Source organism: Symphalangus syndactylus, chromosome 14, assembly GCF_028878055.3.
Source record: "Symphalangus syndactylus isolate Jambi chromosome 14, NHGRI_mSymSyn1-v2.1_pri, whole genome shotgun sequence".
NCBI classification, from domain to species: domain Eukaryota; kingdom Metazoa; phylum Chordata; class Mammalia; order Primates; family Hylobatidae; genus Symphalangus; species Symphalangus syndactylus.
This window is the reverse complement of record NC_072436.2, coordinates 75,363,697-75,507,203: the sequence shown is the minus strand read 5'-3', so window position 1 is coordinate 75,507,203 and position 143,507 is coordinate 75,363,697. Positions and strand designations below refer to the sequence as shown.

General features: G+C 44.9%; 2 protein-coding genes, 2 long non-coding RNA genes and 2 pseudogenes across 11 annotated transcripts; 4 read left to right on the top strand and 2 right to left on the bottom strand.

The window, feature by feature from the left end:
• The window catches only part of LOC129463024 (large ribosomal subunit protein uL5-like), a 19,718-nt pseudogene extending 6,803 nt beyond the window's left edge, over nt 1–12,915 (bottom strand).
• A 27,849-nt stretch (nt 12,916–40,764) lies between these two features.
• Nucleotides 40,765–76,311, top strand: SLC1A4 (solute carrier family 1 member 4). 3 transcript variants are annotated; one of them, XM_055241964.2, is made up of 9 exons: nt 40,772–41,624; nt 52,836–52,878; nt 55,335–55,397; nt 62,099–62,265; nt 68,886–69,119; nt 70,515–70,709; nt 70,988–71,122; nt 73,346–73,508; nt 73,830–76,311. In XM_055241964.2, the coding sequence occupies exons 1-9, from the start codon at nt 41,098–41,100 to the stop codon at nt 74,019–74,021; spliced, it is 1,719 nt and encodes a 572-aa protein (XP_055097939.1). In that variant the 5' UTR covers nt 40,772–41,097; the 3' UTR covers nt 74,022–76,311. The 3 variants fall into 3 exon arrangements, with proteins under 3 accessions (XP_063473972.1, XP_055097939.1, XP_055097940.1); XM_055241965.2 differs by having other exon boundaries at nt 40,773–41,624; nt 73,346–76,311; XM_063617902.1 differs by lacking the exon at nt 68,886–69,119 and having other exon boundaries at nt 40,765–41,624; nt 73,346–76,311.
• On the top strand, nt 45,872–45,988 carry LOC129463266 (uncharacterized; annotated as a pseudogene).
• On the bottom strand, nt 50,457–108,293 carry LOC129462197 (uncharacterized). Of its 2 annotated transcripts, none has more exons than XR_008650792.2 (3): nt 108,177–108,293; nt 104,864–105,123; nt 50,457–50,865 (listed from the first exon to the last, which is right to left on the bottom strand). It is a non-coding gene; the product is annotated as an uncharacterized lncRNA (long non-coding RNA). The 2 variants fall into 2 exon arrangements; XR_010115702.1 differs by lacking the exon at nt 50,457–50,865 and adding an exon at nt 89,948–90,947.
• On the top strand, nt 82,503–98,016 carry LOC134732478 (uncharacterized). Its single transcript, XR_010115698.1, has 3 exons — nt 82,503–83,696; nt 93,926–94,003; nt 96,433–98,016. It is a non-coding gene; the product is annotated as an uncharacterized lncRNA (long non-coding RNA).
• Nucleotides 108,294–113,316: 5,023 nt separating the features above from the next.
• On the top strand, nt 113,317–140,854 carry CEP68 (centrosomal protein 68). Of its 5 annotated transcripts, none has more exons than XM_063617900.1 (7): nt 113,317–113,464; nt 126,351–126,753; nt 128,406–129,932; nt 131,237–131,359; nt 134,806–134,902; nt 139,435–139,608; nt 140,534–140,854. In XM_063617900.1, exons 2-6 carry the CDS (start codon nt 126,397–126,399, stop codon nt 139,602–139,604), a joined length of 2,274 nt encoding a protein of 757 aa, XP_063473970.1. In that variant the 5' UTR covers nt 113,317–113,464; nt 126,351–126,396; the 3' UTR covers nt 139,605–139,608; nt 140,534–140,854. The 5 variants fall into 5 exon arrangements, 4 of the variants coding, with proteins under 4 accessions (XP_063473970.1, XP_055096354.1, XP_055096353.1 ...); XM_055240378.2 differs by having other exon boundaries at nt 113,355–113,460; XR_010115680.1 differs by lacking the exons at nt 139,435–139,608; nt 140,534–140,854 and adding an exon at nt 130,047–130,093.
• Nucleotides 140,855–143,507: the final 2,653 nt, after the last annotated feature.

Below are 143,507 nucleotides of genomic sequence, written 5' to 3'. Positions count from 1 at the left end.
GCACAGACATAATAAATTATCTGAACCGAATCTGCTCCTAAAAATATGCTGCATAGAACATTTTAGTGTGTTCATGAAGATCATGGCAAAAAAAAAGAAAGAAAGAAAGAAAAAGAAAATTTTAGGATAACAAGTGTCTATATTTCATTAAAATATAGAAAAGGGGTGGGGTGTGGTGACTCACACCTAGCCCATTAAACCCAGCACTTTGGGATGCCAAGGTGGAAGAACTGCTTGAGGACAGGAGTTTGAGACCAGCCTGGACAACATACATCTGTATAAATTAAAATTTTAAAAAATAAAAAATGAAAAATAAATAAAATAGAGAAAATGATAATACATTGCCAACCTATCCAAAAACTCCAATCAATATCCTCTTAATCACTAAAACACTCAAAACATTTACATAAACATCCACCAAGGAGCTCTGAACAATAGAAATCAGTGTTTCCCAGAGTATGAACCTGGACCAGCAGCATCAGCACCACTTGGGAAACTTGTAAAAAACTCAGATTATCAAGGGTGGGTATGGTGGCTCACACTTGTAATCCCAGCACTTTGGGAGGTCAAGGCAGGGGGATCATTTGAGCTCAGAAGTTCGAGATCAGCCTGGGCAACATGGTGAAATTTCATCTTTACAAAAAGTACAAAAAAATTAGCCAGGCATGGTGGCACATGCCTGTGGTCCCAGCTACTTGGGAGGCTGAGGTGGGAAGATGGCTGGAGCTGGAACCTGGGAGGCAGAGGTTGCAGTGAACCAAGATCTCACCACTGCACTCCAGCATGGGCAATGGAGCCAGACCTTTTCTCAAAAAAAAAAAAAAAAAAAAGCAAATTCTTAGACCCTGTTTTAAACCTACTAAAGCCAAGGTTTACTCTGAGATGGGATCCAGCAATCTGAGTTTTAGCAAAAGCTCCAAGAGATTCTGATGCTTGCTGAGGTCTAAGAACCACTGGTATGAAACATTGAACAATTACCTAATTATTTAACATTGGGTGAAATCATCAGTGGGTACCTTTGTGTTCAAGACACTATCATATTGGATTGAGTTATGAGATATGAACTACATTTTACTTCTCCATCACAAAAATATAAAAATAGTGACATCACTTATTAGAACTAGAAATACCATTTGACCCAGCCATCCCATTACTGGGTATATACCCAAAGGACTATAAATCATGCTGCTATAAAGACACATGCACACGTATGTTTATTGCGGCACTATTCACAATAGCAAAGACTTGGAACCAACCCAAATGTCCAACAACGATAGACTGGATTAAGAAAATGTGGCACATATACACCATGGAATACTATGCAGCCATAAAAAATGATGAGTTCGTGTCCTTTGTAGGGACATGGATGAAACTGGAAATCATCATTCTCAGTAAACTATCGCAAGGACAGAAAACCAAACACCGCATGTTCTCACTCATAGGTGGGAATCGAACAATGAGAACACATGGACACAGGAAGGGGAACATCACACTCCGGGGACTGTTGTGGGGTGGGGGGAGGGGGGAAGGATAGCATTAGGAGATATACCTAATGCTAAATGACGAGTTATTGGGTGCAGCACACCAACATGGCACATGTATACATATGTAACAAACCTGCACATTGTGCACATGTACCCTAAAACTTAAATATAATAATAATGATAATAAAAAGAATCCACAGTGAATACAGTGTGCACAGAAAGAATTGCACATACACAGGACATGTGCATGCCTATGTTCATATCACATATGATTTTGCCTTTCACAATACACTTGATCACATTCAACTTTTTTCTTTTTCTTTCGTGTGTGTGTGTGTGTGTGTGTGTGTGTGATGGAGTTTTGCTCTTGTTGCCCAGGCTGGAGTGCAGTGGCGCAATCTCTGCTCACTGCAAACTCCGCCTCCTGGGTTCAAGCGATTCTCCTGCCTCAGCCTCCTGCGTAGCCGGGATTACAGGCGCCCGCCACCATGCCCGGCTAATTTTTGTATTTTTAGTAGAGACGGGGTTTTACCATGTTGATGAGGCTGATCTCGAACTCCTGACCTCAGGTGATCCACCCACCTTGGGTTCCCAAAGTGCTGGGATTACAGGCATGAGCCACCATGCCTGGCCCCAACTTTTCTTCTAATTTATGGGGGTTGTTTAGGCCTCTTAGGCTCAGTTGCTTTATTCATAGGCTTTTCAACTTTCTTACAAGACATCTTCTCAATGTGGCAGAACAACATAGACATGAGAGGCACTTCTACCAGGAGGAGAGCTGAGATGTCCCTGTCGCACATCCTCCACCCTTGCACTAGGACCTGGAAGGTTGCTGGAGAGCAGATTATAATAGAGTGTTTTGATTCATATAGCACATTTTTTTCTTTTCTTTTTTAAGCTACCAATTCTTGAGCCTGCATCACATAGCAAATTTTAAGTAAAAATGTTGCTAAGTCTCTATAACAAATGTTTGGAGAGTGAAAGTTCAGATGGTGGGTCTTACTCTTGGAGGAAGTGCTGATGAATCAATGGATGCTGGCCTCAGTTCCCAACCTGTCTAGGCACAGCAGGGTGATTCAGGAGTGAATTCCCAGTCCCTGAGGGCTAATAGATATTCCCAGCCTATTTGTTTACACAACTGTCCTGGGAGTTGTTTAACTTCAGCCTCATTTCAGATGCAAAATATCACAAGTGCTTTCTCTTTGCAGGTCCAGAAGGAAATGTCAGACGAAGATTTTATCTGTCATCCTCGTGTGAGGGCTTAAATGAAGAACCAGAAACCAAAAGAGATTAATTCGCCAAATTACTACGGAGGTCTGTCATGCCTGGGTGTGAGGAGGACAGAGATGATTAAGACAGGGGATGCCGACCTCTATGGGCTTACAGTGTAGAGGAGTTGGAACTTGAGGTTGTAATGGAAACTGAAAATTCAAATCTTTTATCTCCTGGGGAAGGCCGTACCCAGGGTAATGCTTCTTATTTATTTCTGAGTTAAATAATGTATTTTATAAAATTGGCCGGCCAGGTGCGGTGGCTCATGCCTGTAATCCTAACACTTCGGGAGGCTGAGGCAGGTGGATCACATGAGGTCAAACCAGCCTGGCCAACATGGTGAAACCCCGTCTCTACTAAAAATATAAAAAAGTTAGCCGGGCGTGGTGGTATGTGCCTGTAATCCCAGCTACTTGGAAGGCTGAGGCAGGAGAATTGCTTGAACCCGGGAGGCAAAGTTTGCAGTGAGCCGAGGTTGCACCACTGCACTCCATCCTGGGTGACAGAGCGAGATTCTGTCTCAAAAAAAAAAAAAAAAAATGTGTTTAATGATAATGTATTGTACACTTAAAAATTTTTTGGGGTAGATCTTATGTTAAGTTTTCTTACCACAATAAATTTTTAAAAATAAAATAACTTAGTTAACATTGCATTATTTTTTGTCAAAAAGTTCCTGTGCTCACCATTTCCCATAGGAAGCTGCATAGCAAGGGGTCTTCCCCCTGACACTGCTGCTGTTGGCATGACCTCTGGGGATGAGGCGCTGTAGTGGGGTCTTCCTGTTCCAAGACCATGATGGGATCTGGGTGGATGCCTTCCTCTCCTTGCTGAGGTGGGAAACTGGGAGGTGTTGCAAAACAGTGGTTGCGGCAGCTTCTGATGAAGAAGTCAGTGGTGTCTGGTATTCAAGGCCAACAAGGGGAATCAATGGTACCTACCTCTGTCCCCTCCCCCACTGTGCTATGGCATGTTAGTAGGAGCTTCACTTGCCTCATGGGACAATTAATAAATGTTTTTCAAAGCCCAGTCTCAAACGTTGCAGAGGGATGAGGTAAGGCTAAAGATTAATGCGTGGGTATGACCTGTCCAAAGGGGAGACAGAGACTCTAGAGATAGGGGACCTAGGGGAGGAAGAGTGCCACAGAGGCAGAGACCTGCACACACCCCCTGCAGTGCCCCAGGGACCTTAAGGCCCATGGGGAGGTTCCTTGTGAGCCAGGGCAGCAGGGGCTGGGGAGCAACTGCACGGCTGGCTGTTTGCCTCCGCCTAGGATCAGGTTCTTCACAGACTCTGGTTCCATGGAGATGGAGGCCTGCTCCAGGGATGGGGCTACACTTGGCTTCCCATCAGTTGGCAGGCAGGTGCTCACAATCGGAAGGTACAAAATTTTTTAAAAAGGAGAAGTATGACATTTCTCATACCTGAATGTTGTGAAGCAAATTTATACCTGTTACACTTGACTCTGGATAAACACATCCCTGCAATCTCCTGGCAAGTGAGAGGCATTGAAGGATGCATCGAGAGTAGCGGCCTCTGGAGGGTTAGAAAACAAAGCCCTATGAGGGAGCCGAAGAGATTATCTCATTGGCCAAAAACTGACAAACAGGGAGTTGCATACGACAAAGGCAAAATGGAAAGAGCTCCCTATACTATAAGAAAGTCTTCCAGTACCTTGTGGGGTCTGTGGGACCCAGAGAAAGTGGAGCAAGCAGTTGGGCTATAAGCCAAGGCCTTATCAAGCACTTGTGGTCAAACACAGAGCATGTATTGTGCTCCCTTCAGAGCTGGAGCCCAATGGAGGACTGGGCTGGAGACAAAACACTACAGAAAGGACCCACATCTCCTGTCGCTGTGAAAGTGGAGAATTTGGCCATACAGGAGGAGACGAAGGGATCCTGACTTGTCTACTAACCATGCAATTCATATCACTGTGTCTCTTTTTATGCTCGTGAAACGAAATGGAACTCTGTGCCAAGAGCTTCAGAAAAGAACATGATCTGGTTGAGTGTGACGAATAGTCCCAAATATTAAGGCACTGTTTGATGTTCGTGCCCAGTCACTCCTCTCTCGGAATCCGCCATGTTTGTACCCCCAGGGAGGCCAGCTGACCCAGGACATGCCAATCAGCCTCACTTTCCTGGGAATATGCAGTTGGGAGTGAGAGAGCATGCGTTCTTCTCAACATGGGAGTGTAACATGTTGAGTAAACTTGGAGCTATGAAGAGGAGAAGGCAGCAAGTATTTTCCACCCAGGGGGCCAGGAAGAGAGAAACTAGGCTTCAGTGAGAGTGAAGGCGAAGTCGAATCACAGAGAAAAGCCGAGACCAGGAAGAGTCCAAGTGGCCTTCCAGTTCCTAATTCTAGTCCTTCCTGAGCCCTCCTAGCCTTCCTGCCCTGGGGTTCTGAGATACAACCCAGGATCCTTACAATTTACCTTTTTTTGTTCAAACTAGTTCTCATTGGTTCTGTAACTTGCAACCAATAAGTCTTAAGTAGCCCATCAGGAATAACACATCAGACAAACAAAGTAAGTGATTCACCATTTTGTGTTTATGTAGTGCAATACACAGAACATTAACCATTTTTAAGTGTATGCTTCTGTGGCATTAAGTACATTCACATTAGTGTGAATCATCACTAGCACGTATCTCCAGAACTTTTTTTTTTTTTCCAGAAACAGGGTCTCACTCTATTGCCCAGGCTGGAGTGCAGTGGTGCAATCATGGCTGACTGCAATCTTGACTTCCTGGGCTCAAGTAATCTTCGTGCCTCAGTCTCCCAAGTAGCTGGAACTACAGGTGCATGACCAACCATGCCTGGCTATTTTTTTTTTTTTAAAGAAAATGGTCTCACTATGTTGCCCAGGCTTTCAGAACTTCTTTATCCATTTTTAAAATCGGGGTCCTTCATGATGCCAGGGTTGGCTCATTGCAGTTTATGAGCATGAGCTATGGCAGAGACATATGCCAGCACTGTGAGATGCCTTTGGGGTTTGTTGGTTTTAGTTACTGATCTTATTGTTGGGTGATTTGCTTCTTTCTGATAGTATTAGGGTTTAGGAAAAATTCATGGTTACTTCAAGGTTCCAGGCAAACCAGTGTTCATTATAAGAAATATGGCTGCCGTTCGATAAACTTTGTTGACAACCACTTTGACTTAACATTCTGTTGCTATACACCACAAAGAGCTTTACCCCTGGATCCACACATGTAAGGTTTCCATTATTACATTTGAGAAGAGGAGGAGCTACTTTTCCAAGGCAAGTAGGAGCCTCCCCAAGGGTCGCATGGCCTCTGCATGCTAGGCAGCATGTCAGTGAAGAATATAATCAGTCAAGGGCATGCCATAATCATTAACGTGCCCCGGCCAGCCTCATTGACTTACAATAAAGGTTCATTTTACACTCATGCTGTCTGTTTATCAAATCAAAGATCAGCTTAGTTCTTCCCCATGTCATCTTCACTCCAGGATTCAAGATGATGGAGTAGCTTTCATCTGAATGTTGCCAACCAGATGGCAGGAGAGAAGCATATCATGTGTCATGTACCAGCTTTTAAAGACACAAATCACTTCCATTCACAATTCATTGACCAAAGCAAGTACATGGCCGCTCTTGACCGCAACAAAATGTATTGCAGGGGAGGGTGCCATAAGGAGATACTGCAGTATGTGGCAGATAGTAATAAAACCTTTCCATAGCTTTTCTTCCACATTCAAATCAGATCATGCTACTAAAAAGGACATCATCTTCATTTCTTTAACAAGAAGTTATTGGGCATCTACTCTGTACCAGGCACTGTTCCAGCCACAGAAGATTCAGCAGTGAACTAGACAAATAGCTCCCTTCCCCCATGGAGCTTATATTATAGTGAGGGGCATGGGTACTAAATAAGTAAACAAGTAAATACAAAGGATAATTATAAGTTGTAATTGATGAAGATTAAACTCATACGTTAGGAAAGGGAGTATGAAGTTGTGATTAAGAGTACAGGCTCTGAAGTCACACTGCCTGGGTTCTTAACTAGGGTTACCAGATGAAATACAAGACATCCAGTTAAATGCAAATTTCAGATAAACAACAAATAATGTTTTTGCATAAGTAGGTTCCAAATATTGCATGGAACATATTTATACTAATAAAACTGTTTATTGGGCTGGGCACAGTGGTTCATGCCTGTAATCCCAGCACTTTGGGAGGCCCAGACGGGCGGATCATGAGGTCAAGAGATAGAAACCATCCTGGCTAACATGGTGAAACCCCGTCTCAACTAAAAAAAAAAAAAATACAAAAATTAGCTGGGCGTGGTGGCACGCTCCTGTAGTCCCAGCTACTCAGGAGGCTGAGGCAGGAGAATTGCTTGAACCTGGGAGGCAGAGGTTGCAGTGAGCCGAGATCGCCCCACTGCACTCCAGCCTGGCAACAGAGCGAGACTCCGTCTCAAAAAAAAAAAAAAAAAAAAAAACCCTGTTTATCGAAAATATAAAATTAACTGGACATCTTGTAATTTTTATTTGCTAAGTCTGCCAACTCTATTCCTAACCCAATTCTGCCACTTTCCAGCTTTGTGATCTGGAACAAGTTATAGTTACTTAATCTCTCTGTGCCTCAGTCTCCTTATCTATGATATAGGACAGTAATACTACTTACCTCCCAGGATTATGTTAAAGATTAAAGTTAGTATACATAAGGTACATAAATTAGTGTCTGGTACTTAGTAAACATGCAATAAATGACAGTTGGTGTTTATTATCTAATAATAAACCTAATATTATCCAACAGAAGGGTGAGCAATTATATGGGAATTAGAAAAAAAAATTCAGTATTGCCATCTGATGAAAGAATCTCACAGAGAATGAGAGAAAAAAATCAAGTTTTGCTTCTTTTTCTACCTTTTTAATTAATAAATATTTATTGAGTACCTTCTATTGATAGAAGTTGTATCCTAAGTCCTGAGCAGGCATCAAGAATAAAAGATATATAGGATTATAGCAGACATGATTTACCATCTATTCAAAATCTATCTCACTTGTCTCTTCCTTAATAGAACCTTAAGTTTGTTCAAAGCAGTAATACGGCCAAATAAATACTTGCTTACCCAGCCTCCCTTGCAGCTAGGGGTGGCCATGTGACATGGTTCTAGCCAATGAGATATAAGCATAATCTGGTGAGGTTTCTGGGAAAGTGTTTGCTTTCCCGATAAAATGGAACTGCAGCACTTTCTTCTTCTTTCCTTGAATGTGGATGCAGTCATCATCTTGAAACCATGGGGGAAAGGCAAAGAGAATCACAGTGGTGTCAGTCCCAACACCACTGAACTTCTGAACCAATACAAGCAGCCACTTACCTCCAGCCTTCTCATAAGGTGAGAAAATTATGTCCTTATTTGTTCAGGCCACTGTTAGTCAGGTATACAGTTGTTTGCTGCCAATCTCATTCTTGTCATAAAGACATAACACCTTTCCTCAAGGAATTTATAGGCAGTCCCTTAATTTTCTGCTCCTTAAAACTACACTGAAGTATAAAAAAAATTGTAAATTTCTAAGGATTTCAAAATAATATACAAAAGGGGTATATTCCCAGAGATTTTAAAAGTATAATATTGCTTGCCTTTGGAACATCATTTTGAAGCTCTATTTCCACCATATGTTGTGGTTAATTTGTGTGTCAACTTGGCTGGGCCATAGTGCTCAGATATGTATGTGATGGAAGATTTTCTGCATGTTTCTGTGAGGGTGTTTTGGATGAGATTAACATTTAAGTAGTTGGACTTTTTTTTTTTTTAAATGAACTCTCGCTCTGTCACCCAGGCTGGAGTGCAGTGGTGCAATCTTGGCTCACTGCAACCTCCTCCTGGGTTCAAGTGATTCTCATGCCCCAGCCTCCTGAGTAGCTGGGATTACAGGCATGCACCACCACACCTGGCTAATTTTTGTATTTTCACTAGAAACAGCATTTCACCATGTTGGCCAGGCTGCTCTCAAACTCCTGACCTCAAATGATCCACCTGCCTTGGCTTCCCAAAATGCTGGGATTACAGGCTTGAGCCATCATGCCCAGCCAAGTCGGTGGACTTTGAGGAAAACAGATTGCCCTGAGTGATGTTGGTGAGCCTCATCCAATCAGTTGAGGCCTGAGTAAAACAAATCACTGACCTCCTCTGAGTTAGAAAGAATTCTGTCAATAGGTGGCCTTTAGATTTGAACTGCGACACTGGTTCTTTCCTGGGTCTCCAGCCTGGTGGCCTTCAGACTGGACTGCAGATTTTGGACTTGCTGGCTCTCACAATCACATGAGCTAATTCCTTAAAATAAGTCTCTGCTGCTCTCTCAGGATACATATCTTGTTGGCTCTGATTCTCTGGAGAACCCTGACTATACATTATGTTCTATACATTTTGTTCACTTTATTCTTCCTTGTCACGGTTAAACACAAAAGTCACCCCTTGTAAATAAAACAAACACCCAAATCGAGGTTCCATCCCTAACATTCAGCATGCCTAATGATCTCCATCTTTATCTCAACTGCATCAAGTTTTATGAGGTCTTTATTTTTTTTGTCACCAGGATGAATATTTTCATTTTTCCACTTTACTTTTTTTAATAAAACAATCACTGCAAATTTAATAAAGTATTTAAATAATTGTCCCCAAACTGCCATGCCAACGAAAGTGATGAAACCGTAGAACACAGCAGCTGGCTGGTAAGCAACTCTGCTGTGGGATAGCTGGGAATGTTCGTTTTTGCCAGCTTATGCATGACAGCCTGAATTTGACATGTAACACTCAGTTTAGAAGTGTCAGTGTAGAGTGCGAAAAGGGTGCTTAGTTTTAAAGCACAATCATTAAAGTTGAGGACTACCTGTGCGATGCAGTAGTGACCTATGAGAAGTCCACAAATAACTTTAAAGCCAGATTTGACAAGTGACTGAAAAGGAGATAATGAAAGGCAGAGAGAGGCTGGAGCAAAGACAAAGAATTTACATCCTTTTTTCCACCCTCCTGAGTTTTCAACTATTCTGAGATAGACACAGGAGCTTGGCAGATGGAAATTACAATATCACTTTTATTATCTCTGAAGTTGTTAAAATAACAAGGCTAAGGTGTACAGCCAACTGGGCTTATACAGGCTTAACTTATGAATTAGGCAGTCCCCAGTCCCAGGCCCAGCTGGACGAATGCTTTGTACTGTACAGCAGAGATGTCAACCAGAGCACAGGCCATCTCAAAAGAAGGGAGGAAGGGGTTGGGTCAGCATACCCAGATCGTTCTCTCAGATGTCACTTCTGAGAAGTCACCTACCAGATGTCACATCTGAGAAGAAGATTGAGGGGAGGTGAAGAGAAAGGCCAGTAGTAGGGTTCTAGGTAAAAGTTTCTACAGGAAACATAAGAAGTGGGGAACAAGCGTCCCCATAACAGCCTCCAGCTGTTTGTTCTCCCAATGCATTGGAATCCTCTATCAAGTGTGCCACCAGCCAAGGATGTTGCAGCCCCCCTCAGGAAAGAAGAAATGGCAAATGACCTAGGAGGTGTTGCTCCCACCTTCTGACACTGAATGGCCTTAGAGTATCCTCCTGGGACTGCTGGCAGGCAGCGTCCACTTTACCCCAAGAAGGCTCTTGGGGTCAGGTGATCATAAAAATGAATGTGTTAGATGAAAACATTAGTTAAACGGGGCTGGGCCTGGTGGCTCATGCCTGTCACTCCAGCATTTTGGGAAGCTGAGGCAGGTGGATCTCTTGAGCCCAGGAGTTTGAGACCAGCTTGGGTAACATAGCAAGACCTCATCTCTACAAAAGAACTTTTTAAAATTAGCCACGCATGGTGGCACATGCCTGTAGTTCCAGCTTCTCAGGAGGCTGAGGTGGGAGAGTTGCTTGAGCCCAAGGGATCAAAGCTGCAGTGAAATGTAATTGTACCACTGCACGCTGGGTGACAGAGCGGGATCCTGTCTTAAAACAAAAATTAAGTGGGCTGTGTTCCAGTTGTCTATTGCTGTTATAATAAACTACACCAAATTTAGTGTCAGAAAAAAAATCTATGATTATTGTCTCTCACAGCTGTGGGTTGACTGGGCTCGGCAGGCAGTTCTCACTTGGAGTCTCTCTGTCAGCGGCCAGGGCTGCAGTCAGTGTGATGCCTTCCTCACTCGCATGCCTGGCACATGAACCAGGAAGACTCGCACAGCTGGGCTCCTTGGGCAGCTCTCTCTATCGGTATGTAACCGTCCCACATGGTCTGTCCTGCAGGGTGGATTCAGCTTAGCTCAGGGCTCCAAAGGTCCATGTTGAAATGAAGAGAGAACCAGGCAGGAGCAGCGTCGTCTTTCATGACTGGGTCTCAGAATCCACACAGCATCACTGCTGCTGTCTTCTGTTAGGAAGAGAGACTCTTACTCCTAATGGGAGAGTAGCAAGGTTTTGGAAGAGCATGTGGGACTGGAAATATTTTTGTGGCTATTGTTTTCCTTTTTAAAATTGTGGTGAAATCTTCATGAAAGTTACTATTTTAACTATTTTTAGATGCACACTGCAGTAGCATTTAGTACATTTGCATTGCTGTGTACCACTACCACTCTCTCTCTCTCTCTCTCCAGAATTTCACCTTCCCAAGTTGAACTCTGTACCCATGCAACAGTAACTCCCTATTCCCCCCGGCTCCAGCCCCTGGCAACCCCATTCTACTTTTTGTCTCTAGGAGTTTCGCTCTTCTAGATACCTCATAAAAGTGAAATCATACAGTGCTTGTCCTTTTGTGTCTGGCTTATTTCACCAAAGGCCAATTTCATAAAATACAATTTGACACAAGGCCAATTTCATAAAATACAATTTGACACATGCTCTAAGGTCAAGTTGTACCAAAGCTTATTCTGCTTTTCTTCTAAAATTACATCCAGCCGCACTATCTAATGCTGCCCAGCATTGGTTCTGAAGCGAATTAAATGACAACAAAAAGATGCTCCAATAATAAAATTCTAACAAATAGGGAGGGCCCAAATTTGAATATAAACATCTCTGCTGCTATCAAATGCCCAAGGAAAATTAAAGTCCTAAAATTTAACTTTTTAAATTCAGTCCAATGAACCCAAAGTCCAAAAATTTTAAGTTAATGTTTAATGGGAACTAGAGTCCAAAATAAAATTATCGGCCAGGCATGGTGGCTCACGCCTATAATCTCAGCACTTTCGGAGACCAAGGAGGCCGGTGGATCACTTGAGCCCAGGAGTTCGAGACCAGCCTGGGTAACATGGCAAAACCCCATCTCTACAAAAACTACAAAAAAAATTAGCCAGGCGTGGTGGTGTGCGCCTGTAGTCCCAGCTACTCAGGAGGCTGAGGTGGGAGGATCACTTGAGCCCAGGAGACTGAGGTTGCAGTGAGCCAAGATTGCATCACTGCACTCCAGTCCGGGTGAGAGTGAGACCCTGCCTGAAAATTATACATATATATATACATATATACACACACACACATATACATATATATATCTTGCCCCATGAATTACAGTTTATGTTTCTTTTCCTTTCCCCCTGCTTCCCCACTGAAAACTTTGTATTGGCCTTTTGGGTAGAAATGGGAACTTTTTTACCAGGAAGAATAATCCTATCACACTTCTGCTGAAACCAGCACATGGCCTCCTCTTTGCTGACTCTGTTTGTCCCCAGTGCAGTCTGTCCCACACTTCTTGTCTGCGATGCTAAAACCTCACCTATCCAGCACCACTTTGAAGTCCAGGTCATAGATAACCAGTGCTTGAGTCACAGTTGATACCTATATCAGTGTGTTTCTGGATCCCAAAACCAAAGTTTCTAGTATCTGAGGGGTTATTTTTGTTCTTTTCTTAACTCGTATTCCTGCACCTTTAGACCTTTCTCCAGGATTGTTTCTGCCCTGGCCCCTCAGAGTGTGCAGTGAATGGCAATCTCTTCCTTTCTCCTGATGCTGAAGGATCTGATGCTGTACTTGGCTTTGGAAAACACGGGGGTCTGGCCTGTGAGCTGCTCAGGTCAGTCTGTCTCTACCCTCCCCACACAGATATTGAGGCAAGTTTGTGGATGTGAAGCTCCCGAGTGGGGATCTTCTTTTCACCTTGATCCTGCACCATCATGGAGAATCGGAAGAGCCAAATTTCTTAAATAAAATTAAAATTTAAAGAAATCACTCCTGAATGTTAAATTCTGCTCAGAGTCCTTCAGAGAGGTCCTCAATACCTGGATAAAGTTGGGGTTTCTTCAGTAACTTCAAGATCAGACATCTCTCCTAAGAATAAGTGTGGTTCTTTCAGGACCTCAGAAATTAATAGGACACAGGAGATTATTACAACACCACCTATTAACACTTGGGGCTTTAAAAAATGTTCCCAGGCAAAACAATCTTCTCAGTACCCTGTATTTATAGAATTTAGACTCAACTATTTTGTCAAAGCCTACAGGAGAAACAAGATGTTCTGAGAGAAGGAGGATAAACAAGGTGAAGGCCATCTTGGATCAGCCTTGCCAGAGGACACTCAGTCTGTGCTGGGTGTCTGGAGCCTGCTCTCTGTGAATTTAAACTCAACAGGGAGAATTCTCTCACTGAAAGTTCAATTATGGCACTTAAAAAAAAAAATCCAGTACTCAGAGTAGTTCCAGAGGAGCAAAATCTTAGGATGATTTCTTTGAATTGGTTCTGGCTTATCTAGAATTGATTTTCTGATCTGATTAGATTTACAGGCATTAATGAGCCTATTTCTAGAGGTAAAGAGGGCACTGATACTTTATGGCCTGCAATGACAAGACAGTAATGTAAAATTATTACCTTTAGGGACCTGTAATCAAGTTTTATAGAAAGCTAGGCTCTAGGTTACTAAGCATTTGATGCTGTAGTTCCTTTTAATGAAAATAAGGAGGACATGCTTCTCATTAGGCTGGAGAACATAAGGAAAGAAAATGATGAGCTTGGGACTTCAAATTTCCAGTTCAAGGCTCACATTAAGCCTTGGAATCTGGAAGCTCATTAAGAATCTGGAAGCTCCAATGACTACTTAAAGAAACCCTAATCTCCTGTAGCCACAGGGAAACTAAATCCAAAGTCTAATTTTGTGGGTGGCTGAATTACAAGGCAAATTGAATTTGCAGCCATGTAGTACCTCTTTTGTTAAAGAAAGGGTACTGATTGGGAAGGAGAGGGGCCCTGAGAACTGGAATGGGATATACGGGGAGATTCCAGTGAAGCTGGGAATTTGAACCCCAAGTTCTGCTGAATCTTCTTTGCTAGTAGAAGCAACCCTTCCATCATCTGAGAAGACTGGTTCCCCCTTGTCTAAAGATCCTGTAATAATCCTCTGCAGAACCCACCCCCACCACCTCTCTCTTTCCTAGGTTTGTAACTAGACTTAAGTCCCCAAAAGCCCCAGAAGGTAAGGTGCAAATTATGGATCATGAGGAAGTGTATTAGTCAGGGTTCTCTAGAAGGACAGAACTAATGGGATATACCTATATATAAAAAGGAGTTTGTTGGGCCAGGCACAATGGCTCACGCCTGTAATCCCAGCACTTTGGGAGGCTGAGGTGGGTGGATCACGAGGTCAGGAGTTCCAGACCAACCTGGCCAACATGGTGAAACCCCATCTCTACTAAAAATAGAAAAATTAGCCAGGTGTGGTGGCAGGCACTTGTAATCCCAGCTACTTGGGAGGCTGAGGCAGGAGAATCGCTTGAAACCAGAAGGCGGAGGTTGCAGTGAGCCAAGATCGCGCCACTGCACTCCAGCCTGGGCAACAAGAGTGAAACTCCATCTCAAAAAAAAAAAAAAAAAAAGAAAAGAAAAAAAAAGAAAAGGAGTTTGTTGAGGAGAATTGACTCACATGATCACAAAGTGAAGTCCCACAATAGGCCTTCTGTAAGCTGAGGAGCAAGGAAGCCAGCAGTGGCTCAGTCTGAGTCCCAAAACCTCAAAAGTTGGGAAGGTGACAGTGCAGCCTTCAGTCTGTGGCCTAAGACCTGAGAGCCCCTGGCAAACCATTGGTCTAAGTCCAAGAGTCCAAAAGCCGAAAATCGTGGAGTCTGATGTTCGAGGGCAGGAAGCACCCAGCATGAGAAAAGATGAAGGCCGAAGGACTCGGCAAGTTAGCTCCTTCCACCTTCTGCTGCCTGCTTTTTCTTTTCTTTTTTTTTTTGAATATATTTGTAATATATTTACAAATATAAAATTTTGACATCACCAGACATAGTACTGAATGTCATTTTCTTGAAAGCTTGCCAGTTTTTGTACATTTTTGCACAAATGTACATGATTGTACATTTAGGCATCATAAGTAGTATCAACACCATAAAAGCATATATGAAATTTAAGATTAATATGCTTTCTGCCTGCTTTTTCTAGCCGTGCTGAAAGCCTATTGGATGATACCACCCACATTGAGGGTGAGTCTTCTTCTCCCCATCCACTGACTCAAATGTTAATCTCCTCTGGCAACACTCAGAAACACTCAGATACACCCAGAAACAATACTTTACATCCTTCAATCAAGTTGATACTTAATATTAACCATCATGAGTCCACCCCTTGTCAACTTGAACCCATAAACACCTCCTGAAATCATACTTATCCTCCAAATAAAGACAATAATAAGGTCATAATTACATCTAACATCATACAGCTATTCTTTTACAACTGGAAACACACTAATCCTTAAATGCTATTACATAAAGTTAACAACACTTAAATGCAGATGTGAAGTCAATAAATATTATGTCACATGATAAAGGAAAAAGAAAGGAAAAAAATGAAGATATTTTATTAGTACAAGTGTATACATGCACAAACACGTTCTTAACAAAATAAGGAGGAAATACTCATGACAATTACAGTTCTCGTTTCTGCAACTGGTCACGTGGTTGTAACTGGTATTGATAACTACCTTCTTCTACTACCCACTCTGTATTCCCTTTGCCTTCAGCAACACCTCAGTGGGTTGTGGATTTTTACCTGGTGGACTGACCCAAACTTTCATTCCTAAAGGGTCTGGGCCATTTGCAGTCCTGTTTGGATTGGATTGTTGTAGTTTCCCATTGACCTTAATTACAGACATTCCTGGGAGGAAGAGCTGCTGACTCAAGGGGTAAGGGCCTGGCAGTAGAAAGGGCATGCCTGCAGCTACCCCATCCATTTTACTCTGCCCTAGTGACACCTGGGTTCCTGCCTCTCAGAAAGCCTGGTCTTGTGACCTAGGGGACTTTGCTGGAGGTAAGGCGACTTGCTGAGTCATCAGCTCCTGGACTGACACTCTACAGCTCAGTTCCCGGCAATTATTAACAGTTGAGTCCCCAAGATGCAGGTGGTGATCAGCAGGCCCTAGGCAGCAGCTACTGGCCAGGGAAGCAAACTCAGAGCAGAAGAGGGAACAGGGGCAGAGGGAGACACAATTCTGTCTGGCTCTAGGAGCCTCCACCAGATGGTGGTAGGAATGGATTTGCCCCATCCACTTTAGTTTGCAGGTGTTCATAAGCTCCCAGATAAGTTCTGCACATTAGCAGGAGTAGTTAAGAGTTTGTATCTGGAGTCAGATGGGCTAGATTTAAATCCTGGCTCTGACATCTACTAGCTTTGTGATTTTCACAAGCTAACGATTCTCTCCAAGACTCGGTTTTCTTCTCACATATAGAGTGATCTTAATGGTGTCTATCCCATAAAATTGCTGGGGAAATTAAGCCATATAAAACGTGGTGCCTTGCACATGGTAGGCACCAGTGTAAGGCCCCAGTGTAAGGTAATCATTATTATTATTAGCTTTGATATGTGGGACATATTTTAAAAGTGGTTAAGGGTTTGCTGTCAACATGCAATAAGGAATGTGATAAGATAATTAAGTAACAAAAAATAGGTTAAGATGAACCTTTATCCAAATCATCTTATATTATTACTGATAATAAGGGGATAATAGTTGAAACAATTTAAAAGATGGTTTCATAGAGATTCCTCAGAGGAGCTAAGAACCAAAACATCAACAATGGAATATAGAAACCTATTAGCTAGGCCGGGCATGGTGGCTCACACCTGTAATCCCAGCACTTTGGGAGGCTGAGGCAGGCAGATCACTCGAGGGCAGAAGTTCAAGACCAGCCTAGCCAACATGGTGAAACCCCATATCTACCAAAAAATACAAAAATTAGCCAGGCATGGTGGCATGTGCCTGTAGTTCCAGCTACTCAGGGAGGCTGAGGTGGGAGGATTGTTTGAACCTGGGAGTGGAGGTTGCAGTGAACCAAGATCTCACCACTGCACTCCAGCCTGGGTGACAGAGTGAGATCCTGTCACAAACAAACAAACAAACAAACATACCTATCAGCTAAAAATCCCATTGACATTTAAACTGCTAAGTAAAGAAATATAAGGCCTGGTCACCATAACACTCTGCTTGGAATTACATCCCATTACCAGAAAAGCCTGAATTACTAATGGTAACACATTAGATGACAGGAACAAAATATGAGGCTTTCTCTCTCTTCCTGCACTGAGTCCTCCACCACTGGACAGACTCCATTGACCTGGGCCAGGCAGCCACACAAGGGTCTGGAAGGCCCACAGAACACAGAACACAGGGACGGAAGCCAGAACTTGACTAAGCCTCAGCCCCAAACTAGACTGAACCCACTGATGTGTGGGATCACAAACCCAACCCTAGCAAGCCTCCTTTGTCTCTTACTTGGAGGGGGGATGTGATGTGAGATGTAGTTTAGAAAACTGAGGTTTACTCCTTTTAAAGCCCTAAAGCTTAAAAATAAACTTAAATCATCTGGGGAATGTCTTGCCTATTCTCTTGCCATCTTAAGTATACCATAAGAAACCCAGCACTTTGAGGGGCTGAGGTGAGCAGATCACCTGAGATCAGGAGTTCGAGACCAGCCTGGCCAACATGGTGAAACCCCATCTCTACTAAAAATACCAAAAATTAAGCGGGCGTAGTGGCAAGCGCCTGTAATCCCAGCTACTCAGGAGACTGAGACAGAAGAATTGCTTGAACCCAGGAGGCAGAAGTTGCAGTGAGCCAAGATTGCGCCACTGCACTCCAGCCTGGGCAACAAGAGCGAAATTCCATCTCAAAAAAAAAAAAAAAAAGAAAAAAGAAAAGAAAAGAAACCTATTCAGCTTCTTTTTGATGTGGATGCATCATCACTTTGAATGTCCATGCCATAAATACAGCAGGCGAGAATGTAAGCCTATTTTTCCTGAAACTAAATGGCTCCAAAATACCATTTGTTCAGACATTCTTTCCTTTGTTTTTGTATACTGTTTTACTGTTTCCTCCTTTGCTGATATGCACCAGTTAATATTTTCTGCTTCTTTTAAGCAAATTGGCCAATATCCCTGGCTTTTACTCCATCGTGTGGCCATATGTCAATAAAATCATGACATCCTATTTATGCCTTTTCATTGTAGATGTATTTTCAGGACCACAACAGACCCTGCATCCTGATGCAGAAGGGAGATTTGATTCCAATCCCACTCCCATAATCAAGCAGTGTGACAAGTGTTTCAGCTGTTCAGTATTTGCCTTTTTGTTTGGCAAGGTTTGACACAAAAGGGTATTTGGGGTTCTTAAATGTCATTTTTGCCTGAGTTGAAATTACATTCTTTCTCTACATTCGTTTTCTATTGCTGCTATAAAAAACGAACACTAAACTTACAGGCTTAAAACAACACAAATTTATTATCTTACAGTTTTAGAGGTCAGAAGTCCAAAACAGGTCTCACTGAGCTAAAATCAAGGTGTGGGCAGGGCTGTGTTCCCTCTGGAGGCTCTAGAAAAGAATCCATCTGCTTATCTTTTGCAGCTCCTGGAGGTGCCCACATTTCTTGGCCTGTGGCCCCTTTCCAGCTTCAAAGCCAGCAACGACTAGTCAAGTCTTCCTCCCATCACATCGCTCCGACACTCACTCTTCTGCCTCCTTCTTCCTCATTTAAGGTCCTTGTGATTGCACTGACCTCACCTGGATGACCCAGGCTATGCTCTCCCTTTTCAGGTGAGCTGTCTAGCAACCTAGTTTCATCCACAGCCTTCATTCCCATTTGTCATATGAGCTAACATATTCACAGGTTCTTGGGATTAGGACTCAAACATATTTGGGGGACTACTATGCAGCCTACCATAGCCCCCTTTTTATGATAAACATCTTAAAGTGTATTAATCAAAAAAAACTAGAAAATACTATGAAGCAGGCCAGGCACAATGGGTCATGCCTGTAATCCCAGGACTCTGGAAGGCCAGGGCAGGAGGATCACTTGAACCCAGGGGTTCAAAACCATCCTGGGCAACATAGGGAGACCTTGTCTCTACAAATAACTTTTTTAAGAAAAGGAAAATATAGTGAAGCAAAGTGGAAGGGAACAGTAATTCAACCTGCGTTAGAGCCCAGCTGCACTCATTCTTTTAGGGGCCTGTGAAGTCGTTTTGATTTCCATGAGGTGTAGTTTCTTTCCATCTTTCAGAATGAACTTTAAAACAATGAAATACCTGTAAACCATTATACAGTAATTTGCTATTTTTATCAGAATGGTGCAGGTTAGGAAACCAGATCATTTATTTTGGACTTGTATCAAAAATTCGCATAACAAATATTTACACAATGCTCATCAGGTGTCAGGAACTGTCCTAAGAGCTTTTGTGTATCATTCCAATCCTCTCAGAACCTTCAGAGTATAGGTTTGCTAACCTCCTTTTACAGATAAGGAAACCGAGGCTTGGACAGCTGCTGCTGCTAATTAGCGTGGATTTCCTTTAAAGAATCAACAATCGAGGCAAAAAAACAAAAAACCCTCCTAGTTATCCCATTTAAATGAAGACCATAAGCCATAACATAACTGAAACATGACTTGAGAGAGTTTGCAATTATATAACCCAGTAGTTTGGGGAGCGGTCCCGTTGGCAAAAACTATTGGTTGCTTATCCAACAGCCTCATCCTCACTCACTCTCACCTGGCACTTCCCTCCCAGCCACTTGGTTTTCTTCCCCTCCTCCCAGGCGCCATGTTCTGATGTTCCTTAAGGAAGGCAGAGGGTGGTTCTTGATTGGCTTGAGCCTATCACAGCTGTCTCATTCCTGGATTTCTGAGTGATGGTTTGGACAAACACTTGGATGTGAGTGGAGCAAATGAGATATGAGGGAAGTCTGCAAGAGGATTTGGGGGGAGAGTTTCCTCACTTTCAAAAGGGAACAGATGATAGGCACAGTTCCTTTTTCTGTGTGGGAATGTCATTCTATGAGTATGTGATGCTGCAGCCATCCTATAACCAAGAGCCAATCACTGAACATGGCAGAGCAGAAAGATCGGGAGAACCAAGGTCCTTGATAGTATCACTGAACTTCTGGGCTAAGCCCAGGACTACCTTTACCCCCAGACTTCTTGTAACGAGAGACAGTAAAAATTCTTATCTTAAGCCAGCCTGCAATGGGTTTTCTATTTCTTACTGTAAAAATGATCCTAACTGATACATTATTCAACTTGCCAAAACAAAGTTGTCTCTTAAGGGTAATTCTGAAAATTTTCTGACACAGAACAAAATGTTCTAAAACCAATCATTACCCAGAAAATTGGTGTGTTCTGATACCTGATGCTTCAAAATTAGGGAAGACTTGGATCCCAGCAAATTTATTTCAAGTTTAAAAGACTGAAAACATTTGTTTGGAGTGAGATGCAGGATTGGATACCCTGTATCCAGTCTGGCATCGGCAAATTCTTCCTTCAAACCCAAAGTCCCTGAGGATAGGACAAATGAAACAGAAAGTGATGGCTGGAACTAAGGTGGAGGGAAGGCACAGAACAGCTCTGCCAAGGAAGGCTGAGGAGGACGCTGCATGTTAAAACACGAGACAGAGCCTCTGAGGACTTTGTTTATTTTATGTGTTCTTTTGCCTACTCAGAGATCACTTTATTATAAAATGCTGAATACAAAGAGAAAAAAGAATTGAGATCTGAGTGCTTATATTAACTCTTCTTTTAAAACTAACAGGGAACATTATTGCTAACAAAAAGAATAGGTTAGCTTAATTTAAAAGTGTATCAATGAGGCTGGGCACGGTGGCTCACGTCTGTAATCCCAGCACTTTGGGAGGCCGAGGCGGGTGGATCACCTGAGGTCAAGAGTTGGAGACCAGCCTGATCAATATAATGAAACCCCGTCTCTACTAAAAATACAAAAATTAGCTGGACGTGGTGGTGGGCGCCTGTAGTCCCAGCTACTCAGGAGGCTGAGACAGGAGAATTGCTTGAACCCGGGAGGTGGAGGTTGCAGTGAGCCGAGATCACACCACTGCACTCCAGGCTGGGCAACAGAGTGAGACTCCATCTCAAAAAAAAAAGTATGTTAGTGAAATGATCCATCCAAAGGAATTCTATAAAGCCCCAAAGTAACAATATGGGTCTTTATATATTAATATGGAAAGACATGCAAGATATATGTGAAATAGAAGTTGCAGAAGTATCTATAATGTAGGAGCAACAAATGGTCCAGGTTTTCTAGGGACTAATGGGGTTCCTAGGATATGGGACTCTCAGTTTTGAGACCTGAAAAGCCTCATGCAAACAGGGACAAACTGATCAACCTAGACAATGACATTTCACTTCTATAATAGTGACAAATATAGTCTATCGATTAAGATTTTTTCAGGTGCAAAACACAGAAAACCCTGGCTTATTTGACTTAAACAATGAGGATGTTTGCCATCATGCCCTTAAAGAAGTCCATATTCAACACGTCAGCTTGGTTCTCTGGCTCATTCCCTCACAGACACAGATGACTGTCATGGTTCTAAGTGTCCAGTTCAAATAAGGTGACATCCAGCAGAGGAAGAGAGGCCAGAATTGCATTGTGGGCCCTCTCTTAAGCCAGCCTTTGGCACAGGAATTAGCTTGGATTTCCTGAACAAGATGGGGTTGTTTAGAAAAGAACAAAGGTAGATGTTATATAGAGAGCCAACAATGTCTTTTATGTATACATTTTTATATATCACATATATATATATATGCACTGAAAAATTCTGCAAGAATATAAATAATGTTAATAATTATTACGAGAAGGAACTTGTGCTAGTTGAGACATAAATGTTTGTGATGTTTTTATTTTTTTACACTAAGCTTGTATTATCTTGGTAAGTAACAGGCATTATTTTGTACATTTAAAAATGAAGTCAGCTGGGCATGATGGCTCATGCCTATAATCCCAACACTTTGGGAGGCCAAGGCAGGAGGATTGCATGAGGCCAGGTGTTCAAGACCAGCCTGGGCAACATAGCAAGACCCCTGTCTTAAAAAAATTTTTTTTAATTAGCCAGGCATGGTGATGCTTGCCTGTAGCCCTAGCAACTTGGGAGGCTGAGGTTGGGGGAAAGATTGCTTGAGCCCAGGTTCAAAGCTGCAGTGAGTTATGATCTCATCACTGCACTCCAGCCTGGCCTGTGCACAGTGAGATACTTTCTCTTAAAAAAAAATCATTTAGGATTGAGTGCAGGAAAAAGGATTAATTTCACTCCAGATGTGGACGAGTATAGATAGATAGAATAAAAACTGATAGTGGCAGGAAGAGGCCTTCATCTGTAAACCTAAGTCAGTACTGAGGTAAAGAAATACATTCCAAGATGCCATTTTTGTCCTCAGGTCAAATCACACACTGTTGAAACCATATGAGAATGCCAAAACAGTGAAGCAGATACTAAAAAGATTCAGGTGAACAAATTATCATTTTTGTTTTCAGAAGAGTTATCCAGAAAATGTACAATTTGTTACTACTTATCCATTTGGAATTTGGAAACGAAAATTAGTGGCCCTAAGTAGGATATAACAGGTTTGGTACTGAGATATATAAATAGGTTTTTCTTTTTTTTCTCTCTCTTTTTTTTTTCTTTTTGAGTTGGAGACTCGCTCTGTCACCCAGGCTGGAGTGCAGTGACGCGATCTCGGCTCACTGCAACCTCCGCCTCTTGGGATCAAGTGATTCTCCTGCCTCAGCCTCCTGAGTAGCTGGGTCTACAGGCGCACACCACACCACCACGCCCGGCTAATTTTTGTATTTTTAGTAGAGAAGGAGTTTCACCATGTTGGCCAGGCATCTCAAACTCCTCACCTCAAGTGATCCACCTGCCTCGGCCTCCCAAAGTTCTGGGATTACAGGCGTTGAGCCACTGCATACGGCCTATAAATAGATTTTAAAATTTAAAGTTAAATTAGATTTTTTAATTTAAGAGATTATTTAAAGAAATCTTTAAGTAAGTTTTGGCTGAAGTTCAGTGGCGTGATCTTGGCTCACTGCAAGCTCTGCCTCCTGGGTTCACACCATTCTCCTGCCTCAGCCTCCTGAGTAGCTGGAACTACAGGCGCCACCACGCCCAGCTAATTTTTTTTTTTTTTTTTTGTATTTTTAGTAGAGACGGGGTTTCGCCGTGTTAGCCAGGATGGTCTCGACTTCCTGACCTCGCGATCCACCCGCCTCAGCCTCCCAAAGTGCAGGGATTACAGGCGTGAGCCACTGCGCCCAGCCAGTTTTGGGTTTTCTTAATATAAAATACAGCTGTCATTTGGAATAGGTTATTTCTATGACTTAGGCTGGAGTTTACTAATCTGTACTCTGAAGAAATTTAATACATGTTCCATGAAAATGACAGATGCCAATGCTATTTTTTCCTACCAAAATTTATTCTAGAAAAGCACATATGTGAAAAATATTGTTATTTTAATCACGTAGTAGTCTGTCTTTACCAGAAAGAGCTGGAACAATCCCTGCAGAATGTTTGCTCTGTACTCCAAGGACTGAGCAGTGTTTACCAAATGCCTTGTAAGCTGATGGCGGCAGGCCCTGAGAGGCACCTAAACAGCATTCACTCTCTCTGCCTTCCTTTTCAATAGAACCATGATTTTGTTCAAGGTGCCCATGGGACCAGCTACAGGACTTGCTTTTTCTCAGCTCCTTTGCAGCTAGTAGTGGTCACGTAACAGCATTTAGGTCAGTGAGATGTAAGGGGACGTCTACTAAGTTGGCTTTCAGAGAAATGTTGTTTTTCTGGTGGATGAGAAAGGCACGTTTTGCCTCTTATCCTTGTCCTCCTTCCTCCTGCTTGAGATGCAGACTTGACACCTGGATGTGCAGTAGACAACTGGTGACCGTGAGACAAAAGCCACATGCTAAGGATAGTCACCCAGGGATCCAGATGAAGCTGGGGTCATTGATGACATCATAGAGTTACTGCATCCGCCCTGGATTGCTCACCTCCAAATTTTTTGTCATAGGAAAACAAACACCCCTATTTAGTTAAGCCATTGGTGTCAGATCCCTGTTACATGCAGCCAAATGCAATTCTAATGTATATGTACCTTGTCACATAATTTTAGCATCTGTTTTAGTATCTGTGATACTGAGCAATGCATATTGAGCACTAAACAAATATATGGCACTAACTTGTTCTCCTTAGATCTATGGCTAAAATAAGAAAGCTTTAAATGAAAACAAAGGTCTTCACTTGCTAGATGATATCTGAACCAAATGCAAATATAGAATACTTTAAAGTAGAGATGAGCAGTTGAGCTTGAACTTTCTAAAAGGAAATAAAATCTAGTTGTAAATGGCCCAAAATGAAACAATGAACAGCATTTGAAGTAGCCTAATTTAAGAGGGCACAAATATCACACAGCATACAGCTCTCATCCTTGGTCCCTTGGCTGCAGTGTATCTAGGCAAAGTGGACTTTTCCCAACACACTGCACTGAAAGCGTAGATCCAAAGCTGTGCCTCATGCACCTCTTGGCCACAATGATGCTGTTTCCAACATGGAGATAAGTGATTTCTAAAAGATAAAAAATATTTAAGAAATATATAAAAGACACAAAATAGATTTAAAAACTCATTTTAAAAGTTTTACAAGAACACGTGAAATAAAAGATGTTTTGATTGAATTTTTTTCCGTAAGGAAATTCATCTAGGTGGCCCTTTTCCTGGCCTTCTTTAATACAAGTTTGCATTAGAGCATATGCATATCTGCTGTTGTTCTGTCAATATTGTATTATTTTTAATGTACTCTATGGTCAAGGTTAAGTAAGTTTGGGAAACATCATTCTAAACTGACAGAACTCTAGTCTAGACCTAAAAACAAATTTAAAAACCATAGTCCAAGAATAGGTAGCAGTGTGTCCAAGAAATCTATTTTTTATTTTAATTTTTGGGGGCCCTGTGCTTCCCTCCCTTCCCTTCCCCGCCGTTCCCTTTACTTTTCCTTTCCTTCTGACACAGTCTCACTCTCACCCAGGCTGTAGTGCAGTGGCTTGATCGTGGCTCACTGCAGCCTCAAACTCCTGGGCTCAAGCCATCTTCCCACCTCCTCAGCCTACTGAGTAGCTAGGACTGTAGATGTGTGCCACCATGCCTGGCTGATTTTTTATTTGTGTAGAGATGAGGTCTCCCTAAGTTGCCCAGGCTGGTCTCAAACTCCTGGGGTCAAGCAGTCCTCCCGCCTCAGCCTCATAAAGTGCTGGGATTACAGGTGTGAGCTACCACACCCAATCCACATTAACATTTATAAGGAGAATCTGCTCTTTCTCACTTGTATTTAGCTTTATGTTGTACTTTTTTTTCATAAAAAATCAGATTTTGAAAGTAGGTCATGTCCGTGGGAGAAAAATTCAAATATTATAGAAGTATCAAAAGCCCTTCCCTGCTGGACTCTAAACGCTGTGAGGGCAAGCATGTGCCTTTCATTCTCCTCAATCTCTCCAGCCCCTAACCCTGCACACAGTAGGGGCTCAAAGTGGCAGCTCCCCACCCCCAACCCCTTTCCACTTCCTGGAGACAACCTGGGTTAACAGGCTAAGGTGTATTGCAGACCTGTCTTATGCAAAGTTTTAAAAAAATTGCAGACCTGTCTTATGCAAAATTCTAATTTTAGAATTGTCTTAGACTTACATAAAAATTATGGCAATAATACAAAGAGCTCTCATTTTCCCACACCCACTTTTCCCTATTAACATCTTATGTTAGTATGGTACATTTGTCACAATTAATGAACCAATACATTATTATCATTAACTAAAGTCCACACTTTATTCAGACTCCCTTAGTTTTTGCCTAATGTCCTTTTCTGTTCTAGGATCCCCTCCAGGAAGCTGCACTACATCCGTCCTCATGTCTCCTTAGGCTCCTCTTGGCTGTGACAGTTTCTCAGACTTCCCTTGCTCTTGATGGCCCTGAGAGTTTTGAGGAGTGCCAGTCATGTATTTTGTAGGATGTCCCTCCGTTGGGATTTGTCTGCTGTTTTTCTCATGAATAGACAGGGTGATGGGTTTTGAGGAGAAAAATCATAGAAGTAAAGTGCCATTCTCATCACATTATTATCATGGTACATATTATCAACATGGCATCACTGTTGATGCTGATTTGCCTCCTCTGCAGATTTAACAATTCCTCATTCCCACTAAATGAAGTCCTTTGCCTTTCATGTCAAGGTGGGGATCTTGTTCCAGTTCCGACAGTCAGTCTCCCTAGTTAGCTTGGACACAGGCAGCCTAAACACAGGGATGACTCAAAAGAAAGACATGTGACCTTCACACTGGCCCTGGGCATGGGAGGAGGGTGTGGGGTGAAGAGTCAGGATGACTTGCCCACTTCTGCCACTTGCCAAACTCACAATGGATGCTTGCCAAGGGCCAAGATTGGCTGCCAAGCAGGGACGAATGCCCATTCCTTTTCCTGTTAACTAGTGATGACCTTTCGTAGTGCCACTTGGATTTTTTAACTCCATCTCATCTACACGTGCCTTCTTGCAGATGATGACTTACTCCCCAGCACTCAGCAACAGCAGCAAGAATCCAGGAAAGCTGTGCCAGAGTACAAGAGAAAGGAAAAAAGAAAACAAGAATTGGATCTGAAAAATTTACCAGAAAATGCCTAACCTTCTCCCATGACACAGCAAGATTTTGCTTGGATTCTTCCTTGCATTATTCAAACATATAATGAACAAGAATTCAAATTCTTTTTCCTTAGATGGAAGTAGAACTTGGAGTATGTTTTTTCTTTATTCTGACACATTAACTAGTTAAAGTAACTGAACTAAACCACACACAACAATAACAAATTTTGTTACATAATTATTGTTTCAGTTAATGTTCATGAAGCATTTGATAATGTATCGGGAACTGTGCTAATTATTTCGTGCGCATCATTCATTTGATCTCAGCAACACTATGACATTGTTACCCCCATTTTATAGAATATAAAGTGAGGCACAGAAAGGTTAAGTAACTTGCCCAAGATCACAAGGCTCCTAAGTGGCAAAAAAGAGATATACACACGTCAGACTTTCCACTTCATACTGCAGAGCCATTCGAAAAACCGCATGCCATCCTGCTACACCATTCAATAAACCTGTACATCAGACTGATGCACCATTCAACAAACCACTACTCCATTCTGCTGCACCATTCAACAAACTATACCATACCGCTAAGCCATTCAAAAAACCCCTATATCATACTGTTGTACCATTCAGCAGACCTCTGCACCATACTGCTACATCATTCAACAAAACACTAAACCATACTGCTATGCCAATCACACTACTCCATACTGCTGTCTCATTCAGCAAACCACTACTCTATACTGCTACACCATTCAAAAAACAACTGCACCACTGCTACACTGTTCAACAAACTTCTATATCATACAGCAGTGTCTACAATGCTCCCAGCAACTTGCAAGGTGCTGAGGATAGCAGGGTAAATGAAACAGGGTCCAGGAAAAAAGGATCTCACAGTTGGTTCAGTTATCCCCAGAATGGCCAGGGATCCAGAAGTTCCCACACAATCATGAGCAGACTCAGGGGTGTGGGAGAGTTGGCTGTCTAGAGGAGTCCTCAAGTCAGGATAAAGAACTTCAGCATGTGTTGACTTTGAGATCAAAGGAAATGGCACAGAACATGACCACAATCCAAAATAACCAGTGATATTTAAAGTGTCTAGTAATTAGTTTGGTTCCAGCCAATCAGAAAAGACATCCATCCACCAGGATGAAGGACTGGACAATCTTTCAGTAACAGCTATGGACAACCGGGAGGGGCTGAACATTAGTCCTGAGGCAGCCCCCAGAGATGGAGCAGTAAGTGCCCAAGGGGCCTGCATCACCACAGGGTTACTTAGGTGCCTTCCCCACCCCATCATAAGGAGGATGGTTGGGTGGGTTTTCAGCATCCATGGAGTGCTATTGTGTACGGAGAATGCTAGATGTTACTAATGTTTTCTTTTCTTTTCTTTTCTTTTCTTTTTGAGACGGAGTCTCGCTCTGTCGCCCAGGCTGGAGTGCAGTGGCGCAATCTCAGCTCACTGCAAGCTCCGCCTCCCAGGTTCACGCCATTCTCCTGCCTCAGCCTCTCGGAGTAGCTGGGACTACAGGTGCCCGCCACCACGCCCGGCTAATTTTTTGTATTTTTAGTAGAGACGGGGTTTCACAGTGGTCTCGATCTCCTGACCTCGTGATCCATCCGCCTCGGCCTCCCAAAGTGCTGGGATTACAAGCGTGAGCCACCGCACCCGGCTAATGTTTTCATTAATATCAAATTAGCTTGTAAACCTATAAACCTCATTCCTCCCTCCCTCCTTCCCTCCCTCCCTCCCTTCCTTTCCCCCTCCCTTCCTTTCCCCCTCCCTTCCTCTCCTCTCCTCCCCTCCCCTCCCCTCTCCTCCTCCCCTCCCCTCCCCTCCACCCCTCTCCTTTACCCCTCCTTTCCCCTCCCCTCCACCTCTCTCCTCCTCCCCTCTCCTCCCCTCTCCTCCTCCCCTCCCCTCCCTCCACCCCTCTCCTTTACCCCTCCTTTCCCCTCCCCTCCACCTCTCTCCTCTACCCCTCCTCTCCCCTCCCCTCACCTTCCCTCTCCCTCCCTCCCTCCCTTCCTTCCTTTCTTTCCCCCTCCCTTCCTCTCCTCTCCTCCCCTCCCCTCCCCTCTCCTCCTCCCCTCCCCTCCCCTCCACCCCTCTCCTCTACCCCTCCTCTCCCCTCCCCTCACCTTCCCTCTCCTTCTGACACAGTCTCACTCTGCCACCCAGACTGTATTGCAGTGGCTTGATCATGGCTCACTGCAGCCTCAAACTCCTGGGCTCAAGCCATCTTCCCACTGCACTCTAGCCTGGGTGACTGAGCGAGACTCTGTCTCAAATAAATAAATAAATAAATAAATAAATATATAAAATTAAATTAAAATTTAAAAAAAACCCAAAAACAAAAAGCTCTTGTTCCTTTTAGTAGAAAATAGAGACTGAAATCTAACTGCTATTGGGATCCATATCAGATTCTGCCCTATGAGTACAGATAGAGGCAACATCACTACTGCACCACTTTGTTGACAGAGAAATGTGTATTTTTAAGAGGTTTCATTGGTCAGTGTCCAGTCAGGAAAACGGAAACCACACTAGGAATTTCCAACAGAAGAGATATAATGTAGGTAATTGATTACAATGGTGTTAGGTATCTGGGGAAAAAAGCAAAAAGAGAATGCTGAGGCAAACCAGAGATTAATAACCAAAGGGAGAAGCTACCACCTCTAGGACTGGGGAGCAAAAGGGAAGAGGTGGTGTTACTAGAAACCAGGACTTCAGAGGACAGGTTCCACAGGGCTGATGCTCAGACACCTCCCCACACATCTGGTGCTCAGTCTTCCAACGAAGGGTGAAACTCAGTGTGACCTTGGGCTGCTGAGGAAGGAGTATGTATAGATTGTTTTGTTTATCCATTCATCTGTCAGCAGACACCTGGGTTGCCTCTACTCTTTTGGCTGTTGTGGCTAATGCTGCTATGAACATGTGTGTACATTTCTCTTCTCTTATATAATCTTTATGTAGCTTTTTGACCCCCATTCTACAGGAGTAGTTCTACGCCATGGGAGACCTGGCACCTTCTTTCATCCTAAAATGAAGTACTTAAGTAAAACAGCCAGCAACCACAAAATTTCAAGAAAATCAATATAATAAAATTTGTTTCATCATCAGTGCCCAGGAATGATCATGCAGGGCAATTTAACAAAAGAGCCAGGCCAGGCGCGGTGGCTCACGTTTGTAATCCCATCACTTTGGCAGGCTGAGGCAGGTGGATCACCTGAGGTCAGGAGTTCAAGACCAGCCTGGCCAACATGGCGAAGCCCCATCTCTACTAAAAAAAATACAAAAATTAGCCAGGCATGGTAGTGAGTGCCTGTAATTCCAGCTCCTTGGGAGGCTGAGGCAGGAGAATTGTTTGAACTGGGGAGGCAGAGGTTGCAATGAGCCAAGATCTTGCCACTGCCCTCCAGCCTGGGCGACTGAGCTACTGATAGTGCCACTGCACTCCAGCCTAAGCGAGACTCTGTCTCAAAAAAACAAACAAACAAATAAACAAAAAAGATCCAGATGCTCCACATTGCACATGGTGGCCACAGTCACAAATGCAGACTGACCCAGCAGCACTGCACTGGTGACTCATACACCACAAGTAGTGATGCTTACTGGCATGATTTCCTAAAATAGGTAACCAACACTTAATAAAGTTTCAAACAAAGCACTCTTTTTTCAATATGCACAGCAATTGCAATCTTAGAAATTCAGTGCATATTCATATTAAGCAAGAAATATTTGATGTTTGTGTATAAAACAGAATCAGATTATTGGCTCAGATAATTTTCAACAGATTATTTCCCTTGTGGATTTCATACAGGACATTGGAAACCCACAAAGGACACAGAAAGATTTGCTGTGCAGGATGGTCCAGTGAATTGCAGGACATCTAACATCCCTGGCCTTCAAACATTGTGACAGCTAAGAGACTCCCCCAGACACTTCCAAAATGTCCTTTAAGAGGCAGTACTGCTCATACTAAGAATCTTCTACGGTAAGTAGTCTCTGCCCGTATCAGTTGTCTTCCCATAATAATGCAGTGCAACTGTGGCAGCCATGAGAAAGACCTTGCAGACTAATTAGTCTAATTCACCAGTTGGTGTGCTCTGAAATCCACTGCCATGTTTGTGTCAAGGCCATGCCTCCCACAGGCTGCTCCCAGCCAATGGCTGAATGCAGTGGGGATTCTGCTGTTCCTAGGAGGCTCAAGACTCCTCTGACAGCTGGCTTTCACTTGAGGTTCCCCAATAGCTTTGCTACACCTTCCTGCAATTGCAGGACAGTCTAGGACATTTCTGTTCAACCTTCCTTCCCTCTTTCCTTCACCCGGGATCAGACTTGCATTGCCTTCTGATAGCATTCCTAGCTCACAGCTCCCTCTCTATTTTCTCTTACATAAGAAAGTCCCTAATAAAATCCCTTGTACATTTTATTCTATGTTCTTTTTTTTTTTTTTTTTTTTTTTTTTGGTAGAGACAAGGTCTCCCTGTGTTGCCCAGGCTGATCTCAAACTCCTGAGCTCGAGCGATCCTCCAGCCTCAGCCTATCAAAGTGCTGAAATTATAGGCAGGCATGAACCACTGCACCCAGCTGGCGTCTGCTTCTTGGAGAACTTGGACCAATACAGTTAAAAAAAAAAAAAAAAAAAACATGAAACCTCTGTGACATTCAACAAGAAGTGTTTCTTTCTCATGTTTCAGGAGGTGGGGTGGGGGGCAGGAACTAGACAGCTCTCCTGATCTTGGATGGGCTTGCTGCCATATCTGCAGGCTGACTGGTTGGTCATTGGTCTAGAATGACCTCTATTATGATAGCTGGAGGACTCAGTCATGCTCCAGGTGACTCTCATCCTCCATCAGGCTAGTCCGGGCATGGTCTTATGGCAATGGCACAGGCACAAGAGAAAAGCTCAACATGTAAGCCCATTTCAAATCTCTGCTTGTCTCAGGTCAGCCATATCCACTGGCCAAAGGGAAGCACATGACTGAGCCCAGATTCAGAATTGGAGGGCCCTGAAAAGCAACATGACAAAGGGTCAGGACACAGAGAAGGTTAAAAATGGGACTATTTTCATAATCTATCACAATATCCATGCATTTGTCTTACAAGTGAAGCACTCTTCTTTCTCAATTTTTAAAAAATTGTAACTGTCCTTACAACTTTCTATAATCACATCATTGTAGAGTCACTTGATAGAGAGGAAGTCTAAAACACTGTGTATTTACCAAACGACTCAGAATTATTCACGAGGCTCTCTAAGCAGGAAAAGACTTCCTCTATATTCACTAGAGGGTTAAAGTCATTTTCTCTTCCATGCAATGACCCAGGGCCATGACTGCTCATGACAAAGATTAGGTCAGTTACAGATAGCAAAGGATCTAAATTTTCTTTGTACATTCGAATGATTTATTGCATTTTCAAACTCCTTCCACACGAATGTACAGAAGTTAAGACATTATTATTTTTTAAATGAATTTGAGTGAATTCAAAGCCATCCCTATGATAACATCCTTTACTTGCAGGCCAGCATTCTTCCTTAAGTGGAGAGAAAATCTGTTGTATTACAGGCTGGTAGCCAGGAATTACCTCTAAACCTAGGTCCACCTGTGGCTGTAGGCACTGTGTGTAAACATAATTTGTCATGTGTGCCCTTGGAGAAAACGAATGGCGAACCACAGTTCTGGGCCCCTGTGACCTCTCACTGCTCCGAGCTTCTGTGATACTTACCTTTCGACTAAAATTGCACAACTCTGCTGTGATACAAAATCAAATGTGGAGTCTTTTGCTCTATCATTATTCTTTCCTGTAAAAACAATGTTTTATAATTTTGAAAATTTTGGGCCTGGAGCAGTGGCTCACGCCTGTAATCCCAGCAGCACTTTGGGAGGCTGAGACGGGTGGATCACCCGAGTTTAGGAGTTCGAAACCAGCCTGACCAACATGGTGAAATCCCGTCTCTACTAACAATACAAGAATTAGCCGGGTGTGGTGGTACGCACCTGTAGTCCCAGCTACTCAGGAGGCTGAGGCAGGAGAATAGCTTGAACCCAGGAAGTGGAGGTTGTGGTGAGCTGAGATCGCGCCACTGCACTCTAGCCTGGTGACAGAGTGAGACTCCATCTCAAAGAATAATAATAAATAATAATAATAATAATTTTGAAAACGTTTAAATCTACTTAAAAGTTTCAAGAACAAAACAACACCCATATATCCTCATCTAGTTTTACCAGGTATTAACATCTTACCTCCCCCACTGCATCATTCTCTATATTTGTATACATTTCCTCTTTGCCAAGCCACCCAAAAATTGTGTGCAGGCGCCATGACACTTCACCCCTAAATATTTCTTCATGGTCTGTCAAGAACAAGGCTATTGTGTTAATATCCAGAACACCATTGTCACCCCTTAAAAGAACTCAACAAGAAGTTCAACATATAGTCCACACAAGATTTTCCTTAATTGCCTCAATATTGTACTTTTCTCTTAATCTAGATTCCATTGTATTTGGTCGTTATATCTCATTAATTTATTAACCGGAAGAATAAAATATATATAGATGTTTGGGTCCTATCCCAGAGCTACAGAAACAAAATTTCCAGGGTAGAGCCCTGGAATCTGTCCTTTTCAAATTCTTTCTAGGTGACTCTGATGAAAGTTAACCCTGAGCTCTGAGCTCTACTTGTAAGATGAGTTATCTTTTCAGGAGTCCATATCTTTTTCCCCAAATAGACTTTAGTCCACTCCAGTGAATTCTTACGCCAAGCACAATAAATTCTTGTGAGAACTATAACTCATACTAATTGATACCCATTTCTTCTCCACCCTATCCAATCCCCCTCTCCTCTAAGTCCACCAGCTTCTCACCTTTTAGCATTGCACTTAGTTGGAAGGACTTGACTGGCAGGCTTTAAAGGCCTAGCTCTAGATCTTATTTTGTTCTTTAATGCTGAACTCTGTTCATTCAATGCCCTTATAAATTCTTTTTGATTGAATAATACGGTAGGGGGAGGGATTGGCTTGTTGAAATGCAGGTTCCAAGGCCCTGCTCCAGGCTCAGGAATATGCATTTTATCAGCTGCTCTAGTAATTCTTACTCCCAAGTTTTGTATTCATTCTACGAGCCTTGCAGAGTGATTTATTCTTAGTAGGAAACTACATAAACATCTGATTGTGTTGTTGAATTAAATCCCTAGCCTTAGAACTGCCACCCACAAAACCCAGACACCAACCTAACTGGCGTTCCCATCTTCTAACTTGTCTTCTGCAGTGCTCTTATTTCACCAGACCCTTCTACAAAGAAAATGTCAGTTATTATATCTTTAGCTAGTCTCTAAAACCATGGAGACAGACACCTTACTTCAGTTTCATCCTGACTTTTACTCCCATTCTGACCAAATTCCTTTTTTAGTATTGACTCAAATTGTTTATCTGAGTCTGTGCCTGACCTTTTGGTTCTAGGGGCATTTCTATGGCCCCTTTTTCTCTCTCATTTTTTTTCTTTTTGGTTTGTAGGGATGATACTGAGGGGAGCCTAGAAAAAGGATTACTGATTACAAAGTCATCAGTACTTTGATGCCAGTATGCCACTCTATACTAAATTATTCACCACAGGAGAAAACGAATTTATTTATTACTTTGGATTTTGTCTTTGCTTGCTTTGTTTGCTAAGTACTCAGATCTATTTGGAGAGCAAATATTCTTTTTTAAAAAAATCACATCGTACTTCCTACAAAGCTGTGTTCTGCTGATATGGAAAGAACTAAACTGGCATTTAACCTTTTTAATATAATTGTTACTTAAACTATCTGGTATCTCTTAGGAAAAGTAAAAAGTACTCCAAAATCAAAATTTGCCTGTGATGAAGGATAAAATTTTCTTTTTTCAGTCCATTCATGGCAGAAAAATAACTCCTGCTCTATGATTTTAGTGATGTTCCTGGTGACTCTAGTGAAATAACGTGAAAAATATATAAAGGTCATCAGATGTGAAGATAAAGCTGAGACAACGTCTTTGCTAGCAGAATCTGGCATGTGAGTACAATACACTATTCGTGGGTACATAAGTATATTGGGAGTGGCAGTCACTTTGACAAGAAAGGAATAAAACTATTGTTATCACTCTGTAAGTAAAAAATCTATAGCCATTCTTTAATGAGGGAAACTGAGTCTCCTTCATGATGGATGATGCAGTCCTGGTTTTAAGAACATCACTAAATCATGACAAAATAACTTTCTTTTTTTTATAAAAAATTGTATGTATTTATGGTGTAAAATATGATGTTTTGATATATGTATACATTGTGGAATGGCTAAACTATTTAACATGCACATTTCTGCAAAGACTTATTTTTTGTGGTAAGAACTCTTTAAAACTACTCTCTTAGCAACTTTCAAGTATATAATATATTGTTATTATCTACAGTCACCATCATGTACAATAGATCTCTTGAACTTATTCCTCCTATCTAATTGAAATTTTGTTTCCTTTGACCAACATATCTCCAATCCCCCCAATCACCAGCCTCTAGTAACTACCTTTCTACTTTCTGTATCAGTGAGTTCTACTTTTGTATAATAAATTCTACATATAAATGAGATCATATGGTTTGTCTTTCTTGCCTGCCTTAACAAAATATCCTTCAGATTGATCCATGTGGTTGCAAATGACAGGATTTCCTTCTTTTTAAAGGCTGAATAGTATTCCATTGTGTTTATGTACCACATTTTCTTTATCCATTCATCCTTTGATAGACAGTTAGGCTGTTTCCATATCTTGGCTATTGTGAATAGTGCAGCAATGAACATGGGAATGCAGATATATCTTCAACATACTGATTTCATATCCTTTGGATATACATCCAGGGATTGCTGTTTTCATTTCTAATTTTTTGAGGAACTTCCATACTGTTGTCCATAATGGCTATACTAATTCACATTCCCACCAACAGTGTGCAAGTGTTCTCCTTTCTCCACATCCTCTACAACATTTGTTATCTTTCTTCTTTTTGTTAATGGCCACTCTGATAGGTGTCAGGTGATATTAATTTGCACTTCCCTGATAATTAGTGATGTTGAACATTTTTTATATACTTATTGGCCATTTGTATACCTTCTTTTGAGATATGTCTATTCAAGTCCTTTGCCCATTTTTTAATCAGGTTATTTGTTTTCTTTCTGTTGAATTGTTTGAGTTCCTTATATATTTTGGATATTAACTGCTTATCAGACGTCTGGTTTGCATATATACTCCCCCACTCTGTAGGTTGTCTCTTCCTTCTGTTGATTGTTTCCTTTGCTCTGCAGAGCTTTTTAGTGTGACATAATCCCATTTGTCTGTTTTTCCTTTTGTTGCCTGTGCTTTGGGGTCATATTTTTTAAAAAATCATTTCCCATACCAATGCCATGATGCTTTTCTCATATTTCTCATATTTTCTTCTAGTAGTTTAACAGTTTCAGGTCTTAAATTTAAGTTTTTAATCCATTTTGAGTTGATTTTTGTATATGGTTTGAGATGAGGGTTTAATTGCATTCTTCTGCATGTGGATATCCAGTTTTCCCAGCACCATTTATTGAGAGACTGTCCGAAGCAAATTTCTAATAGAGTTGTCTAAAGAAACACCAGAGCTAGGGCAAGTAGTGACTCGTGTGCTGCTCTGGCCCACAAAACACAAGTATTTAAGCAGGAATGTTACTGTGGATTGAAGATGGCTGCAAATTCTTGGTTATTCCCACCATGGAGTGATGGGGTCTAATTCTCCTCCTTTGAATTTGGGCTGGCCTTAGTGATTTGCTTGACTGACAGAATGAGAAAGAAGTAATGTTCTGGGACTTCTGAGGTTAGGTCAGAAGAAGTCTTGCAGCTTCTACCTACATTTCTTAGACACTCACTTTGGGGGAAGTCAATCGCTACGTAAGAGATTTGACTTCACCAAGATTGCCATACTGTGAGGAAACCCAAGCTACCCACACTGAGAGAGCAACAGATGCCCAGCTAGCCCCAGCAGATCCAAACCCACTAGCCAAGGTGCCAGTTGTGTGAATGAAAGAGGCATCTTGGACATTCCAGACTCAACAGATGCAACGTGGGAAAGAACTGAGGATCCTAATAGATAGCCAGAACCTAGGCCACAGGCAGAGGACCCCAAGTGAGCTGTCCTAGCCATCTCTAGCCATTAAGCTGCCCCAGCTTGTGGTTTCAGTCATTGTGAAACAGAAATGAGACCTGTTATGCCCTGTCTGAATTTCTGGCCTATAAAATCATGAGCATAAAAAATTGGTGGTTGTTTTACACCACTCCTTTTTGAGATGGTCATTGCTTTATGCCAGCGTGGTTTAGGCTGGTTTGTTATGCAGCAATAGATAACTGGAACAGATGCTGAAGTGAGCATTTGTATTACTCAGTTATTGCTACAATAATGCAGTATAACACATGACTCCGGAACTCAGTGGGTTTCAATAAGCATTTATTTTTCTCACGCATGGGTCTGTGGGTTGACTGGGGTGTTCTTCTTTAGGCTAGGAGGCAGCTGGGCTTGATCAGGACTGCAGGCTAAATTCAGGCACACTCCTGTCTTTGTTCTGGTGCCAGGCTGAAAGGGCAGCATCTACCCAAGGCATGTTGGGTCACACGTATGCAGGAGTCCACATGCGATTGTGTGAAAACATTTTGATGCCACCACTTGCATCACATCCACTTAGTCCACTAGCCAAGGAGCTAAATGGCAAAGCTCAAAGGCAATGGGGAAGGTAAACTCCTATCTAAGTGGAAGAAACAAGGGAATAAATTTTGGCTGAGCAATATTTTAGCCTATCATGGGATCAGATGACAGTAGTGGTAATGCTGTCAGGCTGGATCACTTGTAAGGCGTTGCTATAATTCAGTACTTATGCATCTAGAAACCAGGGAAAACACATATAAGTACTGTGGGGGAAGGTGTCTAACACAGGAATCAACTTTTTTTTTTTCACGAAATACCTACAAACAGGAGGCATGTAAAATTATCAAAAGACCAAAAAATGCAAAAGGAGAGGAAGAAAGAGGGAAAAAGGTGGCAGAAAGTGAACCCTTTCATAGAGAGATATAATAATACCACCAAATGTCGCTGAGGCCAGAAGAGGACACCTATTTCTTGGTTTGCCTCACAAGTAGGCAGAGTGGCTACAGGGCAGCCCTCTGGAGATAAAAGGCCCCAAGAGACCTTTTCGCTAATTCAATGACAGATATATGTGGCATAGTATAAGGCACCCCCAAACAGTGCTCTCACACTCAGCACCACACGATGTCTAGTAGTTCAGGGAGTTCCCCACTCCCAATTGAGGGTTGACTGACTATTATTGCAGCTTTGGAGTGCACAGGTACAGCACAAAAAGCTGCAGGCGGCAAGCAGAGTTGGTGCAAAGAGGATTCAGAAAGGCTACAGGAGGAATGTGGTATCTGAACTCGACTGGATGGAGAGGCAAAACAATGTGGAAGGAGCATACAGCGCCATTTTTGCAGGAGGCATAGAGGGCACAAGGCTAGAGAGCAGGCTGAGGCCAGATCATGGTAGGCCTCGAATGCCAGGATGAGGAACACATTCTTAATTCACTGGGAGCCACTGAAAGCTTTTGAACAAGAAGTGATATGAAGGAGTTGTCCTCCAATATCATTTTTCTGTGTTTCCTTAGTAAGAGAAACTCCTATTTTTTAACTGGGTGCATGCCTGTGTAAAACAAAAATTACATTCCCTAACTTTTCTTGCAGCAAGTTATGGTCATTTGACTAAATTCTTATCGATGAAATATAAGAGAAATAATGTGTATGGCTTTTAGGAAGTGTTTTTAAAGAGAGAAGTCATGCCCTCATCGCTCCTTCTTTCCTGCTAGGTGAAAGCTGAACTTTATCCTAACATGTATATTACTCATTAGGAAGATTAGCCTGGGGCAAGGCAAAATACAGGATGGTTGGAACAAGAGGAGCATTGGAGGTGGGAAGACTAATTAGAAGAACATTTCAATAGCCCAGATAAGAAGTGAGGAAACAAGAACTGAGCCAGTGTGGTAGCAGTGGGAATAGATGGGATGGGCAGATGTGATAAATATTGTGAAAGGAATCTCTGTGGGACTTGGCAGTTGATTAGATGAGAGAAGGCACCACAGAGGGAAGAATCAAAGTTCACTTTGAAGTTTCACACAGAGGTGACTGGGTCATCAATTATGTTTTAACAGAAAGGATGAGCAGGTTTGAGGAAAGCAACCATGAGTTTGGTTTTGAACATTTCCAGTTGGGATGCCTGCAGGATATTCAGGTGGAGATGTAAAACAGGCAGCTGGAGACTCATTTCTGGAGCATGATTTGAGAGTCTTTTGCATAAACGTGGTAGTCAAAACAAAGGGAAGGGCTGATTGGCAAAACACGGTGTCTGTCTGTAGGAATTACTCTTTCTTCAGTGCACATAGAGAAATGAACTGCATTCTGGAAAGCCAGATACAAATATGTGCAGCTCTTCATCTGACACTACCCCCCCCCCCCCCCCCCCCACACACACACACACACACAATCCCTACAAGTTCTAGCCAATAGCTGGCTGGCTCCAAGCAATAAAATACTCACTGTCTCAAAATTCGGACAGCTCCTTAAAGTTCCTTATGAAGGCATTTTGATTTGCACAAATATGTCATGACATGTTTTAAGATGACTCCTTTTTAGCAAGAAATCTATAGTAAATTGCCTTCCTCCTTAATTGAGGTTAGCCACAATTAAGTCTTCCCTTGCCTGGCACAATGGGTGGTGCCAGCTACCAAGAAGGATCCCATAAGCCCAGGAATTGGGAGACCAGCCTGGGCAACATAGTGAGACCTTGTCCCAGAAAGAGAGGAAAGAAAGGAAAGAAAGGGGAGGAAGGAAGGAAGGAAGGAAGGAAGGAAGGAAGGAAGGAAGGAAGGAAGGAAAAAGAAAAAACAGACCACTCACGGAAGTCTTTAAAGAACAATTCACAAGCAGAATAAGAAAATATAAAAATATAATAACTGTGACACAGTAAAAAGACTCAGCAGAAGTTTCCCTTGTAACTCGCGTGGCCAAAGCAGATATCAAATACAAGATGAAATAAACAGGAAATCCATAGAACGTGAACAATAAGGACCGTTCAGGATGGCCAAACCGCCGTCTGCGCTGTTTTCTCGTCAGGGCTCAGGCCTGGGAACGGAAGAGGTTAAAATCCAGTGGCTTGTGTGTCAGCTTTGGTTACGTGGCAGAAAACAACTGGAAGTGGTGGCGTAAGAGCTCTGTTTCTTCTAGAAGAGTTTTGCGTCTTAAAACACCCATACCGCAGACAGCGGCCTGGTGGGCGACCCAGCCCCATCCTGGTGGCCCCAGGACACACGCCCAGGAGCGCCCCGGTGCGCGCGGTGGCGCGGCCCAGGCGCGCCGGGTTTGGTGGCACCGCGAGCCCCCTTTCTCTCGCGGTATGGCTGCGTTAGAGCCCTAATGAGTGCATGCGAAGGCTCTCCTCATTCATCCACATCCTCTGGTCCGTCCTTTGTCTCAAGGCCGCGGCCTTGCTGGGCACCATGGCGTACTTTACCCCACAAGCCCCTGAGGACCCCTGGAAGAAGGGATCTTCCGCAGGAGGGGACGAGGCGGCAGGACCGCCCTGGGCCCCCTCACCGCGCCCGGCCCCCTGGCGGGAGAGGCCGGCGAGCTCTGGAGAGGAGCGCGGGCGGCGCGGGAGCGAAAGCACCACCCGGGAGAGACGGACCCTCCCCTCCCCTCCACTCCTCTTCCCTCCTCTCCCCTCCCTTCCCCTCCCACAGTCCTCAGGAGGAGGAATGCCGCTGCGTTCTAAGTTCTCCCGGGCCCTCTGGCCCCGAGGACTCAGATCCCGGCCGCGGGAGAGGGCCCGGCAGGTGCCAACGAGCCCGGGCGGTCCTTCAGCCCGCACTTCCCCGCGGTCGCCCAGAGCCGGCCTCCGTTAGCCGGACGGGTAGGCGGCTATTGGCGCCAGGATTGGCCGGCGCCGCCCGCGCCCCCGCGGCCTCGGGTGGAGCCTCCCGCCCGGCCGCCCCCCGCAGCACCCGCGACGCGGGTGGGGACCAGAGGCTCCCGGCGGCGGCTCCCGGGCTGTGATTGGCCAGCGCCGCAGAGGGCGGGACGGTGGGCGTGAAGTGGGCGGGCTGGGGCCGCTCGCGCTCCCTCCTCCTTCCCCGTCTGCGCCCGCGCTCGCGGCTCGGGTTTGCATCATCTCCAGCCGGCGGCTGCTCCAGGGAGGCTGGGCGCGATCCTCTCCGCCCGCGGCTCCAACCCGCACTCTGCGCCTCTCCTCGCCTTTCTCACACCTGCTCCTGCGCCAGGCCGGGAGACCCTCGGGGCGGCTTCCCCAGAACCTGCGGAGCACAACTGGCCGACCGACCCATTCATTGGGAACCCCGTCTTTTGCCAGAGCCCACGTCCCCTGCCACCTCTAGCTCGGAGCGGCGTGCAGCGCCATGGAGAAGAGCAACGAGACCAACGGCTACCTTGACAGCGCCCAGGCGGGGCCTGCGGCTGGGCCCGGAGCTCCGGGGACCGCGGCGGGACGCGCGCGGCGTTGCGCGGGCTTCCTGCGGCGCCAAGCGCTGGTGCTGCTCACCGTGTCCGGGGTGCTGGCGGGCGCGGGCCTGGGCGCGGCGTTGCGCGGGCTCAGCCTGAGCCGCACGCAGGTCACCTACCTGGCCTTCCCCGGCGAGATGCTGCTCCGCATGCTGCGCATGATCATCCTGCCGCTGGTGGTCTGCAGCCTGGTGTCGGGCGCCGCCTCCCTCGATGCCAGCTCCCTCGGGCGTCTGGGCGGCATCGCTGTCGCCTACTTTGGCCTCACGACGCTGAGTGCCTCGGCGCTCGCCGTGGCCTTGGCGTTCATCATCAAGCCAGGATCCGGTGCGCAGACCCTTCAGTCCAGCGACCTGGGGCTGGAGGACTCGGGGCCTCCTCCTGTCCCCAAAGAGACTGTGGACTCTTTCCTCGACCTGGCCAGGTAACACTCTCCACCTCGCTCAGGGCCCAGTGGGAGACGCCAGCTCTAGGATGCCCTCCAGTTCATACACCCATATGCTCATATACTCCTAAGAGTTAATTCTTAGCTGGCTGCTGGTGGCGTTTAACGTTTTAAAAATATCAAAATGACGTCTGGAGTCTTTGCGTGCTGACCACACCTTTGCAAACAGCTGGGGCGCACCGCACAATCGAAAGAGGGCCGCATCTTTGAGCAAGAACCAGTCCCCACCGTTAGGTGGGCGTGTGTTAGGGAAGAGCCAGCCGACCCACCTGTTCTTTACTCCTTACACTCTCGCGCTGCTCTCCCCGGTAAAAATGTTCCGACCACGCCCCAAAGGCTTCGCCTCATTTTCTCCCACATGGTGCCTAAAAGCTTCTGGGAGCATTGGTTAAGTTTTGCCTGTTGGGTCATCCGGCTTGCAATCTATGGCCTTCTCTGTTACAGTCCTTGGCTGCGAAGGAAGCTGGCAATTTTCTGCAGTTATCAGTGGACCCACGGATAATAGGGCTGGGGTTAGTTGAGTGAGGCATACTGCCCAGAAATATGCCTCTCCTGAGGACTTGGGGCTTGGGACAGGTTGCTGTCCACCCCAGTAAAGACCATTGCAGAGTGCTGTGTTTCAAAGGCCTTCCTTTGTGCAAAAGTGTGAGTTCTAGAGCGGAGGGAGAGAAGCATCTTCACTTAGTTTTGCCTGCTTTTTGTAATTCTTAGAAGTTGCATTTCATCCTTTGAGATGATGTAGTATCCTTTCTGTGACTTATCCAAAACCTTGGTCTCTCCTGATTTCTCCATTAGCCCAAAGTTCACAAATGGGGAAAATGCAGCCGGGAGGTATTTACTGATCTAACCAGGTTCAGTTGAGTAAGGAGTCCAGCTGGCTCCTTCTCCAAATTTCTGATGATTTTGGATTCTGAGCCTTGGAGTTATTAATATATTTTGTCTTGAGTTATTGAGGCAAAGCTCCTCATTGCTGAGGTTGTGAAAAACAGCAAACCCTGGGCAAAGTGACTTGCCTTTCCAACTGTTTCCATTTCTCCTTCTGGAAAATGTGATGGCTGTCTGCACTTAAGAGAGAGATTGTTCACTTAAAACAACAACAAAAATCTAGGACATCTGTATTAAAAAAAAAAAACACACACTCATGAGGGAGACCAAAAGTTCTTGCCAAAAGGGCAGATAGTGGTGGCCTATTAGGACTTTTAAGGGGATCACAGTTTGTTTTTTTTTTTTTTAAGAGTCTGGGTCTTGCTCTGTTGCCCAGACTGGAGTGCAGTGTTGGGATCCTAGCTCACTGCATCCCCGAACTCCTAGGCTTCAGCGATCCTCCTGCCTCAGTCTCCAGAATAGCTGAGATTACAGGTGCACACCACCACACCCAGCTAACTTTTTAAAGTTTTTTAGAGATGGGGTTTCACTATGCTGCCCAGGCTGGTCTAGATCACAGCCTTTGTTCTATGACTGGCAGCTTGATATTTGGAGTCCAAACACTTTTTAAGTTTGGAAATTAACTTTTAGGTGAGTGCTGAAAAAATGTCTCCTGAGGTTGAGAGCACCTTTAGCCTATTATCTGTAGGATGTCTGTCAGCTCTCTCAGGGAGGAAAGGCAATTATGGGGTTAAAGGATTATTCTTTGCAGGGATCTGTGGCCCAGGGAGGGAGAATGGATGTTCAGCTCTGCCCTGCTAGTGGTCACGCACCGGGAGCCTCAACAGGATCTTTTATCTCCAGAAGAGGGGGCAGTGGTGGTAGGGGGTACCTCATTACCTCCAGCTCCAGAAGGGACTTCTTGTTTCCTGATCATGGTTTTCTAGTTTTAGACCCAAGCCCCTTCACCTCCTGCTTCTGACATGGATGGTGACCCAGCATCATAGCTTAGTAGTGTGGGTGGAACTTTTCAATGACTTGGGCTGCACCTGCATAGAGGGCTAAAAGAGGCTTTGTTGTGGCTTGTTGGGGATAGGTAGTGTTTCACAATTCTTCCAACAGCCAACTTCATCTAATCCAGCAGCTCACGGATAAAGGTAGGGCAGGTGGTATATCCTATTTTACGACTGAGGAAACTGAGACAGAGATTAAGCGATTTGCTCAAGGTCATGGAGTGGCTTATAAAGAAGAGATTAGAAGGACTGTGGGTCTCCTACCCCATAGTGCAGGGTTCTCTCTATTTCTCCTAATCCCTCTTCCTCCAAGTCAACATGCCTTAGTAATGTCACCTGCCTAGTCTAGTGTGGCTATCTCAGAAATGCTTTCTCTGGGCCCAGAGAGGAACCAGGTAGGCATACAACTGGGTAAAGACAAATGCCCCTTTCCTCCAGCCAGCGTGGAGGCTGAGCTCCTCAAGTGAAGGAAAGTATGTGTGCACCACTGAGGTTTGGTCTTAGGCTGAGCAGCTTGTGAAAGGAAACTAAGTCCTGAGCCACCCGGAAACGCTTCCTGAGTCTGGAGAGTCTCTGACATCAAATTTTAAAAATTGCTTCCTTCAAGGAAACTTCATGGATGTGGATTTCATGTGACTCTGGGCATCTTCTTTGGAAATGCAGTGCCCCATTCTTTTCTTCCTAGGGGCACATGAATGAAATGAGACTCTGCCAGTAAACGCCTCAGTTATCCAGCAGGCCCTCTCGAGGTAGCTGCTCAGAACTTAAACACCTGGAAGAGTGGGAAAGGCCTCTGATGAGTCAGCATAGCTGCTGTTGAGGCTTTGTGCTAAAGTCCATGCCCTTTCCTGATGGTAAAGTGCCCCCAAATTCCCCAGGGTCTCTCTGTCATGATTTCTAATTTGGTTTTTAAAGCTGGAACTACAAGTCAGAAAGAGATGAAGCTAGTAGGTATTCATTACATGTGTATATATTTTTTTTAAATTCAGAATGTCATTGCTGAGTGGTTTGATTTCCCAGAACACAATGGATTAGAAATAACAATGTAGAATAGAGAATCGGGATGAGAAGGCTGGCGCTAGAAACACTGAGAAGGGATGGCCAATAGTAGCTGGCAGGTGGAAGAATCATAGTCTCTTCCTGAGCAGCCCAGAGTTCTGTGCCTGGGAATCCAGAACAGTATAGGACTTTCAGAACCATTGTGACCTAAGTGGTTGACTTGTGACTTTTCATCCAAAATGAAATGGTTGGGCACCAAAGAGACAGAAACAGGTTATCAGGAAACTAGTCATTGTGGAACTTCTTGGTCCCTAACAATGCTTACTGGTTGTGGAACATGTCCATAACTTTTCCGTTCCTTGGTTTCCTCATCTTTATCATGGGAATCATGATGGCACCCACCTCGCAGGATTGTTCTGAGGGTTAGCTGGGTTGTGTCTAAGAGCTCTAAAGCTCTTCTGGGTTCTAAAGCTGTTAGAACAGTGCTGGCCCAATACACCTGTGCTCTTGTTATAAATAGAGTGATTGGGTTTTCCAGTTCACCTGAGCTAATGGGGATGGCCCTCTTTCCATAACCTGAAATAAATGAGGGTAGATGGGAAGAAAAGGAATGTTTAGGGGAACTCAAGAAGACTTGAAGCTAAGGTAGTCTTTAGGTGTATTGGGAACCACATGGCATCTGGAGGAGAAGTGAACAGTAACTGACTATGTTTTAGACTACTAACTAATAGAGTCACACTATGGAAAATTTGGAAAGGGAGAGAAGTCAAAACTAAACTCAGAAGAGCCTTCCATTCTGAAATGGGACAGAAGTCCCCACAGATCCTCACTGACATTCTGGTTTCTTTTTCCCCTGCCTTACATGCTTATGATCTCTAGTTGACCTCTGCTGTAAATTGAAGGGATTGAGGCAACTGGTTTCTAACATTCCTTTGGGCTCTAAAGTTTGTAGTTTTCAACTGGAGAACCAGGGTGTAACTGCCAAGGAGGCAGGTAGGGACAGAGCCTAGGCCCGGGGCTCTGGTCTGTGCTGGCAACCAGAAGAATGGCCGAGGGCCACCATCTTGCAGTAGCACAGTAGGGTGTGGCCATGTATATGGTAAATACAATTAGGATTTTGTCTGTTGCCCAGTTTTCTAGGGTTTTTTTCACTGCTCGTGCTAATTTTCTTAATAGCAAACCATGCTCTGAGCCTTTCCCTTCACAGAGGGAGGTGTGCTGGACTTACCTCCTTCTCAAGGACTGGCGTGAATATGTATGATGCTTCTCAAGCTGCAAAGAACACACTACTTGAATAGGTGCAAAAAAAAAAAAAAACTATCAGAGACTGAGATTTAATATTAGCCTCCCGTGCTTGCCTTGGCAGCACATATACTAAAACTGGAACAATACAGAGAAGACGAGCATGGCCTCTGTGCAAGGATGACACACAACATGATGTTCCAGTGTGAAGCGTTCCATATTTTTAAATTAAAATAAATAGTAATATTAGCCACCAGATGGCGAAGTTGAGGAGTTGTGAACAATTTCTTTACATTATTGACTGTGGCGGGTTGTTGTAACTATGCCCATGTCTCTCTCTTCTATAGGCAAAATGAAGACAGCACATCTAACAAGAATCCAAATTAATGGCATTGTCTCAGCCTAACTAGTGATGAAAGGAAAATAATAGCAGCTTGTAATTTAAAAAAAAAAAAAAAAGGTTTTAACTCTTGACCATTTCTTTTACCACCCAGGAGGACACCTGAATAGTTTAGAGACAGAAAAAAGCATCAACCTAGGGAGGTGGGTAGTGATGAAGAGGAGACACTAAAGCCAATCACCTGCGTTTGAAGCCCAGCTCTATGACGCACTTGCTGTACATGCACAAGTCGTTTGTCCTCTCTGTGCCTGAGTGTCCTTATCTGTAAAATGAGACTAATGAGACCTACGACCTAGAATGGTTGTGAGGATTAAATAAGTTAATATATGAGTGCTTTGCTAATATTCTAGTGTGTCCCAGCCTCTCAGGGACAGCTGAGGGCTATTTGATATTAAGCATGAGTGCTGCTCTTAACCTAATTTCCCCCAAAAGATCCCCACTTCAGGGGTTCAGCCTTACCCTTTCCAGCTGGAATCTAAAACTGGATGGAGGCCTTAAAGAGAGGATAGATTCACACCCCCATCATCAGAGTGCAAGTCCACCAGCCCCAGCCCTTCCTCAGCTCAGCCTTGTAGGGGGTACCAAGATCTGAAGGGTCACATCCCTGTTAACTGGTTCTGTAACAATAAATACTAGGGATAATAAATATTTATCAGGTGTACATACCATGCCATATCCTGTTCTGAAGAGTCTTTGAAATTTTAATAGATTTGGTAAAGAATTTTTGAACTTAAATAAAAGGAAATAATTCTGGAACAAAATATGCCCAAGCAAAAGTAAATTGTTTTACATTCTTTTCATATAGAACAGAGAAATGCATACCACTCTTGACAATAGGATCAGAAGAACAAACAGTATCAGATGTTACAGAAAGAACGTTTTTGAAGTTTTTCACTGTGTGAGCTGCATGGGTCTGCACGGCACCTCCCACAGTGGTTCTGCATTGGCCAAGTCAACCTCATTTCATACCAGTTTTTCTGTTTGTTTTAAGTAATATATTCAAAAAGTCTTATAGCACTGGAAAAGCTTGTTCATTCATTATCTCCTGGCTCGGACTGACTTGGGCCTCTAGATTTAGTAGTGTATCTTAGACGTTTCACACGTTTTTAATTTTGACCTACCATAAAAAGTACATTTATACCCACCCCCCAACTCCCACATACTCAAACCAAAACACAGGTTCCACCAAACAATATTTTAAGTGTGATACATACTGATATTTTTGTCTAATGTATTTCATCTTTTATAAAATACTGGTTAAAGCCACATTGATTTAATGGTCTACTGATATTTGAGAAACTTTGGCCTAATACATATGTAATTCAAGTAGATCTCTCAGGATCAAACAACAGAAAAAGGAAATATTTGCAAACTTGAATAAGATGAGGAGAGCTCGGTGCTTAGAAGCATCCTAACACCCAGTGAAAGTGGGTGATGTGCAGAGGCGAACACAGGATGACCATTTGGTCCTCCTGACTTCTGGACTCTGGATTTCAGTACTCTGTATCTGGGCTGTCCAATACAATAGATACTAGCCACATGTAGCTATTTAAAATTACTGCAAATGTAAATAAAACTTAAAAATCAGTTCCTTGGTGTCACTAGCCACATTTGAAGTGCTGTATAGTCCAACATGGCAGCACAAATGCAGACATTTCAGTTGGACATTGCTGGCCTAGATGGAGCAGAAATGGGAGATGCTCAGTAACTGGGCATTGGTGTCTCTATGTGCTAAATGAGGGGCTAGAACTGGATCACCTCTAAAATCCCTTCCAGCTCAATGTCTCTGATTTCGAAAGCCCATGAAGCTACTGTGTGAATGTGAGGAGTTGGGAAAAATGCCTGAAGACAGAGCTCTGGGTTTGCCGGAGAGGCAGCTGATCCTGGATTAGAAGAGAGCTCAGGAGTAAGAACCAGAGTTTACCACAGCATCTGTGTCTGAAAGCCAAAGGAGAGAGGGAAAGTAGAGGACAGAGAAACATGTTGCTTTATTCTGGCAGCCTCGTCTCCTTGCCCTTGGTGACAGCAGGAGGGCACTGCTCCTGCCCCTGGTCTGTGGCAAGCAGAGGATGAAAGCGAAGGAGGATGCTTTCTATGGTGCTTCAGCTCACTGCCACCAGGAGAGCCCTTCCCAAAGATTGTTATCTGAGAAATGAGCTGTATAATCTAAAAAAAAGTTCAGCCCTCCCATTGAATGTACATATTTTTTAGTTGGAAAATCTCTATCAGTTATTACCATACTTTTTTATATAAGTTTTTAAACAATTTCAAGGTATGATTTATATACAATAAATGCACCCACTTTAAAGGTACAGTTCAATGAGTTCTGACAAATGGATAACTCATGTGACCACCACCACAATCAAGATACTGAACTTTTCCATCACCTATGACTCTTCTCAGCAATCCCCATTCTCCACCCCTGGCCTCAGGCAGCTGACCTGCTTTTTATCACTATAAATTAGTTTGGCTTTTTCTAGAGTTTCATATCAACGGAATCATTCAGTATGCACTCTCCTTTGTCAGTCTTGTTTTGCTCAGCACAGTGTTGCTGAGATTATCCGTGTTGTCGCGTATATCACTTGGCTTCTTTTTATTGCTGAGTGGTATTCCGTTGTATGGAGTTTTCATAATCTTTGTATGCCTTCATCTGTTGATGGACATTTGGGTTTTGGACTATTATGAATAATGCTGTTATGCATACAGGTCCTTTTTGCAGGCATATATTTTTATATTTCTTGGGTAAATATCTAGGAGTGGGCCGGGCGTGGTGGCTCATGCCTGTAATCCTAGCACTTTGGGAGGCCGAGGCGGGCAGATCACTTGAGGTCAGGAGTTTGAGACCAGCCTGGCCAACATGGTGAAACCCTGTCTGCATTAAAAATACAAAACTTGGCTGGGCACGGTGGCTCACACCTGTAATCCCAGCACTTTGGGAGGCTGAGGGGGGCAGACCACGAGGTCAGGAAATCGAGATCATCCTGGCTAACATGGTGAAACCCCGTCTCTACTAAAAATACAAAAACAAAATTAGCCAGGCGTGGTGGCAGGCGCCTGTAGTCCCAGCTACTCGGGAGACTGAGGCAGGAGAATGGTGTGAACCCGGGAGGCGGAGCTTGCAGTGAGCTGAGATCACGCCACTGCACTCCAGCCTGGGAGACAGAGGGAGACTCTCTCTCAGAAAAATAAATAAATAAATAAATTATCCGGGCGTGGTGGCGCACACCTGTAGTCCCAACTACTTGGGAGGCTGAGGCAGGAGAATCATCTGAACCCAGGAGGCAGAGGCTGCAGTGAGCCAAGATCCGCCACTGCACTCCAGCCTGGGCAAAAGAGTGAGATTCTGTCTCCAAAAAAAATCTAGGAATGGAATTGGTGAGTCCTGTGGTAAGTGTATGTTTAACTTTTTCAGAAACTATCAAAACACATCACATTTTTCTTAGGAACTTGATTTTTGGGGGGCAGAAGTTGCTCTTTTGCTTCTGAACCCCTCTGTTCCCATTGGATTTTGTAGACTAGATATTGTAGACAGTCTGAAAACAGGTCGGTGTGCCAGTGGCTGTTAGGTGTAGAAGTTCTGGGTTAAGGACAGGGCCTGTTCTGGGTAAGATGTTACCAGGTTATTGCTTGTATGAAGAGATTGGGCAGGACAGATAGACGGAATTAAACAAATAGTGTTGTGCTCTTTAGAAGAGAATGCATTTCAAGGCTGTGGGAAAGGCTGTGCTTGTACCAATTGAGGAAACAGCTAATCCCTGAAGGATGTGAGGTATTCGCCGGGGAAATTGTTTCCCATGAGGAAAGTGGAGGGCTTCTAACCTAACTCTTTTCTGAACTTCCTGGTCCTCATGGAGAGAGAAACTTAGAGCAGCTCAGTCTGTCAACAACTGAGGATTGTTGTGTGGTGGATACAGAACAGAGAGACGTTGGCACAGGGCCCCTTGCTGCTTCTGACTAGGGCAGAAAATGGAAATGAAATGCCAAAGGTAGCCCCCAAGACTGAAATATGTAAGAAAGTTGCTTTGTAATGGAAATAATAACAAATGTAAGTTGTTACTCATCTATACTCTGAAAACTAGCCAATATAAGTTGCTAGTCTGTTTCTACTTTTTAAAAAGTAAATATAGCTGTGATAAGAATCAAACTTCTGGTCACAGTTTTGCAACAATTTAATTCAGCTAAAGATTAATTTTTTCTGCTTAAATGCAGACACGTACTCTGGTATTCTCTAAATATGCTAAAAGCAATTCAGGTTCTATGGACAAGTTTGGGAAATGCTGTGTTGCAGGCTGTGCATGCTGGCCGTCCTGTGAGAGCACCCTAAGTGTTCTAATGCAGTGATTTTTGCATCTTATTAACTTTGTTGGCTGGTATATTGCTGCATAACAAACTACTACACATTTAACAGCTTAAACAGCTTAAAATCTCACATATTTACTATCCTACAGTCTCTCTGGAGTCAGGAATCTTGGCACAGTTTAGTTGGGTCCTCTGCTTCAGTCTCTTACAAGGCTGCAATCAAGGTGTTGGTCAGGGCTAAGTTCTTACCCGCAGGTCCACCTGGAGAGAGATTCACCTCTGACGTCATGTTGTTGTTGGCAGAATTCAGTTCCTTGAAGTTTGGACGGGAGCCTCAGTTGGCTCTTGGCTGGAGACCACCTGCAGTTTCTAGTCTCGTGGGCCTTTCTAACATAGCAGCTTGCTTCATCAAAGCATGCAAGCAGAAGACAATAAGAAGAGTCAGCTAGCACAATGGAAGCTACAACCTTATGTAACCAAATCGTGGATGTGACATCCCATCACCTTTGCTACATTTGCTCATTAGAAGCAAGTCATAGGTCCACCCAGACTAAAGGGATTACCCAAAGGTGTGAATACCAGGAGGCCATCTTAGACTCTGCCTGCTACAGCTGGGTTGCAGCCAGACCTGCCTACCTCTGAAATCCAATGCACTGCAAATAGTTGCCTGGAGATGCTGGTGAGCAACTCAGCTTCTTACAGAAGTAAGAATTAGTGGATAAGTTTGACACAAATTGTTAAGAATGATCCAGAGTCTTTTGCTCTTCTAGACTTACTCTTCTCGCAGGAAGTGAGAACAAGTGGACTGTCAGCTGGAATAGAATTTCTTGTATATCGGCCGGGCGCGGTGGCTCACGCCTGTAATCCCAGCACTTTGGGGGGCTGAGGCGGGCGGATCACAAGGTCAGGAGATCGAGACCATCCTGGCTAACACGGTGAAACCCCGTCTCTACTAAAAATACAAAAAATTAGCCGGGCGAGGTGGCGGGCGCCTGTAGTCCCAGCTACGCAGGAGGCTGAGGCAGGAGAATGGCGTGAACCCGGGAGGCGGAGCCTGCAGTGAGCCGAGATCGCGCCACTGCACTCCAACCTGGGCGACAGCGAGACTCCATCTCAAAAAAAAAAAAAAAAGAATTTCTTGTATATCAAGACCAGCATCCTACACAGAGCCCTCAGTAAAACTATTTGCATGAACAGATTTTGGGCTCCATCAGCTTGATTGCCCTCGTTTTATAACAAATGTTTATAATATCCTTAATTCTAAGATGAAATCCATAAATAAAATGTCCCTGCCCACATAATTTCAAAATATCAATATGATGTAACTGTAATATACAAAAGGAAAATAATTATAATAAAAACAATGTGTTTCAATATATACATGCTCTAAAATAAAGTGGTTGAATGCTTACTCCTGAACTCAGAATCACTGCTAATGAGATAGTTATAAATGCAGACTGTTACTTGACACTGGGTGTGGAATTAGGGACTCAGATTCTACAATTTGCACTGGTGGTGTGATTTTCCAGGAAGACAAATAATATTTGGAAACATTCTGAACAAAACAAAAATCACCCCATAATTTACAAGTAGTTACACTTCTGGAAAATTCAGTATATGTTCAAATTGTGAAAAACAGAAACTTGTTTTGGAATTAGTTTAGTCTTGAGTAATTATAGATAAGGTTTTTATCTACAGGTATGTCATGCAAGACATTGGAGGGCCTTGAGACAACTCATTATACAGGACTCTACTGCATTTAACAGGACAAATGTGTGGGGCCTGGCATTTCTCCCCACACATTCCCCCCAGTTCAGGAATGCCTCAATTTTGCAACAACAAAAACGCCCTTGGATTTCACTAGTGAGCAGCACCACTTGACATTGCAAACCACTGCAATGGTGCCTAACCTCTAGGTGAGAGGAAAGCAATGCAGTTATAGACTTGGTTGGACACAGTTAAGCTCAGATATCAAGGAGTACCATGAGAGAGATGAAAATGAAAATCAGTGGCTTCAAAGTATCTACTGTGGCCCAGCAGCACAGGCACAGTTAGGGTGCTTAAATCAAGCAAAAGATGCAGTGTCAGCTGGGGGTGGAGAGAGAACACCGTGTTAGGGTTTTAGAAGTGGACATCTCAAAGCAGATACTTTGCACACCGAATTTTAAGAATACTGATGAAGCCAGGCTCCATGGCTCACGCCTGTAGACCCAACACTTTGGGACGCTGAGGCAGGAGGATCACTTGAGCCCAAAAGTTCAAGGCTGCAGTGAGCTGCAATCACACCACTGCACTCCAGCCTGGGCAACAGCGACCTCAACTCTAAAAAATTGTTTTAAAAGAATACTGACAGAATGCTTTCTTTTCCAACAGAAACCTGTTTCCCTCAAATCTTGTGGTTGCAGCTTTCCGTACGGTAAGGCTTGATACTTTGCTAAAAATATGAAACTTTGATGGAAGAAATGTATCAATTACTGCTATAGAGTTAGGTAAGGTAGAACAGGGAGAGATGGTGGTGTTAACAAAACTTGGTAAGATTGGCCTAAACTTTTATAAATGGATACCTAGAGTTAAAAAACAACAACAACAAAATAAATAAATAAAGACTGAACAAACAAAACTTTCCAAAATGTCCCACTGGTTCCAAAATTTGTTTATATTACCTAAGAAATACCCTCAAATCACATTTTGGGGATGTCTTAAATATTGTAGACTTTTTTAAACAATACACTTTTATATTTTTCTCTGACTATAAAAATAATATGTGCTCACTGCAAAAAAAAATTAAAATACAAAGAAGTGTCAGAAAACAAAAATCATCCATAGTCACTGTCTAGAGCTACCCATTATTTTGTTATACCTCTTTCAGATATGTTTTTTCTACGTGTGTATACACATACATTTTAAAAATAAGCATACAGGCTGGGCGCAGTGGCTCATGCCTGTAATCCCAGCACTTTGGGAGGCCAAGGCGGGTGGATCACTTGAGGTCAGGAGTTCAAGACCAGCCTGACCAACACGGTGAAACCCCGTCTCCATTAAAGATACAAAAATTAGCCAGGTGTGGTGGTGTGCACCTGTAATACCAGCCACCCAGGAAGCTGAGGCTGGAGAATTGCTTGAACCTGGGAGCTGGAGGTTGCAGAGAGCCGAGATCACACCACTGTACTCCAGCCTGGGCAGCAGAGTGAGACTCCATCTCAAAATAAATAAATAAATAAATAATAAAATAAAGATAAGCATACATAGTATGTACACACACTACACAACACGTTTCATAGCCTGCTGGGTTTTTTTTTAAGGCAGTATATTGTGAATATTTTCTCATGTCGGTAGCTACTCTTCTGCATAACGCCACGGCCGTAGAGTACTCCATTGTAAGAGCATAACATAATTCTCCTCTACTAGTCCCCTACCAATGGATGTTCAGGTTGTTTCTGATTTTCCCCTATTTTTTGGCAATGCTGCAAGTAACATTCCTGTGACCATTCTTTTTTTTTTTTTTTTTTTTTTTGAGACGGAGTCTCACTCCGTTGCCCAGGCTGGAGTGCCGTGCCAGAATCTCGGCTCACTGCCAGCTCTGCCTCCCGGGTTCACGCCATTCTCCTGCCTCAGCCTTCCAAGTAGCTGGGACTACAGGCGCCTGCCACCATGCCCGGCTAATTTTTTGTACTTTTTAGTAGAGACGGGGTTTCACCGTGTTAGCCAGGATGGTCTTGATCTCCTGACCTTGTGATCTGCCCGCCTCGGCCTCCCAAAGTGCTGGGATTACAGGCGTGAGCCACTGCGCCTGGCCTCCTATGACCATTCTTTACACAGAGAAGGAATATAAAGGCCTAGATTATATGGTCTAATCTGATTGCTTTTTACAAGCAAAGACTTTTCTGTTTCTACTTAAATCTCTCATTTTTGTTTTGTTTTGTTTTTTGATCTGCATATAAGCACAGGAGTGACTTGTATATATAATGTGAGGTAGGAAAAAAATATAGGTATATGGGGCTTTTTTTAGTGCCTGTCACAGAGGAGGCGGGTGGGTTTGTTTGAACACCTCTGCCTTTCTGTAACACTGATAAAGCTGGGAGAAACCAGAGCCCAGCAAGGGCAGGCAGAAAGCAGGCCTTCGCGTCTATACTTCCTAATTGCCTCCTCCTGACAGTTCGAGGACCAGGTGCCCTTCAAAGGGGCCAGGAAGGACTGTACTAACAGATTCTGCTTGTTAGTACATACTGCCACAGGCAGACACCTATGTGCACCATGCAGAAGCATGTGAAATCAACCAGGGGACCAAAGCTAGAGAGACGTCTCACTTCTGATAACTGAGTCCCCCTGAAGGCTCAGTTACATGACGCCATCTTGCCTCACATCCCTGGCTTTCAAGAGTGGAGGCTCAAGCCAGATTAGAAAGAGATGGTAGAAGCAGTCATGCTCAAATAAGTTCTAGAACAAAGTGGGGCATAAATAAATGAATGAAAATAAAATGATACAATGAAAAGTGAACTTTGGCATTATGGAGTTAATGCCAAAGTTATTCAAATAATGACATATAAGGCTGAGGAAATATCAAACTATCAGCATAAAATTGTGCAGCCCTCCTTCTCCAAACCATTGCCCAAAGAACGTAAGGAAATTCTCCCTGTTTCCTTGGGACACTAAGCAACCCAGAGACCTCTTGAAGTATCTGCTGACTTGGTCCTAATGTAGCTTTTGTACAGTTCTCAGAGGCTCTTGTCAGGCCATCCAAGTGAGGAATGCCCAGGACACTCAGTGTGAACAGTGACAGAAGTAGCGAGAGCGCAGCAGTGCCCTTGGTTCCTCTAGATCGGTCTTCACCTGTGCACTAACAGTGGGTTTTTTTTTTCCTCTTGATTACAGTATGCAACTGATTATAAAGTTGTGACCCACAACAGCAGCTCTGGAAATGTAACCCATGAAAAGGTAAAGCTTTTTATAAGGTCACTTGTAAAAATATGTCTAAAGCAAATCTTATTTCTTCTTTGAAGGAGCATACAGGACGTGGGCTGAAAACTTTGGGGTTTGAATGGGCTATTGGAGCGAACAAGTTAGGTTTGCTCCTTTGGTTATTTACATGGCCAAATACCATGTTGCTCTCAAAGCACTACAATCCTGAGAGGATCCGTAAAACATTTTGTTTGTTGATTTATTTGTTGTTTGTTTGTTTGAAAAAGGGTCTCGCTCTGTTGCCCAGGCTGGAGTGCAGTGGTGTGATCATGGCTCACTGCACTGAACTCCTGGCCTCAAGTGATTCTCCTGCCTCAGTCTGCCGAGTAGCTGGAACTACAGGCGTGTGCCACCATGCTCAGCTAATTTTTTTTTTTTTTTTTTTCTTATGTTTTGTAGAGACAGAGTTTCACCATGTTGTCAAGGCTGGCCTTAAACTCCTGGCTTCACATAATCCTCCCACCTTTGCCTCCCAAAGTGCTGGGATTGTAAGTGTGAGCCTGTGCCTGGCCCCAGAAAACATTTTATAAAACCTTTTCTGCCATCTGGAAATGTAATTAATAAGTGATTTAAACTACCCCTACACCTATTACATTTTTTAAAAAATCAACATAAGGGAGAAATAAAAGTAATTTCTAATAAAATAATCCATATTTTACCATGTAAATATACAACTATACTAGAAGACATAACGAAGTTTTCAGATACTTGCATTTACTTAGAATAAATAAATTGAGATTTAAAAGCAGTGAGATAGAAGTCAACTAAATATTGTAGGCACATTTTTTGCTATTTTTCTGCACATTTTGAAATACATGCTAAATAAATATTTTTGTATACGTATGCAGAATTACCCCAAACGCACCCTGTCTCTACTAAAAATACAAAAAATTAGCCGGGCGTGGTGGCGGGCGCCTGTAGTCCCAGCTACTCGGAGAGGCTGAGGCAGGAGAATGGCGTGAACCCGGGAGGCGGAGCTTGCAGTGAGCCGTGATTGCGCCACTGCACTCCAGCCTGGGCGACAGAGCAAGACTCCGTCTCAAAAAAAAAAAAAAAAGAATTACCCCAAACGCAACAGCTACAAGTGCAGACCAACATTATGTCTCATACTAGTGACTTGGATATTATTCTAAAATGGCAAATAACACTTGTTGAAGTTGGGAACAAAATAAAGTCTTCCTTCAGTTTACATCCACTTGATATTCTTGGAAAATCCAGTGAATACTAAAACTATGCAGAAAAAATATTTATGGGTAAAATGGAGTTAATCCTAGCTCAGTGCATTTTAAACAGCTTTTTCTCCCTATATGACTGTCTGATAGGATGCTCTGAGGCCTGGGGGATGTAGGAAAGTCTGCATTTGGTTGCCTGAACATTTCAGAATGGTTGGCATTCTTAGTACCCTGCCTACTATTTCCCAGTAAGACACCACAATCATTATGACAACCAAAGTGCCCATACACATTCCAAAAGTCCCCTAGTGAATGATATCCCCCCTGTTCATAAATGTGAATCCAGTCAGTGGCTCTTGATTTTAAAAAATGGAGATCACTTCCCTCTGTCTGGCCAGAGGACGTGGCTGGACGTCCAACTGGGCCCCTTCTGACAGGCCCTGGATTCCATAGCTGGGCACATTGGGATGTGGGTGTCAGCTAGGCCTGCTTTCCAGGTCAGTAGCTCACTTCTGCATGCCACCCTCTTGGCACAGACACTTTCTGACGTTATTTCATTTGAGCCTTAGGACAACCTGATCAGGTAGGATTTAGTACCCCCACTACAAATTACTTGAAATGATGGTCTTCCAAGGTTGATCAAGGCCATTTTGGCCAGTTTAAAAAAACTAATTGTTGCCCAGGTGCAGTGGCTTACGCCTATAATCCAAGCACTTTGGGAGGCAGGGAGGACTGCTTGAGCCAAGGAGTTCATGACCAGCCTGGGCAACATAGCAAGACCCCATCTCTACAAAAAATAAAAATTAAATAAAAGTTAGCCAGGCATGGTGGCACATGTCCATAGTCTCAGCTACTTGGGAGGCCAAGGTAGGAGGATTGCTTGACCCTGGGAGGTCAATGCTGCAGTAAGTCATGATCGTACCACTGCACTCCAGCCTGGGCAACAGAGCAAAACTATGTCTAAATAAATAAATAGAAAGAAACCAAGAGTGATGAGTAAATGCTAGAACACTAATTGTCTCTGCAATAACTTTAAGTTTTGGCAAATATGGCTGCTGTGACTTCTCCACTGGAAATACTGGTTACCTGTGAGCATCCACCTCAGCTGACATACACTTGCCTTCACTGTAAATTTCACCCAGGCATTTAAGGAGTCAGGCTTTAAGAAAGAGGCTGGGTGCAGTGGTTCACGCCTATAATCTCAGCACTTTGGGAGGCCAAGGCTGGCAGATCACCTGAAGTCAGGAGTTCCAGACCAGCCTGGCCAACATGGTGAAACCCCGTCTCTACTAAGAATATAAAAATTAGCCAGGCATGGTGGTCGGCACCTGTAATCCCAGCTACTTGGGAGGCCGAGGCAGGAGAATCACTTGAACACAGGAGGTGGAGGTTGCAGTGAGCCGAGATTCTGCCACTGCACTCGAGCCTGGGCAACAGAGCGAGACTCCGTCTCAAAAAAATAAATAAAAAAAGAAAGAGGGGCAGTGTGTCCTCTCTGGTTCCAGGCTTTCCTAAACCCTGTGGTGATAAGACTGTGTAAAGGCATAGCAGGTGAGGGCCTTGTCCCCAAGGTTGGGATATTGGTGACAGATGAAGTCAAGGACCTAGCCAGGCATCGTGACTCACGCTTGTAATCTCAGTGACTCAGAAGGCTGAGGTGGAAGGATTGCTTGAAGCCAGAAATTTGAGACCAGCCTGGGCAACATAGATACGTATCTAAAAAAAAATTTTTTTTCTATACTAGCCAAGTATGGTGGCGTGTGCCTGTAGTACCAGCTACTTGGGAGGCTGAAGTAGGAGGATCCCTTGAGCCAAGGAGTTTAAGATTACTGTACTCTAGACAGCAACAGAGGGAGACTTTGTCTCTAAAAAGAATTAAATCAATCAAGGACCCAGAGGCTCAAGGACACTTGGAAGGGTGCCTCTGACCCGTGGATCTATCTCCATGGCCACTTTGATCCCATGTAATAACTTGCCACAGACACACTCCTCCTAGGCTTTAGTTGAATCATTAATTCATCAAACAGTGATTTATTTGGCAACAGCCAGGTGCCTTTCCCAGGTGCTGGACTCCAGTAGTGCTCAATACAGTCAAAGCCCTGCTCTTACAAAGCTCATGTTCTAGTGGAGGGAATCATGTAATAAATAAGTATATGTCAGCCAGTGATAGGCACCAAGAAGAACATTAAAGCAGGGCAAATAGGAAGAGTGTGTTTGTGTTTGTGTGTGTGTGTCTATGGTGATGGGTACTATTTTAGCAGAGTGGTCAGGGAGGCCTTCTGATCAGGTGAGGGAGGAGCTATGGGGAGATGTGGGGGAAAAGTGATGTAGGCAGCAGGAACAGAATCTGCAAAATCCCAGGGAGACTGGCCGGGATGCAACTCTGGTTGTTTGTAGTCCCCTAGCCCCACTCAATGCTAAGTTTGCCCAGGTGTGTTACAGCCAGCATACCTTGCTCCAAACCCACCTGCCACCAGCCTCCTCTACAGAAAGGGAGTCATTTCGTTGGAAAAATTATTGTAATTGTCCCCAAATCCGAGAGTTGGTTCGAAAGCTGGAACTGCCTGACCTCAAATGTCACACCTTAGAATTGCAGACCCGCTAAAACCAGCTCTCTTAATTGTTAAAACAATTTTCTTACTGATGTAAGAAATTACATAATAAATGTGCATAGTTTGGGGGTACATGTGATAATGTAATACATTCATATAATTTGTAAAGATCAAATCAGTGTACTTGCGATGTCCATCACCTTAAACATTTGTCTTTTCTTTGTGATAGAAATATTATAATTATTCTGGCTATTTTGAAATGTACAGTAAATTATTGTAAAATATAGTCACCCTACTGAACTATCAAACACTAAGTGTATTTCTTCTATCAACCTGTACATTTGTATCCATTAATCAACTTCTTTTTGTCCCCTTTCCCCCTACCCCTCCTGGCCTCTAGGAACCACCAATCTACTCTTTGTCTTCATGAGATCCACTTTTTTAGCTCCCACATATGAGAACATGTGATATTAAAACAAACTTTCAAATAATAATTGAATTTTCTGGTTTCATTGAATCTTGACCCTTAATTCCAGTTAGGACTTGGGACATTATCAAAAAGCGTGAGTTGACAGCCCCAAAGTCAACACCAGGTGTTAGCCATCCAGCTCATAGAATCCTAGTAGGCCAGTAGCAGAGCCAGCAATAAATCCCCCAAATCACCTCTCTCCCCCAGCTTTCAGCTGTACCCACTGCACCCAGCTTTAATAAGTCAAGTCCCAGGAGACAGTAGTGATAGTCAGAAGTCTTGGCCAGGTGCAGTGGCTCACACCTGTAATAATAACACTTTGAGAGACTGAGTTGGGAGAATCACTTAAGCCCAGGAGTTTGAGACCAGTTTGGGCAATTTAGGGAGATCCCATCTCTACAAAATAAATAAACCTAGCCTGGCATGGTGGCACATACCTGTGGTTCCAGCTACTAAGGAGGCTGAGGTAAGAGGATTGCTTAGACCCTGGAGATCAAGGCTGCAGTGAGCCGTGTTCACGCCACTGCACTTCAGCCTGGATGACAGGGTATAACTCTGTCTCCAAAAAAATAAATAAATAAAAACAGTCGTCTTATTGTCTATGGAATTAAAATAACATTTTAAGAGGAAGACACTCCAGACAGAGTGAGCCTAGAATGATCTCCAAGATATTCCATTAATATAATAATAGTTCTTGTTGGTTTTCATTTGCCAGACACAGTCTAAGTACTTTACATATGTTAACATATTTAATCTTCATAGCAACTTTACATATTAGCTATTGTGACTATCTCCATTTTATAAATGGGGAACTGAGTCACAAAGAGGTTAAATAACTTACCTAGACTCCCACAACTAGGAAGTAGTGAAAGTCAGGCTCCAAAGCCAGTGCTCCTTAATTACTATTACTGCTGCTTCTCTATAAGTGATATCTATCAACATAAACAAAAGCGCCCTATATGGTGAACACTGTCCTCACAATGAAGAGTTGGAAGAAAGGCCAGGCGTGGTGGCTCACGCCTGTAAACCCAGACTTTGGAAGTGCTGAGGCAGGCAGATCACCTGAGGTCGGGAGTTCCAGACCAGACCAGCCTGACCAACATGGAGAAACCCCTTCTCTACTAAAAATACAAAATTAGCTGGGTGTGGTGGCACATGCCTGTAATCCCAGGTACTTCAGAGGCTGAGGCAGGAGAATCACTTGAACCCAGGAGGTGGAGGTTGTGGTGAGCTGAGATCGCCCCATTGCACTCCAGCCTAGGCAGCAAGAGCGAAACTCTGTCTCAAAAAAAAAAAAAAAAAAGAAAAGAAAAGTTGGAAGAAAACGAAAAGCTACTCCATCACAATTTTGATGATATATATGAATCCATGGCTTTTGGTACATTTCATATGAATCACACCAGCCACCTAGGTATCTCCAGTTAATTTGGAAATTAGAAAAGTATTTAGAAAGAAATTTGTGATGATTTTGAGTACCTATCATTTGCCAGACACTTGGGCTAGGGCCCAGCCTTTGCGCTCAAGCTGCAAGGGCTAGGGAACACCAACGATTATTTCATAACATGTGTTGGTGGGATAAAATGTTTGTCTAATATATGCTTGCAGTAAGGAGATTCAGCATTGCTGGAAAAAATTAAGAATATAGAATGTCTGTGCATTTTAAGTCACTGATTTAGGAAAGAGTATCCTGAAAAAGTCCAAGTTGATCATGAAAATCTTCTGTGAAGTTTGTTGGCTAGGAGGTCACTGTAAGAGCCTCACAACAAAACTCTGTGGACATTTAGGAGTCAAAGTTACAGTCACTGATTTGTTATCTGAAGGAAATTTTTTTTTTTTTTGAGCCGGAGTCTCGCTCTGTCACCCAGGCTGGAGTGCGATGGCATGATCTCAGCTCACTGCAACCTCTGCCTCCCGGGTTCAAGTGATTCTTTCTCCTCAGCCTCCCAAGTAGCTGGGATTACAGGCACCTGCCACCATGCCCAGCTAATTTTTGTGTTTTTAGTATAGACAGGGTTTCACCATGTTGGTCACGCTGGTCTCAAACTCCTGACTTCAGGTGATCCACTCGCCTTGGCCTCCCAAAGTGCTGGGATTACAGGTGTGAGCCACCGTGCCCAGCCTGAAGGAACTTTTGACTAACCAGTTCTTCTTTTAAAAGCAGCCCTTGGAGGTGGTTGTCCAACCCCTACTTAAATATATTTCCATGACAGGGAGCCCACTACCTTCCACTTTAACCTATGCCATTTTGGGCAGCTTTCAGAGTTAACTAGAAGAAATTTTTGCTTGTTGGCTTTCTGTATCCTCAGACTACATCTCCCCTTAAGTTTCCTACCCCTTTATTTGCAGAATTGCTATTGTTAAAGAAAATATGAGCTTTTTCTCGTTCTGGGTACAGTGTTTCAGTCTGGTGGGGACACCAAGCAAATCCATCTTTAATTCTCACTCATCTGTTGTAAACTTGTTCTATCCTCTCTGATCCTGCAGATCCCCGCAGGCACTGAGATAGAAGGGATGAACATTTTAGGATTGGTCCTGTTTGCTCTGGTGTTAGGAGTGGCCTTAAAGAAACTAGGCTCTGAAGGAGAAGACCTCATCCGTTTCTTCAATTCCCTCAATGAGGCGACGATGGTGCTGGTATCCTGGATTATGTGGTGAGTGCTGCCCTGCCACCTACTCTCTCTCTCCTTCCTCCTGCCATCCAGAAAAGAGTCCACCTTGCTGTTCTAGGTACCTGTGTGGGGCCACCTGGCACAATGCTGTGTATGTGGTTGATGCACCACGGGCCAGGCTTGGTACAGGGGATGACGGAAGTGGGGACAGTTTCTCTTCTTGTCCAGGACCTCAGAGAGCCAGGCATGCACCACAGTTACCAGTCATCTCCTCAGTGTTCACACTGACCCCTTGGTGTTTCCATCACTGGGATCTGTTTATGGGTTCCTACCACCAGCCAGTTCATGTGGGTTGCCCATGTCATCTTGTGGGGCAGTAAATTCCATTAGTTTGCTATCTGTTGCATGAAATAAGGTTCATTTATCTGAAAATGATAGACTTGAAGCTTCAAAGGGACCCTTTACTATAGTAGTTCACAGCATAGAGGACAAGGACAAGTCCATTTTCACCCCATGCATATATAAAGTTGGAATGCTCTTCTTTTATGTAGGCTTTTTTTTTTTTTTTGAAACAGCGTTTTGCTCTTGTTGCCCAGGATGGAGTACAGTGGCGCGATCTCGGCTCCCTGCAACCTCCACCTTCTGGGTTCAAGCTATTCTCCTGCCTCAGCCTCCCGAGAAGCTGGGATTACAGGCGTCCGCTACCATACCCAGCTAATTTTTTTTATTTTTAGTAGAGACGGGATTTCACCATGTTGGCCAAGCTGGTCTCAAACTCCTGACCTCAGGTGATCCACCTGCCTCGGCCTCCCAAAGTGCTGGAATTACAGGTGTGAGCCACTGCGCCTGGCCCTTTTATGTAGGCTTTTAATTTGTAAATGTTTCTTGGTGTGATATCAATGAAAGCATGATTGTTAAGTAACAATTCTTAGATTATTTACTAAAAGGTAAAAATTTGACCAGCTCCCTCACTCCGAAATCATACCAATTCCAGTATCAATCTCTCATAAGCTTTACCCTGCTGTTTTACCCAAACCAGACCTCTGTGGCTTCTACTTAATTTTTTTTTTTTTTTTTGAGATGGAGCCTCTCTCTCTGTTGCCCAGGCTGGAGTGCAGTGACGTGATCTCAGTTCACTACAACCTCCACCTCCTGGGTTCAAGCGATTCTCCTGCCTCAGCCTCCCGAGTAGCTGGGATTACAGGCACCCACCACCACGCCCAGCTAATTTTTGTATTTTTTAGTAGAGACAGAGTTTCAGCATGTTGGCCAGGCTGGTCTCTAACTCCTAACCTCAGGTGATCCACCTGCCTTAGCCTCCCAAACCGCTGGGATTACAGGCATGAGCCACTGCACCCAGCGGCTTCTACTTAGTTGTTTTTTTTGTTTTGTTTTTGTGTTTTTTTGTTTTTTGAGACAGAGTCTCGCTCTGTCTCCCAGGCTGGAGTGCAGTGGTGCGATCTCGGCTCACTGAAAGCTCCGCCTCCTATGTTCAAGCCATTCTCCTGCCTCAGCCTCCCGAGTAGCTGGGATTACAGACAACCACCACCACGCCCAGCTAATTTTTTGTATTTTTAGTACAGATGGGGTTTCACTGTATTAGCCATGATAGTCTCGATCTCCTGACCTCGTGATCCACCCGCCTCAGCCTCCCAAAGTGCTGGGATTACAGGTGTGAGCCACCGCGCCCGGCCTACTTAATTTTTAAGAACTAGTTTCTCCTTACATTCACAAAGCATTTTCCTTATTTTCAACCCTTGAAGATCCCAGAACCTCTCTCTCTCAGATAGTGCTGGATGACAGCTGGACTGATTTTAGGAGAAGTTTGAAATTGAATGGGAGGCTAAGTTTAGACCCCCTACCAGTGATGTTTCTCTTGTTCAATCTGAAAATTCCAGAGCCTGACTCTATCACTGCCAATACGATTTCATGTGATTGTTGTTCTAGGGAGAGAACTGATATTTTCAGAAAAGAAAAGGTATTTAGATGTCAAGTTCTTTTCTTGGCTTTTTTTAAGTCTAAAATATTAATATTTTCCAAAGTTTAGACTAAAAAAAAGAAATTGGGGCAGGCAGAGTGGTGGCTCATGCCTGTAATCCCAGCACTTTGGGAGGCCAAGGCTGGAGTATTGCTTGAGCTCAGGAGTTCAAGACCAGCCTGGGCAACAAAGTGAGGCCCTATCTCTACAAAATATAAACAATTAAATTAAATTTAAAAGTAAAAAAAGAAGCTGATTGTATTAGTCCGTTCTCACACTGCTATAAAGAAATACCTGAAACTGGGTAATTTATAATGAAGAGAGGATTAATTGGCTCACAGTTCTACAGGCTATACAGGAAGCATGGCTGGGAAGGCCTCAGGAAACTTACAAGCATGGCAGAAGGCGAAGGGGAAACAGGCATGTCTTCACATGGCCAGAGCAGGAGGAAGAAAGACGGGGAAGGTGGGGGATTACAATTCCATATGAGATTTGGGTGAGGACATAAATCCAAACCATATCACTGATACTCCCATGTTAGGACATTTGCATTTTGTTTTGTTTTGTTTTGTTTGTTTGTTTTTGAGACAGAGTTTTGCTCTTGTTGCCCAGGCTGCAGTGCAATGGCACAATCTCGGCTCACCGCAACCTCCGCCTCCCAGATTCAAGCGATTCTCCTGCCTCAGCCTCCCGAGATGCTGGGATTACAGGCATGCGCCATCATGTCCGGCTAATTTTGTATTTTTAGTAGAGATAGGGTTTCTCCATGTTGGTCAGGCTGGTCTCAAACTCCCGACCTCAGATGATCTGCCCACCTTGGTCCCCCAAAGTGCTAGGATTACAGGCATGAGCCACTGCGCCCAGCCAGACATTTGCTTTTAATCTGGAAATTAATTTAGTCATTCCTTCAATTTGATGTACCAGTCACATAAGCAGGTATTCAGTAGGGCAGATCCTGCTGAATGTCTAACTGCAGCAAGAGAGCGAGAGACCTGTTGCTCAGAAATGTATATTATACAGAATTGAGGTTTAAAATGCCTTAACTAGTTAAGAGATCTCAACCAAGTATGGGAGGCATTGTTAGTATTACCGCTTTCTGCAGTCTTTCCTTTACTAACTACCCACTCCAAAACCCTAGTACCTGCCTACCCTACACTATTCACAGAAGTAACTTTCAGATGTATTAAACCCAGAGTCAGCCAACTTTGCAAGCCACATGCTCTCTATTGCAACTACCCAACTCTGCCACTGTAAGAGAAAAGTTCCTATTCACAATTCGTAAATGAAAGAGCATGACTATGTTCCAATAAAACTTTATTTACAAAAACTCACGCTGCTAACTCCTGGATTAAACTAACCAGGGAGGAAGGAAGAAAAGAAGGAAAGAAAGAGAAGAGTCTTCTAAAAATATTAGAAGAAAATATAGAGGCAGGGAAAGTCTTCCTAAACAAGATATAAAACGCAAAAGCCATAAAAAGCTGCTAAACTTAACCACATCAAAATACAAAAAGTCTGCATGCAAAAGATACTTTGAACAAAGTTAAAAGTCAAGACATTCATTTCTAAAAATTGATACATATATTTGCATACTGTATATATAGAAAACAAAAGTTCTGATTATTGAAAAACAAAAATCACTGAACAAACTATCAGAAAATAGACAAAGTATGTGAAACCTGAATGACCAGTAAACATTTTAAGGGATGCTCAACCTCATTAGAAATAGAGGAAATGAGGCCGGGCGCGGTGGCTCAAGCCTGTAATCCCAGCACTTTGGGAGGCCGAGGAGGGCGGATCACGAGGTCAGGAGATCGAGACCATCCTGGCTAACACGGTGAAACCCTGTCTCTACTAAAAATACAAAAAATTAGCCGGGCGTGTTGGCGGGCGCCTGTAGTCCCAGCTACTCGGGAGGCTGAGGCAGGAGAATGGCGTGAACCTGGGAGGCGGAGCTTGCAGTGAGCCGAGATCGCGCCACTGCACTCCAGCCTGGGGGACAAAGAAAGACTCCGTCTCAAAAAAAAAAAAAAAAAAAAAAAAAAAAGAAATAGAGGAAATGAAAATTTGGTTTTCTCAGGCATTGATAATGGTGAGGGTGAGGTTTCTCAACCATGACACTATTGACATTTTGGGCTGATCAGTCTTTGTGGGAAGCTATCTCACGACTGTAGGATGTTTAGCACCATCTGGCCCCCACCTGCATGATGCCACTAGCACCATGCCCCAAAAGTTGTGACAACCAAACTGTCTTCCAGACAAAATCATCCCTGGATAAGAACCACTGTTGCAGAGGGAAGATTATTCTCCTGGACTGCTGGTGGGAATGTGATATGGAATAACCACTTTGGAGAACAACAGGGCAATATCTACTGAAATTTAAAGTGTGCACATCCTATAACTTAGCAGTTCACTTCTTAGCATCTCTACCTAGAGAACAAAGGCATGTGGTTACCACAAAGCATGTCTGCAATGTCATTTGTAATGATAAACCTGGGAACAACTTAAACATCCACCAACAGGACAATGACAAAATAACCTATGGTATTTCCATTCTGAAGATAATATTTAAAGACAATGAGGTAAAGGTGGAAACAACCCAAATGTCCATCATTGGCTGAATGGATAAACAAAATGAGATAGAGACGTACAACAGGATATTATTCAGCCTTAGAAAGGAGTACAATTCTAGCTCATGCTCCAATGTGGATGAAGCCCGAAGACATCATAAGTGGAACAACCCAGACACAAAAGGACAAATACTGTATGATTCCACCTTTGTGTACCTAGAATAGTCAAATTCAGAGAGGAAGTAGAACAGTGATTCTCAGGAGCTGTGAGGAGGGGAAAACAGGCCGTTACGTTTAATGATTTCAAAGTTTGGGATGATGGAAAAGTTCTGGATTTGGATAGTGATGATAGTTGCAAAAGAATGTGAGTGAACTTCATGCCACTGAACTCTACACTTAAAAATAGTTAAGATGGTAAATTGTATGTTATGTATATTTTACCACAATAAAAAATGAATGGGGTAGATTTCTATGTATTGATATGAAAAGATTTCAAAGACATAATATAGGGTGAAAAAGAAATAAACACAGATTTAAATACATACCTATGTATCTAATTGCATAGGAGGTAGGAGTGGTTATTTGAGGAGGATCCTGGCTTGAGGACGGTACTTAAAGAGGATTTTGGTGTCATCTACGTTTTAATTTTTTGAAAGGAGAATGTATTTATGTATTACTATCGGGTTTTTAATTAATAATTACTGCTTAGAATATCTCTAGAAAGAGATGTAAAAAAAAAAAAAACACACACACACACAGGAAAGACGCTCTTTAGGTTTTGTTTTTTGTTTTTTGTTTTTTTGGTTTTGTTTTTTGTTTTTTTTTTACTCTAGGGAAAACACTGACGAATGGTCAGAGCTCCTATCCTGATCTTTTCATCAAGGCGCCTTTCCTAATAATATGGTTCAACTGTGAATGTAGAAGTGGGGGGGAGGGGGGAGAAAAAGAAAACTCTGGCGTTAGAGGATATAGAAAAATAATAAGTACAATTGTTACAAATAACGCAGACTTCAAAAACAAAAGAGTCACAAACCCAAACAAACCAAAATTTAAATGATCAGAATTGGCAGCACAAAGAAAACGCCCTCTCCTGACTTGTATTATGGCAGTCTGAACGCCCCGAGAAAATTGTGCCAAAGAGTTTAGAAAAATAAATATACAGTAAAAGTAAACACACACATACACACAAAACAGCAAACTTCAGGTAACTATTTTGGATTGCAAACAGGATAAATTAAATGTTCAAACAATCTGATAAAATAACCATTTGGAAAAAAAAAAAAAAAGAATATCTCTAGAAAGAAAACTCAAGAAACCAGTGACATTGTCTCCAGGGAGGGGAAATCTGGGTGCTTGGGAGACAGATGAGAGGGAGACTTCATTCTATTCACTCTTTTGTACCCCTTGAAATTTGAACTATGTGACATTATTACCTACACAATTAAAATTTACAAATAAAGTCAGCAGTTAGAAAATTCTTCCTGAATTTATATTAATTCAAAACAACTGACTTGTTCTTTGTAGCTCCCACAATCCATTCCTTCCCATCCTGCCTTTAAAAAACTCTCACGCTCCAGGCGTGTTCCCAGAGTGTCATTGTTAATGACTTTTTCCCACGGAATCATGTTGTCTAAGCCACAAAGAATTTAAAACTTCACAAAAGTCCTAGCTTTGGCTCAATTTTCTATCACAGCCACTCTGTGAAATAGGTGTTAGTCTTTTGTGTTTCTAAGTTCTCAGAACGAGCCTGAGCAAAGTCAAAAGTCAGGCTCACAGTCCTGGAGGCTTTGATCTCGAGTTCCTTTGCCTTTCCTCCTGGGAATCCCTGTGACTAGTAGCATCCTTCTGTTAAGGACATACTATATCCAAGGGGAAAGACGTCTGGGTTCTGGTCCTGACTCTGTTACCCTTGGTGAGTGGTCATCCTCATTTTACCCAGTCTCACGGCCTGTAAAATGGGGATGGTATAACCCTGACCGTTTCGGTTCCTCGGGGTTATCCTAGGGAGAGATGAAGACGGCCTGGTTGAAAGTCCCTGCATTCTGCCTCAGGAAGGACCTGCATCTCTCACCCCAGCCTTATCCACTACCGATGAGTACCCTGTGCTTGTGCCCTAGGTACGTACCTGTGGGCATCATGTTCCTCGTTGGAAGCAAGATCGTGGAAATGAAAGACATCATCGTGCTGGTGACCAGCCTGGGGAAATACATCTTCGCATCTATATTGGGCCATGTTATTCATGGAGGAATTGTTCTGCCACTTATTTATTTTGTTTTCACACGAAAAAACCCATTCAGATTCCTCCTGGGCCTCCTCGCCCCATTTGCGACAGCATTTGCTACCTGCTCCAGGTGAGTGGGTTTTGGGTCTCTTCACTGCTCTGAGCCATATTAACATGGAACCAGGTGAGCCTAGTGGTAGATGCACAACCAGTGTCTTGACATAGTTCAATTCCTGGAAAACTCTAAACCGGTCTTCTGTTGTTGTTGTTTTTTTTTCTTTTTAAAGAGACAAGATCTTCCCGTGATTGCCCAGGCTGGTCCTGAACTCCTGGGCTCAAGTGATCCTCCCACCTCAGCCTCCGGTATAGCTGGGATTACAGGCATGCGCAGCCACACCAAGCGTCACATGATTTCTTAAAATGACCAGCCCCAAAGCTTTTCTGTATTCCCCTGGGGTGGGTTTCTGTTTCATTTACTATTCTACTGAAGTTACCTCATTCTCTTCTCCCTCTTGCTCCTTAGAGGTCATTAGATCATTAGTTAGCCCAGCTGCGGGTCCCTCACCCTAATTAGGAAGACCTTTGCCTGAGTAAAAGAAGGCAGCCCACCTAACTCAAAATGCATTGCAGGGAAGTTTCTAGAATGGTTCCTGCCCAATTATCCCTTTCTGGATATGTGAATTAGAAAACGAGTCTGAGGCACCATGGTGAGGGATGCATGCTCAGCCCTCTAAGAGTCCACAATAGTGTGGGATTATCTAATTTAGCACAAGAGATGCATCCTGTCATTCACTGGAAAAACTTAAAAAAAAAAAACGGGTTTTCCAAATATGTTAAAACTTTCAAAGGATGGCAGCACGTCGTTTCATTCACACATTTAGTTTTGCCTCTACTGCTCACATCCTCCCAATCTGGATGGCTATTTATATAACACAGAGGTGGGAGTAAAAAAAAAAATTAGGGAAGGAATTTCCTCTGGCCTAGACAAAAACCTGTTTCTCAGCTGCACCAACTAACCTCTGCAGAGCCTGCAGAGCCTGCAGAGCCAGCTAGAGCGAGCAGGTACTGTGCTTATGGTTACCTACTTAGTTATTCTTTCCAAGCTCACAGAGCCATTTCTGGGTTTTGGCCTAAAAGAAAAAAAAATCGTAGTTTACCATTTACTTTTGGGAGCGGAGCACTCGAGAGGAGATGCATATGTAGAGTAACTAGTTGTTTGTTCTCTTGGGAACATTTTGCACCAGGAGGCAATGTGCAGTTCTTAAGAAACTTGGAATACGTGAATCCAAGTAAATAATAGAATAGGTAAATGAAGGCAGTCATATTTTAAGTATCTTGGGAGTTGCCAAAACCTCATGTTGTGACAGAAGTTTTAAGGTGATTCTGTTTTTTCCCCTTATTTCAAGAGAAGAAAGCCAGAAACGAAGATGGTGCTAATTGCTCTGTTCTGGGGTCTGGGACAAGACACATGTTAGCCTGCCAGGGACTGTTGTCATGTCTGGCGGTTTGTTTTTCCCATTTCTAGCTCAGCGACCCTTCCCTCTATGATGAAGTGCATTGAAGAGAACAATGGTGTGGACAAGAGGATCAGCAGGTTTATTCTCCCCATCGGGGCCACCGTGAACATGGACGGGGCAGCCATCTTCCAGTGTGTGGCCGCGGTGTTCATTGCGCAACTCAACAACGTAGAGCTCAACGCGGGACAGATTTTCACCATTCTGTAAGTTCCTCATTCTTTCCCTGGCTCAAAACTGAAGGCTTTTCTTGTGATTTCCTTTGAAAAACCAATCTCACCACAACTTGTGTCTCGCTCATAAAATGAGGACAGTGGGGATTCGTTACTTGAAGAGCGTGTGTTGAATCTCAAGGGCATAGCCAGCAGAACCTATGGTGGGGTGGTTTTTAGTTTCCAGCCACACTGCAGCTGCATGGTCTGCATTTCTCTGTGTCCACTCCATGCTCTATGTTAATGGCTGGCCCTGCTCTGCTGTCCCTTAGAGTGACTGCCACAGCGTCCAGTGTTGGAGCAGCAGGCGTGCCAGCTGGAGGGGTCCTCACCATTGCCATTATCCTGGAGGCCATTGGGCTGCCTACTCATGACCTGTCTCTGATCCTGGCTGTGGACTGGATTGTGTAAGTAACAAGTCCTGAGAACACCAAAAAGAGTCTGCACTGAGTTCCCTAGGAGCTTAACACTGCTGGGCCTGGGGCATGCAGAGAAACTTCAGACACACTCCAGCCTTGTGAAGGAGGCTACAGTGGAGCTAAAAGGGCAAGATTTAGAGCTAGGAAAAATTAAACAATATGAGAGTCACATGCCCCCGAACATCCAGGAATGACCATGAGATGTCATTACCAAGAACTTGCTTATAGCATCCGGTAAAGTAGGGGTCCACAGCTGAGGCCCTCAGCGCAGGCCCAAGGGACACAAGGGTCTATGGAGTTGTTGACTGCATAGGAGTAATAAGTCGATGGAGCAGTGATCCTTTGGGAATGATTGTCCCTGGCCTGGAAAATTCCAAGGAGTGATTTCCGTGAGGGGAGAGAGGATGAACCATGCCGATGTGAGTGACTTGGGCTTGGGCTCAGCAGAGGAGGAGGTAGGGAAGAAGGTGTGATCCAGACCACATCTCTGGGGCTGCTCTGAAGACACAAAACAGTTTCTGTGCATGGATTCCTTGAGTCACGTGATACCTTCTGCAGTCATGAATAATATCTGTTTTATAGGGAAGGCTGGCTGAGGTACTAAAGTTGAGACAGTAGAGCCTGTGGGTACGAAAATGAGCCCTGGAGCCCAGGTGCCTGGATTGAAATCCCAGATTTGCCATCTAATAGTTGTGTAATGTGCACTGTGTGTGCTTTGATCTGCTCATCTGTAAAATGGGAATGATCATAGCACCCACACCAGGGTTGTGGGGAAGATTGAGCGAGTTAGCATGGGAACAGCACACAGAATAATGAGCATGTGGTAAAACATTCAATTCATGTCAGCAAAGAAAGACACTCCAGACCAGGTTCGTCACAGGCAGGGCCTGGCACTGAGCTCGTGGACTGGCCTGCTGCAGGTGGGAATGGTGGTTTTTCCAACTTGAAGGGGCTTCTCAGAGCAATGAGGGTAAAATCTGCAAAAGAGACCCGCATTGCACAGACACCTTATCAGAGGGAACTCTGTCCCTGAGCTGGCCAGCTGGAGACAGAGCTGTCACCAGAGCTGACAGAGGCCCCCTCTCCCTCACCCAGCCACCTCCTGTGCATGGAGAAGAGGCATCCAAGAGGTGCTTGGCCAGGAACAGGGAAACAGGGCACCAAGCTGGCTGCCCAGTGGAGACCTGAAGTCACACAGGCCTGCCAGCCACCCCATCCCCTCTGATTCTGCAGACAGCAGGACCACACTCTGCAGGGAGTCAGCTTCCCAGTGCCCTCAGGGAAGACCACATTTTTCCCTCTCTTCAAAATGTGCACAATACTTCCTCTGAGCTCCAGGGACAGGGGAATGGTATTGGCTAATCTATAACACAAGCTAGCTTCTGGAAAGGATAGTGATATTTTCTTTGAGATGGTATTTATATTTGCCGATGGCAATGGAACACATATGAAGATTAACATCCGCAGTAAAGTAGCATTGAAATGAGAAGGGAAACTCCCACAGTGTATTATTCAGTGGAAGAAAAGCTAGACACAAAACCATATCCACACTATTATCCCAATATGTTTGTTTATTTGTTTACTTATTAGAGTCAGGGTCTTACTCTGTGGTCCAGGCTGGAGTGCAATGGCATCATCATAGCTCACTGAAGCTTTGAACTCCTGGACTCAAGCAATCCCCCCACCTCAGCCTCCTGAGTAGCTAGGATTACAGGCACACAGTACCATGCCCAGCTAATTTATTTTTTTGTAGAGATAAGATCTCACTATGTTGCCCAGGCTGGTCTCAAACTCCTGGCCCTAAACAGTCCTCTCACCTCAGCCTCCCAAATTGCTGGGATTACAGGCATGAGCCACTGTGCCTAGCTTATGTGTGATTTTTAATTACGGTGTCTAATACATAAAAAATACGTGTATTGAAAGGTGACTGGAAGGAAATAGATTAAAATGTGCATAGATTCACTCAGTTGTGGACTAGGGGTGAGTGGCTTGTTTGCTTCTTTATGCTCCTTTTTATTCTTTCTATAAAAATAAAAAGTGTTTAAAGAAAATCAATTCAGAATAAGGTAAAGCCTATGCCTTAGAAGCATGCTGTCCAGGAAGCAACAGGGCCCCTCACAATCATGACTTTCCCTCGGCATCCAGGCTGCCTGTGACAGGACCCGATTGCCCAGCAGTAGATGTAATAGCTGCCTCTTCTTTTCCCACCAGGGACCGGACCACTACGGTGGTGAATGTGGAAGGGGATGCCCTGGGTGCAGGCATTCTCCACCACCTGAATCAGAAAGCAACGAAGAAAGGCGAGCAGGAACTTGCTGAGGTGAAAGTGGAAGCCATCCCCAACTGCAAGTCTGAGGAGGAGACATCGCCCCTGGTGACACACCAGAACCCCGCTGGCCCCGTGGCCAGTGCCCCAGAACTGGAATCCAAGGAGTCGGTTCTGTGATGGGGCTGAGCTTTGGGCTTCCCTGCCAGCAGTCATGTCTCACCCTGTTCACCCAGCCGCCAGTCATGGACACAGGGCACTGCCCTTGCCAACTTTTACCCTCCCAAGCAATGCTTTGGCCCAGTCGCTGGCCTGAGGCTTACCTCTCAGCACTGGCATCGGGCTCCCCAGCCAGAACTGGTTACCAAGGACAAGGACACTCTGACATTCGGCTTGATCCATGTCCAGGTGCAACTGTATGTACGCCAGGGATCTGTTTGGAAACAACCCCTTGAGCTGCCAGGCTCAAGAAATCATGGACTCAGGGTCCTGTATGGTTACACCTTGGAAAAAATGCAGATGTATTTCACTCTCCCCGGTCAGCTCTGCATCAGGTGTTTTCTGGGCAAACCAAGGCGGTTTATAGTCATCTGTCGCATTGCCTCGAGTTGCAGTAATTGAAAAAATGCTCAAATTCTTAGCCATGGCTGGACTTTGCTGAGCTGGGACTCAGGTGTTTAAAGAGTTTGTGCTATAGCTAGGTGTGGATAGCTTCTGATCCCTGGGTTCTGGGAGACCGCAGGTGCCGCACATTGTCAAGTTAGAAATACTCCAGGTGGGTGTTAGCACTGTGGGGGTCTCTGGTCTACAGCCTTAGGTAAACAACTTAGATTCTGAGATCAAAGAAAAAAGGAGAGGGAATGCAGCCTTATGGGGGCGAAGCGGGGCAGAGCGTTCTCTAATCTAATCAGGACAGGACAGGTTTCACACACAATTGTCCCAGTTCTCATCCCAGCCCTGGGGCACTTTTCTGCTTCCTTCCAGAGGCCTGGGCCTCTGACAACACTTTAGCTTTTTCTCCATTCAGGCTGATTTGGCAACAGGCCAGAGAGGGGCCTCCTTCCCTGGGGAGGTGTGATGTAGTCATCACATTCAGGACCCTTGTTGATTTATCATCTATTATTTGAATTCAACTGGACACTGTAAAATGCTGCACTGCAGCAAAAACAAAACCACCACCACCCCAGAGAAAACCATGTACTAACTGGAGTGGGGTACCCCCATTCACAGGTTCCCAGGTTCCCTGGCTTTGGCTGATTTCAAAATATAGATCCCTTTCTTGCCAGTACATCCAAGTTTAAAATTATCAGCAAAATGGTCCATGTTTTTCCAATTACCTGCTGACACGGTTCTAAGCTAAGTGAGGGGGAAGATCTGAGAGCGTGCTGTTTGTGGCTGTTGATGCATATTCGTGATGTAACAGGTCCTGGGGCCTCACTTTACCCCATTTGTAAAATGGGGCTAATGTCACCTGCCTCTTACCTACCTCAGAGGGATTTGGTGAGGCAAACTTAATCTTTGAAAACGACCATTTCACTTCTTGGATATCAAGTGCTAACCCAGTATGCTCTTCTTTTTTATGTAAGGGACAGCTTTCTCCACAGAGTCCTTCTGCTGGTGAGGACAGCGTTTCTGAGCAGGGCTTTGTTCTCTATGTGCATTAGGACTTTTATCATGCCCTTGTTCTGTGTGTAGTTACTTGACAGCATCAAACGCAGCCTCTTCCTAATGTCTTTCAAGTTTTCATGAACTAGCAACCCCACCTTCCACCATGGTTCTGGGCGCCTGATTTTGCTGTGACTCCCAGACCCAGGCACTGTTTCTGCCATCCTGTAACAGGCCATTAAAGCTCCCCAGTGTTCAACCTCCTTCATTCCCTTGTTTTCCCTGTTGCTATGTGTCACCTGGGCCCTACAGACAGGGGCACACGTTTATGGATGTGTGTACCATTGAGATGAGAATGGGTAGATGGAATGGAGACCATCAAGCCACACCTCCTTCTTAAAATTGGGGACATGAGCCTGAGCAAAAAAGGTGAAGAAGAGCCATGGGACACAGAGTTGACCCAGCCAGGGGGAAAGCCCAGCTCTCTTTAAACCAGCTAAGCCATTCCAGTCTCCTGTGAAGCCAGAAGGGACCAGGAACCGTGCAGAGGAAACTGGAAACTTTTCCCCGCTGGGTAGAGCACGTTGCTGATACTCGTTTTCAAAGGAAACAATCATATTGTTTGATTCCAAATGGCAAATGAACACTCACTATTTTTCAGGCTTCAGTAAATCTTTTTTTCTTCCTTCATATATATATATATATACACAACACACACACACACACACATATGTATATCTATAAACACGTGTTGTGTTGTGTATATGTGTGTGTGTGTGTGTGTGTGTGTGTGTGTGTGTGTAGTTTTAGCTCCAAGCCAAGCAAGCTTGTGTTTGGATAGAGGTGAACTTAACTATTAACTACAAGTTGTATGTCTGTGGTATCTTGATTTTCCCATTTCTAAAGATGAATTTCACAAAGCCATAAAGCGTGAAATTAGAGCTGGACTTAAGACTCATTGGGCGACCATCCTGTGTCCTGGCCTGGCCCTGTAGTAAGAAGCGTGTCTTGGTCTGGAGAAGGGTGCTTCCGAGAGTGTGCAGGTGGCCCTTCCCCTTGGAGGCAAGGAGAGAGAATGTGCCGTATATCTTCCTGGTTTTCAGTCCACAGAGTCGGTAGACCAGGGGTTACCTGACTGGGGAAAATCTCACATCTCCTTGTCTGAAAACGTTTCCCCTGCTGTTCTCTTCCTAACATGTTGTGGTAAATCTGTTCAGATACTGTTCGTCTGACTGTTTTGTACCTGTGACAATTGCCTTAAAACATAGCACAGTCCTCAGAAATGAATACAGTGTTTCTACTGGAATCTGCAGTTCCTTTATTCCCTTCTTGTGTGTTGAAGTGGTACTTGCTGATGGAGGAGCTGTTGCTCTTCTAGGAGATGGGCTTTGGGTGACCAAAGGGCTTTGTTTTCCTTGCTCCTTTCATCAGGCACGAGCCCCTAAGGCAGGGCAGGCATGCTCAGGGGGCAGTGCTACTGCCGGAGCTGCTGTTGCTGATCCTTTTGCGGCCACCAGCTTGCAACTGGGAAGCATCAAGCTGCTCAGGGGCTTCCCACTCCACACCGGCAGGGCTCTTGTAAAAAGTGTGTGGTTTTGCCACATACCTCCATAAAGTTATGTCTTGTCAGAACGACTAGGTCAACAGGCCCTAACTGAGCATCTACTGTAAGGCAAGCACCAAGTAGGAAAAACAGGAAGAAAGCCCCAGGCCCTAGAATTCTGGGAAAGTCCCTGAAAGAGAGCAGTTGCCCATGCCTCTACTATGGCACCACCACACCTCGCACATGCTTTTATATAATCTTGTTTTCAATGACACCACATTCCGGCAACATTAGGGAATCCAGACACCTCTCATAATAGGATTATCCTGCAAACAGACTGGAAGCCTCTGAAGAAACAGATCCCCTCTCTAACCTGAACATTTCCAGCTCTCATATAATACAGGAACCGATTTTCATTTCTGGGCAATCCCCAAAGGATGAGGAGAGAGTTCACACCGATCAGGGGCCTGATGGGGCCTGCTGGGAATAACGATTTGGATTCTTACCCTGGAGTGTGGTTGCCTTGATTCTCTGTCGTGGAGAGTGTTTGGAAGTTGTGATTAGTACTCGATGAGTCAGTTTTCTGATGTAACCAAACCAAGAGGAGCAAATCTACACTCTCAAACCATCTCTTCCCTGGGGATCAGAAGGAGTGCTGATCTGATGAGCCACTTGAGCCTGCTCACAGGAACTGTAAATCGTGTTTGAATAGCACAGACGATGTAACAGGGAGGACCATGGGCTGTCTGGGTTCCACTCCCAGCTCTGCTGCTTGCTTGCTGCACGACCCTGGGCATGATAACCTCTCCATGGCGTAGTCTCATATTTAAAATTGGGAGACTGAGTGCAGTGGCTCACACCGTCATCCCAGCACTTTGGGAGGCCAGTGCAGGAGGATTGCTTGAGGCCAAGAGTTTGAGACCAGTCTGGGCAGCAAAAAAAGACCCTGTCACTATAAAAAAAAAATTTTAAAGTTAGCTGTGCATTAAAAATTAGCCACATACCTATAGTCCCAACTACTCCAGAGGTTGGGGTAGAAGGATCCATGAACCTGGGAGGTCAAAGCTGCAGCAAGCCATGATCATGCCATTGCAGTCTAGACTGGGTGACAGAGTGAGAGTCTGTTTCAAAAATATATATATATATATATTTTTTTTTTTTTAAAAAAAAAGAAAAGCCTTGGCTGGGCGCGGTGGCTCACACCTATAATCCCAGCACTTTGGGAGGCCGGGGTGGGCAGATCGCTTGAGGTCAAGTGTTCGAGACCAGCCCGGCCAACATGGTGAAACCCCATCTCTACTAAAAATACAAAAATTTAGCCAGGTAGGGTAGCAAGTGCCTGTAATCCCAAGTACTTGGGAGACTGAGGCAGGAGAATCACTGGAACCCGGGAGGCAGAGGTCTCAAAAAAAAAAAAAAAGAGCCTTTTACCCAAACATGTATAACTGATAAAGTTCAACATTGTAAGTTAAAGTGTGGTCTGAATCTAGGCAACTGATTCTGTTTACATTGGCGGGGCTTCCTCAGCATGCAGTTCCGCAGGGCACCATTCATGTATTCTGTGCGAATGGAGCTTGCAGGAGTTGTGCGGTACATAGCCTTCATGGCTATAACATGGCAGCCCTGAACTGTGGGGTGAGTTGCAGTTAAAAGCTTTAACTCTCAACTCAAAAAGCATGTTGAATCTGTCTTCCCTATAAATTGTTTCCCTTTTAATAGTTATGGGCCAATCAGTTTCAAAGCAATAGGGTTGCAGTCTAGAGGAACTTCCTTAATCAGCTTCGCTAGTCATAATTTTTCCATTTGTGGTGTTCCTCTAACAAAGCATCTGTGTTTGTGGCTATGCACTTTGTGGTATCAATGAACCTTTTCTCTCTCTAGTCCTCAGAGCACCCTGGGTTGGCTAGATGGATTGCTCACAGACCTTCCTCACCTCCAAGCCCCTCTAGGAGAACCAATCTCATGACAAAAGCATGGCCCTGAGATCTTGTGAGTGGTAGCCCACTCCATTCAGTCCTTCCAGAAACACAATACAACAATGGTCAGGCCTGAAAGAGCCCCAATGCCAAAGAGCACAGTGTTATAAACCCAACAAACTGATCTATGGGGAGGGGGAGAAGTCAGTTTTGTAGTTTCCTTCAGGTGCAGGGAGAGCAGCCTGTGGAAGTGCTGGGAATGCTCTATTTCTTGATCTGGATAGGTGTTTGCTTTGTGATAATTCATTAAGCTATACACTTATGTGGTTTGCTTTTGGTGGATGGAGTCTCACTCTCTCACCCAGGCTGGAGTACAGAGGTGTCATCTCAGTTCACTACAACTTCTGCTTCCCGGGCTCAAGTAATTCTCCTGCCTCAGCCTCCCGAGGAGCTGGGATTACAGGCTTGCTCCACCACACTCAGCTAATTTTTGTATTTTTTTAGTATAGACGGGGTTTCACCATGTTGGCCAGGGCTGGTCTTGAACTCCTAACCTCAAGTGATCTGCCCGCCTTGGCCTCCCAAAGTGCTGGGATTACAAGCCATTTATGTGTAATAAGTGTACGCTTTTACTTTTCACAAAGTGAGAAGAAAACACCAGGGGTGTAGGAGCAGGGTAGTAATTAGGGCCCAATGGAAGACTCTCTGTAGCGGTTACTAGTCACTTTGGATGACCATGTCTTTTCTTGGCTGTCCCGTGAGCCATCAGAAATTCTCTCAGCTAATTGCACCTTGGTCATCTAGAGCAACGGCCAGCAAACTATGGCTCACAGGCCAAAGCCAGCCCACTGCCTGTTTCTGTATGGCCCGTGGGTAGTGCCCCAGCACATTAGCAGCATGAGCCACAGAGACCAAGCTTGGGTGTTTCCCTCCACCCCTGTCAGGGCTGACTTGCCCATGAGGCACAGGACTCGCAGGGCCTGAGGCCCACAATGCTTTTAGGGGCCCACAAAATTTTCTTTATTATTATTTTTTTTGAAACAAGGTGTCGCTCTGTCGCCCAGGCTGGAGTACGGTAGCGTGATTACAGCTCACTGTAGCCTCCATCTTCTGGGCTTAAGCGATTGTCCCGCCTCAGCCTCCCAAAGTGCTGGGATTACAGGCATGAGGTACACTGCTCCAGCCCCACAAAAATATTTTCATTTACTTTTAAATCAGAAAAATGTCCCCAGGACACTGGGATGACGCGAACAGGTGGCTTGACACTCATAGCAGGAACGCATGGATGATTTTCCTATTAATCAGTTTTTGGTCTGCAACAAAATGAGGTACTGAAATTCTGGCAAGTCTTTGCCGAGCCCTGGGATGACTTGGTCTTGTAGGGCTCCCCAGGGGAGAACCTTGGGCTTGTACGGCCCCCATTAGCAGAACCTACCCCCACCCCCCATACCCCTACACACAGAGAAAGTGGGCATAGCAGGGCCTCTTCCTCAATAAAGTGTTAGCTGAGGAGTCACTTGTCCAGGAACCCCTGATCTCACCCATTTCCACTTCACTAAAGCACACTGAAAAGCATTAGCCTGATACGTACAAGATACCTGATGTATACATATCCATGGAGATTTAAGAAAGAAAGCAACCATTAACTGCTAAAATACTTCCCTGGTAGCTCAGCTCTTCCATCAAAACCCAAATCCAATCTGTCCCTAAGAGTGAGAGTCAAGGACAAGAGCACACCCATTTTTAGTAAGTCCATGGCCTGCTGGGAACATGAGTCATTGCCCCTGGGTACCCAGCACCACTTTATAAATATAGAAGATAGTATGAAGTGACAAATGGATGAAGAAGTTTAAAAATCTTTAGAGGACTGAATCGTTGTTATCATTCCTTATTTCTAATGTTTTGTAGCGTTTTCCTTCAGACAAAATTCCCTGTGTTCCCCAGTAGGCCGCATGATGGGAGCAGGACCATGAGAGAGTGAGCCGGCTGCACTCTGGGGCTGACTCGGTAGTAGCCGTGTGTCCTTGGGCTGGCCACTTCCCCTTCTTGGCCTCGTTTTCCTCACCTGTGAACTGTGGGGTTGGACGAGATAGTCCCTGAGTTCTAAGTCTCTTCTGCTCCACTGCTGATAGAATGTGAAGGAAAATTGGAAAGGAAGACTTTCCAAGAGGGACAGCAGAACAGGAATAAGAGTCCAGAGTGGCACTTTTCTTTCCTGTGGTTCCCAATCTGGATGCATATTACACTACTCTGGGAACCCTGAAAAATCCCATGCCCAGGCCATACCCGAAAGCAAATAATCAAAATCTCTGGGAGTGGGACCCAAGCACCAGTATTTTCAAAACTGCCCAGGGGTTTCAGCCAAGGCTGAGAACTGCCGGGTCAGCAGCACTGTGGGCAGCCTAGGAATTCTGCATTTAACAAGCTCCTGGCAAATACTTGGGCATGCGAGTGTTTGAGAATCACAGACCTAGTACCCTCAGCATCTGTGGGCGCCCTGGTTCATGGTCTTTTCTGGAAAACTCCATTCTAGGTAATATCCCAAAAGCCTCTAACTACAGTGGCCATGGATGACCTCATTTGAGGGAAAATCTGCTCTTGTTTACACTCTGTCGGCCAAGGAGATCATCTTTCCCCAGACAAAACTGAAATGCAGGCCAGGCATAGTGGCTCACGCCTGTAATCCCAGCACTTTGGGAGGCTGAGGCAGGTAGATCACCTGAGATCAGGAGTTCAAGGCCAGCCTGACCAACATGGTGAAACCCCGTCTCTACAAAAATTAGCCAGGTGTGGTGGCATACGCCTGTAGTCCCAGCTACTCAGGAGGCTGAGACAGGAGAATTGCTTGAACCCAGGAGGCGGAGGTTGCAGTGAGCTGAGATCACACCACTGCACTCCAGCCTGGGCAATAGTGTGAGACTCTGTAAGTGCCTCTATTGGTGTCTTGCAATACAATGTCTCAAAAACAAAAAACAAAAAAACTGCAATGCAATTCATACTCTGGTTGTTGTAACATCGACGATTACAGAATCATCATTTCCATTTTTCATCTTGCTGACTACCTGTGGTTCCATTAAGAATCAAGAATTCTTTTTTTTTTTTTTGAGATGGAGTCTCGCTGTGTTGCCCAGGCTGGAGGGGAGTGGCTCGATCTCGGCTCACTGCAACCTCTGCCTCCCAGGTTCAAGCAATTCTCTTGCCTCAGCCTCTTGAGTAGCTGTAACAACAGGCGTGCGCCACCATGCCCAGCTAATTTTTCTATTTTTAGTAGAGAAGAGGTTTCACCATATTGGCCAGGCTGGTCTCAAACTCCAGACCTCATGATACGCCCGCCTTGGCCTCCCAAAGTGCTGGGATTACAGGTGTGAGCCACCAACCCTGGCCAAGAATCAAGAATTCTTTAAGAAGAGACAGTCTTTGAATGGGAAGCTGGCCTCCAGCCACAAATGCTACTTACTACAAAAACCCACGAGGTTACTTATTTGAAAGCCTCAGACAATGCCTGTGGAAAGAGGAAGAAAAGCCACATTCACAAGGATAAATAGGGCAGAGTAGAAACCCTATCCACTGGTTCTCAATGTTGAAGGCTCATTAGATTCATCCATGCTAAAAAAAAAAAAAAAAAAACACCAGCACTCGGCCCACAAAGATTCTGATTAAACTGATTTGGGTTTGTGCCTGAATACTGGGATTTTCTTTTCTTTTTAAATTTTTATAAAGGGGAAAGTGGCCTGGTATGGTGGCTCACTCCTGTAATCCCAGCACTTTGGGAGGCCAAGGCAGTAGAATCACTTGAGCCCAGGCGTTCGAGACTAGCCTAGGTAACATAGTGAGACTCTGTCTCTACAAAAAATTTAAAAAATTAGCCAGGTGTGGTAGCACATGCCTGTGGTCTCAGCCACTCAGGAGGCTGAGGTGGGATGATCATTTGAACCCAGGAGGTTAAGGCTGCAGTGACCCATGTTCACGCTGCTGCATTTCAGCCTAGGAAACAGAGTGAGACCTTGTCTTAAAAAAAAAAAAAGAAAAAAGCCAATACACCACTAGGGTCAGTAAGGTGGGTGGAATCCTGGGGTCCTCCAAACTTCCCTGGCCTTCTCTCCACTTTCCTCTTTATTTTTGTTTTGTTTTTTGCCATATACTGGCATTTTTAAAAAGAGCCCAGGCATTGTGCAGTGGCTCACGCCTGTAATCCCAGCACTTTAAGAGGCTGAAGCAGGCGGATCACCTGAGGTCAGGAGTTCAAGACCAGCCTGGCCAACATGGTGAAGCCCCATCTGTACTAAAGATAAAAAAAAAAAAAATTAGCCAGGCATGGTGGCACTCGCCTGTAATCCCAGCTACTCAGGAGGCTGAGGCAGGAGAATTGCTTGAACTCTGGAGGCGGAGGTTGCAGTGAGCCAAGATTGCGCCACTGCACTCCAGCCTGGGCAAGGGAGAGACTCCGTCTCTAAATAAATAAATAAATAAGTATGTTTTAAAAGAGCCCAGGCGATTCTACAGTAACACACAAACAAGGCTGCAAACCCTGGACTGGCCGCTTCACGTCCCTTTCTTAGTACAGGTGCCTTCTCTTCCTAGTTAGTGCTATTTACATGAAGCATCTCCAGGTGACTTTCAACTTCCCTATATTCAAATGTCTTGCCATATGCTCTTTTGCATAATAAAAGTACATATACCACACTGAGTATTGCTCTGTGTAAAGCTGACGGTGCTGTTCACATCAGAAATTGCAGCACTGAAGAACAGAGTTCATGCAGATTTTTACAACATGCATCAGCTACAGTGAGTATTCTTGCATGCTTTTAGCCAATGCAAGCTCTCATGGCACGCTGTACTGTAAGCTCCGGGTCGGTGTGCACTTCTGTTTTGTTCCTGCATTTCAAGCCATGTGAACTGACATGTTTTCTTCCCCATGGCATTTGTTTGTTGATGGTACCAGCTGTCAAAAACCAAGCAAGTGGCAGTGCTAGAGGTGCCACAAAAGTGCAAAGGAAGTGTTAGGCTGGATGTCAAAATGAACACCTTGGAGAACTAGATGATGGAACAGACCGTAAAAATCAGCTAAACATCAGAGAAAATGGAGGAAGAGGTCAAAACTGTGAACAGGAACTAGAAGAAAGTGTAGCAGAAAAAGACTTGTCACAAACTTCGAGAGATTTGGAGAAAATGATGTCAAAACACATCTTCCTCAAGCCCATGCTGAGTATCTCTGATTTGGTTAATTTCTTGGTAAGTGTTCCAAGTACAGATAACAAAGCAGAAAAGCACTGATTACAGGGAAGAATTAAGGAATGTACAGAATTTCAGGGAGGGATAGGGAAACAGGTGGGTGGCTAATAGCCAGAACAATGTAGTTAAGAGTTGTGAGTTTCCGCAGCAGGTGCTTGCCCACACCTGTGACATTAGGAACTGGGCAGTGGAGCCTCCCTCAGAGCTACCCCAATCAGATCTCCCAGCAAGCTCTACCCCATACGGCCCATGCCCACCTTCCCAGCTGCAGCTTCTGAGTTTCACACAGGTGCTCTGCTTGGCAGACCTGCAAGGAAGTCTGAAAAAGCAGTTTGTGGTTTTCCGACTCTGCAGCTCGGGAAGGTACACCTGATGGGAGTTAGCTGGGCTTTGGATAGCCAACCCACAGGGTCTGGAACTGCTTCTGTTTGCAAGACGCATCCCCCTATTCCAGACAAGCTCTAGATTCCCCTAAGTGCCTATTACATGACAAAGGCAGGCTTTGTGAATGAATACGTCAAACCCTCTCATGGTGCTGCTGCCTACCAGCCAGTGGGTCTGTTTCTATGCTGCCACCAACTTTGTTGAGCAATATTTGTCTTACAGCTATTTTGAGTATTTTATTGCACTGCCTTTGTTCTCTTATTCCACCCCTCCTTCTTCTAAGTGAAAGAAGTGAAGTAACGATATTTGTGATGAGAAGTGTAGGTCTCATACATTTTATGAAACTGAAACAATTAAAATTACCAGTAGTATCCGAAGCAGCCTATCTATATCCTCAATGAGACCTCAGTGGGAAAAAAGATCTCCTGCCTCTTCACCTGTAAATAACATGTGAAACTGCTAAGACTGTGTTACTGAAGAATGTGGCTAGTGGGCAAAGTGCCATTTGGAATTTTATAGTCGTCATTATCTTTCTGGGAGTGGAACCTCCCTTATAATGTGGAAGGCTATTTTCAACTTTTGCACGTTTTTACTTGGATGCCTTTTTCAGACTCTGTTAACATTTGGAATTGGGTTTCACTCTACAGAGAAGCAGGGGGACAGGTGTAGAGGGGAGGAGAGGGAGGACCGTGGATCGCAGATCGGGCCTATTCCCCTGCACTCACCACTTTGTCTGTCACTGCCAGCCCGCTCCCCCCTTTTCAGATAGCAACACCAGGCCAGGGGTGACAGCCCAGGAAGGTGGCATCCGCAGCCCTCAGCCCTCTGTCCTTGTCATTCATTCCTACCAGTCCTCAGCCTTCTTATCTGTCTAGGAGATGAAGGGCAGCTGGAAGTGGGAGGAAAGCTCCTCTCCTCTCCACCACAGTGACAAGAGGTTTGGAGGAGCTTCGGGGTGAGGCTTAGGGGGTGTCCCTCCTGTGCAAAGCGGCATGGGCTACAAAAGAGTGGATGTTTGTCCTGTCTGTGGGTCCTTCCTGGGGGCTAAAATGAAATCTTTCATTTTCTGATATCATGTCATCTCCAACTTACAAACCCACTTTCCTGTGCCATTTCTAAGACAACAGTCACTTCTAACAGAGCCAGAGTCCTACATTACTGAGGAAACCACCACCATATCCCATGCATGAAAGGGCTGGCCTGTTGTGAATAACAAACTAGTGGCCTTACAGCTACATTGAAAGACAGACAGAGAGAGAGAGAGAGAGACAGAGGCCGGGCACAGTGGCTCACGCCTGTAATCCCAACACTTTGGGAGGCTGAGGGGGGCAGATCACTTGAGGTCAGGAGTTCAAAACGAGCCTGGCCAACATGGCAAACCCCGTCTCTACTAAAAATACCAAAAAAAAAAAAAAAAAAAAAAATTTACCCAGGCATGGTGGCACACGCCTGTAATCCCAGCTACTTGGGAGGCTGAGGCATGACAATCGCATGAACCTGGGAGGAGGAGGTTGCAGTGAGGCTGAGATCGCACCACTGCACTCCAGCCTGAGCAACAGAGTGAGACTCTGTCTCAAACAAACAAACAAACAAACAAAAAAAACAAAAGAGAGAGAGAGAAAAAAATGGCTTGGAAGTTCTCCAAATAACAAAAGGTGTTTTAATGGGGTGGGAGTGGGGGGGCTATGGAGTAATTATTGGAGCTAGGGGGCCACCCTGTGGCTAAGTATCAAAAAATGAAGTCCAGAATTTTTTCCCCCAAACGCATCTGCAATCTGGGCAGAAAGGAATACCAGGCCAAAATCTGTCAAATTTCTCCTCAGAATGGCCAGTTGGCCTAGAATCTTTAAGCCAAAGTGTATGCCTGACCAGCATCACCTAGAAACCTGTCAGAAATGTAAATTTTTCTGGAGGTAAGGCCTCCTGAGTCCATCTGAGTTTTAGCAAGCCCTGCAGATGATTCTGATACCAGGTAAAGTCTGAGAACCACGGGTTTACACCAGTTGGTAAAAGAGCATCTCTCTGGGCAGGGCTAGCATATAGCTGGTACTAACTGTAATTGATTATAATTATCATAAAATTCATTCATTCATTTACCAACCACTGTATTCCATTCATACAAGAAATATTTAATTTTTTTTTTTTTTTTTTTTTGAGACAGAGTTTCACTCTTGTTGCCCAGGCTGAAGTGCAATGGTGCGATCTTGGCTCACTGCAACCTCTTCCTCCCGGGTTCAAGCGATTCTCCTGCCTCAGCCTCCTGAGTAACTGGGATTACAGGCACCAGGCACCAGGCCCAGCTAATTTTTGTATTTTTAATAGAGACAGGGTTTCACCACGTTGGCCAGGCTGGTCTTGAACTCCTGACCTCAGGTGATCCACCTGCCTCAGCCTCCCAAAATGCTGGGATTACAGGCGTGAGCCACCACACCCAGCCAAGAAATACTTCTTGTGTGTTTAAAGAGCAGAAAGAAGGCTTATGTGATGGGTAGAGTGGCTGAGGGGAGCATGCAGGAATAAGTCCTGAGAGGTAGGAAGGGCCAGATGGCATGTTGAGGACTTGTGTATCACAAGAGCCACTGGAAGATACTGAGCAGGAAGAGATGTGATGAGACCGTCTTCCTATAAACAGTTGCTGCAGCTACTGGATACAGAACAGACAGTGATGGAAGCAGGAGATCGGCTAAGAGGCTAATAAAAAGAGAGTGGTGACTTGGATCGGGGTGTAGCAGTGGAAGTATTGAGATGGCTGGATTCTGGATAGATTTTGAAGATACAGCTAACAGGATTTACAGATGGATAGGATGTGAGATGAGGCCCAAAGGAATCTAGGATGACTCCAAGGTTTTATGCCTGAGCAAAACTCTATTTAGTGAGAAATAATTAACTGCCCACTAAGGATGCACTTAAGATGTATCTCATAGTTCAACTTCAGTAGTTTTTGTAACATAGTTAAAATGTGTCAGTAGGAAAGACCAATAAAATTAAGATTATGGGTCAATTTTGCTTCCACCCAATTTACCTGTTTCTGCATTTTAAATATGTCACCTTCTTTTATAAAAATGTGCTTGTATTTCAGCAAGTAGCTTTGAATTTCATAAACGATCTTTTTTTTTTCTTTTTTTTTTTTTTGAGATGGAGTCTCGCTCCGTCACCCAGGCTGGAGTGCAGTGGCATAATCTCGGCTCACTGCAATCTCTGCCTCCCAGATTCAAGCAATTCTCCTGCCTCAGCCTCCCAAGTAGCTAGGTTTACAGGCATGCACCACTATGCCTGGCTATTTCTTGTATTTTTAGTAGAGACGGGGTTTGCCATTGTTGGCCAGGCTGCTCTCAAACTCCTGACCTCAGGTTATCCACTCACACCCCTCACCTCAGCCTCCCAAAGTGCTAGGATTACAGGCATGAGCCACTGTGCCTGGCCTCGACAATACTTTTATATCCTGGTATACTACAGTGAAGGTAGGGGTTGTACTTAAGGTAATCAAGGGCTATTGTCTTTTAAATTGATATATAATAGTTGTACATGTATGGGGGGTATGTAGTCTTCATTACAGAAGTAGAAATAGGTCTTCTTTATCAATTTGCTACTTTTATTCTTCCTGTGGTACAAATTAGCAGCAATTATGTGTGCCTGCAAAGACATATTTTCATGTAGAATACAGCCATACACCCCGCTTAATTCAGCAGCCCAGATCCCTGACAACCTCAACCATTTGGAACTCAGGTATGAATTCCCAAACTATACTCAGGAGCTTAAGGGATGTGTCTAAAATTAAGGTTAATGAGTTAACAAGCTTAATTATTTTGTTTCCTCTGGCAAACTTCCAGTCTTCCTGGGTTTAATCCAATAGAAGAAATGGTTATTGAGTGCCTACTTGTACAGGGCACCCTGTTAGGCTGTGAGAGGGGTACAGGGAGAGCTGAGAACAGATCATAATTCCATGGGAAGGGAGGAAGCAGACATGCTGACCGCAGCAAGATGGAAGGAAACAGAATGATCACCAGCTAGAAAAGAATAAAAGCCTCTGAGCTCTCGAATTAGCACTAATAACACCAGAAAATTAAATAGCCCCCAAGGCTGGAGTACAGCCACGACAGTGCCTGGGGTTTCATAACAACGACTGAGTCGTAAAATTAAAAGAACAGAAAAAGTTAAGATGTTACTAACTCAATTTCCTATGGCACAGAATGATATCAGACATTTTAGAAAAAAGTCTAATTAAAACAATTAGCATTTAATTTCAAGGGGTCATTTTAAATTGCCTGAATAATTAATTACATCCAGACTTTCTTTTTTTTTCTTTTTGAGACAAAGTCTCCCTCTTGTCCCCCAGTCTGGAATGCAATGGCGCGATCTTGGCTCACTGCAACCTCTGCCTCCCGGGTTCAAGTGATTCTCCTGCCTCAGCCTCCCGAGTAGCTGGGATTACAGGTGTCTACCATCATGCCCAACTAATTTTTTGTATTTTAAGTAGAAATGGGGTTTCACCATGTTGGCCAGGCTGGTCTCGAACTCCTGACCTCAGGTGATCCGCCTGCCTCGGCCTGCCAAAGTGCTGGGATTACAGGCGTCAGTCACTGCGCCCAGCCCAGATGATCTCATGTTACAGGAATTAATAGGATAGGCCGGGTGCAGTGGCTCATGCCTGTAATCCCAGCACTTTGGGGAGGCCGAGGCAGGCAGATCACAAGGTCAGGAGATCGAGACCATCTTGGCCAACATGGTGAAACCCCCTCGCCCCACTAAAAAAATACAAAAAGTTAGCTGGGTGTGGTGGTGCATGCCTGTAATCCCAGCTACTTGGGAGGCTGAGGCAGGGGAATCGCTTGAACCCAGGAGGCGCAGGTTGCAGTGAGCTGAGATGGCGTCACTGCACTCCAGCCTGGTGACACAGCAAGACTCTGTCTCAAAAAAAAAAAAAAGGAATTAATAGGGTTACTATAAAGGAAGAATTTTTTTTTTTTTGAGACAGAGTCTAGCTCTGTCGCCCAAGCTAGAGTGCAGTGGTGCAATCTCGGCTCACTGCCAGCTCCACCTCCCGGGTTCACGCCATTCTCCTGCCTCAGCCTCCCGAGTAGCTGGGACTACGGGTGCCCACCACCACACCCAGCTAATTTTTTGTATTTTTAGTAGAGATGGGGTTTCACCATGTTAGCCAGGATGGTGTCAATCTCCTGACCTCATGATCCGCCCAACTCGGCCTCCCAAAGTGCTGGGATTACAGATGTGAGCCATTGCGCCTGGCCTAAAGGATGAATTTGAAAGTGGAATCTTGATGGGCCAAATAGACTGCTAGTCTTTGGATATTTTTACATTAATGGGCTACCTTAGAGATGAGGGTTTGGGAATAGAAGGAATAATTGCTAACTTTAATTTTATTTTCTTTGATTTGCTCCCTAGAATTTTTTTCTTCTTTTTTAAAAACCTTTAGTAGAGAAATTTAAAAATATAAAAGTAAGCAAATAGCATAAAGAACGTTTCGTACAGTATTCATCACCCACTACTGAATCCCACTTCATCTAAACCCATCCACATCCTCCTGCATTACTTTGAAGCAAATCCTAGGTATCATATAATTTTATCCATAAATATTTCACTGTGTATCTCTTAACAGTCAAGGGGTCTTTCTTTAAAATCCTCAAAATTCCATTATCCTAACCAAAAACATCAATGGTGATTATTTAATATAATCAAATATCTACTCCAAGTTCAAATTCCCAATTGCTTTATAAAATTATATTTTTTTAAGAGACAAGGTCTCGGTACGTTGCCCAGGTTGGTCTCCATCTCTTGGGTTCAAGTGATATTCCTGTCTCAGCCTCCCAAGTAGCTGGTATTACAGATGCACACCACCACACTCAGCTAAAGTGATAACTTTTAAAGAGTTTATTTGAATTAGAATCTGCAACTGATTGATATGTTTCTTAGTCTGTATGTTCCCCCAACCCCATTCAAAATGTTTTCATTGAAATTAATTTTTTGAGTCCAGCAGGACATTTGGCCTGGAGAGTTTCCCACAATCTGGTTTGGGCTGATTACAACTCTGGTGGCATCATCGAATGTGTTCCTCTCCTCTCCTTTGAGTTCCTATAAATTGGTTGTTGGAAAGAGAGGCTCATTTAGATTCAGGTTCCATGTTTTTGCAAGACTACTTCATGGGCAGTGATGTGCTCTAGCAGAAGGCTCCTCGTGTCCATTTGTCTCTTTTTTTTCTTATGCTGACAATTCATGCTTGATAGCGAGAGCCTTTACTACATTAAGGGTTGTCAAATGATGAGAGACTAATTCCACAGTTCCTTATATAATATAGCAAGCTCCCTATACTTAAAGAGAAAACACCCTTCATCTTCTATTTTGTTCCCAGTGGTACAGTTCATACAGAAGAACAAGATAAATACTTAAATTTTTTATTTACGAGTATTCAAAATAATGAGTTGCTTTCCTAGCATCCTCCAACAGAAACAACACATTTCTTTTTAGCAATATTATTAACTCATAGCTTTAAATATATTTGATGTGTTTTAATCCCTTGCAGTTTTTAATCCATGTTGATGTTGAAATCACCCCATCCTTGGCCAATCAAGTCAAGCTCCCGAATCCTTTTAGCATGACCTCAATTTTCATTGAAAGCTTCAGAGTGCTTTGGTATAACAAGTTCTTCCAGGTTCATCTCAGATGTTTCCTGCCCAAGACCTGGACCCAGTGATTTCTCCAAATAGTACTGGTTCCTTTTAGTGGGAAATGGTCTTGTGAGACCACAGTCTAGAGGCTAGGGGTGCTCATTACTGTAGGATTGGTCACTGTTTCTAGGTATTTTCCATAGAGAGAGCCAGGAAATACATTCTGAATTCATATTGATGGTTCCTATTCAACATCGGGGCAATTTCAGTTTTGTTACAAGTGTAAAGAAAAAAGTTAATAATAATAATAAAATCAGGATAGCAGCATTTTTACTTAACCCTTTCTGTCTTACATCTACATGCCCTTTCTCCCACACTGAGAATTCTGGTATTCATTGACTCTGAGAATGACAGAATGATAAGGTCACATATTGTACTGCTTTATCATATATCATACCACAATAAATACTCAACAATCAGAGTAACAATTCTGCTGGCAAAAATATGATTGCTATAAACAGCTTGATACATTATTATTTAATGTTTTAAAATATGTATGTGTTTATATCTTTTAAAAATATAGTTGCATATTCTATACACTTTTTTCTACCTTGTTTTTTGTTTTTTTTTTTTTGAGACAAGATCTCACTCTGTTGCCCAGGCTGGAGTACAATGGCGTGATCACGGCTCACTGCAGCCTCAACCTCCTAAGCTCAAGGGATCCTCCCACCTTAGCCTCCCAAGTAGCTGGGACCACAGGTGCCTGCCACCATGCCTGGCTAATTTTTTGATTTTTTTAGAGATGGGGGTCTCACTTTGTTTCCAGGCTGGTCTCAAACTCCTGGGCTCGAGCAATCTTCACCTCAGCCTCCAAAAGTGCTGGGATTACAGGGGTGAACAACTGCAACTGGCCCTACCTTGCTTTTTTCACTTCACACTGTATCTTGAAGATCACTCCTTGGTAGTATTTAGATATAGTTTTCATGCTTGGTTTACCATGTACCATATACTGTGCTAAGTGGTTGTATTAGGCCATTCTTGCATTCCTATAAATACCTGACAGACTGGGTAATTTATAAAGAAAAGAGGTTTAGGCTGGGCACGGTGGCTCACACCTGTAATCCCAGCACTTTGGGAGTTCGAGGCAGGCAGATCACAAGGTCAGGAGATCGAGACCATCCTGGCCAACATGGTGAAACCCTGTCTCTACAAAAATTAGCTAGGCTTGGTGGTGCATGTCTGTAATCCCAGTTACTTGGGAGGCTGAGGCAGGAGAATCGCTTGAACCAGGGCAGTGAGCCAAGATCATGCCACAGCACTCCAGCCTGGCAACAGAGCAAGACTCCATCTCAAAAAAAAAAAAAAAGAAGTTTAACTGGCTTACAGTGCTACAGCCTGTATGGGAAGCATGGCCCCATTATCTGCTCCGGAGAGAGGCCTCAGGAAGGTTTTACTCATAGTGGAAGGGGAAGCAAGAACAGGCACTTCACATGACGAAAGCAGGAGCAAGGTGGGTGGGGTGGGGACAGGTGCCACACACTTTTAAATGACCAGCTCTTGCAAGGATTCACTATCATGAAGACAGCACCATGCCATGAGGGATCCGCCCCCATGATCCAAACACCTCTCGCCAGGCCCCACCTCCACCACTGGGGATTACATTTCAACATGAGATTTGAGTGAAGACAAATATCCAAGCCATATCAGTGGTTTATACAGATTATCCCATTTAATCCTCAGAATGATCCAGTGAGGTTGCCACTGTTATAATTGCCATTTTATAAATGAAATTTGAGTTTCACTTGAAACTCAACATGTAACTCAATTTCATTTGAAACATGAGAAATTGAAAGTTAAGTAATTTGTCCAAGGTCATCAAGCTGAGAAGCAGTGAATAATCTTTTTTTTTTTTTTTTTTTGAGATGGAGTCTCACTCTGTCACCCAGGCTGGGGTGCAGTGCTGCAATCTCAGCTCACTGCAACCTCTGTCTCCTGGGTTCAAGTGATTCTCCTACCTCAGCCTCCCAAGTAGCTGGGATTATAGGCACTCACCATCACACCTAGCTAATTTTTTGTATTTTTAGTAGAGACAGGGTTTCACCATGTTGGCCAGGCTGGTCTCAAACTCCTGACTTTAAGTGATCTGCCTGCCTCAGCCACCCAAAGTGCTGGGATTACAGGCATGAGCCACCATGCCCAGCCCAGTGAATAATCTTTTAAAGATAGAGGGAGAAAACTGATAAATTTTATATATTCATTATTCACATATATCTATATCTCTAGTTAGCATAGAGGCAGAGAAATAATTTACACCAGTAAATTAGTAGACATCAGTATATCAGAATACTCACAGCCCTGTCTGGTTCATAAACAAGGGTTTGCGGAGAAGTTTCCAACAGAGGGCTTATCAAGTAGGCAAAAAACTTAAATACACACAAAGTAACTTGAAAACCATTTTTTTTTTTTTTTGAGACAGAGTCTCTCTCTGTCACCCAGGCTGGAGTGCAGTGGTGCGATCTCTGCTCACTCTAATCTCCTGGGTTCAAGCGATTCTCCTGCTTCAGCCTCCCAAGTAGCACGTGCCTCCACACTCGGCTAATTTTTGTATTTTTAGTAGAGGTGGGGCTTCACCATGTTGGTCAGGCTGGTCTCGAACGCCTGACCTCCAGGCACGTGCCTCCACACTCGGCTAATTTTTGTATTTTTAGTAGAGGTGGGGTTTCACCATGTTGGCCAGGCTGGTCTTGAACTCCTAACCTCAAATGATCCACCCGCCTCAGCCTCCCAAAATGCTGGGATTACAGGCAAGAGCCACAGTACCCGGCCTTGAAAACCATTTTTAAAAGCTATCTAATAGATGGGGGGAGAAAACTGTGTAGATTAACAATATAAATGATGAGATAACTTGGAATAAATGAGAAACCAAAGCAGGCATATCATAAAACTCATTTTGGGATTGTAAATCCTTTGGGCACAGAACAATACTCCATCTTTGTCCATTTGTTGCTGTTCTTTCTTTTATGTGTATGGTGTTTTATAGCAGAATCTCTTTCTGCCTGCCATCTACTGCGGCTGGTCCCTACCCTGGGGTGGGTGGAACAGGTTCTAGAGAAAGGGAAATGACTTGGGGGGCTGGGATGGCACCCCAGAAGGCATCTGCCCCAGGCCTTATAATTCTTTGGATTCTAGTTATTCACATGCTTCTTTTCTCCTTTCTTGTAGGCTGCTAGCAAGTTTAGGCAGGCCCTAGCACACCCATCCCTGTGTGCTCCCCCAACCTCAGCCTAGCAAATGAACCAGGTAAGCATCTGACTCAAAAGAAGCCAATTAAACTCCTGTTGGAATTTGCCTTTTGGATCCAGAGATGCTGGGTGGCCTCTGGCCGCTGACCTCCTGATTGCCATCCCTCCCCCATCACCACAACTCAATAATCAAACCAGCAACTGAGGAGTTACTCTATACTCTTCTGCTTTACCTCCCAACCACCCCGTTCCAGCCGCTAGTCATCATGCTGATTCTACCTGTAAAATACAGCTCGATTTGTTTGGTTTTCTCCATCTCCACAGCTGGCACCATCTCTACATCTCCGCCATCTGTCACCTAGATAACACAGCATCTTCCAAATGAGTGCCCCCCTTTCCAGGGTGATCTTAAAACAGAAATCAGATTTTCACCCCTGCTGAATATCCTTCAGGGCTCCTCTCTGCACCCAGCTGGAATCCAAACACTGGTCCAGGAAGCCCCGCCTGCCTCTCCTGCCTCATCCAGGTGGCTCTACCCTTTGCCCACCTCACTTCAGCCACAGTAGCCTCATCTAAGTGCCTCCACATTTGGTATCTATTCATTCTCTAGCCAGTGCACCTCAGAATGCCTGGAATTCGGCCAGGCACGGTGGCCCATTCCTACAGGAATTCCAGCACTTTGTGAGGCCAAGGTGGGTGGATCGCTTGAGATCAGGAGTTCAAGACCAGCCTGGCCAACATGGTGAACCCCCGTCTCTACCAAAAATACAAAAATTAGCTGTGCATAGTGGTGCGTGCCTGTAATCCCAGCCACTCTGGAGGCCGAGGTAGGAGAATTGCTTGAACCTGGAGGCGGAGGTTGCAGTGAGCCAAGATTGTGCCACTGCACTCCAGCCTGGGCAACAGAGCAAGATTCTGTCTCAAACAAACAAATAAAAAGAATGCCTGGGGCTGGGCGCAGTGGCTCACGCCTGTAATCCCAGCACTTCGGAAGGCTGAGGCAGGTGGATCACGAGGTCAGGAGATCGAGACCATCTTGGCTAACATGGTGAAACCCCGTCTCTACTAAAAAATACAAAAAATTAGCCAGGCATGGTGGCAGGCACCTGTAGTCCCAGCTACTCAGGAGGCTGAGGCAGGAGAATGGCATGAACCCGGGAGGCGGAGCTTGCAGTGAGCCGAGATGGTGCCACTGCACTCCAGCCTGGGCAACAGCAAGACTCCGTCTCAAAAAAAAAAAAAAAAAAAAGAATGCCTGGAATTCCTGTCCTTGCCCATCACTTGTCTCTTTCTCATCTTTCCAGCCTCAGCTTAAATGTCACCTCCTCAGGGGAGCCTTCCCTGGTCACATGATCTTTAATAGGTTATCCATGTTTTTCTCCTCTCAGCACCTCATTTGTTTCCTTCCTAGTACTTAATGTAATAGATCATTATTCTTTGTGTACTTAATTGTCTCCCCACGGTGGGTGCAGTGGCTCATGCCTATAATCTTAGTACTTTGGGAGGCTGAGGCAGGAGGATCACTTGTGTCCAGGAGTTCAAGACCAGCCTGGGCAACATAGTGAGACCCCATCTCTATAAAAAAATTAAAAATTAGCCAAGTGTGGTGGTGCAGACCTGTAGTCCCTGCTACTCGGGAGGCTAAGGTGGGAGGATCACTTGAGCCTGGGAGGTAGAGGCTAAAGTGAGATGAGATAGTGCCACTGAACTCCAGCTTGGGTGTCAGAGTGAGACCCTGTCTAAAAAAAAAAAGTTAAATTAAATAATTGTTTCCCCAACCACACTATAATCTCCATCTTGGGAACTACACCATCTTGTTGGCCATCATGTTGTATCCTCTTGGGGGAATAAGGACAAGTTTCAAAGAAAGGGATGGCACTTGGGAAGAAGGTGCTAAATTTTCTCCTTCTTCCATTTAGCACTGCTGCATCTTGATTCTGTTCTGGGGGAACCACCCTTTGCCTATTTCAGCCATGGGGTTTGGCTTGAAATGACCCACCCTTGGCACCAGCAAAGTCTCTTATTAGTTTAGGCAGGTTACGACTGAGGCCAAAAATAATCAAGATGTTTGCTGGGGTCAGGCACGGTGGCTCATGCCTGTAATCCCAGCACTTTGGTAGGCTGAGACGGGCAGATCACTTGAGGTCAGGAGTTCAAAATCAGCCTGGCCAACATGGTGAAACCCCGTCTCTACTAATAATAGAAAAAATCAGCTGGGCATGGTGGCGCACCTGTAATCCTAGCTACTCAGGAGACCGAGGCAGGAAAATGGCTTGAACCCGGAGCGGGAGGTTGCAGAGAGCTGAGATCACACCACTGCACTCCAGCCTGGACAACAGAGCGAGGCTCGGTCTCAAAAAAAATAAAATAAAATAAAATAAAAAAGAATTTAAAAGATGTTTGCAGGGCAAGAAGCATACTCTCTCTCTTTCCTGTTAAAATGGCCAAAAGAGAACCTCTTTCTCTCGCCTTTCTCCCGCTGAGCAGTGTAGTGTGAAGATATGTGATTCGGGATTGCCATATCAGTCAAGGTCCCAGCAGGAAGCAGATGGCACATTCAAACTGGACAATTTGAGGAGCAATTAGTAAGTGGACTGTTGGCGGTGCATACCTGTAACCCCAGCTACTTAGGAGGCTGAGGCAGGAGGATCTCTTGAACCCAGGAGTTCGAGGCCACAGTGAGCTATGATCTCCAGCCTGGGTGACAGGGTGAGACCCTATCTCTATTAAAAAAAAAAAAAAAAAAACATGGACTGTTTGCAAAAGTGTGAGCATGTGTACGGAAAACTTAAGGAATAATGAAGTATCTTGGGGCCATTACCTAGGCCTACAGAGGATGGTTGCTGGAATGCAGAGATAGAGAGAGATATGGAGACTGTCACTTCGTAGATGAGGGATGAAGGCAGCCTGTGCTGTGCACCATGGAGGACAGAGATTTAATTAATAGCCCAGCCATCCATGGAGCCCATGCTGGTGCTCCTCACTGGCCAAACCCAAGTGGAAGGCAGAAGGCAAGGAAGCCCACAAATCTAGGCCAGGTCATCCTCCAAGGGCACTGAGCAGGGAGGAGAAGAATAGAGACGTGAAGAGGCAGAAGGAAGATACGGAGCACACCTACCTGCTAGGGTAGGACTGAAAGAGCCACTGGGGATTCTGAACGCAAGCCAACACGGCAAAAGGCAGAAGACAAAAATGTAGTAAAACCAAGTCACCTGTGGTGCCATCCAAGCTGCTGAACAGACGCCACCTGAAGCTAACTAGATACCTCAGTATATTTCTCAGTATAGGAGCCAATAGATTCCCTTTATTGTCCAGATGTTACTTGAAACACAAAAAGCCCTCACAGATGTAATGAGTTCTTCGAGTATTACTGAGGTTTCAATAAGCAGAAATGGAGAAATCACTTTCCAGAAACAGGGAACAGAATAAGCAAAGGCCAAGGTGAAAATGAGGGGCATGTTTGGGGATCCGTGAGTAGGCAGTTGACTGGAGCCTGTAGGCCAAGTATTAGCAGAAGATTCCAGAAAGATAAGTGGGGTCTCATAGACTGGAAGTCCTAGAACTGGAAGTCAAGGAGTTGGGAGCTCATGCAACTGGCAATGGAGAACCACCAAAAGGTGAACTGTTGTGCTTGTAATTATTTTCTTCATGGTTTCTTTGGGGTCCTGGGAGTGTGTGGTGGCTGGTATGTGTAACTGTGATTAACTTTACATCGTGAAAAGTCAGTCACCAAAAGGCAGGAGAAGAGGCTAGATGGGACTCGCCTGCAGAACTGGACGGAGAGCTCTGCGGCTGCCACCGAATCTGCTCCAGGATCCTGCCGAGTCTCCTCCCACCCAGGGTAAACCATTTCCACTTACTACGGACTCCACCTTGTGGTCATGCTTGAGAACTGCACCACTGCCTCCGCAGTCCTACCCACAAGGGCAACAGGATCACCACCCTCTTTCCTTGTCCCTCTCATACCTTTAGGTCTCTTAAAAAAATGAAAGCAACAGTGTACAGAAAGAAGTATAAAGGAAAAATTATTTCAAAATTAAAATTTAACAAATAAAAGCATACCAAGATAAAGTCCATTTCGTGAGATTTCATGCATCTTAAACAAATGGACCTCAAACCAAATATATTATTTAACCCTCTGTACATCCTCTTCTATTAGTATTATCTGTTTTCATTAATTTCTTCAAAGCCCCAATGGGTCAGGCGGCTAAAGACATTTTCACACTTATGGCCGGGCACTGTGGGAGGCCAAGGAGTTCAAGACCAGCATGGCCAACATGGTGAAACCCCGTCTCTACTAAAAATTCAGAAATCATCTGGGCGTGGTAGTGCATTCCTGTAGTGCCAGCTACTTGGGAGGCTGAGGCAGGGGAATTGCTTGAATCTGGGAGGTGGAGGCTGCAGTGAGCCAAGATCATGCTACTGCACTCCAGCCTGGGTGACAGAGTGAGACTGTCTCAAAAAAAAAAAAAAAATTCACATTTAATCCTTACAGTTGTTTGGTAGGCATAAACGCTACAATCCTCATTTCACAAATAAGGAAATCTAGGCATATGGGCTCAGAGAGTTTTAACAACCTGCCCAAGGCCACACAGCTAATTAGTTGGGACAGTTGGAATTTGAACTTGGTCAGTTAGATCCAAAACACAGGCATTTCCCACCAAGCCACATTGCCTCTTAGTTGACAGGATTTTCATCTACTCGATTTTCAACTGGAAATTAGTAAGGGGATCTTGATTGTTGCCTCCCCTTCACTGCTTCACCCATATGCAGAGATAGGTTATTGATAGCACCTCCTGACTGATATGGGATTTTGTCCCTTTCTCTCTCCCCATGGCCATAATCTCAGTCTGGCCCTTCCTTGCATTTCATATGAAATATTGCAATTGCTTCCTACGAGGTTTCCAGTGTTTCCTCCATCCCACCCTACTGAAGAGAGGGTTCTAGTTTTAAAATCCAAATCTGAAAAGACTCAATCAATTTAGGCCATACATGTGGCATTTAAGCCACATGTATCAAGATGCTTAAAAATGTCTATATCCTTTCAATCAGTAATTCTACTTCTGTGAATCTATCTTTCAAAAAAATTCCTGTATATAAAAAAGTTATATGTACAAAGATGGTCAGGCAGTATTATTGATGTAGTATAGCTATTCCTTACAAAATTTTTAAATTTCCATTATGAGGCCGGGAATGGTAGCTCCCATCTGTAATCCCAGGGCTGTGGGAGGCCAAGGAGGGCGGATTGCTTGAGGCCAGAAGTCTAAGATCAGCCTGGGCAACATAGTAAGACCCCATCTCTACAAAAAAAATTAAATTAAATTAAATTATAATAGCCAGGCATGGTGGCGTGCACCTGTAGTCCTAAGCTAAGGCAGAAGGATCACTTGAGCCCAGGAGTTTGAAGCTGAAGTGAGCTATCATCATGCCACTGCACTCCAGCCTGGGATAGAGGAAGACCCCTCTCTAAACAAAACAAATAATAAGGTCGGGCGTGGTGGCTCACGCCTGTAATCCCAGCACTTTGGGAGGCCGAGGTGGGCGGATCACAAGGTCAGGAGTTTGAGACCAGCCTGACCAACATGGTGAAACCCCATCTCTACTAAAAATACAAAAATTAGCCAGGTGTGGTGGCATGCACCTGTAATCCCAGCTACTCAGGAGGCTGATGCAGGAGAATTGCTTGAACCCAGGAGGCAGAGGCTGTAGTGAGCAGAGATTGCACCACTGCACTCCAGCCTGGGCAAGAGAGCGAAACTCTGCCTCAAAAAAAAAAAGGAAACAAGAAAAACAAATAATAATAATAATAAATTTAAACCAACTTAATTTCTACTCCAAACCCAACAGGATTTTCTACTTCAGGCCGTCCTTCAAGGTCCTAGGAAGACCCTACAGTTATAGATCATTACTAGTCACTGTCAAGGCCACCAGGGCCCAATTTATCTGGTTCCCTCAGTTCTAACAGCCCACTAGCCTTCGCAGCACCCTTGGGACATATGGATATCTGGTGAGGCTGGGAGCCCTGTAACTGTTCCTCTCTGAGATCTGGCCACTCCCCTGGGATGCTGACAGAGGGCAGGGCACAGGTCCCAGCTATTGCAGGACCCTGGACCCCTCCCCTGGCTTGGAGCAATCTTTTACCCTGGGGGAAATCCACCACTGCCTGCTAGGGTTTCCATCAGAGCCACTTCCTGTCTCCTCTCCCTCCAGTACACTGTACACTCAGACACTTCAGGGGACTTAGGCTTTTGAAAACAAAGCCAGGAAAAGAAGTGTTTTGCAGGCAATTTCTGCCTTCAGCCTGCCAGCTCCTGAGGAAAGTAAAACGAAGCCTGCCTGAGGAGGAAAAGCAGGAAAATACAAGGGGAAATTCCACATTTGTAGCTCAGAAAGTTATCCTACCTCAAGATGCTTAACAATGAGACAATGTCATAAGATGTGAATGTTGGACATGAAGTCTGTGGGTTGCACATAGATGTTGATGCAGCCTGAACCATACAGTTGGCAAATCTAATTCAACTTCACCTACTCATTCCAGATGCAAATTTCCAAAGTTCTGTTGAAAATAGTTGAAGGAATAGTGTTACGGCAACTGCCCTTGGCTTTTCCAGCTTTACACTTCCATGCCTATGGAAATCTCCCTGTCTGTAGCTTTAAGCATTACCTCTATATGATCGACCATCCCATCTTCATCTCCATCCCTGACGTCCTAACTTGAGCTCCACGTCTCCAACAAGACAAAAGGCAGGGCCGGGCGTGGTGCTCATGCCTGTAATCCCAGCACTTTGGGAGGCCGAGGCTGGCAGATCACGAGGTCAGGAGATCGAGACCATCCTGGCTAACACAGTGAAACCCAGTCTCTACTAAAAATACAAAAAATTAGCTGGGTGTAGTGGTGCTCGCCTGTAGTCTCAGCTACTCGGGAGGCTGAGGCAGGAGAATCACTTGAACCCTATAGGTGGAGACTGCAGTTAACTGAGATGGCACCACTGCTCTCCAGCCTCGGTGACAGAGCAAGACTCCTTCTCAAAAAATAAAAATAAAAAAGACAAAAGACAGCACCACCTGGGAATCTCACTTTCACTTTCATGCCCCAAATCAACTCATTGTCTTTATCCCAAGTCAGCTTCCTCTGCACATGTCTCATTCCATCAGCGAGACAGGAGGGTAAGGTCCCAGCCAAGTTCTTTCCTCTATGGAAATGCTTGTTCCCCGGTGCCACAAAGAAACAGCACTCAAACATAAATTTAATTTTCTCAGCAAGGCAATTTTTACTTCTACAGAAGGGTGTAACTCGCAAATAGAGTAATGGCGACAGCACACCCGGACAGGGAAGGGGAAGGAGTTCTTATTCCTGAGGCAGGTAGCCGCTACTGCTGTGTTGTTCCCCTATTGGCTAGGGTTGGACCGTACAGTCTAAGCTAATTCTGATTGGCTATTTTAAAGAGACCAGGGGTATGAGCCAGAGTGGCAGGGTGAGTAGTGTGGCAGGAAGGACGGTTAGGAACAGGTAACTAAAGGTGACTTAGGTCACAGCAGGTGACCAGGGGTGACTCAGGTCAAAGCAGGTGACTGGGATGAGTCAGGATGGAGCAGGTGAGCAGGGGAACAGATGTGAACTACTGATTAGGACTGGCGGGAAAGTTGTTTACTGAAACTAGAAGCAAAGGGGTGAAGAGAACCAGGAAGTTAAACTTTAAAATTGAGAATCAAAGAATAAGAGAGCTGAACATACTGACATACTGATTCTTTGAAGAGAAACTTGGGGTTCACTATATTTAACAATCCCCCTTCTTGAATTTTTATAGTTCTTTCTCTTCAAACTTCCTTAACATGTCTTGGCTTAGTTGTTCTGCTTGATTCCCTAAAAGAAAAAGCTTCTCTGAATAAGGTGGAGGAGAATTAAGGGAGGTTTTAGTAAGTGCTGCCTGTATGAGTCTGTACACCGGCCCATGGATGCTTGGTATGACACAACACCCAACAAGAATGAGTACACCTACTACAGCTGCAAGAGAAGTAAGAATTGAGGCTATGATTCCTTTCCATTTACCAAACCATTTTTCTAGCCACCTTGTAAAGGGATCATTTACCCCTGGGTTTTTGGCTAACTCACTGGACAGAGCAGTTAGACCTTGCAATGCCTTTGTTATAATTCCATCAGGGGCGGTGGTGTTTGGGATGAAGGTACAACCTTGAGTTTTAATCATGACGCAAACTCCTCCTCTTTCTGCTAATATCATGTCTAAGGCTCTTCTACTTTCCCAAGCCATCTGGCTAGTAGCCCCTAATTGCTCACCTATTCCTTTAACAGCATCTCTAATGTAGTTAATAAACCGCTGTTGGTTTTAATAAATGTAATTTATCTAATCTATGTTCTTATTAATTGTCACCATCAAAATATTGACTTAAATTCTGCAGCTATTTGATCTCGGGCTTTAAATTCATCTGGTACTCCTTGTGGAGGTCTAATAGCATTTATATAAATATGGGAGTCAAAGGACCCATGTGAGGCACTTCTTTTTTTTACGCTTTTCTCTTTTTTTTTTTTCGTGTTGACGGAATGCTAGGGTAAAAGGGATGGCCAGTTGGACTAGGGCACAAGTGCTGCTCTAATTACTTGGCAGAGCAGAGTACCCAGCAATAGTTGCATGCAATACCACCACACATCTGCTTGGAGATGAACAAGGGCAGACTGATTGGTAAGCTCTTGAAAAGGCTTGGTTTCCCTGCACCCTGTTAAGTCTTCAAGGAATGCTAACTCCACCCTCCACCCCCATCTCCCCGCAGAGAAAGGCGCGAGGTGAAGTTAACATCAGGGGCTGGCGGCAGCATGGCCCTCAGGGGCTGACCCACAGGGCTCTTAACCTCAAGGAACCGCAGTGAAAGAGTCTTGCATGACTTATCGCCCCAGGCTGTGGGGTTCTGGAAGAGAGCTACCATACAGCTCATGCCCAGTCCATGAGAGGACCACCCAACTGGAAAGGGGACAATCTGGGTCTCTGGTCTGCCTGTCGCATAAGCGTTAACAGTCGCTTTTGTTTAGCGTGCGAACAGAATATTTAATCCATTCCAGCCAAGCATTTGCATCCTGATACTCTGTTTCAATTGCTATAGTTTGTTTTAAATCTTTAACCTCTACAGCAACTACTTTGGTTTCATCATTGGGTAGATAACAAGAGGTTTGGTTAGCAGAGAAGTTAGGAGAGGGAGAAGGGGGTGCAGGAGGTGACAAGGCAATGAAGTGCATTTCAAAGGATCCTGAGACTTCTGCTCCTATACCATAGAAGAACTCTGGGGAGCAGGGATGGTCATCTGTACCCAATTACATTGGTCTAACTGACAATGGGGAGGGGTAACTCCTTTAGTAAAATGAACATATGGTTTTAAGAAACTGCAAGTGCTAGTTGGGGCAGCCGATCCTTGCTCTTTAATATTTTATAGAGCATTGGACCAACTTTGGCAGAGAAGCTCTGCTCTAGGAGGACAAGATTTCCAGTTTATACTGGAATCTTCATCAAACTCTTCTCAAACTAATTTATCCCAGTTAACAGATTTTTAGTCTGAAGAGCGCTAGGAAGGATAAAGATACTTTCCTGAAGTGGAGAGTTGCCTCTGACTTGGCAAATCTCCACAGGGTGTAACAAGGCAAGCATCAAATGTAATAGTTTGAGGCGAAATTGACTTGGTTACATTAATAACTAGGTGGTCAGCAATAGAGCGAGGAAAGAAGTCATAATCAAATGGATGAAAGAGAGTTAAATTTTTCTTAGCTTTAGTTTGGTAGGGTTTTCCCCTGATGACTCTGGAGGGGGTGGCACTTTCCTGACTCAGGTGTGATGGGTCCATCCTTTTTCTGCTGTCCAGACTGCCGTTTCAGTAGTTAGGATCACTAGGTAAGGTCCTTCCCAGGCCAGTTCGAGCTCCAACTCAAGTGCTATTTCTTTGCAACACTGGGGAACAAGCGTTTCTAACACTGCCCCCTTATAAAAGCCTCAAAATGCCTGTACAAGTCCATGACTTAGGGGTCTTAGGGGCTCCTTTGTGGAAGTTTCTGTTTGTTACCACCCCGCAGGCAAATAAACGGATTGGACAGAGCCTGGTCCCAAGGGCATCCAAGCTATTGGCCAATCCAGACCTTCTCAAGTAGCCTAGAGTGAAAATCCAGACCAACAAGAACACCTTCTATTAAACAGTGACCAGCCAAACCATCAGATTATCTCTCTTGGGGCTTTAAAGAGACACAGACAGAGGGGGGTTGTTATTGGCAGGAGGGTAAAAACAGAGACAGGAAGAGTCAGTAGTTGAGCTACCCTAATGAGTCTCTAAGCATGAAAACTAGGTCATCAGGAACTCTGCTGATCTGATTCTCTCCTAAGCAGGGGAGCTTTCTGGGCAGTTGGGAATAGAGGAGTAGAAGAAAGTATAGCAGATGTTTCTCTTCTTTTCAGTTTCTCCTCCCTCTTTTCTTATCCACCCCCTACCTTTTTTTTTTTTTTCATCTACTCAGTGTCTGAATACCTCCCTATTTGAGAGACAGGGCCACAATTCTCACTACGGAAGCTGAGAGGGTCAGGTACTTTCTGGCCTCACACCTTGGAAGCTGGAGCTTGGGCACATGATCCTGCTAGTGAGCCAGAGACTCAGAATCATTTGAGAAATAACTTACTGCTGCAGCATCAAATGTTAGCATGACAGCATGTAGTATGCAGTGGCCATGGTGCCAACAGCAGTGTGTTCACCTGACTGTCAGCATGTAAAACCACAAATCTACAGAAAAGTTGAAAGATTACAATGGATACACCCTTTACCTAGTGAATTGGTTATCTATTGCTGCAAAACATTATCTAAAACATAGCTTCATGGGAAAAAACATTTATCATGACAGTTTCCATGGGTCAGGAGTGCAGGCACTGCTTACCTGACTCTTCTGGCTTGGGGTCTGTCACAAGGCTACAAATCAAAGTGTCAAGTGGGCTGCAGTCTCACATGAAGGCTTCACTGGGGAAGGACCTGCTTCCAAGCTCATTCATATGGTTGTCAGCAGGATTCAGTTCCTCACAGGCTATTGGACTGAGGGTTTCAGTTCTTCACTGGCTGTTTTCTGGAGGCCTCCCTCAGTTCCTCACATGTGAGCCTCTTCCGCATGGGGCAGCTCACAACATGGCAGCCCATTTCCACCTGAGCAATTGATGGAGAGAGAATTCAATTACGGAAGGAACCTCCCACATGCTATTTGCTAGAAGCAAGTTTCTAAACCCAGCCCTTACTCAAGGGAAAGGGATTACACAAGGTGTGAATTCCAGGAGGGAAGGTCAGAATTCACTGAGTGCCAACTTAGAGTCTGCCAACCACAGATTCATCAATTACTAACATTTTATCACATTTGCACGTGCTCCCCCTTAGATACATAGATAGCTACAAATACAGATATACAGTTTTGTTTGTTAAACAACCAAAATTAAGTTAAAGATTGATATGGTTTGGCTCTGTCCCCACCCAAATCTCATCTTGAATTCCCACATGTTGTGGGAAGAACCTGTGGGAGGTAATTGAATCATGGGGGCAGGTTTTTCCCATGCTGTTCTTGTGGTAGTGAATACGTCTCACAAGATCTGATGGTTTTAAAGAGGGGAGTTCCCCTGCACAAGTTCTCTCCTCTTGTCTGCTGCCATGTGAGACATGCCTTTCACCTTCCACCATGATTGTGAGGCCTCCCCAGCCACGTGGAACTGTAAGTCCATTAAACTTCTTTCTTTTGTAAATTACCCAGTCTCAGGTATGTCTTTATCAGCATGTGAAAACAGACTAATACAAAGATATTATAACATTTCACCTCTAATTACTTCGGCATGTATCTCCTAAGAATAAAAATATTTTTCTACATAACCACGATGCCATCACCTCCCCTCAAATTTAACAATTGTGCCATAATATCATCTAATATCAGCCCAAATTCAACTCTCTCCAGTTATCCCCCAAATACCTTTTATAGCTCTTTTTTTTTTCCTGCTCCAGTATCCACTCAAGTTTCCTGTATTGTTTTTGGTTATTATCTATTTAGTCTCTTTTAATCTAGAACAATTCCTTCCAATACCATTTATTTCTAGGTATTTTTTTCCATACTGTTGACATTTTTGAAGAGTTCAGGCCAATTGTTTTGTATAACTGTTGCCTACACAACAGGTGGGCTAGGTCACTTGGTGACAACCCAATGGCCACAACCAAGGAGGATTTAACAAGAGGATTTTATTACTTTCAACTAGTAAAAAGAACACTGGGTATAGACAGCTCCCAAAGCAATGCCTCCCTGAGCTCCAGGCTGTGTCGGGTTTTATAAGCATAGGGTAATGAGGCATGATCTGACTGCATCTTGCAATGAGGTAATGCCATGATCTCACTGGATCCTGCTAATGAGTGATGCCAGAGCTCAATCTGATTGCATTGTAGATCCAGCCATTCAATGTCAACTTCCTAATTCAGTCCCTGCTTCTCTGAGCACTTAGGTTCCCCGCTGTGGCTACACACTTGGTTCATCTGGGCCTGCTCAGGTTACATGACCTGAGGCTCCATTAGCAACTGAAAAACAACTCATAACTTTTGTTACATAAAAGTTCAACCAAACTGGTCTAGTGCAGCTACATAATATCCCATATTCTGGAGATGATTACTTCCTAATGATGTTCATCTTATACCAGTATCTACTGTATTTCCTGTAAGCAGGAAGTTAGGTTAAATATTTTTGGAAAAATTCTACTTAGGAGGCACATGTCTGGTAGTCCCATTATTGGTGATGTTTGATCACTTGGTTATGGTGGTAACTGCTTGATCATTCCATTATAAATGCATAATTTCCCTTTTGTAATTAGTAAATAATCAGTGGGGCAATACTTGGGAGTCTGTGTGAATAACTTGTTCCCAGAAACTTTTTTCCCAATAGTTTTAGCATTCATTAGTAATCCTTATCTTGGTTAATTGGTTAATTATTACATTTGAGTTTCCAAAAGGGTAATTGTCTAATCTAACATTCCTCTTACAGTTATCACTCTGTAAAGATGAGCTTTTCTTTTTCTCTCTGTTTTCTTATGTTTTGTTCGAGATTGACTATGGACCATGATTTTCAAAAAATTATTATATTATAACCAATTATAATTATAGATTACAAATATTTATTTTACATTAACATTTAACATATTTATTATATATTTATATATTGTTAAATGTATTTATTATATAGTACTATATATTAATATACTTGTTAATATATTTAATATATAAACATTTTAAATATAATCATATATTAAGCATATATACTTAACTATATACCTAATTATATTGAAGTTAATTATACATTTAAGTATATAATTATCTCAAATATACTTAAATACAATTATACTTAAAATGTAATTAAATAGTAATTAACATTATTTTTTATTTGCAGACTGTCCCAAATTTGGCCAATGAAAAAGTCCTTCAAGGCCAGGTGTGGTAGCTCATGCCTGTAATCCCAGCATTTTGGGAGGCTGAGGCAGGTGGATCACCAGAGGTCAAGAGTTTGAGACTAGCCTGGCCAACATGATGAAACCCTGTCTCTACTGGAAAAAATAAAAATAAAAAATTAGCCGGGTGTGGTGGCAAGCACCTATAACTCAGCAGACTGAGGCAGGAGAATCACTTGAACCTGGGAGGCAGAGGTTGCAGTCAGCTGAGATCATGCCACTGCACTCCAGCCTGGAAGAAAGAGCAAGACTCTGTCTCAAAAAAAAAAAAAAAAAAAAAAGTCCTTCAAGTTGACTTCTATATCTTTTTTTAAAAAAAAAACAGCTTTATTGAGATCTAATTTCCCTACCATACAGTTCACCCATTTACAGCACACAGTTCCATGGTTTTAGTTTATTCACAGAGTTGTGCAAGCAACATCACAGTCAATTTTAGAACAATCAAATTTAGTTCATTACCCCTAAAAGAAACTGTTACCCATTAGTGTTATTTCCCATTCCCCTCAACTCTTACAGCCCTCGGTAACTGCTAATCTTCCATCTCCATAGATTTGCCTATTCTGGATGTGTCATACGAATGGAATCATCCATGTGGTCTTCTGTGACTGGCTTCTTTCACTTGGCATGTTTTCACGGTTCACCCATACTGTATAAAAATGTTCATCTGCATTCTGTAGCATTGATTTTACTGCCATTTTAACATTCCATATTATGGATATACTGTATTTTACTTACCCATTCATCAGTTGATGAGTATTTGGGTTGTTTCCACTTTTTGGGTCTTGTGAATAATGCTGCAATAACCAATCATGTACAAGTTTTTGTATGAACATACGTTTTAATTTATCTTGCATATATATATACATATATATATGCAAGATATATATATATATATATATATATATATATATATATGAGTGGAACTGCTGGGTCAAATGATAACTTTATGCTTAATCTTTTGAGAAATTTCCAGACTGCTTTCCAAAGCAGCTGTATTATTTGACATAGTTTTTTCTTTTCCTTTCTTTTGAGACAAGGTCTCGCCCTGTTGCTCAGGCTGGACTGCAGTGGCCTGATCACAGCTCACTGCAACCTTGACTTACTGGGCCCTAGCGATCCTACCATGTTAGCCTCCCAAAGAGTTGGAATTACAGGTGTGAACCACTGTGTCCAGCCTCCATTTGACATTCTTACCAGCCACGTATGAGAGTTCCAATTTCTCCACATCTTCATCAACACGTTACCTTTTTTATTATAGCCATCCTAGTGGCTATAATTGTGGTTTTGATTTGCATTTCACTGAGGCTAATGATACTGGGTCAGTTTTTCTCAAGGTACCTTTGGTCCCAAAAATTCATGTTTTATTTTATATCCAGAAAACTATCTTCAGTTATAACTTTGTTTCATTGTTATGTTTCTTTTCTTTGGAGACTTCAATGATGCATATGTTAACGTCTGTCGATCTTCTATATCTCTCACATTTTTTCTAATATTTTTCCTTCTTTTCCAAATTTGTTTTAGGTTCTTTTGGCTGTTTTAAATTTATCAATGTTCCTTCTTGAATTTTTAGGCTAACCTATTTTCCCGTGGACACAATGTAATTTAGTTTCCATATCTCAAGATTATTTTGGCTTTTTCTTCTACTTCTTTCCTGAATTTAGTCAGTTCTCATTTTATAGTTTTCTGCTTTGTGTCCATTTCTATTTTGAGTTTTTTAATGTCTGATTTTTGGTATTCTTTATAGCTGCAGCTGCTTACTAAATGATATTTAATTCATATGAAGAGTACTATGTTAGTTTTCCTCTGCTTTTTGGCTGTTGGATGGAATTGTGGTTAGTGGGAAGAATTTTTATTAGTTAAAACGGTTTTTTATTTTTTTCTTATAGTTACTTTATATGGATGTGGGTTGCTGTTCTGTTTAGTTCAAAATACCTTGGATCTGACCAGGTGTGGTGGCTCACACCTGTAATCCCAGCAATTTGGGAGACCAAGGCAGGTGGATCAACTGAGGTCAGGAGTTCAAGACCAGCCTTACCAACATGATGAAACCATCTCTTCTAAAAATACAAAAATTAGCCAGGCATGGTGGTGGGTGTCTGTAATCCCAGCTACTCAGGAGGCTGAAGCAGGAGAATCCCTTGAACCTGGGAGGTGGAGGTTGCAGCGGGCCAACATCGTGCTACTGCACTCCAGCCCCAGCTCGGTGACAGAGTGAGACACTGTCTCAAAAAAAACAAAACAAAAACAAAAACAAAACAACCTGTCAATATCACTGGGGAAAGAGTTTGTCAAACTCCAAGGCAATTGTCAGTGAGAATGACACAAAGTTTCAGATTTCATGGCAATAGGAATGATGTCAGACTTCAGTCACATTCCCCATGAAGAACCTGACAGCTAGAGTGTCACTATGTATTTTTAAAATATGACTGTGGATGGAGACAAGTGAGTTGGCAGACAGTGGCAACCTCTGGAAGATGGAATCTTCTCTGCTAGTTCCCAGGCTGCTGCTCCGAAAGTCCCAAAACACACACCTGGCCTCTCCTACATTCCCACTGGCTGCGCCTTGCTCCTGCCCAGAATGGAATCTGGCTCCCGGCCACCAAGCAAGAAACCACCAGCTGGCTAAAATTTTTAATTAAAAAAAAAAAAAATTAGTTCAAGTGCCCACTGGGAGACAAAACTCTGAACCAATGACCAATAGTTTCCTCCACAGCAGAATATCATTGCTGGTAACAATGGGTGTGGCACTTCTCAAATCATACCTAATGATTCTCCTCAAAATTTATACTTTGCTTTTCCTCAAACCAGCTGGTTTAGATATTTTAGTACAATGCTTTCACCAGAACCTACAACAATGGTTCCTATTAACTGGAAACTGAAATTGATGTGGTCTCCTCATGCCACAGATCACATGTTGTTTGGTGACTGATCTTGACTCTCAGGAGGAAGTGGGGTTGCTGTTATGCCACTGAGACAAGAGAAGCAGTAATAGAACCCAGGAGGTCTCCTGAGGCACCTCATCACTCTCATGCCAGGGCACAAGTTGATGGCAATGTACTGTACCACCTACAGACAAACTACAGACAACCCACCTACAGGCGACCTCCTCAAGAACAAAAGCTTGCTTAACCCAACCAGGCAAAGAATCCTGGACAGCTGAGGGGTTGCGTGAAGGAAAGAGGGACCTGGAATGGGTAGCGGACAAGGAAAATTGTAAATGACAATAAAGCTTCATTACCAGTTACAAAAATGAGGATTGTAACCTCTAACAGTATTTCCCTTCTTGCTGTATTATATATAAATGGAGTTTTTAGCTATTGTCCTTTTCTTTCATTTCCTTTCTCTTCACAATTGTATCTAAAGTCTATCAGTGATGCTTAACTTTACAATTTAGTCTACACATTACAACGATGGGATGGGATGATGATGAAACTGAAAGGAAGAATGGAACATCACCTACAGAAGTTGGACTTGGGCCAAATACAGTAAATGAGGAGACTTTGAGATGCCCTGCTTTGGGGAAGGGATAGGTAAATTTTGTTATAGGAGAGATGCTCCCATTTTGTTGGATGGCAGCATTTTCATTTACCTTTGAAAGCACTTCTGTGAATGTTGGGCAGCCTAAGAGACGGACTATAGTGAAGCAACTTTTGGCAACCCAGCGTCTCATTCTTCTTATTTGAGGGGAGGCCCCCACACACTGAGTCTTGGTATGAGGCTAGGCCTCCCAGACTAAAAGCCACAGTAGAAACCAGAACTCTCTTTGCCTATTGGCAATTAGAACACAGGCACACAACCTAGACTAGGCCAAGTAAATGGTCCCTCCCAAAACTTGAATCTTGAATGAGAAGAGTTGAAAAATAATTCATGTCACCACCAAAGGAGCTGGTACGCATCCTAATCAGAGTACCGAAGCAGGATGGCTTAGCTGGTTCCTAACATTTCCAGGCCTGGTTCTCCAGCATTGCTGGTGCAAGGAGTACAACTACAGACAGCTCTAGGCCTACTTTTCCCATGCTCAGAAACACCAAAGAAAAGAGCCTCTTTCTCCCAGCCTCATTCTCTAAAATCACCGACAAGGGCTCAGATCATCTCAGGTTTGGTCATGTGCGCATCCCTGGGGAAATCTGAAAACAAGAGGAGGGAGACTATAGTTGGCCAGGCCTGGGTTCCACACCTCCCCTTCTCCACACCCATCCTGCCTTGGGAGACCAGAGAAGTGTGGTGCTAAAGAACCATCTGACCCAGGGGACTGCAGACAATTCCCCAAAGGAAAGTTTTCCCATCAGGCAAAAACAAAAGCTGCTCACAACACAAAATTACAGAACATCAGAACCAAAAGGAACCTTGGGACTCCTTCATCCTATCCCCTCTCTTTATAGATGAGGAAACCATACAGGATATGTAGGCCTGTTTGGACTTCGTACAATTCTCTGTCCAGCAGGGGTGACTTGGCTGTGGGATTAGGTGACTCCACTGGAGGTCTTCTGTGTATAGAAAAGATCAAGGGTCACAAACACAAATGCCTTCAAGTAGGCAGCAAAAGTGTGAAGGCTGGCTGTTACTTAATGGACCAGTGGTGTTGGTGGGATTCAAATTCTTATTAAAAAACAAAAGCAAACAAAGAAAACTATGGGATGCCCAAATAAAACCATCTGTGGGCTGGCTGCTGCTGTCGTCAAAAGTTTGTGGCCCCTGGGTTAGACAAAACCTCTGAGATGTCCTGACAGGTCTGGGAAAACCAAACAAGTCCTCGTCTCCTAAACTACCTGGGACTCAAGAGCTCTGCAGGAAAAAATTTGTACCCTGCACCCAGCTGGGGTTGACATTTACAGACGCCTGTTTTATGAATTGGGGAGATATTCAGTGGAAGCCAGATTGCTGAAAGTGCTGCTGAGAGAAAATCATCAGAAGGGAGGGCCCCTTCCCCATGCCAGCCTGGTGGTAGTTCCTCTATGCCTCCGGATTCTGCTAAGCAGTAAAAGCTAAAGGGCAGTGTCATTAAGCTCCTAGGGGATGGGATGCAGTGGCTCACGCCTGTAATTCCAGCACTTTGGGAGGCCGAGGCGGGAGGATCCTCTGAGTCCAGGAGTTCAAGCCCAGCCTGGGCAACACAGCAAAACCCCATCTCTGCAAAACAGATAGATAGAGATGTATGAAAGTTACTAGGTCTCATGCTGGCAGGGGAGAGAGTGAGCACCCTGGCCTCCCACAAGCTGCCTCCCACTTCCCTCCGACTCCATCACCGATTTCCCATCAGAGCAGGCTGCTCAGAGTCGCTAAGCAGCTCCCAGTTCATTTTCCACACCCTTCCCATTCTCTACCAGCCAGAGCTCCACCTCCCCACCGAAGCTGTCTTCAACCACCCGGCCTGGGGAGCTCCCCTCAGCACTGGCTCCCCGCCCCGCCTCGCAGCACCTGTTCGGGCCTCGGTCGCGCCGCCGGGTCGTGCAGACGCAAATGTAAACAGAAAAACAGTGAAAGGCGTTCGGACAGCCTAGAGGCGGCGGCGCGCCGGAACATCAGTGCGTCCAGAGCAAAATGGACGAATGTACGCATGACTCCTGGCGCGACCTTCACGCGGGAAAGCGCGCCCCCCGGCACCCACCCCTAAGCGCCCCAGAATGACCCGCCCTTACACAACCCAGCTAGCAGCCGAAGCTGAGGTCGGAGCTCCAAAAGCGAGGGAGGACAGCCGCTGAAGAAGTCCCGGCTTCCCATAGGCCAAGACGAAGTAGGGGCCGGGCTCATCTTGCAGGAGCGTCCACGTATTGGTGGAGCCCCGGACTTAGGGCTGAGATTGGCTGCGCGAAACTGCCGAAAGCCCTCCCGCGGAGGGAGAAGGGGCGGGAAGAAGGGCGTGGTCAGCGCGGCCGGAGGGCGTGGTTGGCGCTCGGTCCCGCCCTGCGCATTTTGGGCTGCGGTTGGAGGGCCGCGGTTGTAGTCGGGGTACCCCAGCTCGGGGCCACCGCATGGAGCTGCTGAGACCGCTCCGGATGTGCGAAGCGTTCGCGGTGCGGTAGGTAGGCAGCGTCCCGCGCACGGGTACTGGTGTCGAGGGTGCCCGCGGCGCTGGGGGCGGTGGCCCGGGCTAGATCCGCGCGCGCAGCCCGGCCACATCCACCCCCTCTCTTCGGTGCCTGCGGGGCCCTTGCGGTGCGGGCCGTCTGGCCTCGCGTCCCCGCCGACAAGGGCACAAAGGCTCCGTGGGGGCGGGGGCGCCTTGTGCCTTCGCCTCCATCTTGCGGGCGGAACGGCGTGTGCTGTGGCGGCCGAGGGGTCGGGGCCGAGGCGGGCGGCTGGGCTTGGGAATGCCCGGGCGCGGCGAGGAAGCGCGCGAGTCCGCGCATCTGGCGGCCGAGCAGCTGTGCCGCCGGTCGGCCTGGGCCCCGGGGGAGGTCACTTTCCCTCAGGCCTCTCCCGGGCGTGGGCTGTTTACCCAGCTCCCCAGTCGGGGCTAATGCAGCTCGGGCCTTTCCCCCTGGAAAGATGGAGACCAGTGATGTCTTCTTATCGCCGTGGATGCAGCAGCGCCCAGATGCGGAGAGAAAAAATAAAGATGTCTCATTTTTTTGCCTCGGAGGGCTATCCTTTCTAACTGTCATCACTAGAACAGTTCCCAGCAGCCTAGGGACGAATGTCCAAAACCTGTTCCAGGCCCTTGATGATTAGTAAGTTGGGTTTAGTGTATTGTTTGTAACAAAAATGAGCGGAAACCTGCCAGGGCAGATTGGACCTCACTGGGAATTCATCAGGACCACGAAGGGAGGTAGCGTTTGTAAATAATCTAACAGTTCTCAGATCTAGGGTATGAAGAGTGTTGTGTTAAAGTGTGTGACAAAGGGTGTTGGGTCAGTTTGCCTTGGGTTTAGTTGAAAGATCTAGAAGTCACCACTTTTTACTTTGTTCCCTCAATTCCCCTTTCCCACTCTCTGTTGAGTCAGTTCTGGCCCACTTAGAAAACAGAACAACAACAAAAAACCCAAGGAATTCAGTTTAACCTCTTTTGCAAAGCTTTTTAAAGCACTTCCCCACCCTGCGACTGATAACTCCTCCCTTTTTTGCGCTACCTTCTGCAGCCTCTATTTTTACTCATCACACTGTATTGTGGTTTCCCCAGCCCCTAGCACAAGGCGTGGAACATAAAAGGCACTCAATGATGGAAGGAAGCCAAAAGGAAACAAAATCAGCGTGGTAGCCCAAAGGTGACACAACAGAAACATTTATTTAACTTCTTGAGTGAGTTATTCTTACAGGTTAGGAAGGCAGCTAAGCTCAGGCTCTCTAAGTCAAACAGACTTTAGCTCTGCCGTGTTACTAACTCTGATTAATTTTTTTTTTTTTAATGGTGATGGGGGTCTTGCCATGTTGTCCAGGCTGGTCTTGAACTCCTGGGCTCAAGCAGTCCTTCTGCCTCTGCCTCCCAGAATGCTGGGATTACAGGCATGTCATTAAGTTATTTAATTTCTCTGTGCCTTGGTTTCTTCATCCTTAAAATGGGAATAATAATAGTACCTATGTGGTGGGTTATTAGGATTAAATAAGATATTGATGTAAAGTATCTACTGTAGTTCCTGGCACAAAGAAAATGATCAGTAGCTGTTGGCTGTTAGCAGTTGTTAGGAGAAAAATAAATGGATACTTGAATACACTCACCAGTATGAAATATCTGTATAGTACCTGACCCTTCAGCATCTCTCTGCTTTTTGGTCCTTATCCGATCCCTTTTTTTGAGACAGGGTCTCACTCCATCACCCAGGCTGGAGTACAGTGGCATGATCTCAACTCACTGTGGCCTCAACCTCCTGGGGTCGAGTCCCTCTCACCTCAGCCTCCGGAGTAGCTGGGATCACAGGTGCACATCACCAGGCCCAGCTAATTTTTTATTTTGTTGTAGAGATTACGTCTCTCTGTATTGCCCAGGCTGATCTTGAACTCCTGGGCTCAAGCGATTACAGGCATGAGCCACGGTGCCTGACACCTCATCCGATGGCTGATTTTTTTTTTTTTTTTTTGAGAGGGAGTTTCACTCTTGTTGGCCAGGCTGGAGTGCAGTGGCACAATCTCAGCTCACTGCAACCTCTTCCTCCCAGGTTCAAGCAATTCTCCTACCTCAGCCTCCCGAGTAGCTAGGATTACAGGCACCCACCACCGTGTTCCGCTAATTTTGTATTTTTGGTAGAGACAGGGTTTCGCCATGTTGTGCAGCCTAGTCTTGAACTCCTGACCTCAGGTGATCCGCCCACCTCAGCCTCCCAAAGTGCTGGGATTACGGGCATGAGCCACCGCGCACAGCCTGATGTCTGATTTTTAAACATCCCTTTAGCCTTTCCTGACTCTTTCCACAGTGAAAGTATTCCATAGAAGATTATCTGTTTATGTGTCTGGAGTCTCACCACGAACTAAAGATTGATTTGGTGCCAAATAGCAATTTGGCCAAGAGTTACAGTGGTACTTGATACATTCTTAATGGGGTCTGTTATCTGAAATGGTCATGTAAAATCAGAGGAGCTAAATAGATGGGGGCCTCATGTGGCTGACAAAAAATCTTTACATGGTTGATCATCCAGAGAGAAGTAGAGCTTATGGAGGTGGACTCTCCTTATAACTTAAATCTGTTCTCATGAAGAAACTACTATCTTTAATGTTGTTCACCAACATCGTGAAAAGCCCAAGAAATGTTCCTGTTGGCTTTAGGCCTACCTGTCTGCCAGCTAGAAGTGTCAGATACAACTCCTGGGGGACACTGCGTCACTTCCAGGTTTTCCTGCACCACTTTCTGGTTACAGGAAACAGGTTAAGTTGCACATTTCCTTGTAGCTGTAAGCTCCCTTGGCATACTGGTTTCTCTTAAATTATTTCCAGTTTCCAAAACAAATACCTTTCCCCTCCTCACTTGTAACTGGCACAGGAGAAATTCAGGTCTGTGATTCTGTTTTTAACATAGCCACCATGAATCTCAAATTCTTTCTAGGGAATGCTATTATTTCTGGGGACTCCCTTTCAGCTGTGGTATTCTATAATTAGCCATTAAAAACCTGCCACAAGGTGTAAGCCTTTTATAATGTCCTGTTGCAAAGGCCTTGAAGACAAGGGCCATAAATTTTCTTGTGTGTGGCTGGCATATAGGCACCCAAGGAATGGTTGTAAAGCTATTTTAGTTCTTCCTTCTCAGGGTGCTGAAACAGCCTTACTTACCAACCCAGTGCTTCTGAAACATTGTGCTTACCAAGTCATCTGGAGATATTGCTAAAATGCAGGTTCTCATTGCAAGGTTCTGGGGCAGGACCTGAGAATCTGCATTCCCAACAAGCTCTGAGGTGATGCAGATGCTGCTGGTGCTGGATCACACTTTGATAGTGAAGTGCTAACCCTAGTATCTACATTTGCCTTTTAGAAGTATTGGGTAAGTGGGTTTTATTTTCTTATGGTATTGGAATAAAATCTTGAGTTTAGGAGCTTTTTTCTATTTTTTGTTTTAACAATTCCTCTATCTTGTTAAAAAAAAAAACTATTTGAGGAATTGTTCCAACATACTTCGATGTAACAAGATTTTTAATAAAAGCAATTGAGGCACATGGAGTGAAAAAAAAATAGGAGAAAGTCAAGGAAGAGATTAGCACAAAAAGGCAAGTACCTCTCTGTCCTATGCATTTTACTTAGGTGAGATTGTGTATTTGGCCCTGAGCTTTGTAGCAGCCAAAGCAAAGAGGGAAATTTTTTTTTTTATCAGTTTTGCCAGTACTTATAAAGTGAAAATGTCTGCTGAGTGGAGACAGATGTTTCTGTTATTGAGGCCAGGAAATTCTCTCATGGGTTCTCCAAAGAGAATGCTATGGTACAGTGAGTGGCATTCTTAATATTATCACTTGAGAGTGGTAAGATTCTTCTCGGTCTTCATACGTGTAGCCTGATGACCTCACAAAAAAGTGTCAGGGCCGGGCACAGTGGGCCATGCCTGTAAACCCAGCACTTTGGGAGGCCAAGGAGGGAGGATTGCTTGAGTTCAGGAGTTTGAGACCAGCCCAGGCAACATAGCGAGGCCTTGTCTCTTAAAATAAATAAATAAATAAATAAAAATAACAACTCAGTATAGCAAAAGCAGTGGTTTGTGGAAATGCAGCCATGTGGTCCAGGTACAGCCTCTTCTGACAGTGATTTTTGTTATAAGGAAGGTGTTCTGCTTTGCTTTTTGGTGGGAAAAAAGGTGCAGTTGATTGACATATTCAGCCCTTAGCATCCTTGTATGTTGAGCTTTGTTACACATGGACACCCTGCTGACTGCTGAGGAGGCCAGAGAGCTTGGGGTTGAGGGAAGGAGTAGCTGGGACTCAGTCAAGCTCCTTGTAGATGTGACTTGTATCTCTTTAAAGGCTATTTAGGTTGGGTGCAGTGGCTCACGCCTGTAATCCCAGCACTCTGGGAGGCCGAGGCAGGAGGATCACATGAGGTCAGGAGTTCGAGACCAGCCTGGCTAACATGGTGAAACCATGTCTCTACTAAAAATACAAAAATCAGCCAGGTGTGGTGGTGGGTGCCTGTAATCCCAACTACTCAGGAGACTGAGGCAGGAGAATTGCTTGAACCTGGGAGGTGGAGGTTGCAGTGAGATAGCGCCACTGCACTCCAGCCTGGGCAACAGAGCAAGACTCCATCTCAAATTTAAAAAAAAAAAAATGGCTACCTAAAGACCTTGCCCTGTAAATGAGAAGATTGGCCTTGCTGGGAGGCTGTCTGGTGGCCCTGGTCAGTCAGCCAACAGATAAGTGAGTGAGAAGGCGAGGGAACAGACAGCCAAGCAGCCTAGCCCACAGCCCTCCCTACCACATTGATCTGCAGGGACCCACTGGCTCTTCCTAGGGCCCTGGGAGATTCCTTCTGTTCTTTTGACTCTAAGCAAAACCTCCAGAAGCAGCCCTGGGGAGAAAAGAAGGGGCTCCCGGTGCCCAAGGATCCTGGGGATGGCCTCGGCCCATGGCCAAGCCACAGCAGACACAGTCTACCCTCCGTAGCTTTGAGTCTTTTCTTGATTTTCACTTTACTTTGATTTTACCTGCAGAGAAGGGGGACAAAGTGCTCAGAGTGACCTACCCCACAGTGAAAGACAGGGCTGGTGTGGGGGACTGCGGGGCTCCAGGGGGACTTCCCAGCAGGGCGGGAGCAGGTGGAGCAGCAGTTGCTCTTTGCTGCTGGCCTCCCAGTCTCAGGCCTCCAGCCACAGTTTTCCTGGCACCCACTCCACCCTGAAGCAGGCCTCAGTCACCTCTTGTGACTGGCCCCTTTGTTGGCTTCCCCTACGTGTCTTTACCTCCTTTCATGTGGCCTCCCACGCCTGCTTGGCCTCTGCCTTTAAGCTCCTTTATTCCATAAATCTAGTTCCCCCAGACTTCTTCCAGCAACCTCTGCTGGGTCCTGCCTTCTGTTTCCTTGTGGACAGTTTCATGTTATTGGAGAAAGAGCAGCAGGGAAAGCCTCTTTGTCTGGTTCTCTGGGCAGGTTCTGCCACTGTGTGTTCATGGCAATTATCACTTATACCTGTGGCCTCCTGTGAAAACAAGTTTGGAGGTTTTGGCCCTGAACTCATAGGGCTTGCTCAGTCTAGCAACACCTGGCCTCTGTGGCTGGCACAGGTGACTGTGCGCTCAGGTAAGAGACAAGCCCTTGCCAGAACAGAGCTCCCTGGGCAAAGTTGGTATAAATGAGATTGTTTCAAAGGGAGCTCATGACTTAAAGAGTCCTGGCCAGGCGTGGTGACTCCCGCCTGTAAGCCCAACACTTTGGGAGGCCGAGGCAGGCAGGTCACTTGAGGCCAGGAGTTCAAGAGCAGCCTGGCCAACATGGTGAAACCCCGTATCTACTAAAAATAGAAAAATTAGCGGGGCATGGTGGCATGCGCCTGTAGTCCCAGCTGCTTGGGAGGCTAAGCCAGGAGAATTGCTTGAACCTGGGAGGCAGAGGTTGCAATGAGCCAAGATCTCACTGCTGTACTCCAACCTGGGCGACACAGTGAGACTCCATCTCAAAAAAAAAAAAAAAAAAAAAAGAGGCGGAGCATGGTGGTTCATATCTGTAAACCCAGCACTTTGGGAGGCCTAGGCGGGAAGATTGCCTGAGCTCAGGAGTTCGAGACCAGCCCTGGCAACATATCGAAACCCTGTCCCTACTAAACATACAAAAAATGAGCCATGCATGGTGGTGCATGCCTGTAATCCCAGCTATTCGGGAGGCTGAGGCACAAGAATCCCTTGAACCCAGGAGGCAGAGGTTGTAGTGAGCCGAGATCGTGCCGCTGCACTCCAGCCTGGGCGACAGAGCAAGACTCTACCTCAAACAAAAAAGAGTCCTGCGGGAGGTCCTTTTTTGTTGAAAGGAGGATTGCTCTCTGGTTGATCATTCATCTGTTTGAGGGGTTTAATCAAGAGCAAGAGCAGAGCCTCACCCCTCCCACAGTTCCCAGTCCTCCTCTCTCCATCCTGGACAGAAGTGAGTGGGAGGAAGCCCGGCAGCTGTGACAGGAGTGTCCTAGGGTGATGCAGCATATACCAAGAAGGGTCAGATGTCCAGGCTTAGAGTTTTTGTTACCACGTGCATGATTTGTGGGCGTATTTTTACTGTAGGGCAAGAGTAAGCCAAGCCTACATCACTCCTAATTATATCTGGTGGATCATACAGCCTCTTCAGGTTCTGGAAACTAACAGAATTTTAATAGCAAAGTCCAGATGGTCCCTAGAATATCCTGAAGCTTATGTGGCTTGTCTCTTGGTTTGACAAAGGACAAGGCAGTTCTGGTGTGTACAGACCTTTATCAGAGGGTAAGGTTGAGTTCACTGTCTGTGCTCTGATGTCTCCTGTCATTCAGTCCAACCTCCTAGCACTTCCTTTATTTGGGAGGAGACGGGCCTGTGCCCCATCGTGGAGCTGCTAGCCTCCGGGAATACTGTAAAATGTGTGATCCGAGAACAGGAGGCCCCACATTAGGAAATTGTTTAAAGCTGATGACCTGGGAGACAGTGTGGGTCCAAGACAACAAGTGCTGTTCACCAGTCTGAGAAGGATAAGCTGTCTCTTAGTAGAAGGTGCAACCCGAATCTGTCGCCCCCACCCCTGCCCCAGAGGGTTAGAAGGAATGATATGTAAAATCTCGGATCTATAGAAATGAAGACCAGAGCTTCATGCAGTGTTACAGATGGCCACCTGACAGATGCAGACAGGGTTGAGTCCTAGGAATCCAAAACTTGTGCGTTTATCATAGCCTGGGCCAGTGTTTTCTTTGGCATGATTGCTGTTTTAAAAGTGGTTTGTCTTCAGTCATTACTTCAGGAAGTTTTCCCAGATTATTTTTATCCCAACTGATTTCTCCCTTTCGTTGCTTTTTGGTAATATTTCATAGACAGTTTTGAATGCATTATAGATGGTTTTTATTTTCTTTCACATGTGTCTGTCTTGCTTCTCATAATAAACTTGTATAGTACAGGGGAAAAAGCATCATTTGTCAGGCAGATTAATAAGATTATGAAGGGACCGTTTATCCAGTCTAAGAAAGTAACTACCTTCATTCCGTCTTTACAGACGTACAATTTCCTTGAAAACCATTGAATTTCAGACCTTCTTACCTGGTTACTGAAGGGACTTTGGCCACACTACTAACCTAGTTTAGGTTTGTGTGTATCCTTGTAAGTTACTTAGGGATGTCAACTGAATAGTTTGTAATAGCTCACCACTCCCCATCTCTCCAGGATAAATAGATACCTTCTTTTTTGAATAATGAGGTCCAGACAAGATAAATAAAAAATACATGAACAAAACAAAAGGATAATTTGTTTGCACCCCTCCCTTGCCCCATCATCATCTTACTCCAGCATCCTGTCTCAAGATCACACCCTTTAGTGAGGGGTGTGGGGGATCTCTAGCCATTGAGAGTTTTTAGAAATGGAGCAAGAGGCCGGGCGTGGTGGCTCACGCCTGTAATCCCAGCACTTTGGGAGGCCGAGGCGGGCGGATCATGATGTCAGGAGATTGAGACCATCCTGGCTAACACGGTGAAACCCCGTCTCTACTAAAAATTACAAAAAATTAGCTGGGCGTGGTGGCGGGCTCCTGTAGTCCCAACTACTCGGGAGGCTGAGGCAGGAGAATGGCGTGAACCCGGGAGGCGGAGCTTGCAGCGAGCCGAGATAGCGCCACTGCACTCCAGCCTGGGCGAAAGAGCGAGACTCCGTCTCAAAAAAAAAAAAAAAATAAAAAAATAAATGGAGCAAGAAGTAGCAATTGGGAATTATGGGCTATGCCCAGCCTTCACCCTGGTTTTTCTAGCTCACGGGTGCAGCATGTTCCCCTAGTTGTGAAAACACAACTTGCCTGTAAACATCTTCATGTGCAGTTTCTTAATGAGCCACAAGGTGAGGATGTGGCTCCGTAAGATCTCTGTCTCAGCAAGACCTGTCACTCTTCTCTTTGTCCCTCCACCAGCCTTCTCTGTCTTCTGCTTTGTGGCTTAACTGTTTGATCACTTATTCCCCAGTTGGCTCATAAACAGCTTGGGCTCTGGAGTTGGGCAGTCCTGGACTTGTCTCACTCAGAGCCTTCGTTTCCCCATCGGTGACATGAGGGTTAAAGACCCTGGCTCCCGTGGGAACTAGCCCTCACATGTGCTGGTGGAGTGTAGAGTGATACCACTCAGCAGAGGGCCACTTGGCAGTGTGTGCCAAAAGCACCCTTCACCTCAGCAGCTCTACTTCTGCAATTTATGCTGAGGATGTGCCAGCAAAAATGTGTGTGCATAGTGACTCATCATAGCATTGTTTGGACTAGCAAAAAAGACTAGAAATAACCCAAATGTCCACTAATAAGGGACTGGTGAAATAAACTAGTACGTCCTTACACCAGAATACAGTACTGGTCAGTAATGAAAAAAGAAAGAGGAAGCTGTCTTTGTACAGTAAGTCCTCACTTGATGTCGTCAGTAAGTTCTTGGAAACCGTGACTCTGCCACTTGAAAGGACATATAACGAAACCAATTTTACCATAGTCTAATTGATATAAATAAGAGTTAAGCTCCTATGGCATATTTCTGGTCATGAAAGCATCACCAAACTTCTAAATAAAGACTAAAACACTTCTAAATTAAATATTGAAATAAATGTGAGCTGTACGTACATTTATGAAAGATGAATAAAAACAAGTAAGATGAGCCAGGCATGGTGGCTCATGCCTGTAATCCCAGCACTTTGGGAGGCCAACTAGGGCAGATCATTTGAGGTCAGGAGTTCCAGATCAGCCTGGCCAACATGGTGAAACCCAGTCTCTACTAAAAATACAAAAATTAGTCAGGCATGGTGGTGAGTGTCTGTAGTCCCAGCTACTCAGAAGGCTGAGGCAGAAGAATTGCTTGAAGCCAGGGGCCGGAGGTTGCAGTGAGCCAAGATCACGCCACTGCACTCCAGCCTAGGTGACAAACCGAGACTTCATCTTAAAAAAAGAAAAAACACACAAGATTATGATTTACCTGCTTACTCAAATGGGTTCAAGGTCGCAGGTAGCTGGAGCCTGTCCCAGCAGCTGAGGGTGTAAGGAGGGAACCAATCATGGGCAGGACGTCATCCCATGGCAGGGCACGCTCACTCATATACCCACACTCGGACCAGGACCATGTAGTCAGCCCCATTCACCTAAGTATATATTTTCAGGATGTGGGAGGAAACCTGAGTATCCAGATGAACTGGATCTCATCCAGGCAGACATGGGGAGAATGTGCACACTCCATACAGACAGTGACCTCAGTCAGGAATCAGGGTTTCTTATCAATGATATAATGAAAAGACATTGGACCGGCTGGGCGGTGTGGCTCATGCCTGTAATCCTAGCACTTTGGGAGGCTGAGGCGGGTGGATCACGAGGTCAGAAGTTCAAGACCAGCCTGGCGAAGATGGTGAAACCCCATCTCTATTAAAAATACAAAAATTGGCCAGGCGCGGTGGCTCACGCCTGTAATCCCAGCACTTTGGGAGGCTGAGGCGGGTGGATCACAAGGTCAGAATTTCAAGACCAGCCTGGCCAGGATGGTGAAACCTCATCTCTACTAAAAATAGAAAAATTAGCCAGATGTAGTGGCGGGCGCCTGTAATCCCAGCTACTTGGGAGGCTGAGGCAGAGAATTGCTTGAACCCAGGAGGCAGAGGTTGCAGTGAGCCGAGATCACACCAGCCTGGAAGACAGAGCGAGACTGTCTCAAAAAAAAAAAAAAAAAAAAATATATATATATATATATATATATACACACACACACAAAAATTAGCTGGACATGTTGGCACATGCCTGTAATCCCAGCTGCTTGGGAGGCTGAGGCAGGAGAATTGCTTGACCCAGGGAGGCGGAGGTTGCAGTGAATTGAGATCGCACCAGTGCATTCCAGCCTGGGCAACAGAGTGAGATTCTGTCTCAGAAAAAAAAAAGACATCGTACCAAGTGATGTTACTGAAGGACCTGCTGTATTTTTTAGGAATGATCCCCTAGATAGTTTTTGTAGAGAAAAGAAAAGCAAGGTTCTGAATAGTATCACCTATACAGTTTGCTACATTTATGTAAAAAAAAAAAAAAAGGGAGGGAAGGATAAGCCTGGTACAGTGGCTCATGCCTGTAATCCCAGCACTTTGGGAGGTAGGTGGATTGCCTGAGGTCAGGAGTTCGAGACCAGCCTGGCTAACATGGTGAAACCCCGTCTCTACTAAAAATACAAAAAAATTAGCCAGGCGTGGTGGCGCATGCCTGTAGTCCCAGCTACCCGGGAGGCTGAGGTAGGAGAATCGCTTGAACCCGGGAGGTGGAGGTTGCAGTGAGCTGAGATCACACCACTGAACTCTAGCCTGGGTGACAGAGCAAGACTTGGTTTCCGGGGGAAAAAAAGGAGGGGGGGAAGGATGAAAATAGATATTTGCATCAGGAAACAAGGGTCATACACAAAACTAGTAAGGCTGGTTCACTGTTTTTGTGGGAGTATCTAGTAGTAAATATTTTGTTTGATTTATATTAAAAAATGGGCTGCTTTTTCTCCCATTTGGCTCCTTTGTCCTTCCTTGTAAGGTGACCTGTTACACTGATTCTGTCAACGCCTCCCTGTGACACTAATGACAACAGCCAACACTTAATGTCCATACCATGCCAGCCACTGTCATAGATGCTCTGCCTGCCCTGGCTCATTTTAGCAAAGGAATGGGGGACAAGGGCAGAGAGGGACTTACATCTGTTGTGCATTTTACATTTGAGCTGTATATTACCTGTCAAAAATAATTGTTTTTCTGATTAGTTCCTGCCCTACCTGGTGGTTATGGGACTTAGACTAGAGTCCATGCAAAGGGCATGCTCTTCTCCAGGGTCACTTCTGAATCAGGCTGGAGCCTGGCGTGCCCCATCAGGCAGGGTAGGGAAGGGCCCTCTTGGATTCCAGTGCAAGGTGGCCTCAGTGTGTGCAGTGCCCATCTAGGTGGTATTTCCCAGCGTGAGAGCTGAGTAGGATGAGCCTGCAGCTATTCCACCTTTGCAGGCTCTCCACCAGCATCTCCCCTTACCATCTCTTTGCCTCCTGACTGAGGAAACAAGGCCATTTCTGCCCACGTTTAAGCTTTGAGGTTGGCCCAGTGCACTCCAGGTGGCTGCCGACATCCTGGGCATTCATGGTTCCGTTACCTCCCCTTCAATGTCCTCCCAGCATTGGTCTTCCTCCTGTTGGCCTTTTGGCCCCCTGCCCCATCCCACCAGGGCTCCCAGCACCAACTCTTGCTGGCATGCTTAGGCTGAGGGTGATGTCCCTCTGTTGTTCCTGAACCTCTTTGTGTTGGAATGGTCCTGTTTGCAGATTCAGCTCCCAGATCATCATCCTTCCCTGAGTGCTCAGCCTGTGTTCCCTCGCCTGCCTGCCTGCCGCCTGGCTCTTGCTCTCATGTGCACACATGCTGTGTTACACTTAACCCTACCACTGTTACCCACCAGCTTTCCACAGCTTCCCTCCGTCACCAGGTGCAGCATAACCCAGGCCAGCCTGAGAACAGTTGCTGATCTCTTTCTCTTTGGTCACTGGCCATCCTTGGAACAAGAAGCCCTCACCTGTTCCACAGCCTGGATGTGGTTTCTGTGCTTTGAGAGGGTCCCAGCCTGGGCAACATGGTGAAACTCCGTCTCTACAAAAAATGCAAAAATTAGCCAGGCGTGGTGGCATGTGCCTGTAGTCTCAGCTACTCAGGAGGCTGAGGTGGGAGGATCACCTGAGCCCAGGGAGGTTGAGGCTGCAGTGAGCTGAGATCACGCCACTGCACTCCAGCCTGGGTGACAGAGTAAGACCCTGTCTCAGAAAAAAGAAAAAAAAAGAAAAAAGAGGATCCTGCCTCCTCTGCCAGGCAGAGCCAAGCATCTTAGGGGGCATTCTTCCAGTGCCCAGCTGAGGCCTGGGCATGCCCTGACTTGCTGTTCTCTAGGATAGAACAGTCAGAGCTAGGCCTGAGTTGCTTGCTGAGGGGACCATTACGATAACAGAACCACTATGGGCCTGTGCACAGGAAGGGTCCCACCAGGCCTCTTACCCAGTGGGGTTGGGCTAAAAGGGCAAAAAGGTGACTTAGGCAGGACCCCAGCCTTGATTGGACTTTGGACCTGTGTTGACCCTCCTGGGTTTCTGCTGGTGGGGATGGCACCATCCACCATGAAAGCAGAGGGGAAATGGTGTGCTTCTGCCTCCCCTTTGGAAAGGTCTGGGGCCAGGGAAAAGCCGGAACTCGGTGCTCCTCTGAGGAAGTAGTCACCATTTGTTTCCATTTTTCTTTGGCCAAAAATATGTTTGCCTTAATTGTTAAAGAGGAAGACTTCCTGAACACAGATGTAGAAGATTTATATTTTTCTCTCCCCTCCCCTGTTTTGTAGGCAGCTGAAGTCTTCAGCAGAACCCTGACCTAGATAGGGAGTCTCAATGGCCCTGGGTGAAGAAAAGGCAGAAGCAGAAGCATCTGAAGACACAAAGGCCCAGTCCTATGGGAGAGGGAGCTGCAGGGAGCAGGAGCTGGACACCCCAGGGCCCATGAATGGGGAGCAGCCCCTACGCCTGGAAGCTGAGGGAGGGCTCATCTCCCCTGTATGGGGGGCAGAAGGGATACCTGCCCCTACTTGCTGGATTGGAACTGACCCTGGCGGCCCCTCTAGAGCCCACCAGCCACAGGCCAGTGATGCCAGCAGAGAGCCCGTAGCTGAGAGGTCTGAGCCTACACTCAGTGGCCTGCCTCCTGCCACCATGGGGTCTGGAGACCTTCTGCTCTCCGGGGAAAGCCAGGTAGGTACTAAGGCAAGACTGTAGATGGACTCGTTGCTGTCCTTTGGGAGTTTGTTCCAGGATTTCCTCACCATCTTGCATCCTTTCCTGGCTACTGTGCAGGGTGAGGAATTGGAGGGGCCTGAGTATGATGATTTCTGTTTTGCGGGTTCAACTGGAGAGCTGGGCCTCAGGACCAGCCAGGGGGACTGTCCATGGTATCTCCTGTTCCTCAAGAGTGACTGGTGACTTTTTAAGGACCAGGGATTATAGGCCAAGAGGCTGCTGCCCAGAGGTCTAGGCCAGGGGAATTCTGGCAAGGAGAGCCCTGTCCTGTTTCTGACTTGGTGATCTAAAGGCTTTAGGGGTACCCTGAAGAGACTTGGGAAAGGAGTGTCCAGGGCTTTGGGCCCCTGGGGGCTCTGAACCTAAATCCTCTTCAGACCCAAGGGACATGTCAGAACCTTGGAGCCCTGTAGTAGGCAGCACTGTCCCTGCTTAAGGAGAATTCCTTGGGCTTCTCTGACTGCCAGGCAGCTTCTCTTAGTGGGAGTCACATGGGGCAGGGAATCCTACCAGGTTCTGTGATTGCAGGCAAATCACCAGATCTTTCAGGCCCTCAGTATCATTGGGAGGTGACCGGAATGATCTGTTCTGCCCAGCTCTTACATTCTTTTCTGTTCTGCTTGCCAAGGCCTTTCCTGGGAATGGCTTTGATCTTCTCGGTGTCATTGTAGCCTTGGCTGCTGCAGGGTCCCCTTGTGGAGCTGCATCCTGTGAGGAGGCTCTGAGCGGGGCAGGGAGAGAACAGAGGCTGGGCCCCACCTGCCTGGGAGCAAGGGGCAGTGGGAGGCTCTGGCACCTGTGAGTCAGAGATTCGGTGAGGCAGGAAGCGAATAATAAACAGACATAGAAATGGCCTTTCACGAGGATGAGTCTGATGCTTATTATTAGAATTCCTGTTGTTCGTTAAGCTCTTACCATGTGCTTTGCACACATGGGCGTATTTAATCCTTACCTTCTGAGGAGCTGGTGCTATGAGGGGAGGAAAGTGAGGCTCGAAGTCATACATCTGGAAGGTGGCAAAGTTAGGGGCTGGCCTCAGGTTTGTCTGGCTCCAAAACATGTCCTTCAACACTGTGCTGTCCTGCTTCCCTTGGGGGTGAGTTCTTCATCAAGCAGATAAAAAATTCAGTGAAGAAGCTGAGATGAACCAGTCATTCTGCTAGTGTTCAGTTAACCACTGGCATGTGAACTGAGCAGGATGGGGTCTGGGGCAACCTCCTGGGTTTGGACATGTCCTGTTAGCGACAGAGTGATTGAGGGTTTCGTCTGCCAGGAGACGCTTCTCAGAGGTAAGGGACTGTATTCTAGCTTCAGCATGACAGAGCTGTCCGAGTTCTGCTTGCTGACACCCTGGATACCTGTGGAGGAAGGAAGAACCTTGGAGAAGACTGGAAATGGGAGTCACCTTGCTTCCCAGACAGGCAGGGTCTCAGTGCTGCTGCTGGCAGTGCACACTGCCTGGTTCTTGCCTCAGGCAGCAGACTTTTCATTTTAAGGTCTTTCCTAAATACTGTCTAGACCCGCAAGGAAACTCCTGTGTTGTCATCTAAGAAAGAAATTGGGTTTGATTTTCACCCGAGTGCTTTTTGTCCCTTTGATCATTGCAGGTGGAGAAGACCAAGCTTTCTGCCTCCGAGGAGCTCCCTCAGACTCTGAGCCTTCCCAGAACAACTATTTGCTCAGGACATGATGCTGATACCGAAGATGATCCATCCCTAGCAGATTTGCCCCAGGCGCTGGACCTCAGCCAGCAGCCTCACAGCTCAGGTCTCTCTTGCCTGTCACAGTGGAAGTCCGTGCCGAGCCCAGGTTCTGCAGCTCCTCAGCCTTCCAGCTGCAGCATCTCTGCTTCCTCCACAGGCAGCAGTCTCCAGGGTCACCAAGAGAGGGCGGAGCCTCGTGGTGGTTCTCTGGCCAAGGTCTCCTCCTCCCTGGAGCTGGTCGTCCCCCAGGAACCCTCCTCTGTGGTGGGGCTAGGACCTCGGCCCCAGTGGTCACCACAGCCTGTGTTCTCTGGGGGTGATGCTTCTGGGCTAGGCAGGAGACGCCTCTCCTTCCAGGCTGAGTACTGGGCCTGTGTGCTGCCAGATTCCCTGCCTCCATCACCTGACCGCCACTCCCCTCTCTGGAACCCAAATAAAGAGTATGAAGATCTGCTTGACTATACTTACCCACTGAGGCCCGGGCCTCAGCTCCCAAAGCACCTTGATAGCCGTGTGCCGGCTGACCCTGTCCTGCAGGACTCCGGGGTAGACCTGGATAGCTTCTCTGTCTCTCCAGCAAGTACCCTCAAATCACCTACTAATGTCTCCCCCAACTGCCCACCAGCAGAGGCCACTGCCCTGCCATTTTCTGGGCCCAGAGAGCCAAGCCTTAAGCAGTGGCCCTCTGGAGTATCCCAGAAACAGGGTGGCAGGGGCTTGGCATCTTGGAGCCAACTTGCATCTACCCCCAGAGCCCCAGGCAGTAGGGATGCTCGTTGGGAGCGCAGAGAGCCAGCCCTGAGGGGCGCAAAGGACTGGCTGCCTATAGGCAAGCACCTTGATATGGGCTCTCCCCAGCTAAGGACATGGGACAGAGGGTGGCCCTCGCCCAGGCCAGAGAGGGAGAAGAGGACCAGCCAGAGTGCCCGGCGCCCTACCTGCACAGAGTCTAGGTGGAAATCAGAAGAGGAAGTGGAAAGTGACGATGAGTATCTTGCCCTGCCTGCTCGGCTGACACAGGTTTCTAGCCTGGTTTCGTATATAGGATCCATTTCTACCTTGGTTACCCTGCCCGCTGGGGATATCAAAGGGCAGAGCCCCTTGGAAGTGTCAGACAGTGATGGGCCAGCTTCCCTCCCTTCAAGCTCCAGCCAAAGCCAGCTTCCCCCTGGAGCTGCGCTCCGAGGATCTGGGGATACTGAGGGCCAGAACCCCTGTTTCCTGCGCTCCTTCGTCCGTGCCCAGGACTCCGCAGGGGAAGGCAGTCTGGGGAGCAGCCAGGCCCTCGGGGTCTCCTCTGGACTGCTGAAAACACGCCCCTCCTTGCCAGCTAGGTTGGACCGGTGGCCATTCTCAGACCCAGATGCTGAAGGACAGCTTCCCAGGAAAGGAGGAGAACAGGGAAAAGAATCACTGGTGCAATGTGTGAAGGTAACGACACTCAACATTAGGAGGCTTTGTGTACAGGTGTCTTGTCTCTTCCCCCAATCCACTAACATCATAATAAAACATGTTCATGTTGACAAGGCACTTTTTATTTGCCAGGCATTGTGCTGTACCTTATCTTATTCAGTCCTCACAACTTTTACCAGGTAAGCACTGTTCTCATTTTACTTTTCGGAGAAAAGAACAGAGAGAGGTTAGGTAACATGCCCACTTGTAATTAGCAAGGGCTTGAGCCAGGAATCAGACCCAGGTAGACTATTTGCAGAGGCTGAGCTTTTAGCCACAACCCTTGGCTGCTTCCTAACTCAGAGGTATTCTGAACAAAAAAGGTTTTGTGCACAGATGCCTTTAGGAAACACTGGGCTAAACAAAGGTAAGTGGTTTTCTTGACTGCAGGACTTCTCAAAGCTTCATTTGCCAAAGTGGTTTAAGCGCAGAGTTAGGGGCATTGCATGTACTGTCTCCTAGACTTTGTGGCCACCGGACCGTCTTGTGGACCAAATGTCTTAATATCTGGAGGTATAAAGAACACTGCGTGGAATAGGGTTATCGGTGTCAGGCATCTGAATTTGAAACATGGCACTGTTGTCTTTGGAATGTTGGCTCAGCCTCTTGAGTTTGCTCGTTTGTAAAATGTGGAGCCCTGCCTTCTTGGGATGTTGTGTGCATTAAATAATTGATGTTGAGGGCTTCGGTGCATTCCCAGACACATGTTGAAGGTTCAGGAATGTGCCTGTCCAGGAATGTGTCCTAGCACTCGTGGAGGGCTTTCACCTTCCCGGGAGGTGACGTGGTTATTTTGTCTTGTGAGGTAGGTAGGACACATTATCATGGACCCTTCTTTACTGATAAAAGATTGAGATGCCATGAGGTAAAGTTGTTCTTGGCTGTAGCTTCAGGTTAGTCATGATTTTAGTCATTTATTTTACATTGACTTTTCCAGAGAAACATGGACGTATCTGGCTCCAAGATGCTGATTCTAGTTAGTAATGGTGCTGATCCAAGAATTGGTTTCCATGGCAGGCACGCCTCTTCTGGGCTGCTCCATTCCCACCTGCAAGGCTGGGTTTTCTCAGCCTGTCATTTTTGATGTCACACCAGGCTGTGGTTTTCATTGCTCTGGCAGAGGGAGGTCTAGAGTCATGGAGTGGGGACAGGTGAGCAAGGAGGAGAAAGGAGACTAAAGGTGCACAGTCTGTCTCCAAGCCCTCCTGATATTTTTAGCCTTTTGATAACATAAATAGCTGTTCGATCAGTAACACCATGTGTCCTTTTATTTGTCTCTGCAGACATTTTGCTGTCAGCTGGAAGAGCTGACCTGCTGGCTGTATAATGTTGCAGATGTTGCTGACCACGGGACTGCAGCCAGGCCCAATCTTACAAGTCTCAAGTCTTCTCTGCAGCTTTACCGGGTAATATGCGGTCCTGGCTCTGGCTTGTTCCCTCACAAGAGTGGTGGCTAAATTACTCGATTACAAAGTAAAATCTCAAATAACCAATGTCTGGTATGTTATAGCTCAGTTGACTATTATACCTGAAATCTAATTAGAGCTTCACAGTCTTAAAGCGGAACGCTTTGTAAAATGCATGAATTATTTCCCAGGCCAACTAGAGCTTGAAGATATATTTATCTCAAATCAAAAATACTTTAGGTTTTGGGCTGGCAGGTGCAGTGGGACAAGTCTCTTATCCCAGCTACTCTGGAAGCTGAGGCAGGAAGATTGCTTGAGCCCAGGAGTTCGAGTACAGCCTGAGCAACATAGCAAGACCCCCCTCTCAAAAAAAAGCTTTTTCTTAATTAAAAATAAAAACAAAAATACTTTAGGGTGATTTGCAATATAATTTTCCAAATGTCTCAGGGATTATAAAGACAGACTTGCACTATTATGACGCCTCTAGTTATGTATGGCTATTGAAGTAAAATTAAAGACTCAGATTTTTTTATTTGCACTAGCCACATTCTGCGTGTTCAACCATCACGTTTGTCTAGTGGCTACCACGTTGAACAGTGCAGATGTAGAACACTTCCATCACCACATAAAGTCCTATTGGACTGCACCGCTATTTAAAGATCTGAGTTGAAATTATACTGACTCCAGAATCTACAATAGGGCATTTTGATGGTATTTAAATAGAAATCTAGGCCAGGCACCTTGACTCACACTATTAATCCCAGCACTTTGGGATGCTGAGGCTGGAGGATCGCTTGAGCCCGGGAGTTCCAGACCAGCCTGGGCAATATAGCCAGACCTTGTCTCTACAAAAAAAAAAAAAAACACATAAAAAATTAGCTGAGTGTGGTGGCATGCGCTAGCAGGAGGATCACTGGAACCCTGCAGGCAGTGAGCCAAAATCACACCACTGCCTGGGCCACAGACTGAGACCGTCTCAAAAAACAAACAAACAAAAACTGACATCAGTTTGTGTGCATGTGTATGTATTTGGGTTTGGTTTTAGTTTTCTTCTTTTTCATTAAGATTTTGTTATTTTGAAAATACTAATGTGGATTTTTGTTAACTTGGTCCTAGATTTAGGATGACTGCGTCCCAGTTTGTGCCTGTTGTTCTGGCATAATAATAGGTCCCCTTTCAGTCTCAGAAGTGTCCTGAATTGGAGGATAAGTTATGTAGTTGTCATCCCTAAGTCTAACGTTAACCTTGGCTGAACTCCTGCCTTCTAGCATATCTGGTTGGCTGCACCTTTCTAATCTCTTCATGAAAAAGCAGAGGGATATCCATGGTCTGAGCCTGAGGCTAGTCTGGAAGGAGTTTTCTGAAACAATTCTTTGAATTCCTACAACCTTATAACCTGACCATATCTTCAGCAGCAGAGGACACAATTTACATGTGCTTGGGCCAGGGCTGAGCTGACTGAGGGCCTTCCTGGGACCGCACTCCAGCTAGAGGGAGGGAGAGGCTTTGTTTTCCAGCTTGGGGCCAACTAAAGTGTAGGGAGAAGCCTTGCTTGACCTGGGCAGGCTGGGCCAGCTGCTCCACCCTACTGGGAATGCTGTTTCCTGCAGTGTGGAGAGAGGTTGCTTTGAATTCCTCACTTTGAGGAACTCCACAATGAGTTCCTCTCCACACTGCAGGAAACAGCATTCCCACTAGGGTGGAGTGAGCTTGAGGAAGGAGAGAAAGGCTGACTCCAAGGGTCCTGTATACAGACTCCACGTGCATGCACACAGCTGTGCAGGGCCCAGGACCAGTACCACTACAGGGAGAGGAAGCTGCCCTGGGAGACCTAGCTTAGTGGCCTTTCCTGGCTTGTCAGAGCAGGTGCAAACAGAATAATTCCATCCCTCCATCTTACCCCTCCTGCCAGCCTTCTGTACCTCAGCTTCCAGGCTAGACAGAAACAACCAGCTTGCTTTGTAGGTAGAGCTGAGATTTGAGCTGGGAGTCACTCCTGCAGGTCAGTGAGGCATAGGCCTCTTGTGTCACCCATACAGCTGTCACAAAGTGGGACTGTACTGCTAGCCCCTTCCCCGCACAGAATTGTGCATGGCTCATGCGTATGTATGTGCTATCTTGACTCCTGCTTGGATTAAGACCTAGTATAAGCGAGCGTGTGTGTGTGTTCACATATTTTAACTGTGACTCATTTTCTTATATACTTGTATTTTGTCTTAACACGGGGGGTTGCAGCAGCACATAAACCATGCTACAGTACCAGAGAATAAAATAATAAGTATAGGTATCAGGGTAAAGGAAAACTGAAGACAGGAAAATAGTAAATCCAAGGGTAAAACTATCACTTCAAAATGGTAAAACACCAAGTTCTGGCTGGGCACGGTGGCTCAAACCTGTAATCCCAGGACTTTGGGAGGCTGAGGCAGGTGGATCGCTTGAGTTCAGGGGTTTGAGACCAGCCTGGGCAAAATAGTGAGACCCTGTCTCTATTTCTGTTAAAGATTTAAAAATTTATAAAAATCAGTCACCAAGTTCTACACCCTGTAGAAGAGGTGGTCGTGGATTTGACTTTACTTTTTTTTTTTTTTTTTTTTTTGAGACGGAGTCTCTCTCTTACTGCCCAGGCTGGAGCGCAATGGCATGATCTCAGCTCACTGCAACCTCTGCCTCCAGGTTCAAGCGATTCTCCTGCCTCAGCCTCCCGAGTAGCTGGGATTACAGGCATGCGCCACCACACCCGGCTAATTTTTTTGTATTTTTAGTAGAGACGGGGTTTCTCCATGTTGGTCAGGCTGGTCTCAAACTCCTGACCTCAGGTGATCCACCCGCCTTGGCCTCCCAGAGTGCTGGGATTACAGGTGTGAGCCACCTGCGCCTGGCTGACTTTACACTTCTTAACTGCTAAAGGAACATCAGGAACACCAGCTCGATAGCCAAGAGGGGAAAACAAATGAGTTGCTTGGGAAACTCACAGCTTCCCAGATGTTGAGGTAGTTACCCTTGTGGTCTGCATAGAGCGAGGACATGGAGGGAGGAGCAGAGGTAGAGACAGTGGCTCTCTGCGGTCAGTTTAATGGCAGATCTCTTGTGGTGCATTAGAATGGAATAAATTCTGAGACTCCCATAGCCCTGAATTAGAACCCCATGAGGTGAGGGCGCTAGAAGGGGACCCTAACTCCAAGCTGTTTGTGAGCCAGCCTCTGTCAGGGAAGATGCTTCTGATGTCAAACTAAACAGGAAAAACTACTGACTCTATTTACCTTGGGTTCAAAGAAGCTGAAGTTAAACTGTTGCACTGTTTACATGGGGAATTCTGCAGACCTGATGGGGTGAATCTTCCACATTAGACGGGAATAAGGCTACCCTGCATGCTGTGCTTTTCAAATAATGTTTACAAAACAATAGTAATGAAGCTTCTTCCTTTTCTTTTTCTGATACGCCTTAAGCAATTTAAGAAAGATATAGATGAACATCAGTCTCTGACGGAGAGTGTCTTACAGAAGGGGGAGATTCTTCTTCAGTGCCTGTTGGAGAACACCCCAGGTGAGATGCTTAAGGTTTTGGATTTAGCCAGAGCTTAATCCCTGTCAGCAGCAGGCCCAGGGACCGCACTATCCCTGGTAAGGAGCCAGTACCACAAGAGCCCCTGCCCACACCCACTGCCCAAGATGCCCCATTTGCCAGCTCCACGCATCGCTGCCCATCACTGCCCCTACACACCTGCTTAGAGGCAGTCATGGTCATAAAACCAAGCCCATTAGAAATGAGGCATTGAGCCTGCAAGAATGACACTATCTTTTGCTTCTGCTTTTGTATTTTTCTGGTGGTAGTCTGGGTGGGAATCCTAGTTTTAATCCACCAGCCTTAGTTTGTGGCTAGGGTATTTAGTGGGTATCCCTTTGGTTCCCCACCTTACCTAGCCCAGGTTGAATTCCTCTCTGATTATCTGCCTTGTGTTCTGCTTTGGGGAAATATTTATTTCAGAAAAGGATTGTATTGCTCAAAAGTATCTGAGGGCAGTCAGTCTGTCCTCAGGGAACAGACTGAATAAAGAACTGATGAGAGGGGACAGGGTGGCAGTAGTGTGCAAACCAAGCTCAAGCCCCTTTTTTTGTTTTGCTTTTGAGATGGAGTTTCGCTCTTGTTGCCAAGGCTGGAGTGCAGTGGTGCCATCTTGGCTCACCGCAACCTCTGCCTCCCGGGTTCAAGTGATTCTTCTGCGTCAGCCTCCTGAGTAGCTGGGATTACAGGCATGCGCCACCATGCCCGGCTAGTTTTTTTGTATTTTTAGTAGAGATGGGGTTTCTCCATGTTGGTCAGGCCTGTCTTGAACGGGATCCCGATCTCAGGTGATTTGCCTGCCTCAGCCTCCCAAAGTGCTGGCATTACAGGCGTGAGCCACCACACCCGGCTACTTGAGCCCATTTTGTAGAATGGGTTCCCCATTTAGGAAAGTGAAAGTCACAGACCTCAGGCATATATCTAAGCATGCTGGGTGCCAAGGATTTACAGTTTTCATTGTCTTTACAGGATGAGGGCATGGGGGATGAGGATATGATAGGGAGGATGAGCTAAGAGAATGATAGGGTAAAGCCTTGAACTGATGGCAGTTTCCTGCAAGACTGTAAATTGAGTGCTGACAGAGCCTGCCTATATTATGCCTCATTTTACGTTTTTGAGTGAGATGGGATTTATACTGGAATCCAACCGCTGGGCAGGTCCCATGGGCTTGAGAGGCAGTGAAGAGGCACTTTCCTGACCAGCATGGTGGGCAGGTGCATACTGTGAAGGGTGTACAGCAGGATTTCTCAGCCTTGGCGCTTTTGCCATACTGGCCACATGATTTTGTGGGGAGTTGTCCTATGCATTGCAGGATGTTTAGCAGCACCCCTGGGCCCGGTAAATCCCTGCTTCTCCCACAGTTGTGACAACCCAAAATGTTTCTACACATTGCTAAGTGTACCCTGGGAAGAAAAATCTCTAGGGTTGAGAGGCATCAGTGGACAGGGACCACTGAATGGTTTTCAGCAGGTAAGTGATTCTCTAGTGTGAATCCCCCTCTTTGCAATCCCCTGCCCTTTTAAGGCCTTTGTTTTGGCTCTTCTGGCATTTTCACTAGGGTTCTTAGATTTTTTATTGGGGCAGAAATTCCATGTGCCAGGCTCCTTTGCTGCATGTAATTTACACCAGCATTTTACTGAAGCAGTTGGCACATCAATGTTCTCCATTTAATCACAGCCTTGTGAGATGGATAGTTGTGGATTTGCCTCAGGCCACAGAAGTGGCAGCCTGGCAGAGCCCCTGGGCACTGGCTTTCCGCAGCTTCCCAGTGTCTGGAGGTGCAGAGGTCTGAGCAGCTCCTCTCTTCACAGAGGCCACATGTAAAAGTAGGCCTCTAGTCCGGACGCGGTGGTTCACGCCTGTAATCCCAGCACTTTGGGAGGCCAAGGCAGGCAGATCACCTGAGATTGGGAGTTCGAGACCAGCGTGACCAACATGGAGAAACCCCATCTCTACTAAAAATAAAAAATTAGCCGGGCGTGGTGGGGAGCACCTGTAATCTCAGCCACTCTGGAGGCTGAGGCAGGTAAATCGCTTGAACCCAGGAGGCAGAGGTTGCAGTGAGCCGAGATTGTGCCATTGCACTCCAGCCTGGGCAACAAGAGCGAAATCCCTTCTCAAAAAAAAAAAGTAGGCCTCTTAAAAGCTTCAGGTTTTTTGACCTTCATTTTAAAATCAATTCAATACTACTTTTCTGTGCTTAGTCCCACTTGCTCTATCTAGAGGTTTTTTACCGGCTTCGGGGTTTTCTTTGGTTTTCAGATATGTATCCAGACTCTTTCAGATTGACACATAGCCCTTCCCCATCCATCTGCTTGAAATAATCAGGAATGTGGCTGTTTCCCCCTTGAGACGTCAGTGTCTCTCTCCAGCGGGTGCAAAACTTAACTTTTCTTCCGCCAGGAGCACACTGTCAAAGTCCATAGAGCCAGCCTACAAACATGTTTATTCCAATCCTTCCCAACTTCTTTTATTTGGCCCCAACCAAACATTCTAACAGTCTAAATAAAAGTTCAAAAGCGTCCGTGTGCGGTGGCTCACACCTGTAATCTCAACACTTTGGGAAGCCAAGGCGGGCAGATCACCTGAGGGCAGGAGTTCAAGACCAGCCTGGCCAACATGGTGAAACCCCATCTCTACTAAAAGTACAAAAATTAGCTGGGCATGGTGGCGGGCGCCTGTAATCCCAGCTACTCAGGAGGCTGAGGCAGGAGAGTCACTTGAACCCAGGAGGCGGAGGTTGCAGTGAGCTGAGATCACGCCACTGTACTCCATCCTGGGCAACAAGAGTAAGACTCCGTCTCAAAATAAATAAATAAAAGTTCAAAAACATAAAGGTCCCTGAACCAATAAAGGTTTCTGTGACATCGCACAAGAAGACTGGGCAAAGGTCTAATGAAACTGGAGGGGTTAGCCAGCTGCAGTGGCTCATGCCTGTAATCCCAGTACTTTGGAAGGCCAAGGTGAGTGGATCACCTGAGGTCAAGAGTTCGAGACCAGCCTGGCCAACATGACGAAACCCCGTCTCTACTAAAAATACAAAAATTAGCCGGGCGTGGTGGTGGGTGCCGGTAATTCCAACTACTCGGGAGGATGAGGCAGGAGAATCACTTGAACCTGGGAGGCGGAGGTTGTAGTGAGCCGAGATTGCGCCATTGCACTCCAGCCTGGGTGACAGAGACTCCATCTCAAAAAAAAAAAAAAAAAAAAGAAAAACTGGAGGGTAGGACCCAGCCCAGCCACCCTTACGGCCAAGCTTTACCGTGCGCTCTGACTGCAATCCTCTGCCACACTTTGCCAACTCTTTGTGGACAGCACTTTGCCCTGATGACACTGCACTGATGTGGCTTCCCTAGGAGATCTCAATACAGCCAGCCTGTGTTCCTTCTCCTTCCACCCATCCAGTCAGCATTGTCTGCAGATAGGCAGCTTCCCCTTTCCCTTCCTCTACTGACAGATGTTACAGCTGTGGCAGGAAACTAGGGAGAGTATAAGCACAGCTGATGAAGGCGCAGGAAACTAAGACAGCCTTTGTGCTTAACAAAAATAAATTTTTGAAAAGAGAAAAAAGCCTGCTGTGTGTGATGCACTCTGACCCTAGCCCATCCCTTCCTCACATGAACAGTTCTGACACTGTGGGAGTGAATCTTCCCTTAGCCTGCTCTCAGGTCATTTTTTTGTTTTGTTTTGTTTTTGAGACAGAGTTGCACTCTTGTTGCCCAGGCTGGAGTGCAATGGCACAATCTTGGCTCATCGCAACCTCTGCCTCCTGGGTTCAAGCGATTCTGCCTCAGCCTCCCGAGTAGCTGGGATTACAGGCATGCGCCACCACACCCGGCTAATTTTTTTGTATTTTTAGTAGAGATGGGGTTTCTCCATGTTGGTCAGGCTGGTCTCCAACTCCTGACCTCAGGCAATCCACCCGCCTTGGCCTCCCAAAGTGTTGGGATTACAGGCGTGAGCCACTGCACCTGGCCAGGTCATTTTCTTTTTCAGTCTGTTCACTGAGGCCCACACAAAAAAAGGGGGGCCTCAAGCACTCCCAAATCTATTACCAGACCACCCAGGTGAAATAACATTCCTCCCAGCCAATAGAAACTGATAGACCTGGTAGCAGGGGTAAGCATCTGAACCTTGGCATGTCGTTTTATTTAAGCCTTATGCCCAAGAGGATCTGGATGTGCCCTTACAGAGATACCTGTCTTACCTCTAAAGTCAGGTAATACCAGCCATCAGAAAACCATGTCTCTGTGCCCTTCTGTGAATTATGTAATTTCAAAGTGGAGTCAGTGAATTCTTTTCTCAGCTTTAATCAGAATTTAACAACATACATTCTCCAGTGCAACAGAAATTCCTGGAGAATCACTGTTAAAAAAGGGCAGACATTCAGAAACTACTGCCAGGTCCTACTTTGCAAAATACTATACCCTTGTATGTTCTTTTGAAAATGCTTAATGGACAACACTTGGCATGGGTTTTATTTCTGGTTTAATTTCTTTGAACCTCATTGTTAGTTTTAGAGGATGTCCTTGGGAGGATCGCGAAGCAGTCTGGTGAGCTGGAGAGCCACGCAGATCGCCTGTATGACTCTATCTTGGCCTCTCTGGACATGCTGGCTGGCTGCACCCTTATCCCTGACAAAAAGCCCATGGCGGCAATGGAGCGCCCATGTGAAGGGGTTTAACCTGGTAAGTAGAGGAACTCAAAAAGAAAATTTGCCCACCAACCCTGCTGTAACAGTTGGCCACTACTTAGAAGCTTGTTGAGCCAAGAACTATTATTGAAACAACTGAGATACTGGAAGAAGACAGCCAATGGTACTAAAAAAGCAGTTGCTGGTCTTCCTATGATGATGAAGGCTCACTGTGGTGCTTTCCATTACTGTTCACCCCTGCTGCCTGCTGAGGATGAGGGTGCCTCTGTGCTGCCATTTCTATGGCACTTTCTTCACCACCAACCCTGTCATCCCAAGACAAGAGCAGCAAAACTTATCTGTACACCTACTTTATTTCTGCACAGGTACACTTTTCCAGTATGGGGCCATGACCTGGCCACCCCTGTTCTGCAGGATCTTTTCCCCAGCTCATTTGGTACTCCATCTCCAAGCATCTCTGACAGCACCAAGTGCCCAGAGAAACCCAGAGTTACTGATAACTTTGCACCACCACCCCTGCCCTGCACAAAGGGTCTCCACATATCTTCCATACCACTCCCTTCCAAAAAGGGGGATGGAGGGGTTAAGACACCTTGGAGACTTAACGGGTAGTACAACTTTCTTTTGCTTCCTTGAGAAAGTCAAACAGAATGACAGAAAAGGAGCTAGGAGAGCAAGGGTGGGTGTGTCCACCACAGAGTTGCTACTGCCAATGCTTTTCATAATTCCGCAATTGGACTGTCCTTTCTCTGAAACGTCCTGTCCTACAACAAAATGTTTGTAGTGCTTAACTCATAGATTTTCTAGGTGAGCACTATAGGTATGTTAAGAGCAGGGAGTCCCTGTATTTTTATCAGAGCAACTGTGAGACGTCATCTTGGTTCTAAAATGAATGCAGAGGACTCGTTTCTTCTTCTACAACATTGTGCCTGTAACAAATGCTGCCTTTTCTCTTTCAGGCATCTTCTCAGGCAGAGATGCAACCTGTCGGCCAAACACTGGCTGGTGAGAAAAAAAAAAACCTTCAAGAAGTCCTTGCAAGAGCCATTCAACACTGAAGTCAAGGGGGAAACCTTCAACATGCTAGCTTTAAAATGCCTTTCTCCTCCCTGAATGGAGGGCTGAGTTACTATTTTTATTTATAGTGAATCCTTCCAAACTAAGGTTTTCCTTTTGGTGCTTCTCCACAAAGAGCGTGTAGCTTTGCAATTTTTGATAAAATAAGATGTGTTGCCTTCCCCTCTATCCCATTAAAAAAGAGCCGATAAAGCTCAAACTATTCCACCTGGTATAAAGCTCAAACTATTCCACCCGGTAAGGTCATTTACCAAGGGCTGCTAGGAGATTCCGAATACTCATACTCAGGCATGCAAGAGGACCTAAGAAACCGAAAAAAGTGAATTGTTGGTCAGAAACCTTGGGTCTTTTCATAAAAGGAAATTTGGGCTTGTCAATCCCTCTTTGAAGATGATACAGGTAGAAAGAAGAGATTTTTAACCCTTTGTCTGCACAAGAAAAAGGGTTAAATGAAGCACCTCTACAGATAACTTTGGGAGATTATGACACCTTTTGCCATCTTGAGGGCTTACGTCTTTACTTTCTTGGCTAACCAGTTTCTTAGAAGAGAATGTGTCAGGGACTTGGGGATCTACAGTCATGCTTTAGCATGGCTGTGGAGCTAATTATCAAGCTTAAAGGGTAACTCTGGGAGGACTCCTCCCTTCACTCCTAGTCTCCCCCTTGGAAGAGCAGTCCAGGCTCAGGGAAGGGAATGGATAGGATGACACAATAAGTACAGAAACTGAAGCTGTCAATAGTGAAGGAAAAAGGGGAATTCTTTGTTGCTTTGGCATTGACACATAAGTACTTTGATTAAAAAAAAAACTATGGATCAACCATTCAAAGCATCAATTCTATAGTTTTTTGAAGCAAGATGATCAGTGATTGCTGGTAACTGCAGATTCTACAGAAAAGCACTTTTAAAGTTCTGTTGGGCCATGAATGAACCTGGAAGGAGGAAAGCACAGTAACAATGGAAACTAAAGTCCTATTATTAATGTGACTTTTCGCTTCAGAATTTCTGAGACTTTATAGTCACTGGAAAATAGCCATTAAATTCTTTAAAGATTAGCTTTTCAACAGTAGCTACACAAAATGCAGTATTTCAAGTGCCTGATGCTGCTGTGGTATGCTTTATCATAATGCTTAAGGGCATGATCAAAATTAAAATGGCTTATGAGTTTGCCATATTAATCTTAGTTCCATACACAGTGAGGCTTTAAAAGAGAAAAACCACTCTAGCAAATAATTGTCAATTATAAACCTGTATGTAAAACATTCTTGAAAACATAGTTGGTTAAAAAGGTAGAGATGTCTGATGGCCTCTTCTTAAATTGATATATTTTACCTTCTCTTAGATATATATTTGTAAGTAGGAACATGTCCTTCCACTGAGTATGTTACTGAATAACCCTTAGGAAATTAAATCCATTTATTTACTAATACTTGACAGGCATAGAAGTGTATTAATTAGCATAAAAGTTGGAGATGAAAACCCTATAGAAACAAACTGGCCAATATTATACTAATTGAATGCAGAATGTGGCATTCTATTCCCATTCAACCAATAATCAGCTTCAACTGACAGGAATTTGCACAGAATGTTACGCAATACCCTGTTTCCCAAGAAAGTACTACCTTACCTAGAGATGATCTAAGATATTTTTGTTCATCCTCTGAATAAGGTGTGACTAAAGGGTGCTAACTGCCTGGACCTGACTGTGAATGCTACTGAAGAGTATCAACACAACTGTTAATTATACCGCCGTGCTTTACGTTTAAGACTTCTCTTAAAATTCAAGCTGAAGGCCGGGCACGGTGGCTCACGCCTGTAATCCCAGCACTTCTTTGGGAGGCCGAGGCAGGTGGATCACGAGGTCAGGAGATCGAGACCATCCTGGCTAACACAGTGAAACCCCATCTCTACTAAAAATACAAAAATTAGCCAGGCGTGGTGGTGGGCGCCTGTGGTCCCAGCTACTTGGGAGGTTGAGCCATGAGAATGGCGTGAACCCAGGAGGCAGAGCTTGCAGTGAGCTGAGATGGCGCCACTGCACTCCTGCCTGGGCAACAGAGTGAGACTCTTGTCTCAACAACAACAAAAAAAATCAAGCTGTTTCAGCCTAGTAAGATGCTGCCAGCAGCATTTCTATGAGCAAACATGGCCAAATTAGAGTCAAGTAGCTGAGCTTGCTAACTGCATTGTGATGCCACACTGGAATAACTTAGTAGTCCCTTAAAATTAATGGAAGTTAAACCCACAGGGAAGTGATGATACTCAAAGCTGGATCAGCAGTTTCAAGATCTGGGTTCTTGGGGATCCATGGGTAAGCTCAGCAAATGGAAGACGATGTCAACACAGGGCTGTTTTGAAGCTCAGGTGGAAATGGAACAAAGAAGGTTTGAGGTAAGATGGTGGAAAGGCAAGATATAGGCTAAGGGAAATTCAATCCAAGGTCAAAGAATAGGAAATTACTGCTCGGACCACAATGACTATCATTCTGAAAGGATTTCACAGTGTGCGCAGCTGCTTAGATTTAAGAACACTCTTCACTATGTAAACTAATTTATGGCAGCACCTTATATTCAGAACAAATGGTAATTCCCTTTACTAAGTGAACAGATTATTAAAGCCCATAGTAGCCTTGAACCGTTTGTACTTGAAAATGGGGGTATAAAGGGGAATATATTTTTTCCAGAACCGCATTTATTGGCGTATACATAGAAGCAAATCTTGAGGCATGCTGAAATTTGTGGTAAATCCCAATCTTTACTGCCACGGGGAAAAGAACGCTGGAATTTTCCAAACTTAAGTCTGTAAATATGCTCATCTTAAGTTCATGTAATGTTTCCGCTAACTCACCAAGAATAAGC

Coding starts and splice junctions, on each gene's coding strand:
- CEP68 (XM_063617900.1), top strand. CDS start 126,397: ATGGCCCTGGGTGAAGAAAAGGCAGAAGCAGAAGCATCTGAAGACACA. Junction 126,754..128,405: donor TGCTCTCCGGGGAAAGCCAG/GTAGGTACTAAG, acceptor TGATCATTGCAG/GTGGAGAAGACCAAGCTTTC. Junction 129,933..131,236: donor CACTGGTGCAATGTGTGAAG/GTAACGACACTC, acceptor TTGTCTCTGCAG/ACATTTTGCTGTCAGCTGGA.
- SLC1A4 (XM_055241964.2), top strand. CDS start 41,098: ATGGAGAAGAGCAACGAGACCAACGGCTACCTTGACAGCGCCCAGGCG. Junction 41,625..52,835: donor TCTTTCCTCGACCTGGCCAG/GTAACACTCTCC, acceptor CTTTTCCAACAG/AAACCTGTTTCCCTCAAATC. Junction 70,710..70,987: donor GGACAGATTTTCACCATTCT/GTAAGTTCCTCA, acceptor GCTGTCCCTTAG/AGTGACTGCCACAGCGTCCA.